We start from the raw sequence: 144179 nt of genomic DNA on the forward strand, positions 1-144179 counted from the left end.
GTCAGCTGGATTTGTGCTGACTGTCACTTTAAATGTTTTCAGTTCTGTTCAGCTTCTAAATCTACTTTTGTATAATGTTTGCTGAGTTTTGCACTTCATGACGCTTTTAAGAAGAGCCAATAAATCCTGACTTTACACAAAAATAAAGGTTTAATGTGTTTAGTGTGACAGTGGAGGAGAGCGCACATAATAAGAGTCATTAACAGAATGGTGACAATTATAATCTGTCTCATTTTAGGAGCAGCTCACAGGCACAACAGACTACAGAGCAATCAAAGCACCAGTTAAACGTCCATGTGACCGGCTTACAGCCAATGAACAATCAGTCCCCACTGTCCCCACCAACATCACTGTACTGGAAAGACTGTGCTGCCATGGTCAGAGATGAACTGGTACTAAAATGTAAGGTAGCTGATGTGTGTGGCCTTAGCAGCACAAATGCATCACGGCTGCAACGCTGCAGTGTGTTTAAACATTTGAACATTTCTGTGGCTTCAAACCAGCAGCTCCTCTGTACTCAGTCGTGTTTGTGTGTCTGTCAAAGTGATTGTTGTCTTTAAAAAGCCTTTTGTGTTGAGTTTTGTGAGCAGTGCCGAGCTTCTCTGTAGTCTAAGCCGAGTCGATATATTTGATTCCATGTTTGGTGTGATTTTCAAAGTCAGCAGCAGCAAACCCATACGGTAAAAAAATACATTTTTCCTGGCCAAAATATATTTCAAATATATGGTAAATATATTTTGTATTTGTGATGCTCCAAAAAAATATATTTTTGAAATTGAAAATATATTTCTTTCAAACCAAAATACATTTCAAAACATATTTTAGGGTGAAGAAAATACATTTCCAACCTTACAGTAGAATGTATATCAAAGTATCCTTTATTTAAAATATATTTAGTGCAATAATGATGATAATGATAACAATACTAAAAGTAACATGTTTTATGCACATCTGCAAAAAACAGTTGGATTCAAACAAAACAGAGTCAAAGGTCTATCACGAATTAGGTTGTTTATTCATTTGCTTACAGTATTTCACATTACACAATATCTCACTATAATGTAGCGTTCATTGACTTTGAAATTATCTGTCAGTGATACAGTAAACAAGATACAACAACTGCTATGTACACTTTAGTTTTTGACAATATATACAATTTAGTACTTAAATGAACACACTCCACTGTTTTGGAAATAGGCTCATTCTCCATCTCCCTCAGAGTTAAAAATGCAGCGTCTTCTTTCTAGATCCGTACGTTAATAGGGCTCTGGAGCGTGATCTTACGGGATGGGGCGTAGCCAGGATTTTTGGTCAAGGCGCCATATTAGCAGGCCAAACAAATGCTTGCTGTGTGGTCGGTTGTAATGTTAGATTGCACTACCGACAAAGGAATAAGCTTGAAAACAGGCTCTCTTTTCATTGTTTCCTCACCTGGAAACATCATGAGGGAGCTTATGTGTTGGATGTTACCAAAAGAAGGCGTCTAGCCTGGATAGCAGCTGCGAGACGAGCTGATATTCAGTTCTCTACCAGCCACAGATATCTGTTGGTGTGCTCCAGTATTTTCATTCAGGTAAGTTCTAAATAAGTTCATATTATTCTTTATAGCCTGTTAATTTTATTTTCAATGCGCTCTGAGATCATAGCACAAACTTAGAACAAACATGCAGAACTACCTTCTATTTATAGAGTTGCTAATTATTTGGCATTATTGCAACAAACCAGCCTATGAAATGAATGAAACAAATCCTGACTGGGTTCCAACACTACACATGGGGCACTACGAAATCCCTGCTTCAAACTACATGCTACATACCACCATGCCAATCAGATTACTTCTTCCATGTGTGGGTAAAAAGGTGACCTTCCTGGATAAGATGGCAAAGGTTTGCTGCGTTTTGGTGAACATGTGCCCCAGTGTGGTAGTAAAACCAGGGAAAAATGCTCTTGTTAAATACTCTTAAGTCTTGTGCTGTTTATGTAGTGATAAGTTTTCTTTTTTTTTTTTTTTTTTTTCCTTTTTTCTCTTCTTTTTTTTTTCTCCTTCTCTTTTTACAGTTGCAGAAACATATAGGTGATTGCTGTAACGTATGTTTTAATTTTGAAATTAAAGCAGCCTTTTTTCCGTTAAAAGGTTCTTTGTGAGGATCAATCCAGACATGGGAACAAAATGCCCTGCAAAACTTGGTACAAGCCGCAAGACAGGTCGTGTCGTAAAGAGGAAGGTTACAAGAATCAGCCCTCGGATCACCACCTTCCTCCAGCGGCTCTCTGAGTTTGAATGGAGGACTTCCAACTAGGTAAGAACAGAGATGATAATATCTTTTACATAGCTGATAATTATATACATACTGTACACACATCCATACAACAGTATGAATGATCTCAGACAGATGTGAACAAGTGAATAACCTGAGCAAACATGAATATTGATGATGTGTCTTTGACAGGTGGTGATAAAGACTACGCTGAACCCGACCATCCTGGTAACGGAAATCTAAATCCCATGTCACATTCTATTTCCTGGGACCCACTGATAATTATTACATTTTGTAAATGAGTTTTGTTTTACAATTGTAATAGTTTATTTAATGTTCATGCTGGTGGGTTTGTCCTGTTTTTAGTGGAATGAAAAACTGTTTTCCTTAAAAAAATCAGACAGAAAGGTGAAGGACTGTGTAGTTTTCATGTACGCTTCTATTTATTTTGGTTATTGGCATTGTTTTTATTCAGTTGAAAAATGTTTTTCTTGTTAAAAAAAAAAATCAACAATAAATGTTGGTTTAATTCACTATTCTGAGACTACTTTATTTTTTTATTTTTTTTTGTCCCGTTTGGATCTATAGCCATCAGAATTGTTGTCTTGAGGCCAAGAAAGATGGCAAGTGGATTTATTTTACCAAGTGGATCATCATGGCCTTGCCATATTGATCCATTTGATTGACCTTTATTATAATTATGAATTTATTTTATTTTCAGTTGCAAACGGGACAGACATAACTGTGGGACAGGACAGGGGGAAAGAATGAAAGAAAGCGAGGGAGAGAAAGAAAGAAAACCAAAGGGGGGAAGAGACGGTGAGAAGGGGGGGAAGAGAGAAAAAAAAAACAAACAACAAAAAAAACCCTCCTGGGTCACCTGTATGGAGAAAAAAAAAAACAGAGGAGACAGCAAACAACAAAGAGCAACATAATAATAGAAAAAAAAGCACCATCACAATAAACTAGCTAGCCATAGATATCAATAGTTACTAAATAATAAACGATATTGTGCAGCACGCAGGATAGACAGCGCACAGTGTGCTTTGAGGCAGGAGCCAAGAAAGCTGTAGTCCGCGTCTGTGAATACCCGTGTGTACACCTGTGTGCATACCTGTGTGGATCAGCATGCTTGCATTCCAAAGGTTTCTCCATGTGATAAGTGATAAGTTTTCAAAAGAGACAGTAAATTACAGAATGCTAGTAGTGGGTGATATTATACAAATGCTGTCATGATTTTATGTGAACATTTTGTCATTTGTAAACTATACATAACATTTTTTCTACATTGTAACTGATGTGATGTTCGACAAAGTGCTTTTAATTAAAAATAGGCAAACATTTCTTTGTTTCTTTATTCAACTTTTGAACAGTGGTATTTAGTAAGTACATATTCAGTAAATGCAAAGTATTTACATGGCCCCCTAAATTAAAACACTATGGGTTATTCAGAACAGAACTATGCTTGGAAAAATATTGTCCCATCAGTTGATCCAACTCCTCCACAGTAGCAGGTGGAACTTTTCTTTTTTGAGGATGGCTTCTTTTACCTGTCACTACAGATGGTCTGTCTATGTTTTGATCAAGAACCTTTTTTTTGGGCAGCTGAAGAGGAGAAGTCTATCTTATGGCCAACCTCTGGCTGTATCTTGGTCATATTACCCAGCAAAACCCAGTATGCAGGTTCATCTGTAACAGTCCTTGTGCCACAGATCCTCACTGTTGCTTCTACATTAAACAGAAGAGCAGTGACATGGCTGCAAGTCTCCACGACTCTAGCCATACAGCTGCAGTGGGCGGCTTCAACCTTCCCTGTGATGCTCACAATGACCTGTGGCTGCAATGCTGCAATTCAGTCTTTAAGAGTGCAGGACCTGAAACACACACAGACAAAGTTCATTTAAAGACAAGAACTATGAGCCAAGGCCGACACAAATGTGTTTTATTTACTTTCAAATCCATTTATCATAAATGTAACAAATAAAGTGTTTTTATGTATCCATCTATAGAACGCTGCTTGTTATATTCTAAATCTGCATGTTTCTTTTTAGAAACCTATCAGCAAAAAATGAACCTAAAGTATGTAATGCAAGGATGTAATCACTTTCAAGAGGGAGAAAACATAAAGTTCAACTTTAAGTGACAATTATGGACACCTAATATGACAAGCAGATTCTGCAGGTCATTAATCAATGTATAAAACTAAAACAGAATGTATTTTTAGTGACACAGGACACAAACAAGGAAGCAAGATGTGTAATTAGGATTATTTATAATAAATATGAATTAATTAGGGCAATTTCTTTAACCATAAAGAATAACTAAATCCTTCAGGACAATGTCACATCAATGCACTGAACTCACTATGTTATCCCTCTAACAGAGCCTCTACATGTTCTCACTGTAATTTCCCCCTCACGAATGAATTTTTGCTAGCACTAATTTGAATGTTGGGGGGAATCAAACGCATTTTACTCGCAGTACTCAAGCTGACTTACCTTTGCTTGAATGACGGCGTACTCACAACGTGGAGGCTTAAAAATAACCAAATCTTGTACCCAGTCCTTGGTGAATAGTTGGGTTGCGGTCACGTGGTTCTGATGACGTGCGGAGGCAGCGCGATTTTTGAGTGGAGGGCGGAAGTAAACATGGAGGACACTGTGGAGAGTCAGGAGAGCAGCTATTGTGCAACTTTAGACCCCGTTTCTCGGGAGAGATATAAACAGATAGTTAAAAAATATATCGGACGTGATCCGTATTCTTTGAAAATGTCCGAATACACCACAGAAGTAAAGGATTTGCCTACTATCGAGGCTGTGGATATCACCAACTACTTGGTCCTCCAGACTTCTTACTACACTAGGCAGCAAATGAAAGCTTTCAAGAGTCTGGAGGCGTACAATTTTTTTGTCAGCGGGTGGGTCCACAACCTTGGAACAAAACGTCTCCGTGATGGATACAGTTTGGTGTTTGCAAGGGTGAGTGTTTGTTCTTATATTGCTTTATCTTAAACACGCTAACAGTTAGCGGTAGCGGCTTTAACGTCAACAAACATGCCACATCCTTAGGACTTCGTTAGAGTGACAGTTGTTTGTTTCAAGGTAAACCATTCTCAGCGGTCTAACGAGACACCTCTGAAGACTTGGGTAATTGCAAAGGAGGATGGAGAAGTGATTGCAGCTCATTGCAATTGTATGGCAGGGTTAGTAGCCTGTTCTCCACTGTCACTAGGCTCAAATCCGGGCTCTCAGCCGTCTGTTGCATATCCAAAATCGCCTCTGCACATCGATGCTGTTCTGCCTTAAGCTTCATTCTTTTCTCTCGTTTGAGAACTGATTCCGATCTGGGTTTTCGTTCGTAGCCGAGATTGACCGTCGGAGCCCAGTCCTCTGACTCTTCGTCATCCAAAGCACTTGGGCAGCCTATAGTCCCAATCAAGTCAATATTAGACTACTAACTTAAAAGCACTAAGTAAACGAGAATTTAACGACAACCTAATGCTAATAAGTTCGTTTGCAAACATAACATTACCTCTGACGAAGTGGTCGCTGCAGACACGGGCATTGGCAGACTCTGCTCCTCCCGACTGTAAACGTAAATTTAAAATCCATTTTTTCCTACGTTTTTCGGTTAGAATTTTCCATTTTTCTCCTCTTCGTTGGGCTATTTTTGGTACCCTAAAATACCGTTTATCAGTTTCTCTGGTCGACCTACTGGAGCATTCGTAAACACAACAGGACATAGGCATTTTGCGTACTGTCTGTCTGTGATTTTGCGCTTATCTTTTTCACTTCCGACCGCCAGTCAAATTTTGCGCTTTACGTCGACGTCACGTCTACGTCAAATGAAACCTAGCTATTGGATGTGCGCCTCCAGAGATTTATAATTGCGAAATTGGTGCACCGTGTATGCTCTGACTCCACAGACAAGGTATGAGAGTAGATCATGCTAAGTCAATAGCGGTTTGGTCTTCAGGGTTTCTACTCCACGGCTATATTTCATATGGGTCCACATTTCAACAATCAAGTACCGTCTCTTTGCATCTGGACAGAATCTGTATCTATACCGTCATTTTCTTTTGAGCTACGTTTCAGAATGGTTCGTAGCAAACTTGTTTTGATTCGTGACCTGCCAAGATGGTGCTGCGCTCCCACAATGCATTGCGACATTACGTCAACTCCAAAGCCCTTTGCGTGCAGGAGTGTATGCGCATGCGCATTGCCACGGTGGTTTAAAAAATAAAGATATAATGAAAAGTAATTAATAAAAATTAAATATTTAAACATTCCCACAAATGTGCAATGAACGTGCAAAAACTCTCTTTAGTAGTTGTTGCTGTTTCTTTCTTTCTTTCTTTCTTTTTTTTTTTTTTTGAAAAATAACGACGTCTCTGAGGCGCGAAATCTGACAGCGAGAGGAACGGCCGGATACAGGAGACGGGAAGAAACAAGCCGATTATGTTCGCGTTAATTAAGTGGTTGGAAGATGTAAAATTCTCAATTCTGCCAACTGAACATATACGAGATTTTAATGAGGATGAATAATTAGCCGGCATGGAGGAAACGGACCTTTATTTCGTGGAGTGGCGACAAGAAGCCAAGGCGGGTGGCCAGTCTAAGACGCCTCCATCATCAAGCTAGCAGGTGCCTTTTCCCATATAATATTACTTTATTCTCGCTTATTTGGAACGGAAGCGTAGAGCTGCCACCCAGGCAAAAGAGAAATATAAGTATATCACGTTATAACGTGAAAAGTTTATCGTTCTAACAATATACTATCATGTTTGAACAACATGTTTGAACAACATTGTACGAAAAATGTACATAATTATCACGTCCGTACAATATTGTGCGAACGTGACAATTATGTATATTATAATAACGTGATATTATATTATACCAGTGGTTCTTAACCTGGGTTCGATCGAACCCTAGGGGTTCGGTGAGTTGGTCTCAGGGGTTCGGCAGAGCCTCCGCTGTGACGTGCACGGCTCATTTTGTGCACCAGTAAAAAACATATCTACGTCTAATTTGAAAAAAAAACACACTTTATTTTTCACTAAAGAGGGGTTCAATGAATGCGCATATGAAACTGGTGGGGTTCGGTACCTCCAACAAGGTTAAGAACCACTGTATTATACAAACATGAAAAGCATAATGTTAGAACAATAAACATTTCACGTCATAACGTGATACAGCTCTATTTTTCTTTTGCCTGGGTGGCAGCTCCACGCTTCCATAATTTGGTAATCAAAATATTTAACTTAATTAATTATATTGTGACGTACTTTTGCCTTTTCTTATTATTCTGCCTTCTCAATAACTATCAAAGCCTATTCACATTTAATTTGGCTTTCACAGAAATCCTACCTCTCCTTCTGGCTACAGAGTACTTACCAAGGTTAGAAACAAAGAACAGTTATGCTTTATTAATGTTCGCTAATTACAATGTTCCACATTTCCTTGCTTTTTAAGTCATTTTTAGGCTTTTTAGAGTTTTTGTTTTTTATTTTTTTAGCAGTAATGTTTCTGCCTATTTATTTCAGCCCATGAAATCGAATGCAGATCTTCCTAATGTGAGATTTACATAAATGTAAGTAATTTTGTTTGTCATTGTCATTAATGTTGTTGCTGTTGTTGTTTTTGTGCAGTTTGCAATCATATAAACCTAGCAAGCATCAGTCAGCACAGTGACTAACCTAAACAGATTCTTGCTTTATTCACATATATTATATGTAATTATATATACCTGCACATTGTACCTAGGGTTGCAGCCACTTGGCCCCACCCCATTGTTGTGACAGCCCTGATTGTACTTATACACTGCATCTGAACAGGGAACAGTCTGCCACATTAATGTATTTTTAAGTGACTTGTTTGTAATACATGAATTTGTTTCTTACAGATGTCAAAGTCTCAACCTCATGCTGCCCTCCCCCATCCTCCTAAAGTAAGTATTTGTTGTTGTGGTTTTTTATGCGGTGTCTGTGTCACATGCTAATCATAATTATTGAAATAACTGTTTTCTAACAGGTTTTCCAAAACACTAGTTATGTTTGTTGTCATTCAGACCAGTACTACTGCTTAGACATTGTTTAGTGGTCATGCATGTTTGACAAGCTCGTTATGATACCAAAACAGTAGGCCTATCACAATAATCGATATATCGACTTAACACACAGTACATGTACATGACCTCAATAATTGTTGATGATGTAATTTATCTGCCATTATATTTACAAAAATAAAATATAATGATAACAAAACAATAACATTAAATATCATTGTTTTCTATTTGTTAGAAAACTTACTATTTATTCAAGTTTTTAAGGTATCTAATATTTTGATTCCTAATTTCAATGATCTAAATACTTTAAGAATTAGATGTTGGTTTGTCAATTGAAAGTGTGTAGATCTTGCATTATTATGGTGTTATATTATGATTATACATTCAAAGACATAAAATGGTCTTAAAATGACAATGACATAACTTGTCGCAATTGTTTATGGGGCAATATACCGACCAACAAAAAGTCGTTATCGTAACAGGCCTTCAAAACAGACAGTTTTATGATTGATAAATTAAAAAAATAAATACATTTAATTTCTCTGAGATTCTCTAATATTCAGTTACAGTTCACAACACAGCTACCCGTACATGCAGTATTATACTGTAAATATAAATCTCTGCATTTAGCATCCCACTAGAAGCGTCACAGTTACTGCCTCTTTTTTTTTTTTTTTACAAATACCTGTACTATCACTAACACATTTACTGTTTTACTTTTAGCCTGTGGATACAAATGCAGATTTCCTTAATGTAAGTTGTGCATTTTAATTACATCATGTTATTTTTATTATTATTTATTTATTTATTTTATTTTACATTCAAATATTTCAAGCTTCTTGGTTAAAGAAGCTTGATTGCTAGTAGGTAAAGAATAGTTCACCTATAATTCATATTCCCAATTAATTTCTCACCTCTGATTGAATGCCTTTGTTTGTTTTCCTATAACAAAACATTTTTGCTGGATATATATGGTGAATTTATATGCATAGATACAGTCGTAGTGCTTGACACATGCAAACAGCAGTAGATGTACTAAAAAGGAAATAATTACAATCATGATGTTGATTGCTGATGTCAGTATATATATTTTAGAGGAATGTTTTGTTTTTCACCCAAAATAACTATATTGCTTCAGAAGAGATTTATTACCCTACCGGACTCTTATATATTGTTCTGTTTTTTGTTTGTTTTTGTTATTTTCAGGTTCAATGGTGCGTGTTCTTCTAATGGCCGCCTTCCCACTGGAGGTTTTGATCCACAGCAATTTAAAAGGTAATCAGCTTTGAAAGTCAGTTCAAATGGTTAGCTAATAGTACTTTAAAAAGCCTACAACTCTGTCACCAGTTTCTTTACCAAAAATTACCCATAAAAGTATCGCTCAATAGCATATATTGTAGTTCAAATGTTTAGTTGTACAAATATCAAATTTTTGGAAATCTAAAACTAGTCAAACACTCAAATGTTCATGCTTTTTATAGGAGGACAGAGCAAAACGGACATCGGCGCAGAGTGAAGAACTGCCCTTGATAAGGACACTATGACAGCCATATATAGTAAGTGAAGACTTTCTGTGTATCTAAAATTGCATACAGCACAAGTAACTTACTTTGCAACCATTAAAATAGGTTGTAAAGTAAGTTACCAATACAAATAGGTGATGATGCATTGTAGTGGTTGGTCTCAGACAAAGAAGGTCAACAGATTTATGAATGCTGGAAGGTAAGGAGAGACGACCAAAAGGGGTGTTAGCATTACTGTAATGTGAACTGGATAGACTTCCCATCTAGGAAAAAAAAAGAGGTAAATTATGCGTAAAATATATCTGTATTAATATCTTTATCTGTATAAACAGAAATATCTGTTTGCTAAATGAAGCCAGCTAACATAAATCACATTTTTATTTTAACTCTGATAAAAGTAATAGAACTGTGACTTTTGTTTGTTACAGTGGCGGTAAGGAAGGGGTTTCCCAGCGTGTCCAGAAGGGCTTTGAGGATTGCAGTGAAAGCTGGGGGAACTGAGACTGTGTGTGTACATATATATATATATATATATATATATATATATATATATATATATATATATATATATATATATATATATATATATACACACACATATATGTATATGTGTGTGTGTTTCTTTTAGAATGTTTAAGTATGTAATGAGAATAAACTTATAAAATGAATATTCCTTGCTTGATTGATATGCTATATGTATGTTTTAAACATCAAATAAAGATTTCTTTCAGATGTTACATGTGAATGTGTTTTCTTAGAAATATATGAAGGGTTAAATTTATATTTTTTTGAATGATTTTAAATACATTTAAATTGTATTTTGAAATATATTTTATTAATATATTTCAAAATATACAAAAAATGGCCAAAAAATATATGTGCTAAAATACATTTCAAAATATATAAATATATTTTAAAATGTATTTTAAAATATATTTATATATTTTAAAATACATTTTGAAATATATTTCAAAATGTATTTTGAAATATATTTCAAAATATACAAAAAATGGCCAAAAAATATATGTGCTAAAATACATTTTAAATATATAAATATATTTTAAAATGTATTTTAAAATATATTTTTTTACCGTATGGGCAAAGCTACACCAGAGGGTTGTGCTGTGTAACAGGTTGGTGCAGGTGGTGTTATCTACATTTGAACATTAGGCAACAGTCTCATGAAGACACTTTCTATTGTTCACTAAAGACCAACAATAACAGAGACAAAGGGAGAGCAGCAGAACTAGTGCTAACAATTAGCACTGCTAGCCTGCCCACCAACACCAGCTAATGTTCTAAAAACGATGATCAATGATTTTGCTGTAACGGCTCCAGCTGTCTGTGTCAGGGACACGTTGGAGATGAAGTGAGTGATCCAGTGACAAAGGTTTGGAAAGCTGCAGTCAGCTGAGACTAAAGGAGTCACCTGACCGAGAGACCAAATGTTTCACTGAGAACGTCCAGATGAACAGAATCAACCTTTGGGATAATCTGTTCCACACATCCATGTTTCACTTACTGCATTATATTTCCTCATTGCTGTGCACACAGGCCTGTGGCTTATAACCAACTCCAAGTTCAGACTCAGAGGCTGCTGAAGCTGTTTTCTGGAACAGAGACGTGTTGGATATAAAACCAACTCTTCTTTATGTGTCAGCACTGAGGAAAGGAGCAGCTTCGTTTCTAAGTGTATGAAGGACTGTAGCAGTGTGTGTGTGAGCTTTATTTCACAGACAGAACCATGTCAAAAACACAACTTCAGGTAAAAACAATACAAAATCAAAGAGTCTGATCAGAAGGATTAAACAGAGGAGTGTGGGACTGTTTTTAACAGACAGCAGGTTAAGCCAGGCTGGAGGAGTAAACTGAGCCTCGGTGTGAGCAGCAGTGTGTTTGACAGGAAGCTGAGATAAACAGTCTGGAGCCCATTTAGTGCTTCATATGAAAGTGTGAGGATTTGAAAGCAAATCTAAAATCAAGCAGGAGTCAGTGTGAGAATGATTTGTGCTTTTCCTCAGTCACATGCTGGGAGTTTCAGTTCATCCATGTTCAGCGTGCTGTGCTTTGTGTAACAGGAGAATATGACAGTATAAATCAAGTCTTCATGTCACTGAAAGCCTCCACAGTCTGCTATGGAGGTGCATCAGTTTGGATTTACAAGAAGAACATTTCTTAAACCTGCCACAAGATGGCGCTCCAACAGAAGGGATGTCCACAGTGTAACACAGACAGACACATACTGTGTGAATGTGTGAGTGAATGGGCTTTCAACACAAGGCTTCTGCTGCTACCTTTAATGACATAATTAGCTAACAAGAACAAACTGTTAATTACCACCAAAGAACGGCTCCAGATTTTAGCTGCTGACCATTTTGTGAAACGTTGATTACATCAGCTTATTGTTGATTTTTCAACCTTAATATCAGCTGCTTTAAAGGAGCCTGGTTCTCTCGCAGTAACACTTTTCTTCACTAGATGCAGTGCAGGCACAGTCTGTGTTTCTAAACTACACACTAATGTTCATTGTTGTGCAGCTAAATCCTCCCTCTGGATGGGAAGAATCCCTGTCAGGCTTCAAACACCTGGCTTGGTGTTCTGGAGCTAATGTGTCACCTGTGAGGACTCTGAGATGAACACACAGCAGACACTTCAGTTCTCCGTCTGTGTGTCCTCAGTTTCCCAGCATGCCTTGGCTGTGGTGGTGGAGGTGAATGAGGGGGAACATGCTGCTCTGTCAGCACTCAGGTTTCATACCTGGTGATCTCAGAGGACAAAGCGGCGTTACAGCAGCGCACGTTGATGAGACCTGATGCTCTGAACAGTTCAGACTTCAGCCTCACTCTGAGAAAACAAACGACTGACTGTCAGCAGCAACTACACCTGCTCCATCAGTGACGGAGAGAAGAACTGAGACTGAGAGACATACAGCTGCAGGTCAAAGGTCAGAAACGCCCGCTCTTTGTACGGGTCAGGAGTTAGTACTGCAGAGGTCAGAGGTCAGCTTGCTGACAAACCATTTGAAACAGTTTGGAGCTAAAAGCACAACAGCAGAGGAAAGAAGAGACACTGCAGAGATGATGCAAAATATTGTGTTTTGTTCTCAGCTGTCAAAAAGTGTAACACACGTGTTCCAGCACAGCCTTTGTGTACTTTCACTTCTCCATACTGTCCATTGGAAATCCTGTTTGTTACTTTTTGATTTCAGTCCATGTGTCCAAAGCAAACTTCTGTCCCACACTTTCTCTGCTGACTCTTCACCGATGCTCAGATGATCTCAGATGATTTCACCAGAACTCATCAAAATTCGGGTTCCACAGAAACCCAGACGTCACTAAACAAGCGTAACAAGCAAAGTGAAAACTGGTCGTTCAGCTTTATTGACCAAAGATAAGCTCACATGTCACCTCATGACACAGACACTTATTTCCACAGCATGCACGAGGACTGACAATAAGTGTCTATAAAGCCACTTCTATCTGCCACACCTGTGCTTCTGTCATGGTTGCTCTCCTCTCACTCTGTCATTTATCCACAGTCTGCCTCCCTCTGCTCCGTCAGCTGACGTCCTCTCTACACCACCTGCTGTGTTTTATCCTGCAAAAACACATTTAAGAAGCGTTGCACCGAGTAACGGGAGGAACTGCTATAAAATCCATTTAAAGGAGGTGGTGCTGAGTGCTGTGACTGGGGTCCCACCACTGACATCACGGGTGGAGGACATGTTGGAAAACTGCTACAAAGTGCTGTGCAGCCAGCAGAGCTTACAGTCTGTCCTGTGTGTCATACAGGCTCTCACACTTAGTGTTTCTGTGACACATTGAAGAGAAGTTTGTGTTGTTCACAGTTGTGCTTGTACTGAGTGACAGCTGACATGACCTAACAGGAATAATGTGTCTGTGCTGAATGAGAAGTAACACACAATGAAGTCTTGATGCATCTCAATCATCCAGGAAAGTGAGTCTGTTGCTTCTGTTCATCTGGACGCAGCGTTTTGTGGGAGAAACGTGTCGTCATCATCAGGTGACGTCTTCAGTCTCAGCTGCAGGTTTCAGTCTTACAAACAGGACATTTGCATAAAGACTGAAAGCAGCTGCAGGAACGATGGGCTGGGAGCTCCGTTCCTTCATCTTAATTATGCAGATTCTCAGGACCATTGATCAACAACCACTGATCCATGTCCATGAGTCCCATTCACAGAGATGTGGGAATGGCTGCAGTCACAGCATGTAAGATGGAAATAAATGAGAAGTATTTAGCTGAAGTGGATTTGATTTATGTTACTTCTTTTTTAACTTGTAGTTCTACATTGGAAGATTATTGTGATATTGAAATATAAAAATACATTTATATTCTATTATTTTCTCAAAATAAGCGTCACACTCGTGGAAGCCGGTGTAGCCGCCGAAACGCCTGCATTTATGGAGACTTTCAGCCCCAGGTAGGCCAGTTATGGATCTTGGGATCCACATTATGTCAGCAGCTGTTCTCCACCGTGAACTGTGTTCAAACAAACACGCTCACGCCTCACAGACGACAGCTTACAGTCCTGTAGAGATAAAGTTACTTCGTACAGCCCCGTCTTCAGTCTTGTGGAGATGATCTCGATGCTTTGGTGGATGTTACTAGCTCCTGTGCAGTATTTTGTAAAGACATGATTATACCCCGTAAGCGCGTTAAAATTTACGCTAACAATAAGCCATGGGTCACTAAAAGTGTCAAATCCTGTTTAAGGAAAAAGAGACAGGCCTTTAAAGAGGGGCTGTTACCGATTTTCAGACAGCTACCAAGGAAATGAACATCGAGATCTTGAAAGCAAAACAGACAAAAACCTTCTTGAAAGCAAATTTGCTGCAAAAACTTTTGGGTCTGCCTGGACTTGTATGAAAACCATAGCAGGGTTTCAAAATCCCCAGAGCAGCAGTCAGGTCATTTTAGATGTTTTAATTCAGACAGAGATTTTCAAATGCTTTAAACATGTTTTATGCTCGTTTTAGTTCTTCTGATTTCAGCGAGGATATTTGGGAACTGAAACAGAAACTGAGAGATACTCAGCACTTTATCATTGAACTCAGCGATGTTAAAAAGGCCTTTCATACAGTCAATGTGAACAAGAGCCAGGGTCCTGATAATATTAGTGGCCGCCTAATTAAACCTTGTGCTGATGAACTCAGGCCTATATTTCAGGTTATTTTTAACAAATCCTTGCAAACACAACATGTGCCCTCTCTTTGCAAAGAAGCAGTCGTGGTTCCTGTCCCTAAATCTAAACGACTTCAGGCCTGTTGCCTCACTTCAGTTGTCATGAAAGTCTTTGAAAAAATCATCAGAAATGTGATTATGAAGAGACTGAAGGTCAGCTGGATCCAATGCAGTTTGCATACAGGCCCAACAGAGGAGTGGAGGACGCACTTTTGACTTTACTAAATCTGATTCTTAAACATGTAGAGAGTAAAGGGACTTTTGCAAGACTTCTTTTCATTGATTTTTCTTCGGCTTTTAATACAACACAGCCCCATATTTTAATTAAAAGACTTTTAGAACAGTTTGAAATCAGGAAAAACCTGGTGGGCTGGATTTTAGATTTTCTAACTGACAGGTCACAAAGAGTGAGAATAAATGGGGTTCTGTCTGACCCAGTGTTCTCCTCCACAGGTTCTCCTCAAGGCTGCGTCCTATCGCCCTTATTATTCACTCTCTATACAAACATGTGTCAGGGCAGACATGAAAACAGGGTCATTATTAAATATGCAGATGACTCTGTTATTGTCAGCTTACTGAAAGAGGGTGAAACTAACCACGGCCCAGTCATTGATGACTTTGTTCAGTGGTGGGAGGAGTCTTATCTCCAGCTGAACATATCTAAAACAAAAGACATGGTTGTTGATTTTAGGAAACAACAAAATGGGCACGGAGTCACTTTAATTAAAGGTCAGAAAATAGAGCAAGTACAATCATATAAATATCTTGGGACCATAATCAATGAAAAACTGAACTTGTGTGAGTGTGTGATGGGTGGATGACTGGATGTGTAAAGCACTTTGGGGTCCTTAGGGACGAGTAAAGCGCTCTACAAATACAGGCCATGTAATGGCAGAAACATTCTCTAGTGTAAATCCTGACTAGTTCATTAACTACAGATCAGTTTCAGTGAACATTATTCACAGAGGGATCTGAGTTCCTTATACCAGACTCTACAGAAACTGTAACACTGTACAGCTCTGCGACTCAACAATATGACAACAATGTAACACACACTAGAATCATCAAATAAAGCCCCACTAACCACTAGAACTAGAACTAACTAACTAGCACTGGACACTTGCATATTAGAGATTTCTACCACCATAGGAGGCGAGATATCATCCTTGAACCAGAGCATCCAGCCCTCAATTTCGGACATAAAAAGCGACGTGGCCAGGCATGATAACACTTTGACTGAACTGCAGGACTGTGCCTCGAACCACTCTGACACCATCGCCACTCTCCAGGCCACTGTGGAGCGTTTGTCTGCGGAGGTAAAGAAGTTAGATGAGAGATGTGGAGCTCTTGAGGCACTCCAGGAGGAATAATTTAAGAACTGCAGGAATACCAGAAGGCACAGAGGGACCCAAGATGACTGAGTTGGTTCACACCTGTTGGCGGAGGCGCTATCTCTCGAGGAGAAGCCACTCATCGATCGAGCACATAGAGCGAATCGCCAGCGTCCCAAACAAAGTCATCTTCCTCGGCCCATCATCTTGAGATTGCACTACTACCACATTGGTGAGGAAATTCTGCTGAAAGCTGCAGAGAACAAGAACCTGATGTATAAGGGTTTTTAAAATAAACATCCTCCCAGATTTCCCTCCCTCTGTTGGAAACGCAGAGCCGCATTTGCAAATATGAGAGGAAGACTACGTGGGATGACCGGCGTCAGGTACAGACTGCTATACCCTGCAAAGCTGTTAGTGACCCATGGTGATGTGAGGAAAAGCTTTACCCATCCCAAAGAGACCGTAGACTACGCGGAGAAGCACCTCTCCCACCCACCTTCAAATGTATTAAAAGCAAGGATATATCTATATGTCTAACGCTGACACAGCACTGTGTTTCTTCTTTTCCCTTTATATTCCATGTAAAGGTGAATATGGAGCGTTTATGGCGATTTTCTGAATCTCGGGCAGATGAACTTCCCTGAAGTGTTTCTTGCTGGGCGTCGAGTGTTTGACCGACGCATGAAACGACACGTTTGTGAGTCTTTGTGAGTATTTATCACACGGCGTGCTGCGGGGAAAAGCCTGTTGTAACATTCATGTTTTAGCCCCTGACGGCTCTTTTTGGCTTTTCATCCCTAAACTCTCTGCATGCTCTTTCATGTGATTCCTTTTATTTTGAAAAGTCTCAATAGGATCTTGAGCTTTATTGTGAAAGGTTTATGTGGACAATAAAGAAGCGGACGGCGGAGCCACGCGATGGTTTTGCCGGCGTTGTTGCTAACGAGCGTCCGTAGTGTGGTTATATTAAATATAAGAGAAAGAGAGAACTTTAATACAGACACTACAGTGAGCATCACAACCATGTAACATATTTTACACCATGAAACAAACGATGTTTCATATCATCATCTGATATATATGTTATATGGAACAGGCCCAGCTCAGGCTGCCTGTGATGCAGCACAGCGCCACCCTGTGGTCATCACTGCACTGGTGACACTACAAACAACAAGTATACAGGATGGACGGTGGCCCTGAGAGCTCACACACACTGCTGCTTCTAAAACACCATGAAACAGGAAAATGCTGTGAAAGCACAAAATAATCACAGTTCAAAGAGACAATAGTGACAGAAACAGAGGCTTCACTGGTGCTGAGGGAGAAATCCCAGAGAAGCTTCCTTCCTGCCAGTATACGAGCCCACCAACAGAGACAGGACCAGTTCATCCTCCATCACTTACTGTGGCTCACGTTGCTCTTCTGTTGCTTTGCATCACAGACGCGTCTTTACTGGCTTCTTCTTCTAATTGCACTTAGAAACATGTTGTCTTTAACCTGTCACAGCTGCCCAGATGTTGCTGCTGAGAACATGTGGAGCTGATTCATGTAGTCATGTGTCTGTGAACAGCCAATCACAGGAAGACTTTCAGAAGAAACTCAGAGGAACAGCTGAGATGTGCTGAGTGACACAAGAACTGACAACAAATGTTAAAGTTCAAATGGTGGTTTTGTTTGCAGGGACTGTGAGTGGATGGAGATCCTGGTCCTCCTCAGCTGTGAGTTCTTCCTCTGTCATGAGAACCTCAGGGGGAGAACATGTGCTCACTCTCAGCTGCTTTAACAGGAAAGAAGCTCTTTTAGATCAAAGCTGAGAAACTGTTTGTAACAGCGAACTCTGTCACCTTTCTCTCCTCAGCCTGCTGCTGGACAGGCCCATGAAGCTCTGCTGTAAAGGCTTCCATGTCCCAGGCTTCACCTTTACCTGCTGACCAACGGGAGGCGTGGCCAAAACAGCGATGGGGAGTGGAGCAGCAGGTAGCAGAGGTGAGCCTCTTGTATGCAGCCTGTTATCTGTGGGACCAGGGAGGACGTGACAGCAGATGTTGCTGATTCAACATCTGTGTGACAGCTGGAGCAGCACAGTCTGCAGGAAACATCTGTGCATGTAGGAGACACCAAGGTTTACATGGTGGAAGCAGACGACTGACTCAAGCAGCCTCACATTACAGGCTGCTGGCTACAAGCACATGACCACAGTGACTGGTTTCACTGGTGTCTGTCCCAGTCTGTGGCAGAGACACAGGAAGTCACAGACAGCCTGCACACAGCGTTTCCTCTGGAGTGTGTTTCACACCCTGTTTGTGTTTCTCACTAACATGTTGTAGTTCTTCCTGCACACAGCAGCACTTTGATCATTTCTCCTGCTTTTCTTCCTTTTCTAGCTTTTATACACTGACAGTAACACAAAACTCCAAAGTCATCATTTGAGGAGCTTCTTAAGAGTTTCTGTGAGTTTAGTGAAGTCAGCCTCTCAACAATAAGTGTGTGTGTGTTGATTATCTAATGTTCAGAGAGGACTGCACTGATGTAGCATCCAGGTGAGCAGCTTATGAGCCAACAGGGGAAATTTAGCTGTATTATTGTTGTTTAAATGTAATAATTTATTATTTCATGTTCCAATATTTCACTTTTCCCAACGTTTGTTATCATTTGGTCTGAAAACCATGACAAACAGCAGTGTTACAGTTGTTAGCATTAGCTGCTATAGAGCACTCAGTCACTGTATTGGTGTTAGCGACATGAACATATCTGAGCTAACTGTGTGTTCCAGATGTGCAGCAAACCCAACTGTCCCTGTGTTTTCCTGCTGTAGACATTATCCCCATGATGCTGACGTCCTCTGGTGGGACGAGCTCACACGTTTATGGATTCAGATGCTAACTGGACCAGACTGGTGTCAACCTTTGTGCTATAGAAGCAAATCAAAGAAGAGCCAGTTGAACCTGAGCTGTCTGTAGTGGTGACACCAACACCATGTCACCTGCACATGGTGACCCAATCAGAAACCAGCGTTGACGCTGAGCCTCGGCTCTGTCTCAGGAATACCATGAACAGGCAGACCCTCTGCAGCAGGCTGACCTGTGACCTCTGAGACAGAGGGAGGAGTTTGTGTCAGCAGGGGGCGCTGCAGCATCGCCTGAGAGCTTTAAGAACAACAGCAATAAACAGGAAGTGAAAGTCACACTTCTGTTGTTGTGCGTCATCAGCAGACCTCCTCCCTCTGCAGGAAGCTGAGATAAGAAGCAGCCAATCACAGAGCAGAGAGCGTGTGACTTCCTGTTCCTGCTGTTACTGTGACAACAGCTCCTGGGACAGAGAGCAGCTTTCTAAAGAGGAAAGATGCTGCTGTCACCCCCGGGTGTCATGTGACCCACCTGATGTACCGATTTAAGACTGTAAGAACAATAATAACAACATGTTTTAGTCAGGTGATCCATGCAGAGCAGATCCATGTGACCAAACACAGCTGGATCACATGTTTCCTCTCCTGGAAACAGAAAGCCTTCATGTATAAAGGCTCATGTACCCACTGAGCCCTGCTCTCAGATCTGTGAGGCTTTAACAAACAACAGTTTAAAGTCATGTTTAGCATCTTCTGTCAGTGTGGAAGGTCACACACTTTCCAGAGTGTTGAACCCTGAGTGATGTGTTTACTGTCAGCTAGTTTAAATGCTGTAGGCTGCAGCCGCTGCTCTAACACTATAACTGTAACAGGGCTCAGTGCTGCTTCTAACAGTCTGAGCTGCTTCAGGCTTTATTTGTGAGGAGCACAGCAGCTTACAAACACGTGGCTGGGCCTGGACCCAAAGGAGTGTTTGTTAAAGCCTGCAGTGAATCCAGCAGCAGGATGATGGAAATGCAACACAGCAATGATGAAGAGGAGCAGCATTAAAGCCAAAGTCCAGTTCATACAGTTAGGTCCATAAATCAAATAAGGGAAAATAAAATGTTGTTGGATGCACCTGTCTGCACCCTTAATGCTCTCTGGTCGCTATGGTAACGCGTAAACATTTCTTTCAAAATAAGACACACGACTACAACACGGGAAAAGACCCAGGGAAACGAAGTTAACGATAAAAACCCTGAAAACCATTGTTGGATTTATATTTTATCATTGTCATTGTTATTGGGGAATATCTAACCATATATGCTCAGAGGTGTAGAACCAATTGTGTAATGATAGTAGTCTTTAAAGACTTTGTGTGACTCCAGAGTGTTCTGGCATTCACACCCACGTCCTGGGATCATGGGAGAGGTGCTACCTTCTTATTGTTTTGTGGTAGGATGTCTGTTTTAGTCTAAGTGCCTTTTGTTTAGATGAACTGCTGGACTTCCAGACCAGCAGGTTTAGGGAAGTCGTTTATGGGGTCACACTCTGACTCCACACACACACACACACACACACACACACACACACACACACACACACACACACACACACACACACACACACACACACACACCTACATAACATACAGACTGGTACCTTTGTTCACGTGTATGTTAATGAACCTATGTATATTCATGTAACCTCAATAAAAGAACAGTGTTACGAGGGAACGGACGAGAGCGACTGTGGTCAAGCGAAGGAACGGCATTGGTCCAGTTCTCTCCCGTGCACGAGAAACATAAAGAACTACTCGTGTCTTGCTTTGCTGTGTAGCTGGATTGAACGATCCAGCGAACAGGTTTATGCTACAAACCTATCAACCATCAATTTCACACCGAGCCTCGACTCTCACGGCCCGGTACCAAACGACTCACGGACCGGTCCGTGACCCGGGGGTTGGGAACCGCTGAGTTAACGCATGAGTAGTTCAGGGCTGCACGTCATTTTCATTGTTAATATCTTTGTGAAAAGCACATTGATGTGAAAATCTTCATGAGAGTCAGAGGCCCTACAACACGATTAAAGATTCATTCAAAAGAAAATCACAAGTTATTATCATCTTCAGAACATTTCATTAAACATTAGAGACAGACTGCTGAGTACATCTCATCTCTATCCAAACAACCTACAGTCCACAAACACATCATGAACCAGTGCTCTGGGCTGTGGTCTGTCCCCAGTTACATGGATCAGCTGGTTCCCTGGAGGTGACTGCTGCTGTGGTTTGGAGCGGATGAATAAACCTGAACTGAATCAGGTGTCCAGTTACTTTTGGTCCCTTTAAACCAGGCTGTCACATGTTCAGGATGTGAAACTCCTCCTCCTCCGTGAAAACGGGTGTGGGTCACAATCAGCCAAGGTTTTGGGTGAACCCATTGTGAGATCTAGCCCCACGCTATCATGTGATTTCCTGTGATCAAATGTCCCAGGATGTGAGTGGGCGTTAAGACGTCCATGTCCCTCTTCAAGCAACTTAAAGAAGTCCAGACGCTTTTCTTTCCAAGCTCCTTCAACAACATCATTCATAGAACAGCTTCCAGCTTCTTTTGCTCGGCTACAGTTTGGATGGATTTGCATTTAAAGATGCAACAAGACTAAAATGGTTAGGGTCAGGAGGTCAAAGGTCAGAGCTCCTGTGGGTCTGAGGGCGGCCTCACGCTGGAGAAGGATGAAGGAGTCTGACCTGAGCCAGTGTTTGACATGAACACATCAGCACTGCTGTCAGTGAGCCTAACGACAGCCGTTAGCATCATTTCAGTGTTTCAGTCATAAAAACACTTCCTGTCTCTGTGGTGGTTACAGTGACATCATGCAGTTTGTGCTTTGACCTCCAGAGGGCGACAAATCAGCACAGACAGAGAGCTCCATTCAAACTTTGCTGCCATCAGGAATAATTCTTCAAATATAATCATCAGTGTTTGAGCAGTAATGATATCAGGGACAATCTAGACATGTGTGACAATACTGAACATGTCACATGACACACCTCAAACATCATGTGATCCACTCTCAGTCTGCACTTTCATTCATGACTTCAACAGGTTGAAATGAGCTTTGAAGAAACATCAGGTCAGTGCTGAAACATTTAAACGCTGCAGGAAGAACAACAACAAATTGATGACGGATGTTTGTGCTTCAAACAGGAAAACCAGCAGAAATAAATCACAGCCTGCCAGAGGTTTGGAGTTTCCCAGGTGCACCTGAACGCAGCACAGTGTCCCAATGCTCCTTATTGTCCTCAAACGTCTCTTTGGGTGTTTCCTTCCTGCTCAAAGTTTACTGTCACTTCCTGAACTTCGTGGAGTGGAGCTTGTTGTTGGTGTGTGAAGAAACTGTAAGTTTGCTTTGTTTCCTCCTTTAACAGTTTGTCTTTAGGAACTTTACTGTTTGTTCAGCTCGTGTTTGATTTCTTCACACAACAAACTGTGTGTGTTTGTATTTCCGGTCTCTCCATTAAAGTCAGTGTGTAATGTTTCCTGGCTAACATCAGCTGTGTGCAGCTTAGTTCAGCACAAATCTGCCGCTCCATAGTTCACGGTAACGGACTCACAGCTGGACCAACGAGGCCGAGTGTGTCCGCCACTCTGAGCTACGTTCGTGTTTGTGTACTTGTAGTTTGTACTTTGAGTTCACTCAGAGCCCACAGAGGACGCAGCGTACGTGATGACGTCACAGCCCTTTACCTCCTTTACTGTCACTGTGATTAATATTTACACACGAGACACCTGCAGAGCTCTGACGCTAAGCTAGCACACAGCATGTTAATGCTAAGCTAAACAACATAAGCTTAAACATGTTTTTAAACAAGGAAAATGAACTACACCTTTTTAAATCCCTGTCAGAACTATTCCACAGGAAACACATCTCTGCTTTATATTTGTCCTTATCTTGTTTTTTTTAAAGAAATCTCTTCCCCTTAAGTCATATTGACTCTCTCTGACTTTGAACAGCTTCTGAGTACTGGGGCAAAGCAAGTTATTTTGTGCTTTATACATTATCTGTGCCATTTTATATTCAACTAAATCATAAAATTTCAGGGTATTCAGATTAATAAACAAAATGTTAGTTGGTTTTTTATAGCTCTTTTTTGTAACTTGAAAATAGGAAGAGTGTTCGTTTTATATGCATTACCCCATATCTCCAGACAGTAAGTCATATATGGAAGCAACAGAGTACAATAAAGTGTGTATAATGATTTTTTGTTCAGGACATGCTTTGTTTTATAGAGAATAGCAATGGTTTTTGACATTTTTGTTTTCACAATGATAAAGTGAGCTGCTGCTGCTGAACTTGAACAGGTAACAAAGTGATGAGCAGTCAGGCTGCAGGTTTCTACCTGTTCATGTTTCTACAGTAGAATCACTTTGAAGTGTCTTTGTGCTGTTTCATCTTTGATTTGTGTTCATAAACACTCAGAGAAACATCACGTGACCTCATCAGGATCTGTGTTGGTGTGTGGGGCTGTACCTCAGCTTTATGTTGTTACATGCTCATTTGTTCATTTCACACAGTAACATCAAAGTAATGTTATGAGGAGTAATGAAGTAACGTACTCCATTACTTTTAATCAAAGTGTTCTGTGTAATATGTGTAATAATGACTGTTTTGAGTAATGACCAACACTGATCACAACAAAGAGGAAATGCCTCCAACATGCACAAACATTTGAGCCACAACATGCAGTTAATGTGCACAAATGTCTTTGATATGCTGCTCAGTGATGGTGGTGACTGTCAGAGCAGAGCTACTGAGAATCAATAAGTAATATCAATGATGGGATCAGAATCACTAAATTCTTCTCATCCCTGTCAGTATCATACATGTGCTGTATAATGTGATAAATGTAGAGGTGCTGGCTGTTCTCTCACTCTGCTGTTTAGCTGTAAAGGACGCCTCCCTGCCTTTGTCTCATTCATGACCTTTAATAGTCTCTTCTAACATGCAGAGATCTGTATGATCTGTTTCATAGAGTCTAACCAGCCTGTACAGGTAACAACAACAGTCACTGCATCACTGACACACAAACGTCATCTCTGTCAATAACAACATTCATACATGGAATAAAAACACATCAGTGGATCATTGCTGGAGCTGATGTTTGTGCTCCTGGTGCAAAGGCTCTCAGTTTCCTCCTTGAAATAACATCAGTGGTGGGTCAGCGACATGCTTTCTTTCCCTCTCAGGTTTAAATATCTGGGACTCTCCACCGTTTGGTTTTAGAGCTGAAGAAGCTTCTCTGATGAAACGTCTTCCAGAAACTTAAAGACGTCTCTTTTCTCTCCAAGCTCCTTAGATCACATGACCTGGATGACTGAACCTACAGACATATTGACCTGGTTTCATGGTCACATGACAGGTCAGAGGTCAGCGACTGTAACTCAGTTCCTCCTGTTAATGTGAACTCACTGAGTGTTTGTGGTTTACCTCTCAGACTGACTGAAGATGATGATGGAGGAAGAGGAGGACAGAGCAGAGTCTGCAGGGTCCAGCTGTCCGTCTGTGAGGAGCGACTGGTCCAAAGATCGAAATCCAAACTTCAGTGGTGAACCTGGAGCAACGAGGTCAGAGAGCTGAACTCACTGAGTAACAGAAATAATTCTGCACTGACATTATAATCAGTGTTGACTCTGGTTGATTGTCTGACTGTGTTTGTGAGCTGAGAGGAAATGAAAATGAGTTTGTAACAAAAATCAGTTTTGTCCAGTTTTCCTGTAAAAAGCTGAACTCTAATCTAAGAGGATGTTACTGACAGGAAACAGCTGCATTATCTGCAGTCTGTGTGATCACAGCTGCTTCAATCATGTTTGTGTCTGCAGAGGTCAGAGGTCACAGTCTGCAGGGCCCAGCTGTCCGTCTGTGAGGAGTGACTGGTCCAAAGATGACCCTCCACACTTCAGTGGTGAACCTGGAGCAACGAGGTCAGAGAGCTGTGATGACTCCTTTACATGTTTGTGTTTCCTGGATAAATATGACCTGAAACATCCTCAGATTGTTACAAAGATTCATTAAAAAGAAAACAATGAAAGAGAAAAGATCCAAATGTTCGACTTGGTCATTTGCTGTTTGAGGACAGTGATGCTCATATCTGTGGGGAAAGTGTGACCTGAGTGGGTTCATGTTTGTCTTTAAAGAACAGAGCTGCTCTGATTCTCTTTGTGTCTGATCTGTTAAACAGTCTGAGAGGTCACACAGAGACCCAGCAGCTAAAGCCTGGATCATACTGGCTGCTGTTACTCCATCAGGACAACACTGAACCACAGTGGTGTGGATGTAGTGGATAAATCCCACCATACTGATGCTCAGAGTTAACCACAGGGAACAAAACCAGATGTTACCTTCAGATTGTGACCTTTGGAGTGGACGATGCAGATTTCAATAGAGAATAAATGTTGTTGTTTTTCAGCTGTGAAGAAAGAATCAAATTTTCTGAACTTAAGAATTTATGATGCTGGAAACAACATGGAGACTATAACACAACATTTCCACTGTGTTCATAGAATGAATGTAAAACTGTCAGACATTCATTAAATATGCAAAATGTCTACAGAAGCATCAGAGGGTCAGACGTGAAGCACTCAGTGATTTTGATCAAATGACTCATCAGTTATTGATCTGTACTACACTGATCTACCACGTTAGTAAAGCTGGTGTTCTGGTGGTGGAGGGAGACTCGGATCATGTTCTGGTTTTGGAGCAGTGATCTGCTGATGGTTCAGTTTGATGAGCTTCTTCAAAATCATCCCTGACATCACCACTGAAAGGACGTCCATGAAAACAGACTGAAAATTACTGATATGTTCACAATCTGAGAGTTTAAAACTTGACAGACTTGATTCAGATGAAGTTATTTGAGCAGAAACTCCTGGATCTTTATCCTGTGTTGATCTAATCCTTCATGGTTCCTCCACAGAGTGGACCAGCAGAGCTCAGAGGTTCCCAGTGGTCAGTCTGCCCAGCAGCATCAAACACAGCTGGACTCCATATTTATGGTCTGTACATGTACAACAACTACTGTTACATCTGTTCTGTTCACAGTCATCTCCATGCTGCTCTTTGTAGACCAGTGGATCGTCAGTGTGTCCAACATGGATCTGATGTTTGGCTCCATGATTTCAGTCTGATTGGCTCATTCATAAATATTCTGTTCCAGCTGCTGGAGGACAACATCATCACTTTTGTGAAGAACGAGCTGAAGAAGATCCAGAAGGTTCTGAGTCCAGATTACCCAGAATGCTTAGAGAGTCAGAGGAGCAGCAGCAGAGAGGCATTTGTGAAGATCACAGTGGACTTCCTGAGGAGAATGAAGCAGGAGGAGCTGGCTGACCGTCTGCAGAGCAGTAAGAGGATTTATCTAAAGATTTAAGCTGCTGGATAAATGAGAAATTTACTGATGTCTTATGAGATGGAGCAACGTGTTTTAAAGATTCATTCTTTTGGAATTAAGTGTTTGTTTCCACTTTCAAAAGATATTCTACATATTTCTTCTCTTTCAGAACTTCAAGCTGCAGTTTGTCATCGTAAACTTAAGTCTAAGCTGAAGAAGAAGTTCCAGTGTGTGTTTGAGGGCATCGCTAAAGCAGGAAACCCAACCCTCCTGAATCAGATCTACACAGAGCTCTACATCACAGAGGGAGGGACTGCAGAGGTCAATGATGAACATGAGGTCAGACAGATTGAAACAGCATCCAGGAAACCAGACAGACCAGAAACAACAATCAGACAAGAAGACATCTTTAAAGCCTCACCTGGAAGAGACGAACCAATCAGAACAGTGCTGACAAAGGGAGTGGCTGGCATTGGGAAAACAGTCTTAACACAGAAATACAGCCTGGACTGGGCTGAAGACAAAGCCAACCAGGACATCCAGTTCATATTTCCATTCACTTTCAGAGAGCTGAATGTGCTGAAAGAGGGAAAGTTCAGCTTGGTGGGACTTGTTCATCACTTCTTTACTGAAACCAAAGAAGCAGGAATCTGCAGCTTTGAAGACTTCCAGGTTGTGTTCATCTTTGATGGTCTGGATGAGTGTCGACTTCCTCTGGACTTCCACAAAACTACAATCCTAACTGACCCTAGAAAGTCCACCTCAGTGGATGTGCTGCTGATAAACCTCATCAGGGGGAAACTGCTTCCCTCTGCTCGCCTCTGGATAACAACACGACCTGCAGCAGCCAATCAGATCCCTCCTGACTGTGTCGGCATGGTGACAGAGGTCAGAGGGTTCACTGACCCACAGAAGGAGGAGTACTTCAGGAAGAGATTCAGAGATGAAGAGCAGGCCAGCAGGATCATCTCCCACATCAAGACATCACGAAGCCTCCACATCATGTGTCACATCCCAGTCTTCTGCTGGATCACTGCTACAGTTCTGGAGGATGTGCTGGAAACCAGAGAGGGAGGACAGCTGCCCAACACCCTGACTGAGATGTACATCCACTTCCTAGTGGTTTAGGCCAAAGTGAAGAAGGTCAAGTATGATGGAGGAGCTGAGACAGATCCACACTGGAGTCCAGAGAGCAGGAAGATGATGGAGTCTCTGGGAAAACTGGCTTTTGATCAGCTGCAGAAAGGAAACCTGATCTTCTATGAATCAGACCTGACAGAGTGTGGCATCGATATCAGAGCAGCCTCAGTGTACTCAGGAGTGTTCACACAGATCTTTAAAGAGGAGAGAGGACTGTACCAGGACAAGGTGTTCTGCTTCATCCATCTGAGTGTTCAGGAGTTTCTGGCTGCTCTTCATGTCCACCTGACCTTCATCAACTCTGGACTCAATCTGCTGGAAGAACAACAAACAACCTCTACATGGTCTAAACTATTTAACAAACTAAAACTTCAATCTCTCCACCAGAGTGCTGTGAACAAGGCCTTACAGAGTCCAAATGGACACCTGGACTTGTTCCTCCGCTTCCTCCTGGGTCTTTCACTGCAGACCAATCAGACTCTCCTACGAGGTCTGCTGACACAGACAGGAAGTAGCTCACAGTACACTAAGAAAACAGTCCAGTACATCAAGAAGAAGCTCAGTGAGAATCTGTCTGCAGAGAAAAGCATCAATCTGTTCCACTGTCTGAATGAACTGAATGATCGTTCTCTAGTGGAGGAGATCCAACAGTCCCTGAGATCAGGAAGTCTCTCCACAGATAAACTGTCTCCTGCTCAGTGGTCAGCTCTGGTCTTCATCTTACTGTCATCAGAAGAAGATCTGGATGTGTTTGACCTGCAGAAATACTCTGCTTCAGAGGAGGCTCTTCGGAGGCTGCTGCCAGTGGTCAAAGCCTCCAACAAAGCTCTGTGAGTACATTTGTACTCATGTCTTTACTTTTAACATCCAACTGTGTCAGTAATTTATTTCACCAGGCTTTCTGTCTTTGTATGAATTTGTATCCTAAAGTTTTGGGATTTCTCCAGTACAACTGTGACCTCTTTGATGCCTCCAGAACTCGAGACGCTGGATTCACCATAAACTCTGATCATCACTGCTGCTGTTATGTTATCAGTCTTTGTTTAAACACTTAGGCTGCATGTGCCTGATGTTGTGATACTTTATATTCACATGCATGCTCCTAGATACATTTCTACTGCAGGTCTATTTTAGTCACAAATGTTGGTGAAACACTTGCGTTTACATGCATGGTGGGTCCTGCATTAAAGAAAGCATTTGAATTACTCAGTGAATCCTGGCAGCCAGAGAAACATCCTTAGTTCCACTTTAAACTAAACTCTGCTTCGGTCTTCCACAGTGTGTTTGTTGTTTCTTTGTTGTTGTTGGCCTGCTCTCTCCTCTCACTCCAATCTGGTTGCAGCAGATGTTTGTCCCTCCCTGAACCTGCAGACTTGGGTGCAGCACCTCAGTTCATCTTCAGTCTGAAACCAGCTGTTGTAGCTATATCCCCTCAAGCACACCTTCCCTGGTCATCTCTGCTGTGGTTGCTATAAAATTTAATCTTGATTTAAAAAAAAAAAGAACAAAAAACCTCAAGTCAGACTTGATGCCATTTGTTGGCAGCATGGTGCCTGTTTGTCTTTGATGATAAACGGCAGCACAGTCTAAAGCAAACCTTCTGACTTTATTGACTTTATGCATGTATATATTCTTCCTGTTCACCTTGGACACACAGCAGCTCTCTGTTTGTTGTGATTGGATCTAGAACAGCCAACATATCCTAATCTAGATGATTTCTAAGGTGGTATCTGGGAGGAAAAGTTAAAATCAGCTTGGATGGCCTGTACTGTATGATGGCCTTGGTTGCACCACATTGATAGCCATGCAGGGTGGTTCACTCCTTGGGCAAGAAGACCGAGGAGTGAGCCACCCTTGGTCAAAGCTTGGTCATTCAAGCTCACTGTTTTCCCCTTGTTGGTTGATGATAGTATTTTTTTTTTTACCTGACTTATAGTCATCATTGTCTTCAAATTAACTCACACACTGCTGACTGCTGTAGCTTACCTGGCTGAGCAGGTCACCCATGTACTGAAGGTTAGAGTTGTGACTCCAGGGCCTGGTTTGAGTCTGCCCAAGACCATTTCCTGTGTGTTATTCTCCTCACTTCTCCCTCCCTCCCTGTCTTCTTTGTCCTGTACAGTGAAGACAAAAGGCCTCGAGTTCTGAAAACTCTTCCCCTTCATCATCTTACATCTCTCTCATCTAAAATCTCCAGTATTCTCTGAGTAGAGAATCTTTTCACAATCTTGAATGATAAGGATCCAAGTGGGTAAAGTTATTTATTTGTTGTGTTCCTATTTGCAGCTGGGATAGATTAAGAAAAACTCTCGGCTGCCCAAATTACATCCAGTTTAGAAGACAAACATTGAGTGAAGTGTTTGTTTCATCATCCTTCACAACTCATCAACCAGGTGTCACAAACTGCAGCAGAACAGTACAAAGCATGTCATACTGGATGGCTGCAACAACCAGAGTTTTACCTACCTTTGGTATTTCGTGACAGCATGAGCGTAATATTTACTGAACAGAGTCGTCTTCTGTAATCTTTTCAGATTCAGATTCAGAACACTGTATTTATTTTCAAGGGGCAATTAGGATACTGAGCTTTCCAACCGTACATACAATACACAAACATCACATTGGGGAGACGGGTCAGGCTAGGTAGCTGGCCGGTCAGCCGCTAGAGCAGCGACCCGGAACCGAACAGCGGAAAATGCACAACATCAGGAAAGATGAGGAGAAAAAAGAACTCCTCACAGACTGAGCTCCAACAGGGAGATCAGTTTGAGAACAGACAAAAAAAATGACCTTAGCGCAGAGCACATGAAAACTCTTAATACGCCATAAAAACACATGACAAGTAACAGGGATGGGTAAAAGGTGAGAGACAGCCGGTGTAGACAGCGCATTCGGGCCTGCAGCATTTGCGCTGGTCCCCTCGACCCACCGTCTGCACCGGGAGGGGATAAGCATGCTTAGGAATCAGAATCAGAATCAGAAAGGGGTTTATTGCCAAATGTTGAGCAGGTTTACAACATTAGGAAATTGCTGCGGTGCTTCAGTGCAAACATAGTGTCATAAATAGCACTTAAATAGACATGAAAAAATAAAAGTAGGAATAAGAATTAAAAGTGCTACGTAGAAAGATATGTGCATGAGATATACATGAGATATATACATGAGAATAAGAATTAAAAGTGCTGCGTAGAAAGATATATACATGAGTGCAGGTGGTGATCAGTGCCAAACATGGAATGATGCAGTGACACAGCGTAGGGTCATGTGTTAGTGGCGGGGACAGTCATATGGTTATTGTTCATGTGTCCAACAGCAGAGGGGAAGAAACTGTTCTTATGGCGAGAGGTTCTGGTGCGAATGGACCGGAGCCTCCTGCCTGAGGGGAGCAGGTCAAACAGACTGTGTCCAGGGTGAGAAGGGTCAGCTGAGATCCGAGCTGCACGCCGCAATGTCCTGGAGGTGTACAGGTCCTGCAGAGATGGGAGTCTGCAGCCAATCACCTTCTCAGCAGAGCGCACAACACGCTGCAGTCTCTGTTTGTCCCTGACAGTGGCTCCAGCGTACCACACGGTGATGGAGGAAGTGAGGATGGACTCGATGATTGCAGTGTAGAACTGCATCATCGTCCGTGTTGGCAGGTTGAATTTCTTCAGCTGCCTCAGGAAGTACATCCTCTGCTGGGCTTTCTTGATGACGGAGGTGATGGTGGGTTCCCACTTCAGGTCATGGGTGATGGTGGTACCCAGGAAGCGGAATGAGTCCACAGAGGTGATGGGGGTGTCAGTCAGGATGATCGGGGGGAGTGGGGCTGTGTGCTTCCTGAAGTCCACAATAATCTCCACTGTCTTCTGGGCATTCAGCACCAGGTTGTTGTGGCTGCACCAGGACACTAGACGTTCAACCTCCCTCCTGTAGGCAGACTCGTCCCCGTCCGAGATGAGCCCAATAACGGTGGTGTCATCTGCAAACTTGATTAGCTTGACAGACTGGTGGGTGGAGGTGCAGCAGTTGGTGTACAGGGAGAAGAGCAGAGGAGAAAGAACACAGCCCTGAGGGGAGCCGGTGCTGATGGTCCGGGAGTCCGAGACATTCTTTCCCAGCCTCACGTGCTGCTTCCTGTCCGTCAGAAAGTCAGTGATCCACCGGCAGATGGGATCAGGCACATTCATCTGGGAAAGCTTGCCTCGGAGATGGTCTGGAAGGATGGTGTTGAAGGCAGAGCTGAAGTCCACAAACAGGATCCTGGCGTAGGTTCCTGGGGAGTCCAGATGCTGCAGGATGAAGTGTAGGGCCATGTTGATGGCGTCGTCTACAGACCTGTTGGCTCTATATGCAAACTGCAGGGGATCCAGGAGGGGGGCCGTGAGGGTCTTGAGATGGGAGAGAACTAGGCGCTCAAATGACTTCATGACCACAGATGTCAGAGCCACGGGTCTGTAGTCATTTAGTCCAGTGATCCTAGGTTTCTTGGGGACAGGGATTATGGTAGAGGACTTGAAGCAGGCAGGCACATGACATGCCTGCAGTGAGGAGTTGAAAATGCCAGAAAACACTGGGGCCAGCTCGTTTGCACAGTGTCTGAGGGTGGCAGGAGACACGCCGTCTGGGTCGGGAGCTTTCCGAGCATTCAGATTCTTAAACTGCTTCCTCACATCTGCTTCATGAATATGAAGAGTTGTGGTGGGAGGAGGTGGTGTGAAATCCTCTTTTGTGTGGGGTGAGGAGGGGGGTGTTGTAGGTGAACAGTTTGAAGGTGGTGATGGCTCTATGGAGGGGGAGAGGTGGGGGAATGAGTGTCCAAAGTGTCTCTATTGTTGGGGCCGTTGGAGGTGTGAAGGCTGCTTGATGGCTCGTCAAAACGGCAGTAGAAGTCGTTGAGGGTGTTGGCCAAGAGCAAGTCGTCAGTGGAGTGGGGGGTTTTAGGCTTGTAGTTGGTGATATTCCTAAAACCTTTCCACACAGAGGCCGAGTCATTCTCTGAGATCTGCTGCTGCATCTTCTCAGAGTGCTGATGTTTAGCAATGTCCACTTCTTTAGTGAACCTGTACTTGGCCTCTCTGTAGCAGTCCCTGTCTCCGCTTCTGAACGCCTTTCTCTTTTCCAGCCACAGCTTTTTGAGTTTAGGAGTAAACCAGGGTTTGTCATTGTTATAACTCACCCTGGTGCGTGATGGCACAATGCTGTCCTCACAGAAGTGGATATAGGAGGTGACAGTGTCCGTAAACTCGTCCAAGCTGTTAGAAGCAGCCTTCATTGTGTCCCAGTCTGTGGTCTCCAAACACGTGCGAAGCTCCTCCACAGCCTCGTCGCTCCACAGTTTTTTAGTCCTCACGACAGGTTTGGAGAGCTTCAGCCTCTGTCTGTACGCGGGGATTAGGTGGATCATGACGTGGTCAGAAAGTCCGAGTGAAGCGCGGGGCACCGCGCGATAGGCCCCGCTGATCGTGCTGTAGCAGTGGTCTAATGTCCTCTCCTCTCTGGTCGGGCATTTAATATACTGCTTATATTTCGGAAGCTCATGGCTCAGATTGGCTTTGTTAAAGTCCCCAAGAGCAATGATGAGAGAGTCCGGGTATGTCCGCTCCATGTGGAGAATCTGCTCCGCGAGTGCGCACTGAGCTGCTTGCGCATCCGCGTCTGGCGGGATGTAAACAGCGGCCAGGATGAATGAAGCAAACTCCCGCGGAGAATAAAACGGTTTGCAGTGAATAAAAAGATATTCCAGAGAGGAAGAGCAGTGCTGAGCAATCACTGTCACATCTGTGCACCAGTCACTATTGATGTAGAAGCAGACCCCTCCACCTTTGGTCTTACCAGAGAGAGAGGCCTGCCGGTCCGCGCGCAGCAGATGGAAGCCCTCCAGCTTGAGCGCGCAGTCTGGGATGTTCTCACTGAGCCACGACTCCGTAAAACATAAGACACAGGAGGAGGCAAAGTCTCTGTTCATGCTTCTCATCAGGGCCAGTTCGTCAATCTTATTCCCGAGTGAGCGTACATTAGAAAGGAAGATCCCGGGAAGAGCAGTTCTCAGTCCGCGTCTCCTCAACCGCACGAGTGCGCCGGCTCGCTTCCCTCTCTTTCGGCGTCTCGCTTTCCTGGTCAGAGTCTGCAGTAAATCTGCCGCAGATGCGACAAATATTGGAAATAAATCCACAGGCGTTGTAGTCCTGTAGTTAAGGAGCTCTTCTCTGGTGTAAGAGTATCCAGAGGAGTGCCCAGACACAGAAGAAATGCACAAAAACAAAACAAAAGTAACGCACTGAAGCACCAGGGCATCCATACGCGGCGCCATCTTGGTTCTTGGTTCAGGATGGGAAGGAACAGTCAAAACACCATCTGTTAGCAGGGTGAAATTTGTTATGTTCAGCTCCAGCCTTGAGACCACAGCTGGCGCCGGTATGTTAGCCGCATGAAATGATGGTGGTTTTCTTTGGTGTGAACAACTGACTCAGAAGGTGGAGCAGGTGGAGCTTACAAGGAGTAAGTGCTGCTATAGAAGAAGAGTTGTGTTTTAATGAAGCTATTTAGTTAACCAATAATTGTATTGCATGCTGGCGTTAAAAAAATGTTTCATTTGACTGATTTAATTAATTTGTTTGTTTGTTTTCTTCCAGACTGAGTGGCTGTAACCTCTCAGAGAGAAGCTGTGGTGCTCTGTCCTCAGTTCTCAACTCCCAATCCTCTAGTTTGAAAGAGCTGGACCTGAGTAACAATGACCTGCGGGATTCAGGAGTGAAGCTTCTGTCTGCTGCACTGCAGAGTCCACATTGTACACTGGAAACTCTCAGGTCAGGATCCAAACATCCCCACTGCTGATCATTAAATGATATTATTGTATGAACAACCAAGCTTTATAGAATTGGCAGGTGAACTTTTCTTATCTTTGGATTGCTTAGGAGATTCTTAATTACTGTCTGTCACTGTGGTTTCATTTGTAAAGCCACTTCTGCTGCTTTCATTCATTTGGAAGTCCTGTAGCTGAGTTTGGGAGAGACTAACAGCCTCGGCAGCAGAGGGGAGAAAGGCTGTAACACCACCACTTTACTCTGTTCTACCTGTCACATCATTTTATCAGGAAACAAATATGCTCATGTTTTTACTATGTTTGTCTTGAAGATGTAAGAAGATCACATGGTGCTTTTTATTATTGTGTTGGTTTATTTCCTGTCTCTTGGATGGAGCCCAGCTTTGCGTGGCCCCTGGGCCTGTGGTCAGAGTGTGTGCTGGATAATCCGTCCCAGGATGAGGCCAAACTGACATGGGATGAAATGTCTGTCACATATTTGAGCCCAATTTAAAAACATCCTCCATAAATATTGAATAATAACAATAATAATAAAGGGTCAGAAGATGACTTGTTGGAATGAAAATGAGCTTGTAGTTTTTCTGCTTTAATAATGTGACTGGAAAAAGGTGTTGGACTTCAAATATGTCCATTTCTTTCACACTTCACCTTTTTTTTTTTTTCTTTTTTCTAAATGACATCAGAAACAGCAGTATGCGACATTACGTGATGGCAGAGCTTCAGTTCATCCTTTGTCTTTTTTTTTTTTTTTTTTTTTTTTTTTTTTTAATAAATAGGACAGGGGGAATGAATGAGAGAAAGAGGGGGAGAGAAAGAAAGAAAACCAAAGGGGAGAAGAGACGGTGAGAAGGGGGGGGGAAGAGAGAGAAAAAAAAAAAGGAACTCCTGGGTCACCTGTATGGAGAAAAAAAAAAACAAACAAACAAAAAAAACAAACAGAGGAGACGGCAAACAACAAAGAGCAACATAATAATAGAGAAAACAAAGCACCATCACAATAAACTAGCTAGTCATAGATATCAATATTTACTAAATAATAAACGATATTGTGCAGCACGCAAGATAGACAGCGCACAGTGTGCTTTGAGGCAGCAGCCAAGAAAGCTTTAGTCCGCGTCTGTGAATACCCATGTGTGCATACCTGTGTGGATCAGCATGCTTGCATTCCAAAGGTTTCTCCATGTAATGATCTGCTAGGGAGTGTGGGGGGGGCCACAGCCCCGTCCTCCAGGGTGTGAAGCGGGTATGGAGGAGATCAAAACTCCAGACATCCAGAGGCCCCCAGAACACAAGAGACCATGGAAGACCAACAGAGGGGCAGCCGCGCCACTGTTCCAGTAAGAGCTGAGGAGAGTCCCAGATGAGGGCTCGCCCAGCAGCCGCGGAGCAGAAGTCAGGGGGAGTTGCAGTGACGCGCCCGTGAGCTCCGCCGGCCCCCAGCTGCGCCTGAGTGACCGAGCCCCAGGCCGATAGGCCGGGGGCACCCCACCTCCAAAGGGGCCCGAGCGAGCCCCAGGCCCCGACAAGCGGCCGCCAAGGAGTGAGCCGGTGTGTACCCGGACGCCCACCCCCAGACTTCACCTTTAAAAGTGAAGCCTTGTTGTTCCTGGAAGGAAAAACACGACTTTTTCAAGTCTTTGTGCTGTTTTTATGAGAAATGTACGACTTTAATGTGAAACATCAGAGTTTTTTCTCTTGTTGTGTTTGTTTGAAGCTGCTTCCTGTTGGCTTCAGCTGTTTGGAGTTTCCATTTTCTAAACTTCTACATTCTGAATCTTCTTCAGCTCTGAACAGATGATGAAACACTGAATGATTTCAAGCACTTTGTCTAATAAACTTACATCTTTCATTCTTTATACAGATTGTGGGGCTGTGGTTTGTCAGAGATCAGCTGTAATAATCTGGCAGCAGCACTGAAGTCCAACCCCTCCCATCTGAGAGAGCTGGACCTGAGTCACAATAACAAGCTGCAGGATCCAGGAGTGAAGCATCTGTGTGGTTTCCTGGAGAGTCCAGGATGTGGACTTGAAACTCTGAGGTCAGTCAGCATGTTTTAGTTGTGCTGAGATGAATATGATGTGAAAGTTGTGCTGACACTAAACTGCAGACATCAGGCTGATATTATACTGATCCACACTGAGGATCTTCATGGTAAAGTCTGTTTTCTTCTTCTCTGGTTTAGTCCATTGACTGCAGCAGAACAATGTTCACATTTCAAACAGTGAGACTCAACGTTTGGCCCGCGGCCCACACGCGGCCTGCCCACCTTTCCTGATTCAGAGAGAGGGGACCCTGATTAACTGTGTAGCTTCTTCCTCACAGTTCTAAGTATCAGACACAACAATGAATAATCCACAGCTGACTGTCTTTAGCAGGTCAAAGGTCACGGCACACAGCAGACAGTGGGAAATATTCTAACTCTGATCATTTATCAGTTGTGACACTGTGAGACTTGATCAGAGGTGTGATCATCACAGGAGAGGCCTTTGTGTCAAAGTCACTGAGGATCAAACAGAAACACATGAAGCAGATTTTCCTCTTCTGGCTTTTTATAGCAGATAACCTTCAAAATATTCTGCAGTCGATCAAAAACTGAAGCAAACCATGAATCAACATGTGAACATGACCTGATGCTGCTGAAGTGAAGCAAAGTTACAGAGGTTTGATTACAGACACAGCTGAGAGTTTGTAATCTGTCATCATTTTAAAAGGTTTAAATTTCTTCAGTATTGAACAGCAGAATTGAGGCTTTGTTTTCGGAGGCCGACAGCAGTGAACACAACAGCAGACTGGTGCGTAATAAGCAGTGAATAATGCAGGAAACAGATTTTTGAAGGTAAACTGTTCTTGAAGTACACTGTGAGAGAGAGAGAGCTGTGCAGGAAGTAAACGTCAAAGTCAGAGAGAATTCATGACGATGTTCATCAAACGTAAAGCGTAGTTTGGATCTTCTTCTGCTGCTGGTTCAGTCAGTTTTGGTTGGAGACAGATGAAACCTGCAGCTTCAGGATCTGTGAGCTGTCCACTTTCAGCCCCGACGGCGTGTCCGTGTACGTGCCGTCGAGTGAACGATCCACGCTCTGTGTTTCCATCTTTGTGTGTTTAGCTGCTCTCATTTACTGTTTTATCTGTTTGCTGCTTGTTGAAATACTTTTGGGAGCTTTAACCTGAGATTCTGGCAAAATAAATTTATATTAAAAATCGATTCAGGATTGAATGAGTCAACATCGCTTTATTCAAATTAAAACCATTTAAATAGGAAAATCCATTTTTTTACAGCCGCCTCTAATGCTGGGTAATGTCAGCTGGTCCATGTGCAGCTGGCTGTGAGGCTCAGGGAGCGTCTACAAAGTGCAACACTGAAAGAACATCATCCATAAATATTGAGTAATAACTGGACTCTCATACAGCGAGACTCAAATGCCTTTAAACATCAGCTTATCCTGCTGATCCAAGTCCAACACTGAGTTTGTAAAAACATGTTTGTCAATCATTGGGTGGATGCCGTAGGCATCCACACTATTGAGATCCTGTTTCTCTTTATTCTTTGGGTGGATGCCGTAGGCATCCACACTATTGAGATCCTGTTTCTCTTTATTCTTTATCCTTTATTATTCTAGTTGCTCCGTTTCTTTGCCGCTTAACTACTCCCTCAGTTTTCAGCCGATTTTTACCATTCAAACTCTAAACTGTTCTGCTATTTCTGCTTTCGACTGCTATATCTTTTGGTACTTATTACTATTATACTTTTTAAAATATTACACTTTTTTCCTTTAATTTGTCCCATTGAAATGAATGGGAAACTTCTACAATTCTGCTAAAACTTGCTTGTCTTTGAAACTTAACTACTTCCTCATACTTTCACCTAGAAACTCCATTCAAACTTTAAAACGTTCTCAGATGATTGGGCTATTCCTGTGTGATTCAGCTTTTTCATATCTGTTACCGTTTTCATGTAATGACTCTTTAAGTTTTCAGTTACAACTTTGTGATTTTTCAGAAAATACATGTGTTGCTATGGTTGCTATGCAATTAACTCCCACTGCACACTCGTCCGTTCTGAATTTTCTCTTCATGTCTGAACAACTCCTTGCTACTCGCTCAATTTCCACTCAACTTCCACAAATTATACATCAAAACGTAGGTATTTTTGCTGGCTTTAAGACAGTGTCACTATAATTATTGTGAGAGTTACGTTTTTTTCACAATTTGCCTCGAAGTGACACATGGTCTAAAAACTCCCCATTCAAAGTCTATGGGGAGGTTGTGAAACTCAGAGCTGAAATACTGAAACTGAAGGCATTTTCAAATCGTCATATCTCCTTAACGAAGCAAAGTTAAGACATGAGGCTTGTCCCTGTATATCTTCAGACACTCCTGACACTCACAATTCAAGAATTATTTTCTCACCTATTACCGTTCTGAGATGAGTTAGACTTGTTTGAGGGGTGGAAATCTGTCCTCCTCTCATTTTTCAAATTCCGAAAATGAAGCCGTTTCTTCTCTCGTCATATCTCCGCGACGGAGATACAAAGAGCTATGTAAATCGCAGTCAAAGTACACCAAAGTCCGCTGATTCACCCAGTGCAAGAATTATGCTTCTATCCCACCTAGTTTTTGAGTTACACGACGTTTTGTAACTCCAAAAAACGGCGTTTTTCGCGTCTCACCGCGATCTAATTCTGACTCCTCATCACCCTTTTTTTCAAAGCGCCCGCCCCCTTAGAGGTGGCGCGATTGGTAATGACACCGCTCTTCAGACCAGAGGTCGTGGGTTCGATTCCACCTTGGCCCACATGTTTTTTTTTTAACTACAAATTTATACACTATCACAGACCGGTAATTCATATTGATAATTTATTACAATTCTGCAAAGTTTAATGATTTTAGCAGCTTTTCTAATATGGACCTCAGATTCTGGTTAACAGTCTATGGCAGAAATACATACAAGTACACAGCCTGATGAAGCAGACAGAAGCAGTACCTCTGATTGGTTCCGCAGTTTCACCTCTTATCAGCACAAATCTCACCCTCTTCTGCTGTTTTCACCTCTTTTCTGCTAATTTGAGCTTCTGTTCCACAGTGCACTCAGCCTCTTCTGCTGTTTTCATTAGAATTTTAAGCTTTTCCACCTTTTTTCAGTTACGTGAGAACCAGTTTGGCTCAATGAGTAGCTGAAAAATATCAGCCTCTTCTGCTGTTTTAGCAGGATTTCAGAGTTCAGCTTTTTCACTTGTTTTAAGCACAAATTTCAGTTTCTTTACCTCATTTCACAACAAAGTTCTTCCTCTTCACCTCTTTTCTGCTAATTTGAGCTGCTGCTCCACAGTGCACATTTTCCCTCTCATCATATCTTTGCTTGTGACCAGAACTCATTTGGCTCAGAGGGTAGGGCATCTGTCGTGAGACCCGGTGGCAGAGGTTCGAATCCTACCTGTGACAGCTGCTACACATGTTCACTGCTTGCATGCGCTCTGCTTTCTTGACACTCTCCAGTGTGTCATTACACATACAGCCATCTTCAGCAAGCACTTCTGCTTCTACACTTCTTTTCAACTCGGCTTTTTGCTTCTTTACCTCTTTTCAGCAGAAATTATTCCTCTTCACCTCTTTTCTGCTAATTAGAGCTCCTGCTCCACAGTGCACTTAGCCTCTTCTGCTGTTTTCATTAGAATTTTAAGCTTTTCCACCTTTTTTCAGTTACGTGAGAACCAGTTTGGCTCAGTGAGTAGCTGAAAAATATCAGCCTCTACTACTGTTTTAGCAGGATTTCAGAGTTCAGCTTTTTCACTTGTTTTAAGCACAAATTTCAGTTTCTTTACCTCATTTCACAACAAAGTTCTTCCTCTTCACCTCTTTTCTGCTAATTTGAGCTTCTGCTCCACAGTGCACATTTTCTCTCTCATCATATATTTGCTTGAGACCAGAACTCATTTGGCTCAGAGGGTAGGGCAGCTGCCGTGAGACCCGGGGGCAGAGTTTCGAATCCTACCTGTGACAGTTGCTACACATGTTCCCTGCTTGCATGCGCTCTGCTTTCTTGACACTCTCCAGTGTGTCATTACACATACAGCCATCTTCAGCAAGCACTTCTACACCTCTTTTCAACTCATCTTTTTGCTTCTTTACCTCTTTTCAGCAGAACTTCTTCTGATTCACCTCTTTTCTGCTAAATGTTTAGCCTTTTCACCTCTTATTAGCACAATACTAAGCAGCTTCTGCTAATTTCACCAGAATTGTCAGTCTCTCCACCTCTTCTTTGTAAGAATCAGTTTGGTCCAGTAAGGTGAGACGCCGCCTATAGATCAGAAAGGCCAGGTTCGAATCTCGCTCAGGGCAATGTTTTTTGTTTTTTCAACTTTTTCTGCTTTTTTCAGCAGAAATCTTCAGCGTAAGGCATCCACACAGCATTTTCGCAGGAAATGCAATTTTTTCTAGTTGTGTGGATGCTTTAAGCATCCACACTATAGAGTTCCTGTTTCTCTTTATTCTTTATTATTATTATTATTATTATTATTCTGGGTGTTTCCGTACACTTTTCGCTGTTAAACTACTTCCACAATTTTCAGCCGATTTTCACCGTTCAAATTTTAAACTATTCTGCTATTTTTGCTCATTTCTGCTATGATTTTTGCTATTTTTAACTATTATACTTTTTAAAATATTCCACTTTTTTCCTTTAATTTGTCCCATTGAAATGAATGGAAATCTTCCAAAATTCTGCTAAATTTTGCTTGTTTTTGAAACTTAACTACTTCCTCATACTTTCACCTAGAACAACCATTTAAACTTTAAAATGTTCACAAATTATTGGGCTATTCAGGTATGATTCAGCTTTTTCAAATCTTTTACTGTTTTACTTTTATGCCTCTTAAAGTTTTGAGTTGCAAAATTGTGATTTTTCACAAAATACATGCGTTGTTATGGTTGCTATGCTCTTGGCTTCCAGTGTGTCACTGAAGCTTTTGCAGTCTTCTCTTCATGTCCGAACAACTTCCTGCTACTTGCTCAATTTTCACTCAACTTCCACAAATTATACATCAAAACGTAGGCATTTTTGCTGGCTTTCAGAAAATGTCACTATCATTGTTGTGGTATTCATAGAACTTTCGCAAATCTCCTCAGACTAACACAAGGTCAGAAAACTGTCCATATAAAGTCAATGGAGAGCTTGTTCAAAATCACCGCTGGATTTCTGTAATGAGAGGCATATTCGAATCGTCATATCTCCTTAACGAAGCAAAGTTAAGACATGAGGCTTGTCCCGGTATATCTTCAGACACTCCTGACGCTCACAATTCAAGAATTTCTTTCTCACCTATTACCGTTCTGAAATGAGTTGGACTTGTTTGAGGGTAGGAAATTCGTCCTTCGCTCAGATTTCTTCAGATTTCAAAGTCTGGAAATGAACCACTTTTTTCTCTCGTCATAACTTTTTGTTGGATTTCCACAGCGACCTGAAAATTTCCATGATTGTTCACCAACACCTGCTGTCTCTTACGGTGAAAGAATGATATCGATACTCCAAACAGATTTCAAGTTACAAACCATTGTTTGAGGGCAAGTCAAGGCAGTTTTTGCTTCGCTCTACTCAGTTATGCTGCAATACAAGTCAAATATCTTTAATAATTCATATTTTAATGATAAATTGTTAACACTGGAAGATTCCCCCATCTCTTCTGAACAAAACGGTGTAAGAATGACCGCTCTAGCCCCTACGGTTAGGAAATTATTGTCATTTGTTTGAGGGGAGTCGTCACTATGAGAAGTAGGCTGCAATAATCCTGTGCCTCTCTGTGCCTGCGTGTGTAAAAAGGTGCACCTCTTTTGGCGGGAAAACGTAAACAGGCACTCTGATTGGTGGATTCAAATTCAGCAGCTCCCAGGCTGACCTAGAAACTTACTTCTCTCTCCCTGTGTGTGTGTGTGTCTGTGTGTGTGTCTGTGTGTGACAGAGAGAGAGAGAGAGAGAGAGAGAGAGAGAAAAAGCCTTTTAATGGGATGATCTCATTCTAAGATTCTAATTTAATATATTTAGACTGGGTGACTGAATTTGATCTTGGTAGTGTGTCTCTCTGTGCATGTGTGTTTCCTTATGTGTACATATTTGTGATTGTGTGGCTGTTATAGATTTTTTTGCTAATTTTTTTCATTTAACAAGTATATTTGAGGGACCCTCAGCATGTTCAGCATTTTTTCAGCTGTCCATTTTGCTTTTCCAGTTTTTCTGTTTAAGTTATTACTATTGTGCTAAATCATACTGTTTCTGCTATTTCATAAGATTTGTGCAAAATATAGTATTTCTGCCAAATATAGTATTTCTGATTAATTATAGTTTTTCTACTAAATCATAGTACATTTTTCCTCTTTTTATAGGATTTGTGCTAAAACATAGTATTTCTACTAAATGTAGTATTTATGCTTAATCATACTATTTTTGCTTTTTATAGGGTTTGTGCTTAATATAGTATTTCTGCTAAATTATAGTATTTCTGCTTTTTATAGTATTTGTGCTAAAACATAGTATTTCTACTAAATGTGGTATTTATGCTTAATCATACTATTTCTATATATTTCTGCCAAGTCCCCAGGCAGCCAATCCTCTGTGAGGACTTAGACATTCAAATTTTCAAATCAGGTCCTGCACGGTTTCCCAGCCAATCATATATGTGTCCTGAGGCATTCAAATTTGCATATTGGGGCCTTCATGGCTTCTAAGCCAGCCAATCATATCTGAGGGCTGAGGAATTCAAATCCACAAATCAGGGCCTGCACAGCTTCCCAGCCAGCCAATCATGTATGTGGGCTCCAGGTATTCAAATTTGCATATTGGGGAATTCGTGGCTTCTAAGTCAACAAGTCATCCGTGTCATATATCTCTAAAAATTCATATTTTAATGATAAATTGTCAACACTTGAAGATTCCCCCATCTCTTCTGAACAAAACGGTGTAAGAATGACCGTTCTAGCTCCTACGGTTAGGAAATTATGGTCATTTGTTTGAGGGGAGTCGTCATTATGAGAAATAGACTGCAATGATCCTGTGCCTCTCTGTGCTGCGTGTGTAAAAAGAGGCACATGTTTTGGAGGGAAAGAGTGCACAGGCTCTCTGATTGGTGGATTCAAATTCACCAGCTCCCAGGCTGACCTAGAAACTCACTTCTCTCTCCCTGTGTGTATGTGAGTGTGTGTGTGTGTGTGTGTGTGTGTGTGTGTGTGTGTGTGTGTGACAGAGAGAGAGAGAGAGAGAGAGAAAGGCTTTTAATGGGATGATCTCATTCTAAGATTCAAATTCAATATATTTAGACTGGTTGACTGAATTGGATCTTGTGTGTGTGTCTCTCTGTGCATGTGTGTTTTCTTATGTGTACATATTTGTGATTGTGTGGCTGTTATAGATTTTTTTGCTGATTTTTTTCATTTAACAAGTATAGTTGAGGGACCTTCAGCATGTTCATCATTTTTTCAGCTGTCCATTTTGCTTTTCCAATTTTTCTGTTTAAGTTATTACTATTGTGCTAAATCATACTATTTCTGCTATTTTATAAGATTTGTGCCAAATACAGTATTTCTGCCAAATATAGTATTTCTGATTAATTATAGTTTTTTCTACCAAATCATAGTACAGTATTTCTGCTTTTTATAGGGTTTGTGCTAAAATATAGTATTTCTACTAAATGTAGTATTTATGCTTAATCATACTATTTTTGCTTTTTATAGGATTTTTGCATTATATAGTATTTCTGCTTTTTATAGGATTTGTGCTTAATATAGTATTTCTGCTAAATTATAGTATTTCTGCTTTTTATAGTATTTGTGATAAAACATAGTATTTGTACTAAAAGGAGTAATTATGCTTAATTATAGTATTTCTATATATTTCTGCCAGGTCCCCAGGCAGCCAATCCTCTGTGAGGACTTAGACATTCAAATTTTCAAATCAGGGCCTGCACGGCTTCCCAGCCAGCCAATCACATATGTGGTCTCAGGCATTCAAATTTGCATATTGGGGAATTCGTGGCTTCTAAGTCAACAAGTCATCCATGTCATATATCTCTAAAAATTCATATTTTAATATTAAATTGTCAACACTTGAAGATTCCCCCATCTCTTCTGAACAAAACGGTGTAAGAATGACCGTTCTAGCCCCTACGGTTAGGAAATTATGGTCATTTGTTTGAGGGGAGTCGTCACTATGAGAAATAGACTGCAAAAATCCTGTGTCTCTCTGTGCTGCTGCGTGTGTAAACAGATGCACCTGTTTTGGTGGGGAAAAGTGCACAGCCTCTCTGATTGGTGGATTCAAATTCACCAGCTCCCAGGCTGACCTAGAAACGTACTTCTCTCTCCCTGTGTGTGTGTGTGTGTGTGTGTGTGTGTGTGTGTGTGTGACAGAGAGAGAGAGAGAGAAAGGCTTTTAATGGGATGATCTCATTCTAAGATTTAAATTCAATATATTTAGACTGGTTGACTGAATTGGATCTTGTGTGTGGGTCTCTCTGTGCATGTGTGTTTCCTCATGTGTACATAATAAATTTTTTTGCAGATTTTTGTCATTTAACAAGTATATTTGAGGGACCCTCAGCATGTTCAGCATTTTTTCAGCTGTCCATTTTGCTTTTCCAATTTTTCTGTTTAACTTATTACTATTGTGCTAAATCATACTATTTCTGCTATTTTATAAGATTTGTGCTTAATATAGTATTTCTGCTTTTATAGTATTTGTGCTTAATATAGTATTTCTGCTAAATTTAGTATTTCTGATTAATTATAGTTTTTCTACTAAATCATAGTACAGTATTTCTGCTTTTTATGGGATTTGTGCTAAAACAAAGTATTTCTACTAAATGTAGTATTTGTGCTTAATCATACCATTTCTGCTTTTTATAGGATTTGTGCTTAATATAGTATTTCTGCTAAATTATAGTATTTCTGCCAAATTATAATATTTGTGCTAAAACATAGTCTCAATTTAAAATTACAATATTCATAGTTCATCACAGTGTCTCTGGTAAATCACAATATTTCTGCTCTGTTGTACTATTTTTCTAAATCATAGTGTTTCTGTAATGTTTAAGTATTTTTGGCTAAATATATTCTTTCTGTTATCTTATACTATTTCTCCTAAATTCTTGTATTTTTGAGAAGTTATCATGTTTCTGGTAAGTTACAATATTTCTGCTAAATTCTGCTATGCTATTGTATTTCTGCCAAGTATTATGTTTCCTCTAAGATATTGCAGTTCTGCTAAGTTATTCCATTTTAGCAAACTTCTTTTGCTTCTGCAAAGTTTTTACAATTTCTGCAACTTTTCAGCTTTTTCAGCTACTTTTTGCATACAGCTTCAGCTTTAAGCATCCACACTGCATTTTCGCAGGAAATGCAAATTTTTCTAGTTATCCTTTATTATTCTAGTTGCTCCGTTTCTTTGCCGCTTAACTACTCCCTCAGTTTTCAGCCGATTTTTACCATTCAAACTCTAAACTGTTCTGCTATTTCTGCTTTCGACTGCTATATCTTTTGGTACTTATTACTATTATACTTTTTAAAATATTACACTTTTTTCCTTTAATTTGTCCCATTGAAATGAATGGGAAACTTCTACAATTCTGCTAAAACTTGCTTGTCTTTGAAACTTAACTACTTCCTCATACTTTCACCTAGAAACTCCATTCAAACTTTAAAACGTTCTCAGATGATTGGGCTATTCCTGTGTGATTCAGCTTTTTCATATCTGTTACCGTTTTCATGTAATGACTCTTTAAGTTTTCAGTTACAACTTTGTGATTTTTCAGAAAATACATGTGTTGCTATGGTTGCTATGCAATTAACTCCCACTGCACACTCGTCCGTTCTGAATTTTCTCTTCATGTCTGAACAACTCCTTGCTACTCGCTCAATTTCCACTCAACTTCCACAAATTATACATCAAAACGTAGGTATTTTTGCTGGCTTTAAGACAGTGTCACTATAATTATTGTGAGAGTTACGTTTTTTTCACAATTTGCCTCGAAGTGACACATGGTCTAAAAACTCCCCATTCAAAGTCTATGGGGAGGTTGTGAAACTCAGAGCTGAAATACTGAAACTGAAGGCATTTTCAAATCGTCATATCTCCTTAACGAAGCAAAGTTAAGACATGAGGCTTGTCCCTGTATATCTTCAGACACTCCTGACACTCACAATTCAAGAATTATTTTCTCACCTATTACCGTTCTGAGATGAGTTAGACTTGTTTGAGGGGTGGAAATCTGTCCTCCTCTCATTTTTCAAATTCCGAAAATGAAGCCGTTTCTTCTCTCGTCATATCTCCGCGACGGAGATACAAAGAGCTATGTAAATCGCAGTCAAAGTACACCAAAGTCCGCTGATTCACCCAGTGCAAGAATTATGCTTCTATCCCACCTAGTTTTTGAGTTACACGACGTTTTGTAACTCCAAAAAACGGCGTTTTTCGCGTCTCACCGCGATCTAATTCTGACTCCTCATCACCCTTTTTTTCAAAGCGCCCGCCCCCTTAGAGGTGGCGCGATTGGTAATGACACCGCTCTTCAGACCAGAGGTCGTGGGTTCGATTCCACCTTGGCCCACATGTTTTTTTTTTAACTACAAATTTATACACTATCACAGACCGGTAATTCATATTGATAATTTATTACAATTCTGCAAAGTTTAATGATTTTAGCAGCTTTTCTAATATGGACCTCAGATTCTGGTTAACAGTCTATGGCAGAAATACATACAAGTACACAGCCTGATGAAGCAGACAGAAGCAGTACCTCTGATTGGTTCCGCAGTTTCACCTCTTATCAGCACAAATCTCACCCTCTTCTGCTGTTTTCACCTCTTTTCTGCTAATTTGAGCTTCTGTTCCACAGTGCACTCAGCCTCTTCTGCTGTTTTCATTAGAATTTTAAGCTTTTCCACCTTTTTTCAGTTACGTGAGAACCAGTTTGGCTCAATGAGTAGCTGAAAAATATCAGCCTCTTCTGCTGTTTTAGCAGGATTTCAGAGTTCAGCTTTTTCACTTGTTTTAAGCACAAATTTCAGTTTCTTTACCTCATTTCACAACAAAGTTCTTCCTCTTCACCTCTTTTCTGCTAATTTGAGCTGCTGCTCCACAGTGCACATTTTCCCTCTCATCATATCTTTGCTTGTGACCAGAACTCATTTGGCTCAGAGGGTAGGGCATCTGTCGTGAGACCCGGTGGCAGAGGTTCGAATCCTACCTGTGACAGCTGCTACACATGTTCACTGCTTGCATGCGCTCTGCTTTCTTGACACTCTCCAGTGTGTCATTACACATACAGCCATCTTCAGCAAGCACTTCTGCTTCTACACTTCTTTTCAACTCGGCTTTTTGCTTCTTTACCTCTTTTCAGCAGAAATTATTCCTCTTCACCTCTTTTCTGCTAATTAGAGCTCCTGCTCCACAGTGCACTTAGCCTCTTCTGCTGTTTTCATTAGAATTTTAAGCTTTTCCACCTTTTTTCAGTTACGTGAGAACCAGTTTGGCTCAGTGAGTAGCTGAAAAATATCAGCCTCTACTACTGTTTTAGCAGGATTTCAGAGTTCAGCTTTTTCACTTGTTTTAAGCACAAATTTCAGTTTCTTTACCTCATTTCACAACAAAGTTCTTCCTCTTCACCTCTTTTCTGCTAATTTGAGCTTCTGCTCCACAGTGCACATTTTCTCTCTCATCATATATTTGCTTGAGACCAGAACTCATTTGGCTCAGAGGGTAGGGCAGCTGCCGTGAGACCCGGGGGCAGAGTTTCGAATCCTACCTGTGACAGTTGCTACACATGTTCCCTGCTTGCATGCGCTCTGCTTTCTTGACACTCTCCAGTGTGTCATTACACATACAGCCATCTTCAGCAAGCACTTCTACACCTCTTTTCAACTCATCTTTTTGCTTCTTTACCTCTTTTCAGCAGAACTTCTTCTGATTCACCTCTTTTCTGCTAAATGTTTAGCCTTTTCACCTCTTATTAGCACAATACTAAGCAGCTTCTGCTAATTTCACCAGAATTGTCAGTCTCTCCACCTCTTCTTTGTAAGAATCAGTTTGGTCCAGTAAGGTGAGACGCCGCCTATAGATCAGAAAGGCCAGGTTCGAATCTCGCTCAGGGCAATGTTTTTTGTTTTTTCAACTTTTTCTGCTTTTTTCAGCAGAAATCTTCAGCGTAAGGCATCCACACAGCATTTTCGCAGGAAATGCAATTTTTTCTAGTTTTGTTTGGTTTCTGAGGAAAATGATTCAATAACTTGCTGCTAATACACAACACTTCATCATATTTCCTCAAAACCCTCTTTTGTCTGACCATTTGATCCCATTTGAATTTGCAATAAAGGATCCACAGAGTTTGGTGACAATAATGACAGTAGATGTTTGTGTGAAAGTGCTGGAAGCAAATGAGTGTGTGATGTTCTTTCAGTGTTGCACTTTGTAGACGCTCCCTGAGCACTGGTCTCACAGCCAGCTGCACATAGAGACCAGTGTTGTTAGTCCAGGTCATAAGATGACTTGTTGGAATGAAAATGAGCTTGTAGTTTGTCTGCTTTAATAATGTGACTGGAAAAAGGTGTTGGACTTCAAATATGTCCATTTCTTTCACACTTCACCTTTAAAAGTGAAACCTTGTTGTTCCTGGAAGGAAAAACACGACTTTTTCAAGTCTTTTTCCTGTTTTTATGAGAAATGTACGACTTTAATGTGAAACATTCAGTTTTTTCTCTTGTTGTGTTTGTTTGAAGCTGCTTCCTTTTTTTTTTTTAAACATTTATTTATTGTTTTTAACTGGTTTTACATGGTGCACCGTGAGCAAAAAGCTTGAAGCTGCTTCCTGTTGGCTTCAGCTGTTTGGAGTTTTCATTTTCTAAACTTCTACATTCTGAACCTTCTTCAGCTCTGAACAGATGATGAAACACTGAATGATTTCAAGCTCACACTTTGTCTAGTAAACTTACATCTTTCATTCTTTATACAGATTGTGGGGCTGTGGTTTGTCAGAGATCAGCTGTAATTATCTGGCAGCAGCACTGAAGTCCAACCCCTCCCATCTGAGCGAGCTGGACCTGAGTCACAACAAAACCCTGCAGGATTCAGGAGTGAAGCATCTGTGTGGTTTCCTGGAGAGTCCAGGATGTGGACTTGAAACTCTGAGGTCAGTCACATGTTCTAGTTGTGCTGAGATGAATATGATGTGAAAGTTGTGCTGACACTGTGGATCAGTAGGCCCACAAACCTCTATACAGGAAGTCTGGTTCTACTCTTTGTAGAACTTCTGATCCCTGATCCTCTGAGTCTGACTCAGTAAATAATGAATAATCTTCACTTCACATTTCAGTCAGTTCAGATTTCATTAGCACGTTCACTTTAGCATAATCCATTTTAATCCAAACACCTTTCTCTTTAAACTCTGTTTGTCAGTCACAGTATATCCAGTACAATCCTCTTTTTCACTGCGTCACACACATTCAGAGATCAGTGTCCTGTGTGTGCTCTCATTCACTCACACTCACTCTCATATGGCTGAAGTCTGTTTGTACACAGGCTGTCAGCTGGCCTGAGTTAGGCCTGTCTCTAAAATCATTATTTTATTACTTTTATTCTGATTCATCAAAGCCAAACTCAAACATATTTATTTTTACTGATTATGTTCTCATCAATAATTAACAGTCAGTACATTCAGATATGAATCATAATTCAGTGTTTAACATATTATCACAGATGGACTGCACAGGAGATCTCCTTTATGAAGAAACTGTGAAAGTTTGTCCAACAGTGGGAAACATTTCAGAGAACATCTCAGAGAATATCTGTGAAGCAGAAACTAAACATAATAATAGAAGAAAAGCCAAATAATGATTCAAATCCTGCTCTGAGACTATCAGTGTAAAGGCTTCCAAAGACTGCTCACCTCTCAGACTTACTTACTGTCATGGTCCTGGGTCGGTGACCCAGCGCTTTTAGTTTGTTATCATTTTCTAGATGATGATTGTTTAAGTTCTGTGTTATTTTTGATCTGCCTCTGAGTCTGCGTCTGAATCTGTCTGTTTAGTTCAATGTCTTGTCTGGTTCCATGTATCTGAGTTTCCTGTTTTATTGTGAAGGTCCGTGTCGTATGTGAGTGTGATCAGTTTACGTTTCCCCTGTCCCGTCAGCCCAGATTCCTCCCAGCTGTGTTGCCCTCCTGTCTCTCATCCCCTGATTACTGGTGTGTGTATTTAAGCCCTGTGTGTTCTCCTGCCTGTTGCCGGTTTGTCTGTGTAACTCCGCGTCAGTCTGTGTTCCTCGGTGTCCTGCTCGTCTCTCTGCCTCTCTTCCCTTTTTTGTTTCATCTCAGGTTTGTCATTTAGCTTTCCCAGTTCAGGTCTTTAGTTTTGTCTTCCCTCTTGCCTGTTTTGCCTTCTCACCACTGTGTAAATAAACTCACCGGCATCTCATCCACTGCCTGCATCTTGGGTCCTTCTTCTAACTCCACACGGCTCGCCTCGGCAGCCGTGACACTTAAAGATGCTGGTGCTGTCCACAGATCAGCTGACCTGCTGGGTCTCCATGATCAGCTTTGTTTCTTGGAGATAAAGGCTGAAGCCTTTAGAGCTTCAGTTCTCCAGAGCAGCAGGATGTCTGAGGTCCGCAGAAACACAAAAACACAGCAGCTAAAAATAGTTGTTCAAAGAAAATGAGGTGGGAGCTGCTGATTCCTGAGCTTTGATACTGGATTAGCTTCAGTAGTTATTCCAATCACTGCTGTAGGAGCTACATTTAGTCACAGCTGACTGTCTTCTTTGAACAATCACAATGACTACTGTTGTAAAAACAAGCACACAAAGACCCAATGAGAGTGAAGAACAGGATAAAGAGCTCCTGTGATGGTGGTAAAGAAATGAGCAGCAGACGGCCGTCTACATGTTGTAGTGGTTTACAGTCACCAGGGGGCGCCGTCACGGCCACGCAGTCAGTGGGCTGCTCTGCTTGTGCTGTTGTTGGTGAAGCTGAAGTGAAAGCGAATGTTAAAACAATGAAAAGTGTCCACTGCAGCCTCCATCTGAGCTTGTCATGTTCTTCTTCTTTGATCCTTTGTGTTTGTGCTGAACGCTGCTGTCGCTCTCTTCCCTGTTCTGGAAGAGGGAAGAGAGCAGGGATACTCAAAGCTTTCCAGTTTTCAGACCAAGTGCGCACTCATACTAATCAGCGTCGTCCACACTGAGCTTTGTTGTGAGCACGTGGACTCGTCTGCAGAACATTTCCAGTACAATAACCAGCTGTGCATGCGCCCCAAGCAGCAGCTTCAAGCTCACCTCAAAGAAGTTTAACAGGAAGGACGACTCATCCATCATGCGTCCAGCTGTGACCGTGTCCACAGCAGAGTGTCACCGCGGCTTAATGCTAACATGCACACATGAAGCTAATACCACCACGAGCAGCTGCTCAGTGGATTTGGAGGAGAAATGTCTGCAGCTTCTCACAGGCAGTACGCAGAATGTGGATCTCCACAAAGACTGTGGAGAGCTCGTCCCAGACTCAAAATCAACACTTGTCTGCTCAAAACTTCTCACACGTTCCCGTCACAAGTGTCTTCTAAGTGAAGTTACCAGGTTCAGGTCCAGCTCTGTTTATCTGGAGCTGCAGTAAATGATCCATCCTCACAAAGTAACACAGACACCAGATATGCAAACACAGCATCATACAACACAACCAAGAGATCCAAAGAATTATCTCTGTATTTCTGTGGCTGATGCTGCTGGAACGAAGCTGTTTGAAACCTTGTTGTTCTGCACTTTGGGACCTGAAGAGGAACCTGAACCTCTATGCAGAGGGTTCAACTCTGAGGATTCCTGTTCAGTTTTTTTTTTATTTCACACGGCAAAACTTGTACATTTATCATAAAGTTGTCAACTTCAATGTGAAAAATTCATTTTTTTCTCTTGTTTGTTTGAAGCTGCTTCCTGTTGGCTTCAGCTGTTTGGAGTTTCCATTTTCTAAACTTCTACATTCTGAACCACCTTCAGCTCTGAACAGATGATGAAACACTGAATGATTTCAAGCTCACACTTTGTCTAATAAACTTACATCTTTCATTTTTTATTCAGATTGAAGGACTGTGGTTTGTCAGAGATCAGCTGTGATTATCTGGCAGCAGCACTGAAGTCCAACCCCTCCCATCTGAGAGAGCTGGACCTGAGTAACAATAACAACCTGCAGGATCCAGGAGTGAAGCATCTGTGTGGTTTCCTGGAGAGTCCAGGATGTGGACTTGAAACTCTGGGGTCAGTCAGCATGTTTTAGTTGTGCTGAGATGAATATGATGTGAAAGTTGTGCTGACACTGTGGATCAGTAGGCCCACACACCTCTATACAGGAAGTCTGGTTCTACTCTTTGTAGAACTTCTGATCCCTGATCCTCTGAGTCTGACTCAGTAGATAATGCAGAGTTCTGAGCTGATGTGGGTGAGAGGACTCAGGCAGCCTGACAGAGTTGATGTCCAGGTCTTCCCTGCTTGTCCTGATACAAATAAACATGAGTATCAGATCTCATCAGTCACACCTGTTAGTGCAGCTCTACTCTAGATTGTACTGCTTGTTAAACTAGGATGATTTTAGAAGCCTGGACCGCAGACTCCAAGGGAAGATATGACTTGGAAAGACTAAACCAACCTATTAGAGGTGTTTGCACTAACATACAGTGGGGCAAAAAAGTATTTAGTCAGCCACCGATTGTGCAAGTTCCCCCACTTAAAATGATGACAGAGGTCAGTAATTTGCACCAGAGGTACACTTCAACTGTGAGAGACAGAATGTGAAAAAAAAATCCATGAATCCACATGGTAGGATTTGTAAAGAATTTATTCGTAAATCAGGGTGGAAAATAAGTATTTGGTCAATAACAAAAATACAACTCAATACTTTGTAACATAACCTTTGTTGGCAATAACAGAGGTCAAATGTTTACTATAGGTCTTTACCAGGTTTGCACACACAGTAGCTGGTATTTTGGCCCATTCCTCCATTCTCGAGAGCAGTGATGTTTTGGGGCTGTCGCCGAGCAACACGGACTTTCAACTCCCGCCACAGATTTTCTATGGGGTTGAGGTCTGGAGACTGGCTAGGCCACTTCAGGGCTTTCAAATGCTTCTTACGGAGCCACTCCTTTGTTGCCCGGGCGGTGTGTTTTGGATCATTGTCATGTTGGAAGACCCAGCCTCGTTTCATCTTCAAAGTTCTCACTGATGGAAGGAGGTTTTGGCTCAAAATATCACGATACATGGCCCCATTCATTCTGTCCTTAACACGGATCAGTCGTCCTGTCCCCTTGGCAGAAAAACAGCCCCATAGCATAATGTTTCCACCCCCATGCTTCACAGTAGGTATGGTGTTCTTGGGATGCAACTCAGTATTCTTCTTCCTCCAAACACGACGAGTTGAGTTTATACCAAAAAGTTCTACTTTGGTTTCATCTGACCACATGACATTCTCCCAATCCTCTGCTGTATCATCCATGTGCTCTCTGGCAAACTTCAGATGGGCCTGGACATGCACTGGCTTCAGCAGCGGAACACGTCTGGCACTGCGGGATTTGATTCCCTGCCGTTGTAGTGTGTTACTGATGGTGACCTTTGTTACTTTGGTCCCAGCTCTCTGCAGGTCATTCACCAGGTCCCCCCGTGTGGTTCTGGGATCTTTGCTCACCGTTCTCATGATCATTTTGACCCCACGGGATGAGATCTTGCGTGGAGCCCCAGATCGAGGGAGATTATCAGTGGTCTTGTATGTCTTCCATTTTCTGATGATTGCTCCCACAGTTGATTTTTTCACACCAAGCTGCTTGCCTATTGTAGATTCACTCTTCCCAGTCTGGTGCAGGTCTACAATACTTTTCCTGGTGTCCTTCGAAAGCTCTTTGGTCTTGGCCATGGCGGAGTTTGGAGTCTGACTGTTTGAGGCTGTGGACAGGTGTCTTTTATACAGATGATGAGTTCAAACAGGTGCCATTCATACAGGTAACGAGTGGGGGACAGAAAAGCTTCTTACAGAAGACGTTACAGGTCTGTGAGAGCCAGAGATTTTCCTTGTTTGAGGTGACCAAATACTTATTTTCCACCCTGATTTACGAATAAATTCTTTACAAATCCTACCATGTGAATTCATGGATTTTTTTTTCACATTCTGTCTCTCACAGTTGAAGTGTACCTCTGGTGCAAATTACTGACCTCTGTCATCATTTTAAGTGGGGGAACTTGCACAATCGGTGGCTGACTAAATACTTTTTTGCCCCACTGTAGATAAATACTCAGATTTACACGTTTAGTGTCTCACAAAGGGTTGAAAAGTGAATGTGCACAGAGAGGTTGGTGGTGAGACGGGCACTTCCAGCACTGTAGATGTGTTCCAGCTCAGTGTTCGTGGAAATAATCCGGAGAGCAGGATTCCTTGATGAATGTCACATCTTCTTAAAGTTATAATCCACAGGGAAAACTGTTAAACTGTCGATCTGATATCTACTCAACCAATCAGGTGTTTACATCCCCTTCACTGATCTTCAGCCTCACCTTATCATCACCCCCCCTCTCTCTCTTTTACATCTGAATTATCTTCACTTCACATTTCAGTCAGTTCAGATTTCATTAGCACGTTCACTTTAGCATAATCCATTTTAATCCAAACACCTTTCTCTTTAAACTCTGTTTGTCAGTCACAGTATATCCAGTACAATCCTCTTTTTCACTGCGTCACACACATTCAGAGATCAGAGTGTCCTGTGTGTGCTCTCATTCACTCACACACACTCTTATATGGCTGAAGTCTGTTTGTACACAGGCTAATCTGGGACTCTCCACTATTTGACCCTTGAAATAAAGAAGCTTCTTGGATGAGAGGTGAAAGGTGAAACGTCTTCAAGAAACTTTAAGAAGTCCAGATGCCTTTTTTTCTAAGCTCTTTAGATAACTGCGAACCTTCACAGAAACCTCATCAGTGGGACTCTCAGAGCTACCGGCCCTTTGCTACAATCACAAAGATCTTCATTGAAATCAATGATATCAAAGCTGGAATTATATGAGTCCAAGTCTTCTGCTGATTCAGCATCACATTCATCTTTGGTCCTTGTTCTGCATCCCCACCATGGACTTCATTCCTTTCCAAGCCAGCCTTGAGTGTCCTTTATTCAGCTCATCCTCTGTTTTACTTTTACACCTGATTTTAGCTGCTTTATCTCTCTTTCAACAAGTTTCTGTGCCTCGATCTTTTTCTTCTCTCCCTCATAACAAGACAGCTTCTTCTGACTGAGAACATGTTGGAGTGATTTACTAATCAAGGGCTGATTTTTGGGGAAAATAGTTCCTGTTTTCAAAGTAATCTCCATTTTTCCCAGAAAGAAATGTAAGTAGAAATCGATGATCTAAGTGAGAACATGAGCCTTTAAAAAGGCTCTTCTGAGGCTGCTGCCAGTGGTCAAAGCCTCCAACAAAGCTCTGTAAGTACATATGTGATCATAGCTTTAGCTTTTAAATGTTTATTCTAGTTAACACAGATCAGGTAGAACAACTCAAATAAAATATCAAAAATATTAAGTGGTCATCGGTACTCAGTTTGTTCAATACTGAATACAATGGAGCACAAATTGTCCACGTTTCTGAAATATTTCTGGGTGTAACTGTCACCAAAGTGCAATTTAGACCTGGCCTGTGGTTGTTATCTAAGTGATAATCATCAATTCTACTAAAACAAATACAAAATAAAGAAGTTTGACACATTCTGTTGATATCAAAAGCACACTGAACAATTCAGTGTTGTTTTACTGCTGTTCTCTCTTCACTTCTTCTCCTCTGATTCTCTCCACTGATTCTCTCCACATGTTGCTCTGCATCAGTGCTCAGTTTCCTGACAAAAACAAGATGAAATATTGCTAAATATAATAGTATCTCATTACGCTTCAACATAAGTGTTTTATTTTTGTAATTGTTTATCTGTTATTTTTCAGACTGAGTCACTGTGACCTGTCAGAGAGAAGCTGTGAAGCTCTGGCCTCAGGTCTCAGCTCTCAGACCTCTAATCTGAGACAGCTGGACCTGAGTAACATCAACCTGAAGGATTCAGGCGTGAAGCTTCTGTCTGAAGGACTGAAGAGTCCACACTGTACACTGGAAACTCTCAGGTGAGATCAAGCATTTTTCTTTCATCAACTGACAGAATTAGCAGATTAATAATAAGGCAGTCCTCTAATAAGAGGAGAAGTGGAGGTGTTTTGAAGGGCAACGTACTCTTATGTTAACAAGACAGGAAGTAGTTCCTGGGAACTGCTTCCTTTGTTATTGTCTAAGTACACTCAACAAAAATATAAATGCAACACCTTTGTTACTGCTCCCATTCCCCATGGGATGGACGTAGAGACCTAAAATTGAGAGCATACTCACCGGACATGTCACCCATTGAGCATGTTCGGGATGTGCTTGACCGGCGTATACGACAGCGTGTACCAGTTCCCACGAATATCCAACAACCTCGCACAGCCATTGAAGTGGAGTGGACCAACATTCCACAGGCCACAATTGACAATCTGATAGACTCCATGCGACGATGTGTTGCACTGCATGAGGCAAATGGTGGTCACACCAGATACTGACCGGTTCTGGGTCCCCAGACCCCCAATAGCGCAAAAAACTGCACATTCCAGGGTGGCCTTTTGTTGTGGGCAGTCTGAGGTACACCTGTGCACTACTCATGATGTCAGATCAGCATCCTGATGTGGCACACCTGTGAGGTGGGATGGATTATCTCAATATAGCAGATGTGCCCACTACCACACATTTGGACTGATTTGTGACCACTGTTTGGGAGGGATGGTTATATTGTGTATCTGGAATGAATTTTAGGTCTCTACGTCCATCCCATGGGGAATGGGTGCAGTAACAAAGGTGTTGCGTTTATATTTTTGTTCAGTGTAGAAACATGATGGTGAAACAGTGATGAGTTTGCAGAGGTGGATCCACAGCACACAACACAACAATGCTGTTGGGTGCTGAAAGCAGACTTCTCACAGATTCTGAGACTGCAGGTTTCATCACTGTCCAACCAAAATTCACTGAACCAGCAGTAAATGAACGTCCAAAACGACGCTTCATGTTTAAAAAACAGATGATCAGGGGGATTTGTGTTTACATCTTTTTTGTGTGATCTGTTCACCTGCTGTTTCAGCTGTTTGGTGGTTGTTGAGATGGTTTTGTGAACTTTTAGCTGAGATTCTGACGTTTCTGTAGATACCACACATGTCTAATTACTTTGTACAGCATGAATGGCCATAACGAGGTTTTTAACAGTAAGAAAAGTTGTAAAACTTCAGAAAATATAGTTAAAAGTCCAAAACCTTCTACGTCTGGTGGCTTGTGGTAAGGAGCAGATCAAACGAGTAAAGAATTACGTTATAATTATAAATGGCTTCAACAGCACATTCAGGTCTGTGAGACTCATTCAGACACTGAGCCGTGGCTCTGTGCTACATGCACATATTTCTGCATCTCTGCCATTCAGACACACTTTATATATAGTTTATTTTATGTAGTATTCAATACTGAACTGTACATTTAGTCTTTTTAAAGGCAGCAAGTTTTATTCAGTGTTTTCATAAAAGCCTTATTTCTATCCATTTACTGCTATTAGGAAGAACACGTGAGGTTTAAGACCTGGACCAGTTTGAAACCTTTTGTCCTCCACAGTGGAAAATGGGTGGAAATAAAAATGGGTCTCACTTTAGCCAGCTCCTAATTTTATCAGTTCTGCTCTCAGCGTCTCCTGTATATCTCCTGTATAAATGTTGCACTCAGCTTTGTGGTCTCCAATATCACTGAAATGCAGCCAGATGCTGCTCATTTTGCCTTTTCACTCTTTCCTGACACGCTTGCATTTCAGTACAGCTCCCATTTCTCTGTGTACTGGTCTCTACCACTACCCTTGCTGTCTATGGGACATTTCCGTCTTCTTTCACATAATGGTATGATCCCAGTCTGTCTCTTAAAGTGTTTGGCCACATGGTTTGCTCATCAGAATAACATCTCAGCCGTGCTCACATTGATTATCAGCAAGCCTGAAAATTCATCAATATTTGACATATGAAATTATGTCAAGGGCTGGATTTGGCCCACGGGCCATATGTTTGACACCCCTGGTTTACACAGTTTGGTATTCAATGTACAAGTGAGCTAGCTCTCAGCTAACTAGCAGACAAGCTAACTGCTGGGACTGCGTCTTTCTAACAAGAGCGTCAGACACTCAGACTGGTTTCCTTTGTGGATGATGATGTGTTCTCACACAGATCCTTCATGCTGATGCTGCCATCCACCCACTGCTCCTGGATTCCTCATCATCATCTCCATCAGCCCTCACAATACTCCACCTTCTTCAGCTTCATGTTCAGCAGCCTGGATGGACAGTAATTCTTTCCATGGGTTATGGTGGGACATTGAGAGCTGAAGTCAAACAGCAGTGAGAATGAAAGACTGATTCATTTCTATTTAGTCTTGTGATGTGCAGCTTTGTTCAGAGCATTAAGGCCCAGCAAAGATTACTGAGGTCATAGAGTCCTGATGAAACCTGTGTGCTTATAGAAACTGAGACCAGATGAACCAGAATAGAAGGACATTAAAATGAAGTGTCAGCTACACAAAGGCAAAGCTATTCAGTTGTTGCTGTGAGTTATTTAAATGGAGGATGGAGTCAGACTTTAAGCTGCTGGACTCAGTCACTATATCCTGTTGTCCTCATAGAACCTGGACACACAGACTCACCTGTGACACAGTGACACACAGTGTGGGCTACACACACATTAGAAAGTGGATCAGTCACACTTGTGCAATCATTTGTTGTGCTGGGAAACCATGAACACTTTGAATCACATTAATGGCTTTGTTACAGCAACATTCAATCATGAGTTCAAAAGTAGTGCATTGTGTACTTATTTTAATAGTACTGCAGTATGAGAAGTGCAACATTCAGTGTGCAGAAACAGATCAGGTGCTTTCTAACAGCAGTGTTCCCTTTAACACAGCAGCAGTTCAAATATTTCTGTCAGTCTGAGCTGAAACATGAATCTAATCAAATATCAAATCAAAGTTCTTTGCCTCTGCCAGGACGTTAACATTTGATCTAGTTTTTTACAAAGTTCCCTCAGCGTCCAGAGCCACCAACATACCTTTGATCAACAGCAAGTGAACATTTATAAATGTGTGTTTGCAGAACAGGAAGCAGCAGAACTATTGTTCTGTTATCAGGCAGCAGCACAAACGCTCATCAGCTCATTTACTGTGCAGGACTTTGAGTGTGTGAAGTGTGTGTTTGTGCTGGATTTCCTTTGGAGAATCTCAGTCAGAAACCAGACAAAGAAAAACTCTTTCAACAGTCCAGGTTGAGTTGACAACATGAACTGCATTTATCTTCCTCTGACTGACATGTTCTTCCTCCTCTGCACCGAGCCAGCTGCTAAGACTCACAAGCTCATTGACATTTTCTGATGATAAAGAAACTCTCTTCTTCTGCACAATATGAGCAGCAACAGAGAAGAAGCTTTCACAGGTACAGATGTTGCAGCTGTGGCCAAGTACATGTGCTGCATGTTGGAGCAGCACTCTAATGGACAGGCCTCTGTACTGATGGTGGGCTCTGCTCTGTATCCACCACACTGTTCTCAGCTGAGTCTTCCTCCTGTTCACACTCTGATGAAGCACCAACAGGGCCAACTTCTTCTCTGGTGGCTCGGATGTTGTTGCTTCCACAGGTTTCCCTCCAACAACCCTCTGTTCCTGCAGTAAGTTCAGTAAGATCTGGGTAAACACTTGAGCTCCTTGAATCTGGCTCCAGCAGCAGTTTTCACATATACAATGTTGGCATTTTGCTTGCGTGTCTCAAGGTCTGTTCTGAATGTAGACTTGAATTTGACCACGTAGGCGGGGTCATCATCTGAGCTCTCCATCACCTGAGAGAGATGACAAAACACAGAATCACAGAGCATGAAACCAACGTTTCTCCTCCCAGAAGTTCAGTCACAGACCTGCAACAGAAACAAGAGTCAAAGATTCAAATGACGCAGAGCTTTCATTTACTTATATCCACAAACATGTCCTCTACATATTCATGCTGTATTTACACACACATACAGAGGCTGTTTGTCTCTCACACACAGACAGGACACTGAGAAATACATCATGTTAAATATACCTGCAGGCTTCCAGCTGTGCACTTTGTCCCTGTCAGCTGTGATTGCCATGGCAACCTTGGTGTTGTGCGCGATGCAGGGACGTGTTCAAAGGCAGACGTCTGGCAGCAGCATCATATTTGATGCACTATCTGTACTGAGTGTGCTGACTTTATTTCAAATGTCCCACTGCTGTGCAACATGAATCACATGTTCTGCACGTTTCTGTAACTCCCAGGTAACCATGGTTACACAGCCACGCCCAGTAGTCTCCAGAGAGACCAACAGCTGGTTCATGTTGTAACACCGTGGCTTTCGTAGTCTCTCCTTTTTCTACAGCTCATGTGTTCTTCTTGTGATGCTGCGTCTTGAGGCTCATACATGCCGTCATTTGTTGATCCTAAGAACGTTCCTCAGACCGACTTCTTCAACAACAGATAACTTTAGTTGTATCAACACTGCCTCCTGGAACAGTTTAAAATGAACATGTCAAAGATCTGTACCTGTCTCCATGTTTCTGTCCCCGCCCCTTTCTTTCTGTCCTGGGTCATGTGAGCGCTGCAGTAGTATTAGGCCCACCCTCAATGCTCCCATTGGCTGAGACGCATAATGACGCCCATTTCAAGCCAGCACTGATCAACATCCCTCCTGTGACCCATGGCTTTTATATTCAGAGCCAGTGAGCACTTTCACAATAATCATGATTTTAAAAACTGTGATTAAAATAATTGCTGACGTTAATCAGTTAATGAGTTAACGAGATAATAACAGGTTAAGTTGCCCTAATAATTAGACTTTGGTGACAAACTGATGTGATCTCCATGTTTCCTTTGTTGGACTGTGGGCGAGTGTCAGAACTGAATGTACTGAGTAACATGTAGAGTTTAAACATGTGTCAGTTCCAGTTTTAGAGCTCTAAAGTGCAGCTATCATGTTAGGAATATGTTAGGAATAGACAGGAACACTGAGCACACTGAGGTCAAATCTTTATTTTACCACTCGCTGCATTCTTGATGTTCATGAATTCAGCAGCTTCATGATTGTCTGCAGCATTAATCTCATATTTCCATTAAAGTGTTGAATTTGACTGTTTGATGTTCTTTATGATCTCTGGCACCAGTTCATCTGTAGGCTGAGCTCAGTCCATCCATTTAGTGAAATGATGTTTAAAGGTCTCCTTGTTCTGTGAGCGTGCACAGATCCTGAAGCAGAAAGCCTGGGTTACAGAGAAATGATCATCACTGTGATGATGCTCATCATCTCTGACTGGGATTTGAGGTTTTGTCAAAGCAGCAAAGAAAGCCTGGCTATGTTGGACTGGGTGTGGAAGCAGCTCCCAGTTTGAGGTCCGGAGACAGACGCCCTCTCTACTTTGAAGATCAGCTTCAAACTTTCCTTTTTGATAAAGCTTATAGTTCGAGCTGGATCAGGTGACCCTGAACCATCCCTTAGTTATGCTGCTATAGGCTCAGGCTGTTGGTGGACTTCCCATGATGCTCTGCTTTCTTCTCCCCTCTTTTCACTCCTGATGCTTTTATATGTCACTACTGCGTGTCCTTAACTTTTGTCTCTCTGTTTTGTTCTTGTCTCTCTGAGCTCATCTCTTCTCTTTCCCCTCACCCTGCAACCAGTCATGGTAGATGCTCCTCCTGGAGCCTGTTTTCACTGGGAGGATCTTTGTGTCAAAGGGAGTTCTTCTTCCCACCATCACCAAGTGCTGCTCACAGTGGAGGCTCTTACTTTACACTGTTAAACAGCTTCAGATGACTGTTGTTGTCTGTTGGGTATTGTCACTTATAAATAAAGTTACAATGGATGGATAGATGTTATTGTGACAAAGATAAAACAACTGTTGACAGATAGATTGTTGTTTTGTGTGTCTGCAGTCTGTCAGGCTGTCTGATCACAGAGGAAGGTTGTACTTCTCTGGCCTCAGCTCTGAGCTCCAACCCCTCCCATCTGAGAGAGCTGGACCTGAGCTACAATCATCCAGGTTTCTCAGGAATGAAGCTGCTCTCGGCTGGACTGAAGGATCCAGGCTGGAGGCTGGACACTCTCAGGTATGGAGAGAAAATCTGATAGAGGAGGAAGAGCTGGAAACATTTCCCGTGTCTTTCACTCACTTCCTGTTTGTTTCCTGCAGATGACACATGAACAATCACACATGCAGGAATATTTTCAGGGACAGACACACTAGTCTAGCTGGATAGTTCATGGATATTTATGTAGGGGTCTCCAAGGAGTCTGTTTGCAGGAACATTTAGGTCACAGGTGTACCTGATATAGATACCAGTGTACCTAATAAAGTGTCAGCTAACATTTGGAAATGGAAGCTTAAATAATGACAAACTGTACATTCACAGCTGAATTCACAATAAATTTGTTCTCAAGTGCACATTTTTCTGTTATTGTTCTCAAACAACAGAATGAGAATGAAATATTGATTCTAACAGGGCCCATAAGCAGCATTAGCTTATCAGAGTTTCCATCATGGTCACACAAATCCTTAGCAGAGAAAAGTGGCCTACTTAGCAATAGCTGCTCAAGTTGTATAAAGAAAGGGAAAACAGTATTAGCATTAGCTGCTAATGTCAGCTTACTTAGCATAAACTCTTCACATCTTTATAATGCAAGGGAAAGGAGTCACTCATGGAAGCCTATTTAGCATTAACGTCTCACATCATTATAACACAAGAGAAAAGCGTATTAGCATAAGCTACTAATGCTTATTCACCTCAAATTAGCTTTAGCTGCTAATGGTAGCCTACTTAGCATTAACTCCTCACTAATATAATGCTAATTCACATCAAATTAGCATTAGCTGCTCATATTGTTATAAGGAAAGAGAAAACGGTATTAGCATTAGCTACTAATAATTATTCAGCCCTAATTAGAATAAGCCTCTAAAAGCAGCCTACTTAGCATTAACTCCTCACATCGTTGTTACCCAACGGAAAAGAGTATTAGTATTAGCTACTATCATTTTTAATAAGTAAGAGAAAACAGTGTTAGCATTATTGAATAATGCTAATTCACACTGAATTAGAATTAGCTATTTACAAGAGCGTACTTAGAATTAGCCGCTCAGATTGTTAAAAAGTAAGGGAAAACAGTATTAGTATTAGCACATAATGCTAATTCACGTCAAAGTAGCATTAGTTAATAATGGCAGCCTACTTAGCATTAACTGCTCACTAATATAATGCTAATTCACATCAAATTAGCATTAGCTGCTGTTAAGGTTCAAAAATTGAGGAAGGAGAGTACAAACCACCCATGGTCCAGAAGCTCTTGGTCAAACAATGATTTTAATGAATACACACGTGTGGGAAGAACAGGAATTGGTCTTCGACTTACTCAAAGCATACACAGATTTTTATAGCATCAGGGTTTGAATTACTGACGCCCCTTCATACGTCACAAACACATTTTATACATACGTCAAATCAAAACCACCATGACTTTTAACACAGTTTAAAAAGAACATCGTCTTCCATCTTCATAACAGGTGCATCCTGTCACTGCCGGATGCTCGCTTGTCATCTTGACACCTCAGCAGCAGTTCGGCGACAAACTGCTTTTTGCAACCCCAAGCAAAACATAATTAAACTTTCCCCTCTAAATGATTCTCTCTAACTGAGTGTGTGTGTGTCTGTGTCTGTGTGCTAACCACAATTGCACCCTGTTTCACCTCGCCGACTAGCTCCTGACCTCTAACCAGACAGAGAGACAGAAACCACTCTCGTATATGTAATAACTGAACTGAAACTATGGATATATCATCTACTTAAAATAAATGTTTTAATCAAGAACCTCTAACGAAACCTTAATATAAAAATATAAAAGTATAGCAGAATCTTCTGAATAACCTAGCAATTAAAATAGCCTCGTCTAGCCTGCTCCTCAGAATAACCTAAGAGTCTGCTTTCACTTCTGCAAACTCTCTGCAACTTCCTGTCAGCCTGCAACTTAGTCTTTCTGAAAGACACACACTGTTTAAACCTCTGAATGCACTATCAATGCTGCAGCTTATATTTTTAATGCAATGGTAATGATGACAATTATTTAACAATAGCAGTAAAATAATTTCCCTGCTCCACACTGCTCACATTGTTAAAAGGGAAGGGAAAACAATATTAGCATTAGCTGCTAATAATTATTCACCTAATTAGAGTTAGCCCCTAATGGCAGCCTAGTTAGCATTAACTCCTGACATCGTTATAATGCAGGGGAAAAGGGTTACCATTATCGGATAATGCTAATTTACATCAAATTAACAATAGTTAATAATAGAGATGGCACGATACCACTTTTTTATGTCCGATACCGATACCGATATCATAAATTTGGATATCTGCCGATACCGATATAAATCGATATAGTGTTTTTTAATCAACAAAACTGTTTTTTAAAATATCTTGCTGCATTTTGCAAGTCTGCAAGTTCATACTCAAGTTTAAAACAACAACTACACTAAAGCTATTCTGTTATACCTGTATACAAAAAAATATTTCATAGTTCAGCAATACTGATCAATCTAATAAACTTAGACCTACACCATCCTCCCTATTCTGGTATTTTAAAGAGTACTTAGCGTAAATATTAAGCAACCTAACTAATAGGGTTCCAACTCCCAGCAACAACAAAAATAAATAAATAAAAAATAGGGAACCACCCCTCACGCTCCACCTCATGATGCTTAATCGACGTAATCAACCTTAATTTGATGCAGTGTGAAAAAAAATTCACAGAAATCAATTATTTTTCAAGAAATATTAAATAGATTCAACATCTTTCTTCAACAAAATTGCAGACTGCACAGATGGTACCTTCCCAAAGTAAAAAGTACTATAGCTTACTAGGGTATATATATTAGACTTAATAGTCACTATGTACAGTAATTGACTTCTATTCATTTTACATCAAATTAAAACTTTGGGTGTCAGATAATTATTTAAAAGCTCGACATTTTAAATGAGAATAAGAAAGAAAAGTATGTCTTTGTGCCCCCTTTTCCAGTTAATGCCCTATCGGCCCCCCCTGGCTAAACTTTGCTAGATCCGCCCCTGCACAGTTACCAGCCGTCAGCTACGTAGAAAAAGATCCTGGAGTAGAAAGTAATATTAAATAAATTCTAACAACAGCTTATCAAGCTTAAAAGTGCTGCTGTTGATCAGCCGCTGGTTTCCTCTTTCTGGTGCAAAGTGGGCCAAAAACAAACAAGAGAGACGGACTCGCGACAGAAAAGCCGATCAGCTGATCATTTAAGCAGTTTCACGATTGAAGTAGCAGCCGGAGAGCGAGAGGCAGTCGCTTGTTAAGCTTAACGTGGGAATGCTTTACAAACATTCAGAGATGGACTTACACACTTGCTTTACTTCTCTCGGGATAACTTTGTCGGAGACGAAATGCCGGGTTGCTAGCGAAGCTCCACATGCTATCCAGACCACCGACAGGTCCCGCATGCCACAGCCGCTCTATCACGTGATGCATACTGCTCCAACGTGCTAACGTCCTGAGGTGAGTTACGGCGTGTTGCAAGTTTTGTGAGGTGCTTTCGTGATATTTAATGGATCGGATTACATTTTTATTTTTCTCCGATATCCGATCCAGTAATTTAGGTCAGTATCGGACCGATACCGATACGTAATATCGGATCGGTCCATCTCTAGTTAATAATGGTAGACTTCGTATCATTAGCTGCTGTCATTCTTACAAAGCAAAGGAAAACAATATGCTGCTAATGCTTTTTCATCTAAAATTAGCATTAGCCACTAATGGCAGCCTACTTAGCATTAACTCCTCACTAATATAATGCTAATTCACGTCAAATTTGCATTAGCTGCTAGCATCAGCCTAACTTAGCACTAGCTGTTCACATTGTTAAAAGGGAAGAGAAAATGATATTAGCATTAGCTACTAATAATTATTCACCCCTAATTAGAATTAGCCGCTAATGACAGTATACTTAGCATTAACTCCTCACATTGTTATAATGTAAGGGAAAAGAATTAGCATTATCTAATAATGTTGACCTTGGCTCACTGGAAAAGTTCAGAACTAAAGATTTAGGAGTGTTTCTCGATAGTTCTTTCTCATTTGAGAAACAAATGAATTCTGTTATTAAAACCAGCTGTAAGGTTTATATTGTTGATTGTCATTTATGCTTAGAAATATTTACTCATATATGCTTAGAGTTGTATAATCGATTGCATGATGATAGAGGTTTGATCCTTAGTAGTCTGTAAAGACTCTGTGTGCCTTCCACAGTGCTCTGGCATGCACACACCACTTGGGGCCATGAGAGAGGTCGTACCCTCTCTTACTGATTTATGGTGTAGGACAGGGGTCTCAAACTCAATTTAGCTGGGGGCCGCTGCAGGCAGAGTCTGGGTGAGGCTGGGCCGCATTAGGTTTTCCACAAGAAAGGCATGGTTAAAAAATTCCAATCTTCTCAAATCTCTTTATTTTTATTTTTTAACACAAAATATGAAAAATAAATAAACAAATTAAGAATTAATAAGAAAAAAAATCAATCTGTAATACATAAATAAAACAATAATAAGATATTTTTAGTCAGTGAACTTGTGTGTTTTTTTCAGTCTTCTATATCTGCTGTATTTAGATTGAAATTCTGTATTAACAGTTCTATAACCTTCTTCTGAACATGAATGGAACACTGTAGAAAATGAACTGTTCTTCTGAACATGGCTTCTCTTGCCTACTCCTTGCTGCTAGAGACCTGGCAGCGTTTCCTCTCGCATAGCCGAGCCAGATTTGGCCTGAGGGAGGAAGCAGTTGCGGCCCTCAGTATGTCTTGAAGATGATCATCCGTAAGTCTGGACCTGTACTTGGACTTATTGAAGTTCAAAGTGGAGAAGAGCTTTTGGCACAAGTATGTGCTATCAAAAAGGCACATGGTCCGCTTGAACATTCGGGAAAGCCGAGGGAAACTAGGGCTCAAGTCTCTCAAAAATTGTCCAAGCTTGTCTGCTTTTCCACTCACCTTCCTGAACTTTGCTTTGAGTTCAGAGTTGCACTGCAGCTCAATGAGCTCCATTTGAAGCACAGAAGGGGCATCTTGCACATCAAAGGAGAAGGGGTCCGCAAAAATGTGAAAGGTGGCTCTGTGTGTCTTGAAGTCAGCAAATCTGTGTTCAAATTCCTCCTGTAGCCTCAAAATGACATCAACATACTCGTCAGCACTGAATGGTGTGCCTGCATCCACGAGTGCCTTGCATGCTGGGAAATGGCAAAGGTTTGTCTGAGAGAGCTGAGCTTTCCAGAGCGCCAGTTTTGTGGAGAATGCTCTCACGTTGTCATAGGCAGCACTGACAAGTTGCCCCTGGCCTTGTAACGTCTTGTTCAGTACATTAAGCTCATGTGTCATATCAACAAGAAAAGCTGAGTCCATGAGCCATTTGGGATCAGTTAGCACAGGAACACTAACTCCATCCTTCTCCATGAAGGCTTCACTTCTGCTCTCAACTCAAAAAGTCTCTTTAATACATTTCCCCTGCTGAGCCAACGTACCTCAGTGAAGTCGAGCACATCCCCATATTCTGACTCCATTTCCTCTAAAAAAGCACAGAACCTTCGGTGCTTTAAGCCCCTGGATCTGATTTGGTTGATGCATTTCACAACAATAGACATCACATTGTCAAACTTCAGGCATTTGCTGCAAAGGACCTGCTGATGGATGATGCAGTGCAGAGCAATGGCCTCCTCCACGCCTTCCTCTTCCAGTTTGTTTTGTGCCACCAGTCCATGTTTCCTCCCTGTCATTGATGGCGCTCCATCTGTTGTTATTCCAACAAACCTCTTCCATGGCAAACCAACATTCTCAATGGCATCACACAGCTTGTAAATATCTGCTGAGCGGTGGTCTGGCCATGCATTGGAATTACTGTGAGCAGCTCCTCCATCACTTCAAAACTGTCATCAACACCACGGACATACATTGGGAGCTGGGCAGTGTCGGTGATGTCTGTGGTCTCATCAAGAGCGACTGAGTATACACTGAAACATTTGGCTTTCTCACACAGTTGGTCATAAATGTCACTTGACAGGTCAGAAATGCGATCTGCTGCGGTGTTGGCAGAAAGGCTGATGTTGCTAAACTGACCTTTCTTTCCCGGACAGACTATATTTGCAGCCTGCAATATGCACTTTTAGACAAATGCACCTTCTGTGAATGGCTTCCCTGCTTTAGCAATCATCTCACTAACCACGTGGCTCCGACTGCTGCATTATTCTCTTTGGTTGCTTTCTTGGAGAAATCTTGCTGCCTCAGTAGATCTGTTTTAAGACTGGCAACCCGGTTCGCTCTCTCGTCTCCCTGGTATTTTGCATCCACCTCAGCATGTCTAGTTGTGTAATGACGTTTCAAATTGTATTCCTTGTGCAGCGCAACTTTCTCTGTGCAAATAAGACAGGTCGGGGTGCCCCTGTGCTCAACAAAGAAATATTGCATTTCCCACTTTTCCTGAAATTGTCAGTGCTCATCACCAACCTTTCTCTTCACCGCAGGCTTTGAAAAAGACATGTTTGGGGCTATGTGACATTTATAATTCTACTTGGTGTCACTGTCGCATTGAAGTTTCAATCAAGCGTTTAGCCGACGGACGGGGAACGTCTCAACGCGTAGAGAATGTCATTTCTGCTTCTTTTTCTTGCAACCGTAGCACGGCGATCGGCAGATAAAAAGCCGGTAGCAGTCTCCTTTGTTTTTACGCTCGATGTTCATGTCTTTCATGACGACACGAACACCGTGGCGTTTGCAGATGGTAGAAAGTGCAGGGATAGCGAGCGCAAAAAAGGCGACTGCTCACGGCGCCGGGCTGTTGTTACAGGAGAAAGAAGCGGAAATGACACCGTGACATATAACAAATAACATCAGCTGTTTCTGATGTTAGTTGTTTTGACTGCTTTTACATTATATTGAAATATATGTAATGTTCATGTTTGCTGCAATGCAAACGCAGTGATGCAAATAAAAACATGGAGCCACAAATTACGGTGCGACCCTATAATTAGTCCGGGTTACCGGGGACTGTTGTTGCCGATGAACAGGTGTCGCTATGTGACTGCAGACTAAATTGGGCTGCATTGAGTTCATGACTTTTCTTTTATCCCGCCGCCTACGCATCACTGTGAGAGTTAATATGAGATCTCTCTCTGTGGAAAAATAACTTTAAATCCCACTGACGTGTGTATAAATCTATATACGTATAATGTCCCGCTGGGCAGCAACTTAAAAAAACAACTTTTTTTGAAGTGTTGTGAACGCAGCGCGCTGGGGCGAATGTCGGCGTTTGCCCAATAGAAAGGAGGAAGCCAGCCAGGCACAGGAAAGAAAGAAACACTCCAGGGCAACGCTGCTGGAACTTTGACTCATTGAGAAATGTTTCCCTGCTTGCATCAAGCCCGGCTGGTGTCCCCTGAGATCCATATCCCACCCTGATTGGTGGGTTAATTCAGCTCCGCCCACAACACTGTAAAGTGTCATACATTATCAAACTAACATTACATTTTCATATTAAGGTGGGGCCAAAAACTATCGTCCTGCGGGCCGCAATTGGCCCGCGGGCCGCGAGTTTGAGACCCCTGGTGTAGGAGGACACCTACTCTGTGTCTGGTTAAGTATAAGAGCCCTTTGTTAGGGGGACCGCTGGACTCTTAGCACCAGCTTTGGGGTCACAGGGTCACATCTGGAACACACACACATACACACACACACAGACACACACACACACACACACACACAGACACACACACACACACACACACAGACACAGACACACACAGACACACATACTGGTAAAGGTGAATTGGAAGGACAATTTTTTCAAACAAGATTTTTGCAACACTAAACGGACCCCCCTTTCCGCTTGTGCTAGATAGATGAAGTGCATCTTTAAAAATCCCATTTGAGTTGTACAACACAAATCTCACTTCAAAATTGTGAAAAACACACCAGAACTCAAAATATAAGAACCTGACAACATGGTGTAATAAGAGGACAACACTAATTAGGTAACTTGGCTCCTCCCCCTGACATGAACAGTAATTGTCAGGGCTAACTTTATTAACAGGACAAAGGCCATACACATACACAAACATGTATTTTGTGTGTATTAAAAGGGCAACAGGTGAATAAAAGGAACAAATTGAGTGCATTTTACAAAAACAGGATTGTTTTGTTAACAGAAATGAAAATAACTGGCAATATAAAATTATATGTCCTCTTAGATCAGATGCACTAAAACAGTGTCAACAAAATGAATTTACCAATCTTCTAATAGTAAAATTCTAAAATAAATAAATGAGAAACCAAAACATACAAAATATCTTTTGTAACTCCTCCAAGAAGTACTTTGGAGTTATGTAGACTCCTCTACATAGGATTTTCTTTTTTCTTCAACGACACGCCCCGATTCCTCACAAAATCTCTGATGTTTTGAATAGAACGACCAGCCAGAGCAGGATCTTCTGCAGTTTTGCATTGCTGGCATTCGATAATAGTGGCCAGTTTTCCTTTTTTGATATGTTCGCCAAAATACTTCATTATCGCAGCAACCTCCGTGGGAGACCAAGGATGCTTTTTGACCCTCCTTGCATTTTCCAGAGAAGCTAGAAGCAGAAAAAAATAAATGTAAACAAACTACTTTTTAAACAATTTTTAAATTAAAGGGGACGTATTATGCTCAATTGTGTGAGTTGACATGGTTGTAGGATGCAAAAATATAATGGCGATAATCGGCTTCCTTCAAATAAGCCGAAGAATTGAGTTCTGCACACACTAGTTTTACAGCCCTGCTAAGAACAGTTAGTGTTTAGTCTACACAGCCCAAAGACGGCCTTTGCATTGTCCACGAGGACAGGTGCTGAGGCTGTGATTATGCTGGATTGTGCAAAATACACTACCTGGGACCTAAAAGAGCTCCTTTTTTAGTTGTTGAAAACCTACACTTAAGGAGTCGGGAGGCAATTCATAACCAAATATACATACAAAAGCAACAAAAAAAAGTGGGTTTTGCATAATATGTCCCCTTTAAGGTGAATTTGTTGTAACAGTGTTTCTTTGGTATAAATCCTGTAATGCTGACTGTTTAAATACTTATTACAATGGATGAATACATTTATTTAAATGTAAAATTCTGAAAGGTAGCCCACATTAAGTCAGAATTCCAATAAATAGCTATGGCAAATCACTATGGATGGAGAGCATTTTATTCCACACACCGTTATACAACAAAAAACATGTATAGCATGATATTGTAATAATTTGAAATGTATAACATATACTCAAACATTTCATATATAACTGTCTGACTCAAATGTTTATTTAAAAACAAGGGTGGACCCTGCCTGACCATGAGGTGGGCCTTCAGGTTTTTTCAGTGAACATAATTTTCTTCAAGACGTTCAGGTTACAGCCCACAATTAGCCAAACCAGCCCAAATTTTCCAATATTATCCAGATTCTGCCTATGGGAATAAGATGATGTTCAGAGTATGGAGATAATGTAGAAGCCCAATGGTTGAGGAATCCTCAAAATTAAAAACCCAAATCATAATATGTTCTCATTGCTTTGTTTATTAATTGTTTTGGTGCATTGCTGTTTTGAAAATGATAAGTATTTAAATGTATTACAGATTAAAACAGGCATAGGGAAAGTAATTTAAACATTTATCCCATTACTTAATACAAGGTATTGTTCCACATTGAATGTGATTTATGTTTTACCTTACCAAGTAGGTTAATATAATTGTCTAACCAAGTTGTAGAATTATGGTACGGTCCCTGGCAGAAAGATGAGCATAGTCACCATACTGGCTTGGGTGGTGTGGATAACTGGGTTCAAAAATGCATGAAGTTTACATTTGTGCTTAAGTGACTTTTGTATGCATGTCACCATTTACCAGATTGTTCATTTGTTTTCTTCTTACTGCTTGGCTTCATCTCCTTGTTTAGTATTCTGTTGGGTTCAATGACCTTACCCGCTCCATTTTTACTTTGTGCTGAAAAACAAAACAAAACAGTAAGCATATATTTGTTGTATTAAATCTCTTATAATGTAATGTCAAATGCTCCTGAATGTGGTCAAGCAACTAATGGACCTTGAAATCTTGAATATGGTTTCTAAGATAAATCCAGAGTCGCAACTATGACTTTTAGTTTAAGGTGACACATGTGAATGTGGAATATGGCTAGAGCTATTACAGCTGATATTAAAAGATACAAGGCTGAATTTTTCTCCAAACAAGACTCCGGTGTAGTGATGGGATTTCGGGCTCTTTTTAGAGATCCGGCTCTCTCGGCTCGGCTCACTAAAAAGAGCCGGCTCTTTCGGCTCCCGAACCGGCTCTTCAGGTTATTTTGTTGCTTTCATTCATTTATTATTAACAACAATATAAAATTATGCACAAAATGAATTACTAATGTTTAAAAACGTGTTTTCTATGTATATATGTTCATTATATAAATCTGCTTTTATTTATTCACTCCACATAAAATTTAAAAAATAAATTATAAAATACAAAAACCTACCATTTACAATTTAACTTTTAAAATTTAAACTTTAAATTTAAAAATACCAAGTGCCCAGTGCTCAGCTCAGTGGGTAGACACACTGGCAGCTTCACTTATATCACACTTAATTCACTGTGTTTTATCTTCCCATCGCACTGATGAGTGGACAGTTTTCAGGTGCCCGTGCACCGGCTCTATATGATATCCTTTTCTTGCAGACTCTACACTCTGCCTATGTATTGTCAGTAAAATTTAAATGGTTCTAGATTTTGCTTCTTTTCTTGGTGTCACTCATTTTCTTTACTCCACCTTTCTAATGTGACGACATTGTCTCTTGTTGTTGCTCCCGGCTCTCTTTCTCTCTCTCTCCCTGCTGCTCTTTTCGTGTGCTACTGCTGTTGCGAGTGTAACTACCACCCCTAGCTCCTCCCTCTGCTCAGAGGCGGGAGGGGTGCAAACGGAAGGCTCTGTTTGCGCCCCTCCCGTCTCTACTCAGCGCAAACACAAGGCTGACGTGCAGCGAAAAAAGTGAGAGAGAGGGCAAGAGAAAGTAAAAAAAAAAAAATCCACGGCTCCCAATAAGGAGCCGGCTCGCATCGTTCACTTCAAAGAACCAGCTCTAAGAGCCATTTCGTTCGCGAACGACCCATCACTACTCCGGTGACTGGTCAACTTTCCACTCACCACTGATTTACTGTAGAAAGAGGATGAGAGCGTAGAGGGAATACTTCAGAAGCGCAAACCAGGTAAATAAAGAGTAGTAGATCAGCCCTCCACACACCAACTATTTTCATCTCTCTTGATTAATCTCATCTCCTTCTGTCTCCTGCAGGGCAGCTTCCTTTCTAACATCCTTCAACAAACCTTCCTCACTGTCCCTTGTTTGCACATGCCCAACACAACCTCAACCTGGCCAATGTAGAACAATGTAGACATTTTTTCCAACATGTGCAGTCCCAATGATATTGTTCTTCCTAATCCTATCCATTCTCTCCACCCTCAAAAAGAATCCCAGCATCTTTGCTTTCCCCAAACTCACCTCCAAGAACTGCAATCTATTAAGAACTCTGCTGCCCCCTTACTCTACTGCACTCACTCTAGAGACTATATCACCACATCCTAAAAAGAACATTACTGGCTGCACACTGACTATAGTATTGAGTGCAAACTCCTAATCAACTTTTAAGCCTTCAACAACCTCGCCCCCGCCACCCTGAGGGATTGTCTTTACTGTCACTCTCCCACAACACTGCTAACACTAACCTCCTTACCCCCATCATCAAAATCATAAATCTGAGGGTACAATCCTTTGCCACTGCTAATTGCACCCTCTGGAACTTCCTCTGCTCATTAGATTCTCTCTAGAACTTTAAATCACAGCTCAAAATCACCTGTTCAAACTAGCATTTCCTACCTGACCATCCTCCAAAACTGACCTTTCTATTCTGTTGAGCTGGTCTTTAGAAAGATCCTTGACTTTCTTTAAATTACCATTTGGACAAAGGTAACAATCACTGGAAAAATGATAGTAATGAATTATCTTTTTTTTTTTTACATAAAGATAGCAAAGATAGCAAAAGTGTCTAGGAAGTAGTTACAAAGGTAAAAGCTTCAATAAATGATGACAAACACATACCTGGAGGTTCCTTGACAACTTTCTTCATCATTCTAGTATCTATAGAATCTGTAATAAAGTCTATTAGTCATGTGATTTCATAAATTGAACAAAGTTGAGACTAATCACATTGTACTTACCAATCTGTGGATATACAAGATTTCCTTCATTGACCTCACGCTCCGCTCCGACCTCCTCACGCTCCGCTCCGACCTCCTCACGCTCCGCTCCGACCTCCTCACGCTCCGCTCCGACCTCCTCACGCTCCGCTCCGACCTCACTTTCTTCACTTGAATCTGTCAACTGTAGGTTATCTAACAAAATAAAAGATTGTCTTAATGAATTATAAGGTTATAGTGCAGGAAACGTGTATAATTCTTAACCTTAACACCACTTTACCTTCGATTTCAATCTCTTCAAGTGTTTTGCCTTGAAGGCTTTTGAGAGACCCTTTCTCCATGGCAATCAGTAGTTTGGATATTTTGGCAAGCTGGGTAGTAGCCTCTGGAAGTCTATAATATTCGCGATGAACACGAATATCATGACCTAGGAAGTTGGCAACTTGGTCTAACTCGTGATTCTTGAGGTTTAAGATCTGAGACAAAGTTGCGACATGTTTGCGCAACTGCGTTGAACGTAGGTGTTCAGGGTTTTCAGCCCCACATTCAGTCGCATAAATCCTCAAACAGTCCTGTCCTCTGTAGGGAGTCAGACAATGAGGTCTGGCAAACAGGAATATGTTTTCTGCCAGAACACCACAGTCTTGTCTTTTCTCTGTCAGCCGTGTTATGGCATTCACCATGTCTGGTGAAAGTAGCACTGCAACCTTGCGTCCTCGTTTACCCCTCAATTCTACACGACTGAAGTGTTGACAAAGGTAAAGTTCAAATTTTGTCAGTCCAATTGCAACATCCTTGTGCAGGGTACTAGTGTCTCTCTCCTGGAAGCCATTCAGTGTCATCTTTGAAATTTCTCCCCCTCTTCTCCTGTTAAATAGTATTACATTTGCCATGGTAGCTTTACAAAGTTCACTGTATGATTTTGGTGAACTATGCTCTTCCAAGTCCTTCAGTGCTTGTTCTGTAGTCTTCTCCAGATGTCTATGAAGACGCTGAACATCTTCTGTGAAAGGAAGTGTGGAAGGCTTGTTGAAGTGCCGCTCGTTTAGTGTGGTTAATGCAGTATGGGAGATGAGTTCTGACCACTTTGTAGCATAAAGGGTTTTGAAACTCTGGGTTGACTTTATCAGTGCACTGTCTTCTGCCATCAGTGCTCTGCAATGTATAATATCACAGACTTTCTGCAGTGAGTGTCCCAACTTTAAAGCAAGGCTTGGAGTCGAGTAGCAGTTCTTTTCTTCATCATACCCACACACCTTCTTAACAGCTTTGATAACCACATTGAAATTTGCAGGTCTTACAGCATCCTCAAAAGTGTGTATTGAGCATTCTTTCCGAAGTGTGAGCAGAAGTCTTCCACATTCTCGGAGTGTCTGGCGAATGTAGTCAAATTTGGTGGGATCTTTCCCATGTTTGTTAAAGAATGATTGAGCAAGCTGAAGAATAGAGAAGTCACTTCGCACAGTAGAAGTTATTTCATCATCTTTCATGACAGCTAATATCTTCCAAACACCGGGGGAAACTTGCTGACACAGAGCTGACTCACTCATACAGGCCAGGGACAAGACCTTTTTTCGTCCCCCCTCTGAATTGGCCTCCACTGGTTTTGAAGAACATTTACGAACATGTCTCCAAAGATCTCTTTTAAGATATAATGCCTCGCAATAAATGCAGTGAATATAGTCTTTTCCTTTGTAGGGTTTTTTTGATGTGCGTCTGGTTTTTAATGATCCAATCCCACTTGCGATGACCTCCGAGTTATGTCTGTGGTTTCCTTTGTTTCGCAGCTTAGAAAGCATTTTCAAACGGTCTTTGGACTTCTTGGGAAGACTTAAAACTCGAGCAACATCTGCATGTGATTTCTCATGAGTTTTTAAATGACGTGTAAACTTTGTCTGTAGTTTTCCACAAATGTAGCAGTATGTTTTGTTTCTTAGTGAGGAGGATGTTTTTAAGGAATCTTCAGCCGTAGTATTAGAGTCATCAACAATGCCTTCAGCATCAGACTTTTCTGCTGTGGCAATAACCCCTGATACGTCGAGCTGTCTTGTGCCAATTCCATCTTCAGATATTGATTCGGCATCTTCTGAAATTCTTTGTCCTACTCTCTCTAAAAAACTTTCTAGGCGAGGTCTTTTCGTTTTGCAAGCAGATTGACTGCTGGAGATCTCAGAGTTCTGTACTTGTTTGCAACTTATATTTAAAGGCTCTGATTTGTTGTCCCATGAGCTGTCTGAGTCAGCTATAGAATCTGGCACATATTCCTCTTCTGATGAAGCCCCCTCACTTGAACTATCTTCACTAAAGACCTAATAACAATCAAAAACACAAAGTAAGACTTTGTTTACCTTACATATTTTACTGAGAAGAATTCTGCAAAAACACTTACCTCTGGAAGAGGTTCAGTGAGGTTCACCTTGTGGCTAACATAACATCTTTTGTGCCAGGACTGGTAGCAAACTAGACAGAGAAAAATTAAGTTAATAAAAGAAAGGTAGTTAAAGCCGCTTTCCCCAATTTAAAAAAAACAGGCTAGATGGAAGCATAAACACAGTCAAGAAGGCTCCCCCCTCCCATTGGATATTATCCATAGGCCACACCCCCTGGTGTGCTTTGCTGCTAAACAGGCCAGTGCATAGTGTGGTGGAGCCATGTTAATGTAGAATTTAAGGAGTCAGGAAAGACTGTTCTATCGTTTTTCTGGACTGAGCCATGTTATTGGCTGATGGTTTTAGACAAATGCAACAGAACCACTTCATTTTTTTTTCTTTAATCTCCAAACAACATTTATAGCTATGCTTTGTTAAAATGTTGTTATGAACATGAAAAAAAAATATGTTAAGCTAACTTGTTTTTGCAAATTGGGTATAGCAGCTTTAATAATGACATGGTAAGTAAATATGTAAAAAGTGCAGATGTAAAAGGTTCATTATGAACATATATCATATTTACTTATGGATTAGTTTTTATAGTGTTCCTTATGGATCATATTTAAGATATTCTAATGTACCCAACCTTCCATAATTAAATAATTACCTTCACATCTCACACCACTCCATTTCAGAGGCGAAAAAGGTCCTCCACATGCAAAACATTTTTCTAAACTTGACATTTCGTCAGGGACTAGATCATGATCGCAGTCCTGTTTGGTAAAAAAAAAAAAAAAAAAAAAAAAAACAGTGTAATCAAAAACAAAATTCATACTTTTGTGATGTAAAATATCACAACCAAATAGTTGTTTTGGTTCCTCTTTAAAAAGGAGTTAAGGACGGAAGAAAAAAAAAAAAACAGGTTCAAGTGTTACTAAAACTATTAAATCAATTTTTGTAACTTTTGCAATGCAAAATTTAAAGGGAAAAATACCTGCTGTATATAGATCAATTTTCAAAACAATTTGTTCTTCTAGGTTTTATATTATGGTATATATTACAAAACCACAATGAAAAGAAAATTCATTGTGGACCCACAACACCCAAAAAAGATTAGACTTACAATTTGTTCTTTCTGAAATGAGAAGATGTGTCCAAAGTTTTGACTGGGAGTGTAAAAAAGTATAATTAAATCATGAAGTCATGAATCCATCAAGACATAACGGATGGCCTTTACACAACAATGTTACATAAATGTGCTTAGCATTAACAGGAAAGAGTTTAACGATTGTTTCGGTTGTATTTACATGCTCCTTCCTATAGTAAGCTTCATTCTTGCTCCTTGATCAGCTGAAATTCAAATATGCGATCTAACTACATCAGAGTTCATTTCAACCAAGCCGAGAACTACGTCTTTATGCAAACCAGATTTAGGGTTGGGGTTTCATACTTCTTGTTTCAAATCTCAGTCCTCCTAATGCGTGCATCTTACTTGGTCAAGATAACCAAGGACCCACATACCTCAATACTGCCTAATAACTAGCACCTCAGTCTACAACTAAAACAATCTGACACTGAAACTCCAATTTACCTTTGTTGCGTCGTTAGGAGAGGAACTGGCTGCATTCTCATCCACAGCCTGAGATGGCACCATGTTGGATTTCTAAAGAAGAAGCGTGAATAATGAATGGCAGTCTTTGGGTCTAGCCAAGATGAATACAGTCCTCCTAATGTCTGGACCTGTCCAGTTGAGTATTACACAGGACCCGTGTGTGTATGCACAATTGCCAGAGTAACTCTCATTGATCTGAATTAATTTCTAAACTCAGTCCTCCTAATGTCTGGACCTGTCCAGTTGAGTAATACACAGGACCCGTGTGTGTGGGCGCACTTGTAGGTAGAACTCAGTTGTTTATACTTCCTGTTTCAAATCTCAGTCCTCCTAATGCGTGCATCTTACTTGGTCAAGATAACCAAGGACCCACATACCTCAATACTGCCTAATAACTAGCACCTCAGTCTACAACTAAAACAATCTGACACTGAAACTCCAATTTACCTTTGTTGTGTCGTTAGGAGAGGAACTGGCTGCATTCTCATCCACAGCCTGAGATGGCACCATGTTGGATTTCTAAGGAAGAAGCATGAATAATGAATGGCAGTCTTTGGGTCTAGCCAAGATGAATACAGTCCTCCTAATGTCTGGACCTGTCCAGTTGAGTAATACACAGGACCCGTGTGTGTATGCACAATTGCCAGAGTAACTCTCATTGATCTGAATTCATTTCGAAACTCGGTCCTCCTAATGTCTGGACCTGTCCAGTTGAGTAATACACAGGACCCGTGTGTGTGGGCGCACTTGTAGGTAGAACTCAGTTGTTTATACTTCCTGTTTCAAATCTCAGTCCTCCTAATGCGTGCATCTTACTTGGTCAAGATAACCAAGGACCCACATACCTCAATACTGCCTAATAACTAGCACCTCAGTCTACAACTAAAACAATCTGACACTGAAACTCCAATTTACCTTTGTTGCGTCGTTAGGAGAGGAACTGGCTGCATTCTCATCCACAGCCTGAGATGGCACCATGTTGGATTTCTAAGGAAGAAGCGTGAATAATGAATGGCAGTCTTTGGGTCTAGCCAAGATGAATACAGTCCTCCTAATGTCTGGACCTGTCCAGTTGAGTAATACACAGGACCCGTGTGTGTATGCACAATTGCCAGAGTAACTCTCATTGATCTGAATTCATTTCGAAACTCGGTCCTCCTAATGTCTGGACCTGTCCAGTTGAGTAATACACAGGACCCGTGTGTGTGGGCGCACTTGTAGGTAGAACTCAGTTGTTTATACTTCCTGTTTCAAATCTCAGTCCTCCTAATGCGTGCATCTTACTTGGTCAAGATAACCAAGGACCCACATACCTCAATACTGCCTAATAACTAGCACCTCAGTCTACAACTAAAACAATCTGACACTGAAACTCCAATTTACCTTTGTTGCGTCGTTAGGAGAGGAACTGGCTGCATTCTCATCCACAGCCTGAGATGGCACCATGTTGGATTTCTAAGGAAGAAGCGTGAATAATGAATGGCAGTCTTTGGGTCTAGCCAAGATGAATACAGTCCTCCTAATGTCTGGACCTGTCCAGTTGAGTAATACACAGGACCCGTGTGTGTATGCACAATTGCCAGAGTAACTCTCATTGATCTGAATTCATTTCTAAACTCAGTCCTCCTAATGTCTGGACCTGTCCAGTTGAGTAATACACAGGACCCGTGTGTGTGGGCGCACTTGTAGGTAGAACTCAGTTGTTTATACTTCCTGTTTCAAATCTCAGTCCTCCTAATGCGTGCATCTTACTTGGTCAAGATAACCAAGGACCCACATACCTCAATACTGCCTAATAACTAGCACCTCAGTCTACAACTAAAACAATCTGACACTGAAACTCCAATTTACCTTTGTTGCGTCGTTAGGAGAGGAACTGGCTGCAATCTCATCCACAGCCTGAGATGCCACCATGTTGGATTTCTAAGGAAGAAGCATGAATAATGAATGGCAGTCTTTGGGTCTAGCCAAGATGAATACAGTCCTCCTAATGTCTGGACCTGTCCAGTTGAGTATTACACAGGACCCGTGTGTGTATGCATACTTTTCAGTATAGCCTTTATTCATTTAATACTATTTATACTTATACTGTACTATTTACATTATACCTTGCTTCTCCATGGCCAGTTGGAATCACCATAGTTATAGGTGATTTCTTCTCCTGGACCAATATCTTTGATTGCAAACAAACAGAGATGGGGCCTTCCATCCACTCTGGTAACTGTCATTTTACTGTTTGGATTCACATTATCGTCATTTACAAGTCTGCCAAGTGAGCCGTCCTCTCTGGTAGCATCAACACTAAAACAAAAAGTATACAATAACAATTACACTCTGTAAAGAAAGTCATTAAGTATATTAGGTTGTAGAACGTCTGAATAACATTTTAATATTCAATTCAAAATATTATTTGAATATTATAATTTGTAAACCTCATGTATTTTATCCTTTATCAAAGCAGTTACATACCATAACTGTTTTCCATTGAACTTGAAATCAAATATGAAAACCTTGAGTGCATCATGGTAAAGTTTCATTCGGTTTTCTTGTTCCTCTTTAGTTATGATTTGTCCTCTGTACTCAAAAAGAAAATCTCCCTTTTGAAATGACCGACAGCTGAACACACCGCGACCTAAAGACACACATCAAAAACAAATTGGGCAATAAACTATAAACCATTTAATTAAAATCCTTCTTGTTTTTAAATATGTTTTTTATTTGATTATATTGTATTATTTATTTTGGAACATGTAACATGTTCATAATTCCTTGGGGAAAGACGAGGAAAAAATAGAAATATAATAATAATAATAAAACAAGTATAATTATATTCGTGATTATTAATTTTCTCATGCATGGTATGCTACAAAAAAACTACAAAAAACATAAAAATTTCTATTTTGAGAAGCTGACTGCATTCTTTGGAATCAACTCACCTTTAAATGAATCAATATACCTCACATCAAATCCTGCCTTGTCTTCACCTAAGGAGCAGTAATACCTAGCATCTTGTATGGGATTTATTTTAGCTCTCCGTGGCCTTGTTGCCGCCATCCCCTGCAAAGATCAGGTATTAATGACTTTAGAAATAACACATTATACTACAAAATGTATGTAGACATAGAAATAAACAGATCGAAAAATCTATTTATGTTGGGGAGAGCTCCCCTAAAGGTTCCAAATATCTGTGTTCCTCCTATCTTGTATCACTGTGTGTCAGAGGCTGCATGCCCTACCTGTGGAAGTTCTGTTTCGTATATTTTATTTGGTCTAAGGTTACTGCAAATCTTAATGAGTTAATTTTCATATCCACATTTCCTTAACCTTTTATATTTCTTAAAGTTATAAATTAAAATAATGATTTAGTATGGTTGAACAATAAGCATATTTGTCCTACAGTTTTTGTTTCATTTGTAAAATATTTTCTGAAAACAGATCTCACTAGTTTTAAAACCACAAGTTTTGTGATGCTAAAACCAAAATTAATCAAACCAACAGCAACAGAATGTCAAACTTTTGCTACTAGCATGCTGGCTAGCTAAACTGTCAAAAATTAGATGCTTTGGTGTATCCGAACGTAATATAATAACCTATATTACTTTGCTTTATTGGATGAATATATTTATATAAACATCATGTGTAAGGGAATTTGTATGGTTCTCACCTGATCTTCCACGAAAGCAGTAAGATAAAAGCTGTCTCATTAAATCCTCATGTCGTGCACCTGAACTCTTTAGTGTCCTCTTCTTCTTCTTCTGCTCTTTAAATGTTCATGGTGGTTGGCAACCAGCGTAGATGTACATTAGCGCCCCCATAGTGCTGAGGAGTGGATATCATTGGCCAAGAACAGTGGATTAACACTGGGATTCTTGCAAATAGAATGCTATGATGTAATAGAGTTAAATTGCTCTAGTGCATTCTGACATAACTCACTTGGAATATGTAGACTTAATAATACTGTATAAAATGTAATTTTTCCAAAAGACTGATATTTATGCTTCTAAATTTTTAAAGAATGAAACAAAAGTAGTAAATGGGGATGATGAGTTTTAGTAACAACTTCAAAGTTATTTGGCTAAAAGAGTTTTAAAATTCAAATAATTAACTTGGACCAAAAAGGCATATTATTGCTACAATGAGATTGGTGAATAAAAATAGATTAGACCACAGATATTTAAGTATTGCAGCAATACAATTAATTTTCATGACCTTAAGTGTTTTTGTGATGCTTTCTTTTTCTTTTTAAATAGTAAAAACTCATGACATAATTAGGACAAAGTTTATAATGAAATAGAAAAATCTTTATTATTGTGGCTGGTCTGGGATGCTGCTGCAGGTGAGATGGACTCACCTGCATTGTATCTACAATCTGTTACAGCAACCGTATAATTATTGTAATTGTTGGACAGCGCGAGGGAACGACCGGCTCAGGTGAGCCACAGGCTGGTGCGCTAGCGGGATGGGGGTGCCGCTGGAAGCGTGGGCGGTCCCTGGAACCACCTCGTCACCAGCGCCGCTAGATCTACAGGCGAACGCCCAGGTAGTCACTTCCCCGTGGCTGGGCTGGGGCGCTGATGCTCCAGGCCTATTCCCTCGCTTGCTCATGGGGGGGGGGAGGTGGCTCCTCGGTCTTAGTCGGGGGAAGAGGGTATGTGGCGGGGCGTGTTCTGCGATGCCGCTGCATGTGAGATGGACCCACCTGCACGGCATCTATAATCACACCACGCTGGCTTAAAACTTGTGCTCTGCTTGTGGTGTTGTTTGTGGTGATGTGTACGGCAGACACAAACATACCTTCCCACCCTCATACACACAACCACAAACACTCGGCCCTCACCCAACGTGGACACAGACATAAATGGACACTGTACACACAATCACACTCCCCAAACATTCTCTACATCCCAGGTCCAGGTATTCTTGCCCCGGAGGGGGAACTCATACCCAGACCCAGATGTTGCCCTCCTCCCTGAGGTGGAAATCAAGCAGACCGTCCCCGGCTCCGCAGTGGCAGGGGGCCGCTGCAACCCAGGCCTCGATCAGATGGCCAATTCCACCTTCAGGCCCCCCCGCCCTGACGGCTGGCAGAGAGTGGGGCTCTGTGAAGACCCCATGCCTCCCTCCGCTCGCTCATATGTAGTGTTGCTGCGTGCTGTTCTAAAGTGCATTTAAAACACGGGAGGAGATGTCATCTGTTCTTTTGATATTCATCAGAACCCTGGCTGCAGCATTTTGGATCAGCTGAAGACTTTTAGTTGCATTATGTGGACTTCCTGATAGTTAAGAGTTATAGTAATGCAGCCTTGAAGTAACAAAGGCATCAACTAGTTTTTCAGCATCACTCCTGGATGGGATGTTTCTAATTTTAGCAATATTACGGAGGTGGAAGGAGGAGACCCTAGAAACCTCTTTCATGTCAGATCTAAATGACATGTCTTTGTCAAAAAATAACACAGAGGTTCTTTGCTTTATTACTGGAGGCTAATTTAATGCCATCCAGATGAAGGGACTGACCAAGTAATTTGTTTTTCTGAGCTTCTGGTCCAAAGACAACTTCTGTCTTGTCGGAATTCAAAAGGAGGAAGTTTGAAGACATCCAGGTTTTTATGTCTTCCAAGCATGCCCGTAATCTTTATAACTGATTAGGTTCATCAGGATTTAGGTGTGCATAGCTATGGAAATTTATCCCATGCTGTCTAATGATTTTACCAATAGGGAACATATATATAGTAAAAAGGATCAGTCCAAGTACAGAACCCTGTGGTGTACGCCACAAGTAACCATAGAGGTTGAAGAGGATTTATCATTTACGTAAACAAACCTTGAGTCTGTTGGACAAGTAAGATTTAAACCAGCCTAGTGCTGTTCCTTTGATCCCTGCAACATTTTCAAACCTTTCTATGAGAATATTGTGATTGAATGTGTCAAAAACAGCACTGAGGTCCAGTAGAACCAGAATGGTCACCAGTCCATTATCTGAGGCCATGAGAATATCATTAGTAACTTTCACCAGAGCTGTTTCAGTGCTATGATGAGCTCTAAAGCCAGATTGAAACTCTTCAAACAGGTCGTTATTGTTTAAGTGCTAACACACCTGATTGGCAACTATTACCTCAAGAATTTTAGATATGAAGGGAAGATTAGATATAGGTCTATAGTTCATTAAGTTGTCTTGATTAAAAGAGGGTTTCTTAAATAGAGGTTTAATTACAGCAACCTTAAAATCCTATGGTACGTATCCATTTTCTAAAAATAAATTCATTATATCCAAAACTGGAGCAACAATTAAAGGAAATACCGCTTTAAATAGTTTGGTTCGGGATTAGGTCTAACATGCAGGTATGTATGTAGACCATGTCTACATACCTAAATGTCATAGTTCAGCTGTGTGCAGGCAGGAACGAGGAAAAGGACCCAAAATGCAGACTCTCGGAAGACTGGAGTGAAACTCAAAAACGGCAGCTTTATTGCTGGTTGGAAAATAAGAGACAATACAAAACTAATCCACGGGGAGACACACAGCACAGGATTAGTGCCGTTTACGACGTGACAGGGAGCACAGAAAATACAGGGCTAAAATACACAGGGCATAACGAGGGGAATGAGAGGCAGGAGGTGAACACTGGTGGGAGACATCAGGGCTAACGAGACCAAGGAAGCAAAACTGAAAACACTGACATGAGACAAAGGCTGTATCCCAATTCAGGGTCTGCAGCCTTAAAGTACGCAGCCTCAACGATCCTCAAAGGCTGCGTACTCAAAGACCGCTAAGGCCGGAAGTAAGAGGCTTGTGAAATGGGACGGTCTAGCCTCCATCGCGCTGCCCAGGTTGCCTAGCAACCATAACACCAATCGCTGGAAACGTTTCATACAGTTTTGTTTGACAGAAATGAAAGAGAACATATTTTGTTTGTGTGTTTGTTTCTACACGAGCTTTGTGTGATTTAATAAGTATCTGAGGCTGAGACCACAGGACTGTAAAACATGATTGTTGGCCTTCATATTTGTACTGCAGTCATTTAAGATTAGCTAGTAAATAACAATTAGCTAATGTTGTTCATGAGACTAAAGTCAGTGTAAATATGATATGGCCAATATTATAGTTATTATATTAATCATCATAAGCCATTACAGCAGTGAGTTTGAACTCTCAAATCAAATCACTTCTACAGCACATGTGAGTGAAATTCATGTGAGTGAACTCTGTGTCAAATATAGTCATGTAAGGTTTGGTTCCAGTTACGACCCGATTGCTTCAGCCCATAAAGTGATTTCTTTAGTCTATACACCAGTTTATTAGTCTCACTTGATTCTGTCTCAAAACCTTCTGGTTGTTGTATATATATTTCTTCATTTATTGGTGCGTGTAGATGGGCGGTTTTTACATCCATCTGGTGAACCAACATATCATCCTGAACCACTTTCTGCATCAAAACTCTCACACTCGATAAATTAGCAGTCGGTGAAAAAGTCTCCTCATAATCAACTCCTTTTGTTTGACTAAAACCTTTAGCCACAAATCGAGCTTTATATCTGTCTGATCCATCTGAGTTCTTTTTAACGGCATAAACCCATTTACCCCCCACTGCTTTCTTACCCTCTGGTAAAGTGGTTAAAGTAAATGTGTCATTCTCCTTAAGGGATTGAATTTCTTCATTCATCGCTTTTTCCCATTCTTTTGACTCACTTGACACAATAGCTTCACTAAATGATGTGGGTATTTCACACAACAATCTGTAGCAATAATCAACACTAGTTTGCATCTGTTCATTTTCACACTCTTTCACATCCGTGATATAATCACTCAAATAATCAGGTCTCTTTCTGATTCTGGATGGATAACGTGTAGCTCCAGCATCTACTTTATCCTCAGTTTTAACCTCGGACTCAGTTTGACTGCTTTCACTACCATCTGGAATGTCCTCATCCTTCGTCTGTTTGGGTTCACCATCTTTTCTGGATTCATAAACCTCATCTTCATACATCTGATCACTCTGTGTTTGTTGATCCATTGTCGCGGGATTTAGTATTTTTATCAATCTGTGCTTTTCAACCTTCCCGGTTTTTGGGAAATAGATCAAATATGCTGGACTATTTTTGTCATATCCCAAGAAAACACCTTTGTCGCATCTTGGATCCAGCTTTCCCCTATTTTGTTTATAAGCATAGCACAATGATCCGAATTTTTTCATTCTAGAAAGATCAGGTCTTTTTCCAGTTAACATCTTATACGCTGTCTGACCTGTGCGTTTGTTAAAACATCGGTTCCTAATCACTCCCGCGGTTTGTACTGCATATGGCCATAAAGACTTTGGCAATTCGCTCTCAACTAACATGCATCTCGCCATGTCAAAAAGTGTACGCCAGTTCCTCTCTGCTGTTCGGTTTTGATGAGGCGAATATGGTGCCGAAGTTTCCTGCCTAATGCCGTGTCTACTTAATAAATCTCTGAACTGACTGCTTGTAAATTCAGTTCCATTATCAGAACGAATGCACTTGATTTTCCCATATGACGCCACATCTGCAATAAATCTTTCAGTTGCTTGAGTTGTATCACTTTTGTGTTTCAGATTATATACAAATGTTGCACCTGAATAATCATCAACAAACGACAAAACAAACTTAAACCCTTCTTTAGAGTTTGGCGTAATCGGACCAGCCAAATCCGTATGTACCAACTCTAATGCTGCCCTGGCCTTTTCATCCGGTTCTCGGTTCCTAGTTTGAATAAACTTCCCTTGTATACAGGCTTCACATTGCATATTTTTGTTGATTTTACCCTTAATTTCCATTCCATCAACGACATTTTGCAGATTTTGAACATCCTCATAATTACAGTGTCCTAGGATTTCATGCCACGTTTGCATATCAAAACATCCATTACATTTATCTTCAAACTCTTGCACAGTGTTTATAAAGAACAGTCTCTCGTGTTCATATATAGGGAATTTTGTTCCATCAACATGTTTAAGAAAACTGTCCCCGTGTTTGAAAACCACAGTGGCTCCGTTACTAGTAGCTGCTTTTACTGACAAAATGTCCTGTGGGAACGATGGAATGTAGAGTGCTTGTTTCAATGTTACCTTGTGGCTGTGTCCTTTACTGTCGATCATACTTATCTCAGCATCTCCTCGCCGCTTTGCAGCTCCTCTGCTCCGCCTTCCGTCAGCCAACTCTACACAATGAGCCTCGGGTTGAAATGTGTCATCAAAAGTCTTAAAACTCTCGATCTTCGTGAAGATATGTGACGTCGCTCCCGTATCCACCAATAGCTGGTTATTCAGCATCTCTTGGCCGCCGTCCGGGACCCTCTGGGGTTTGGAGCCCGTCTTGAACGCGTAGTCCTTCTCCACGACCCCTCTCGCTTCATCCCGTCTTAGCTTCCTTCTACAGGTCGCATCTTTGTGTGTACTACTCCGGCAAAAACTGCACCATACTCTAGATCGGCACGTTCTTGCAGTGTGTCCCTTTAGTCGAAAATTTAAAACACACAATCTCATTATTCTTTGATCTTCGGTCATCTGCTCGCCATGAAGTAGAATCCTGGTCTGATTGCACTTTTGTCCTCATTACGTTGTCATTAGTTATAGCCACATGCATTCGCTCGGTTTCTTCATAACTTCTGAGTTTTACTTTAAAATCTGAAAATGTGATTTTTGCTTCACTCTGTGTAACGTGCACAATCAGGGGTTTAAACGTCTCTGGTAGACCTTTCATTATCATTGCGATCAGAAGTCCATCAGTTAGTGACTCACCCGCATTTTTTAACGCTGTGATAATTGCTTCTGCTCGGATAATATAGTCCGTCACACTTTCATTCTTTTCATTTGTGAGAGAAGTGAGTTCGGTGTACAGACTTATGATCCTTGGCTTGCCCACTCCTGCATAATGACCTCTCAAAATTTTTAGGGCCTTCCGTCCGTCATCAACTGCATCTCTCATAACTAACGATAAACTTTTGTCATCCAGAAATTGTATCAACTCTGCATATGCTTCTGCATTTTTGTCATCATCTTCACCATCGGCTTCTTCATCACCCTCAGCCTTTAAGATGACATCTTTCAAACCTTGTAGTCTGAGATGACCAAGGAACTTCGTTTCCCATATCTCATATTTCCTTTCATCTCCATCAAATTGCAAACGGGAATATCGACTGCCCGACTCTGCCCTGCGTCTGCTCATGATGCACAAAAACGCTTACTCACTCAATCGTGCCAAACTTTTAACACCTGCCGGTAACTTGCGCAGCGGAAGCGTGCTGGGCCCATAACCTGTTAGCAGAGCTGCTCTGGGCCACGTCATGGCATAATATTTTTGAGGGAGAATAAAAAGTCAACACACATATCTTATTTCTGATGGAGGACTCTGCCACTACACTTCTCCAGTCCATTCACAGTAGTCGTTGCATGGTGAGACATGGATAGGAAGTGGGCGGAGCCTTTTACCGTCATTTTATTGTGACGCAAAGTACAAACACCTGTGGACACACAATCCAACAGAAACGTTTCCAGCGGTGAGTATCATGGTTGCTAGGCAACCTGAGCAGTGCGACGGAGCCTAGACCGTCCCATTTCACAAGCCTCTCACTTCCGACCTTAGCGGTCTTTGAGTACGCGGCCCTTGTGGACTGCTAAGGCTGCGTATTTTAAGGCTGCAGACCCTGAATTGGGATACAGCCACAGAGACAGAACACCAAACCATGATAACCGAAACATGGGAAAATAATAATCAAAACTGTACACTAAGAAAGCAGAACAACAAAGCATGGAGCAGCAAAAAACCAAAACACAGACAGCAATAAATACAAAACACACAGTGAAGGGAAAGGGTGAACACAAGACCCAGGGAACACAGATAAACGTGAAGGCAAGAGGACCTAAAACAGTGAATAAAAAATAACCACCAACCAAAATGCTGGGTCGAGAGACCCAGGACCATGACACCTAAATGCATTGAGTTGCCACTATGTGATTGCCCAATTAGTGAGTAGTTAACGAGCAGTTCGAGGTGTACCCAATAAAGGTCACTCTTTTTTACATTTGTTTTAGAATTGCAATATCCTCTTTACACAGGGCCAGGAAAGCATTTCCCCTTGAAAAATAAGATAATAGAAAACAACCTATATTTGTATTCACTCAGGTTCTCTTCATCTAATCTGATAACAGATAAATGAGAGAACAAACCAAAAAATAAATAACTTATCAGTCAAATACTTTTTCATACCACTTTGTAAGTACGTAACTGTATTTACTTAGTATAACTGTGAATAATTACACAAAACCTTAGTGTTTCATATAAAAGCAAAGCTTCATATGTCTTCTTTCCAACAAGGTAAAGCAGGCTTTTATTACAATTAAGTTCAACATACAGTGGTTCATTTGGTGTGGTCATTTTGGAACATTTACCAGTTATCTAACCCACATGTGAATTGGAAGGACTGTGTAAGAATTGGCGGGACAACTACACACAAGCCTCATTATTATTCACACATGTGTGAATATTCATGAGGTCCTGCTATTACACACGCTACCACCAGGGACACTCTTGGTGATACACAGATTTAACACAAAATCAAGTTTATATGTATTAAACCGACATCTTGATTTTTTTGTTTTTTTAGGGTTAGTGGACCAATAGAAACCACTCTACGTTGTTAGATTTCAGTCAAAATTAGCAGGACACCGCCTCTGTCCTGTTAATTCAAAATGTCCTTCTAGTGTGGTGTGTATTCAGACGAAATGTCCAGCTAATACATGTTTACCAACGCACACACACACACACACAGACACACACACACAGACACACACAGACACAGACACACACACACACACACACACACACACACACACTATGCACAGACACACACACACACACACACAGACACACACACAGACACACAGACACACACACACACACACACACACAGACACACACAGACACACAGACACACAGACAGACACACAGACACACACACACACACACACACACAGACAGACACACAGACACACAGACAGACACACAGACACACACACAGACACACACAGACACACACACACACACAGACACACACACACAGACACACACACAGACACACACACACACACACACACACAGACACACACACACACACACAGACACACACACAGACACACACAGACACACACACACACACAGACACAGACACACACAGACACACACACACACACACACACAGACACACACACACAGACACACACAGACACACACACACACACACACTATGCACAGACTGGTACTCTTTGTTCATACCTGTGTAAGACGTCATAATGAACTTGTGCATATTCATGTAAGCTCAATAAAGAGCAGTGTTACGAGGGAGCAGACGAGAGCGACTGAGGTCAAGTGAAGGAACGGCGCTGTCACAGTTCTCTCCCTCATCAATTGTCTGGTTCCAGCGGTGGGTCTGTGCTAGACGACCCATCACCAGCTTCTTCCACTGGTTACCAGTACGTGGTAGAATCCACTTCCAGATCTGGTTGTCTTTAAATCTGTGAATGGATTGGCTCCATCTTATCTCTCTTTAACAAAAGAATCCAAGTGGAGCCCTCAGGTCTGCAGATAAGCAGCTTCTGACCAGAACTAGACGTAAAAACAGAGGTGAGCTTTATCGATGGCTGCAGCCAAACTCTGGAACAGTCGCCCTTCACATCAGGTCGTCACCAACACTGGACATTTTTAAAAGCCGGTTGGAAACACATTTGTACTCTGTAGCTTTCAATCCTGACCAGTCTTTATAGTCATTACTGTGTATGTTTCCTATTTTCTCTCTACTCTGTGCAGCACTTTGGCTCAAGCTGTTTTTAAATGTGCTGATAAATAAATGTAGATTTCTTTGAATAAAACAGTGGAGCCGAGCTTTGAGCTCAGTGTGTAACAGTGTGTGTGTGAGAGCCATGTAATGTCCATGTGTGCATGCTGACTGTGCTGCTCTGACCCCCCTCCTCCTTTCAGGGTGGAGCCTGCTGGAGTCCGATGGTTGAGACCAGGTCTGAGGAAGTGTAAGTGTGTTTTTAATGGGATTCATGAAAACAAAGCAGCACACATTCAACCATCTTCATCATGTCAGGAGTCATCATCAAAGTGTCAATCAATGAACAGATGATGGATCAATAACTGCAGCTGGATTGTGTTTGTTCTCTCCATCAGATTCCTGTCAACTCACAATCGACACAAACACAGTGAACACAGAGCTCCAACTGTCTGACAACAACAGGAAGGTGACACATGTGGAGGAGGTTCAGTCATATCCTGATCATCCAGACAGATTTGATTACTGGAAACAGCTGCTGTGTAGAAATGGTCTGACTGGTCGCTGTTACTGGGAGGTCGAGTGGAGAGGAGACGTTTATATATCAGTGAGTTACAGAAGCATCAGAAGGAAAGGAGACAGTGCTGACTGTGTGTTTGGATACAATGATCAGTCCTGGAGTCTGGTCTGCTCTGATGATGGTCCTCGTTATGTCTGTCACAATAAGATACAAACATCCATCTCCTCCTCCTCCTCCTCCTCCTCTGTCTCTAACAGAGCAGCAGTGTATGTGGACTGTCCTGCTGGCACTCTGTCCTTCTACAGAGTCTCCTCTGACACTCTGATCCACCTCCACACCTTCAACACCACATTCACTCAAACTCTTTATCCTGGGTTTATGTTCTTCTCTCCTGGTTCCTCAGTGTCCCTGTGCTGAGTGGAGTGTAAAGAGTGTCTCCTGTTACAGAAACACTCTGACTGTTGAACAGATAGTTCAGTCTGTACATGTCTGTCTCTTTCACTCACAAACACGTTTTCAGATTCATGGATTCAATCAGTTGATGTTTGAAACTCTTCTAAATGATTCCTTGTAAACTTCTTCCTCTTCAGTCACAAACAAACAGGAAGTGATGTCACATGTGTTCCTGTCCACACAGCAGAATGAGTCTATTGCTGACAGTGATGTACAAACAGAGTGAGCATTTCTGAGGCCCAAAATAAACTGAGTAGTTCACTGAATGAACAATGGACTGTGAGCTCAGTTCCTTCATCATTAGTATGGATTATATATGTATATGTATTATATTAGTATCATATATATCAGGTGCTGCTGCTTTCAGTCATTGTGCAAATGTGCTGTTTGTAAGCTTGTAAAGCTGCAGTCAGCTGAGACTGAAGAAGTCACCTGATCAGTGAGCAAACGTTTCTGAAAACGTCCAGATGAACAGAATCAACCTTTTGGGATCAGCCAGCAATGCAGCATCATTGTTGTTCAGCTTCAGAGGTTTGCAGGAATGAACTGATGACCAGAAACAGCTGCAAAGTCCAAGAAAATACCAGCTGGAGTTCAGCTGCATTTGAAGAAGTCAAAGAAAAGTAAGGATGGCAAAGGGCGACGTTTTCTTCCAAAGAGCTGCAAACATGGTCGACGCCTCATTAGAAGAATCATCTGGACATTTGTGAGGAACTCTAACCAAGAAAGCAACGTCACACAGATCCAACAGACAGTTTCCATGACTGCAAGTGTTGAGTGGAAAAATGCTACATTGCATTATTGCATCCTCTCACCACAGGAGGCGCTGTTGGCACCACTGATTGCTGATCAGCTGTTCTCTGATGATCTGATTGATACTGTGAATAACGGGACTCACTGAACTCTGTGACACAGTGAAGATTACAGAGTTTAACTTCACCCTTTAAGACTGACCACAGAACCAAGTCCGCCAGAGCTTTTGTTATATTTTTACATGCTGTGGAGCCATTTGTGGGAGCATTTCAAGTTGCTATACATCAATACAACTGTTATAGCCCTAATTTTAATAATATGTGTGCATTAAGTCCATAGTAACTACATAAACTGCAAAAAAAACCTCTGCTCATCCATCTCTGTGAGTATCAGGATACATTTGGTTCATAATACACAGAAAAATCAGAGTTATTACCTGTAATAAATGTGAAAGATTCCTGCAGTGATAACCAGGCAGGACTGAAACACATCCAAGCTGTCACCACGGTAACAGCACCGCCCATCCACAGGTGAGGGGAGGAGCAAAAAGAGGGACTTTGACCATTTTATACTAAAAACACTCAACTAATGTTTCTAATATGAAACAAATAAGCCCACATTAATGTGAGCGTTTATTAAATAATAATAATGATGATTTCCTCCTGATCTCATTTCCACAGCAGAGAAAACTGTGGTGTATATTGAGGTGGAGGGTGTGGTCTGTGGCTCAGGTGTAGAGTGAGGGTGGGGTGCACCACAGCAGCATGCTGGGACTGCTGAGGGTGGAGGAGGGAGTGATGATGACATCAGAGCTGCAGCACAGAGACCAGTGAACACACAGTCTGTTCATCTTTGCATAGATACAATATACAGCACAATATTGAATGACAGACACGCTGTGGGAGCTTCCACAGATACACTGACGTCAGCATCCAGAGTCCTCCTGCTGCTCCCCCCTCAGAGCCCCGTGATCAGCACCAACACATTCAGTTAGATGACAGAGTCCAGCTGCAGCTAGAATCAGCTCCCCTCTGTGAACAACAGCACAGCGTCAGTGTTTCACACTCAGTGAAAGGAGGAAACAGCAGAAGAACACCATGTGTGCTACGTTTCCCAGGACACACTACAAACTGCACAAATACAGAGCAGCACGTGGAAGGACCTGGAGCTGCATTTACAGAGCTGCAGACAGCGTGATGTCCTGTATGGACAGGTGGAAGGAAGCAAGTCCTCAGCTGGAACACTCGTGTTTGTCCACAGACAGGAAACACAGCAGGAAACTTCCTCACAGAAGTGCAGCTCATGGATAACACACTTCCTGTCAGTCAGAATGAGGCTGCAGCCAAACACAGAAAGGTGTTTTTGTCCAGATGAGCCCAGAGAAGAAACACGAGTGTTCACAGACATCAGAAGCTCAGAGAGGTGAAACATGAGGTTGGAGTCCTCGTCAGCATCCAGAAGAGCTGCTGTGAAACCCTGAGTACTCATGACAGACTCTGATGGCACAAACACATCATGATTCAAACAGAAAGACAAACATGGAGCTCCTGATCCTCCTGCATGAGAACAAGCTGACATGAGCGCTGTGTCTGAGAGTGTCTCCCTGTCACAGTGACAATAACACAGCTGCTGCTCACAGTCATTAAACTGACCTGAGGTCAGCTGTGCTCCTTACATATGAACCATGTGACCTCACATCAGTGCTGTGGATGACTGTAGTCATAGAAGAGTAGAGCTGTAGCAGGTGGTGTGAGGAGGAGGTGGTGTATTCTAGTTAACGCAGTACTGAAACACTCCAGCAGAGGGCGCTGTTAAGTCCTTATTGTAACACAGTTACTGTGTGCAGTTAGACTTCATACATAATCTGCACTTATTTCCATCAGACATGCTGTCAGTAAATGATTGGTTTCTATTGATTCTACTTCCTGTTGACTCGTTTGATGACAGTGAAACAATCACAGCTGATTGTGTGATGATGTAAACTGTCACTGTTACATTCAGTGTGTGTGACATAATGTTAGTGCAGGCTGATAACAGCCTGGTTCTGTTAGAAACACATGAACGTGTCCATAGATCAGTGTGTGTTTAACATGAGAGCTTCAGCCCTGCTGATGTGTTAAATAAAGACATGCAGGAAAACTGATGAGACTCTGAAATAACTCTTTATATTTATAATGTAACTCTGCATCAAAAGAACAACAAAGGATCCCAGACAGGTTTCTGTGAACAAAGACCATTCTGATGTTTCTGTGTTTCTAACACTTTGACATTATTAGTAAACAGACTGCAGTGAGCAGCATTTATAAAGAGCTTCTATATAAAGATATGACAGCTGTTTGACAAGTTTATCACTCTGTGTTTGGACCTGATCAGTCCAGCTGTTTACTTGAAACATGTTCATTTACCTGTTCTGTTATATTCATGTTCTTGTCTCTGTTGAAAACACATTTTAATGTCCCTCAGATTTTTCTCCCAGATGAATAAATATAAAAATGACACAAACTGACTGCAGCTACTTTTTGTCCTTTCTGTCAAAAACCTTCATGTGACTCATGAGAGACACGTTTCAGCTGTTTGTGACAGATCAGAGGCCAACAAGTCATTTATAACACTTTCCATCATTGTTTAAAGTTCTCAGTGTTTCTGTGTTGCTGCGTATAGGATCTCCCAGCATCATCACTGTGCTGTCCAATCATTGTGTGCGAGGTTACCCTTATAGTGCGATGTGTGTTTGCACAAAGAGAAGCATGTGTGTCAAATATAAATAAGCACAGAACAGAAACAGCTGCTCGTTTCTTCTGTTTAGAGTCAAGTTAGTGTTTTGTGTCTTTGTTTGAGGCCTGATGTCGAGCAGAGGTGTGTGTAACTGCACTGGTCTGTTATATGTGTGAAGTGTGTGCTTCTCTTCAGCATCATCTTTGTCACTGCTGATTCCTTTGTGTCATCATGTGTTGAGAAGAGAGAACAGTTATAACGGAGGAGCAAAAGGAAGCCCTGAAATCTGCATCAACAAGGAAGTGTTGGCTCACCAGTGATCCCAGCAGAGCCACTGGTTTGGCTCCAGTTGTTCTAGATTCAATGATGTTGTTGCTACAGATACATGTCAGCATCTTTATTGAATTTAATATGAAGCAGAAATGGTGTCATTAGGAGAAGAAGAGGAGAACAAGTCCGGCGAGGAGGCAGCAGCTCTTAAAGATGAAACAGCAGCTCAGCCCTGAGCTCAGAGAGCTGCACATGAAAAAGCTCCTCAAGCAGATCCTGTCAGAGGTTTGTCATCAACAGGAGGAACTGTTCACATCATAGGATGAAGATGCTGTCAGCTGGATGAAGAAGGTTATTTAATGCAAACGTTCACACTGAAGTCAAATTGTTGTCGTGTTGAACAGATTCATGTACTGATCGTCTCCAGAATGTTAGAAGAGCTTCAATGAATCATTAGAAACAACTTACAGCTGCACAGCTGTGTCAAACACATCTGTGTGTCATTGTGGGATTGTTGTGTTTCTACATGTGACACACGTCTAAAACATGCACACAATCTGAACACAAACAGGGACTCATGTGTTCCCACAGCCAGATGCTGAGAGCCATTTCCTTGTAGTCCTGTGTCTACATACATGAACCATTAGATGTTATTGGAATGATTGTCAGCTCTGATAGTTTCATGTGTGTTTAGCTGGACGCTGTTTGATCCTCGACATGTTTAAAGGTGTCCAGTCCTGAGACACTGGGGCTGGAAACAGCTGTGATGTCATTGGACTGTCACACAGACAGAAGTGCATGAAGTGAGCAGCCGAGGAGCCGCTGATGTTTTGGATTCAACAGCATTTGAAAGGTCGACACAGACACATTTGCACACAGAAAGCTGAATCTGTCATATGCCACAGTGAACTCACTGTTCAGTGTTTTTCAGGAAGCTTCTTAACTGCCTCTGCTGCCAAACAAGCAGCTGATGTCCTTGAGAAGAAGCTGAAGAAGTCTTCAACAACAAATACAGGAAGTGGACTTTCAAATACTAGATTCACTTTAGACTCACAGAGAAATGACTCAACCAGCTGTGTTTGACTATATGAAAGGTCAGTGTGTGTCTGCACACAGACTGTTGTGTTGGACTGTTATTCAGTTGTCTGCTGAATGTTTTCAAATGTCTGCATCTCAGCTGTGATGAGGCTGGGGGTCATGGGAGGCCACCGTAGCAGCCTCTTCAACATCATGACATCATCATAAATGCTGCTGGACTGTCTGATGGGCTGATGATCATTGTTCTCACAGCATTTTGAGTGGGAACAGTTCAAACTGGGAGTAGTGGGAGTTATTTACTGATTGAAACAAGCTGAATGTTTCTGTGACGATGAAGATCAGCAGCTCAGCTGATCAATGAACTGACATCTATCAGTCGTTTCATGAGATGAAGTCATCAGCAGACATTTGTTCTGACTGTGTGATGAATGTCAGAACGTCAGGGCTCTGCTTTAGTCACTGCTTGATGATCATTGGCTCATTGTTGAATCCAGGGGCCCAGTCTGACCTCTGACCTTTGCTGCAGGTCTTCTGTGTTATCTCCACTTTCATGTCTGATCTTCTGCTGTATCATCCAAAATAAACATCTGGATCATTTCCAACACTTCAGCAGATCTTTAGTTTGTGCAGTGCAGCACAGAATAACACATATTGTACTATACTGCCCACTTCCTGATCTTATTGGATCTGTGTGTGAGGTTGGTGAAGGAAACACATGTTTACTGAGTGAGTCGCTGCCATTAGGAACTAGTTTTTATATCACAGCCTGGAAATCACACAGGACCATTTCTGCAAGTGAAAAGTCGTCATTGGAGGAAAATGATTGTGTAGTTTGTGCGACTGAAGAATTGTCCCAACTACATGTGCTGCTGACCTTTGTGAGATTATTCGGTTATCATATGTTACCTTATATATGTAATCAAAGTAGTTGATACTGCTGTAGATCATATTATACCCTGTCTTATTTAATGAATCATTTCAATGTAAGCAGCTATCTCCTGGAAGTTTTCAGTCTTTTGAATATGTGGCTTTACAGCTGAAGGCCCCATCCAAAGTTGTGTTTCTTAATGTTTACAGGCCTCCCAAATACTGCACAGACTTTTTTAATGACCTCAGTGAACTGCTGTCTGTGATCTGTGTTGATTTTGACTGTGTAATTATTGTTGGGGATTTTAACATTCATGTGGACAACCCTCAGGACAAAGGGACTAAAGACCTGAGTAACACTCTGGGCAACTTTGGGCTGACTCAGCATGTAACAGAGGCCACACATAATAGAGGACACACTCTCGACCTACTGATCTCCAAAGGCCTGAGCATTTCAAAGGTTACTGTGTCTGATGTGGGCGTGTCTGATCATTACTGTGTTTTCTTTGAAAGTAAAATCTCAGCCCACACAAATATATCAACAACAGTGATCACAAAACGGTGTATAACTGAACACAGTAGTGCAATTTTTAACCAGGTCTTCCCATTAACACCTGACCTGTCCAGAGGGTCAGTCAATGAGCTCGTCAATAGCTTCAATGCTAACATGTTAAATGTAATGGACACTATTGCTCCCATTAAGGTGAAGGTTATCTCTGGAAGGAAAAAGTCTCCATGGAGAAACTCCACACTGGTGAAAAATGAAAAAAGAGAGTGTAGGAAAGCTGAGCGCAGATGGAGAAAAACAAACCTCCAGGTTCATTATGACATTTATAAAGAGAAACTTCACAATTATAATTTACAACTGAGGAGTGCAAGGAGGTCCTACTTCTCTGACATCATCACTAAAAACAGCCATAATGCTCGGGTCTTATTTTCTACAGTTGACAGGCTAACAAACCCTCCTGTGCCAGTGGCAGCTGAACTTCATTCGACCATGGCCTGCAATGACTTTGCCAAATTCTTCACAGAAAAAATCCAAAAAATTAGACAAGCAATTGGTACATCAACAGCAGATCCAGGATATGTACTGTGTCCACCAAAAAACTGTTTAAACACCATGAAACAGTTTCATCCGATTAACAGCAAAGACCTGGAGGACATCTTAGGTCAACTGAACTCCTCCTCCTGCTGTTTAGATGTCCTGCCAACAAGTTTTTTCAAAAAGGTCTCAAAGACTTTAGAGTCAGACCTGTTACAGATCGTCAACTTTTCTTTATTATCAGGTGTGTTTCCAGAACCACTAAAAACTGCTGTAATTAAACCTATACTGAAAAAGGACAATCTTGACAAGACACAAATGAACAACTACAGGCCGATCTCAAATCTCCCATTTTTAAGTAAGATCATTGAAAAAACAGTTTCTCAACAGCTCAATTACTTCTTAAAACAGAATAATTGCTACGATGCCTTCCAGTCAGGTTTTAGACAGAACCACAGCACTGAAACCGCTCTGACCAAAGTGTTTAATGACATATGTCTGAATACAGACAGTGGAAAAATGTCAGTCTTAGTTTTACTGGATCTCAGTGCAGCATTTGATACAGTTGACCACAACATATTACTCAAACGACTGGAGAACTGGGCAGGTCTTTCAGGAACTGTACTAAACTGGTTCAAAACATACTTAGAAAACAGGAAATACTTTGTATCAATAGGTAACTTCACATCTGAGCAGACAAGTATCACATGTGGAGTTCCCCAAGGTTCCATCTTGGGACCCCTTCTGTTTAACATTTACATGCTCCCACTGGCACAGATTATAAACAACAACAAAATAAACTATCACAGCTATGCAGATGACACACAAATATATATCACAATGTCACCAGGAGACCAAGGCCCTGTGCAGGCTCTTGGTAAATGCATTGAGGAAATCAATGACTGGTTGTGCCACAATTTTCTCCAGCTAAACAAAAACAAAACTGAGGTAATAGTCTTTGGCGCCAAAGAAAAACGATTACAGGTCACCAGAGAACTTCAATCTATACATCTAAAAACCACAAACCAGGCGAGAAATTTGGGTGTAGTGATGGATGCAGACCTAAACTTAGAAAAACACATTAAGACAATAACAAAGTCAGCTTACTATCACCTCAAGAATATTTCAGGGATAAAAGATCTGATGTCTCAACAGGACCTGGAAAAACTAGTCCATGCATTCATCTTTAGTAGGCTTGATTACTGTAACAGCATCTTTACAGGTCTACCTAAAACATCAGTCAGACAACTACAGCTCATTCAGAACTCTGCTGCTCGAGTCCTCACTAAGACCAAAAAAGTGGACCACATCAGTCCAGCTCTGAGGTCTTTACACTGGCTGCCTGTCCGTCAGAGGATAGACTTCAAAGTTCTGATGCTGGCCTATAAAGCTCTGAATGGTTTAGGACCAAAATACATCAGCGACCTCCTGACCCAGTATGAACCTTCCAGATCCCTCAGGTCATCTGGATCCGGTCTTTTATCAGTTCCCAGAGTCAGAACCAGACACGGAGAAGCTGCATTCAGCTTTTATGCTCCTTATATCTGGAACAAACTCCCAGAAAGCCTCAGATCAGCTGAAACACTCAGTTTATTTAAATCCAGGTTGAAGACTCACCTGTTCTCAGCTGCATTTGAATAAAGCACCAAATCCACACTTTTAAGCTTAAATTTCAAAACTTACATTTAACTACTGATTTTATCTACTGTTCTGATTTTATCTGTTTTGATTTTATATACTGTTTTGTTTGTTTGTTTGTTTGTTAATTAGTTAGTTAGTTTATTTGCTTGTTTTAATCAATTTTAAATCATGCTTTTTATTTGTTTTTGTTTCTAATGTCTCTGTAAAGCACTTTGAATCACCTTGTTGTTGAATTGTGCTATACAAATAAACTTGCCTTGCCTTGCCTTTAATATAGAGTGTGTGATCAGTATGTAGTTTTAGTTTGCATTATACTTCTGACTTAAAAGAGTGTGAAAATCATTAGATCTATTGGATTGACCTGTATTACTTGACACTGTTGAATGTGTTACACTGTTTCTTGACATGTCATACTGCTGAATCATGAAGAGAATGTTGTGTGCAGAGGACCTTGTGCCGATAATAGAAGAGACAGACCACATTCCATACCCCCACCTTACAGAGAGCAGAAAGACAAGGAGCCGAGGTCATAACTTAGGCGCCGTAAGAGAGAAAGAATGTGAATGTTTAGGCTTTTACGACTAGGTGGGGGCCGCTAGAAGCTATAAGAGGCTGTGTAACCCGTCACCACTTTGAGACTTGCTGTGACCCTCTGCAGGCAGGTCTCCCCATCATGATGGTTCTTATGCTCTTAAGTGTTGAATTGTATGGAAATAAATGATTGTTGATTGAGCATTTATACACCGAGTACTGTCCTTCCTTCAGCCCAAAGATTCAAAGAATTGGGAGATTTTCAACACCTTTGACCTTTTCTTTAGGTGCACAGAGGAGTCTGTGGAAACATCCAGAACTGAGGCAGTGCTACAGATGTCTTCAAATAAAGTTTTGTATTTAACCTGTTATTGTGCAGCATACAGCCCACACAAAGTTAACGAGTGGCATTGACATGTAAACAGTAAACAGTACTCCATGTAATCAGAATCAGAATACTTTATTGATCCCTGGGGGAAATTATTTTTTGTTACAGTGCTCCATTTTAAACCAACATTAAGACAAGACAGACAATACGCTAACTAAGAATAGTACAATATATACATATATATTCATACATACATACATAAGTCACTCATAAATAAATATTTGGAAAAGAAACATGTGTAGTTGTAGCAGCAAACAGTCTGTTAAGTGGATGCGTTGTACAGGGAGATGGCCACAGGCAGGAATGATTTCCTGTGTCGTTCAGTGGTGCTTTTCGGTAATCTCAGTCTCTCACTGAACGAGCTCCTGTGACTGACCAGCATGTCATGGAGTGGGTGGGAGGTGTTATCCAACATTGTCTTTATCTTGGACAGCATCCACCTCTCCGACACCACCTTGAGGGAATCCAGCTCCATCCCCACAACATTGCTGGCCTTACGGATCAGTTTATTAAGTCTGTTGGCATCTGCGACCCTCAGCCTGCTCCCCCAGCATGCAACAGCATAGAGGATCGCACTGGCCACCACAGACTCATAGAAAATCCTCAGCATTTTCTGGCAGATGTTGAAGGACCTCAGTCGCCTCAAAAAATAGAGACGACTCTGGCCCTTCCTGTAAAGTGCTGTGGTGTTTTTAGCCCAGTCCAGTTTATTGTCAATGTGTACTCCAAGGTATTTATAGTCCTCCACAATGTCAACACTGACCCCCTGGATTGAAACAGGGGTCAAGTGTTTCCTGGTCTTCCTGAAGTCCACGATCAGTTCCTTGGTCTTTGCCACGTTGAGCTGCAGATGATTCTGCTCACACCACGTGACAAAGGAGTCGACCACAGCCCGGTACTCTGTCTCATCATCCCTGCTGATGCATCCAACCACCGCAGAGTCATCAGAAAACTTCTGAAGATGGCAGGTCTCTGTGCAGTGGCTGAAGTCTGTGGTGTAGAGGGTGAAGAGGAAGGGGGAGAGGACAGTCCCCTGTGGCTGGATGGCAGTAGCGTGACTCCCCAGTCAGCCTTTGACCAGTCCAGTGTTTCTGTTTCAGTCATTTAAACATTGTGATATCCAGATAAGTGAAATACCCTCCACAGAACAGCAGCATGACTACATGATCTCCCTAATCCGGCGATACAGGAACAGCCGACTGTCTCCACTACTCCACTTTCTCTTAGCATTAGCCATGCTAAGTGTTTAGCCTGATTAGCGTTCTGGCTCGGCTCTACAGGTGCTTTAAGAAAAATAAAGTCGTCTTGTTTGTTGAGCAGTACTTTATCAATGTTGTTGCTGTGCAGGTAATTATACGCCTCGGTGCTCTTATAATTATATATATATAATTATATAATACAATTCCTCGCCAACAACGCCTTCGGAAAATACAAGTCATTAATAATGTGGATGTAGCTAACATCGGGCCATAGTTTAAAGTCATCTACCGTGAGAAGTGACGAGCGAGGCGCTTCTACTGAACTGTTAAGATTTTTAAAACATCTCTACTGTCTATACACCTTTAATGTATTACATTTACACCAGGTAAAAACACCTGATTCATTCCAGTTTCTCTGCTTTCACTTTGATTCATGTCAACACGAAGCCTGAACGTCTGTGATGAACACACTATCAGCATCACTGACATATTTCATCATTTAAAAACACTTCCTGTCACTGTGGTGGTTACAGTGACATCATGCAGTTTATGCTTTGACCTCCAGAGGGCGACAAATCAGCACAGACAGAGAGCTCCATTCAAACTTTGCTGCCATCAGGAATAATTCTTCAAATATAATCATCAGTGTTTGAGCAGCTATGATATCAGGGACAATCTAGACATGTGTGACAATACTGGACATGTCACATGACACACCTCAAACATCATGTGATCCACTCTCAGTCTGCACTTTCATTCATGACTTCAACAGGTTGAAATGAGCTTTGAAGAAACATTCAGTGAAATAAATCTTTCATCACAGGATTCATGTAAGCAGCAGATGAACTTTACAAAGAATCAGTGGATTCATCTTCTGTTTTAGATCAACTTTGATCACTTCGAGCCATCTTAAGTCCATTTGTTCTTCTCACTCACTAACGTCTCGTATGATTTCAGATCCCTGCTGTTCCCCAGCTGCCCTGTAGGTGGCCTCAGTGTGTCTCACACCATTTACAGATGATTACAGGTCGTTTACAGTTCAAACAGGTCCAACATAAGAAATATGTAGAAAATATCCTGGCTATAGCACTTTGGGTCAAAGTGCAGATGTTCCAGATGTTCTGAGTCTGTCTGTGTTTCATGTTAACATGTAGATGTTGGACCAAAGTGAAGCTTTTTGATGTGACTGCAGGAATGTGAAGTGTAACTCTGAGCTGTAGGAAATGAAACTAAACGGACTTTTTCTCCTTTATTTATAGGAAAGTGTAGGAGAGCAACAGATGAACAAGCGTTACTGTAACAGGAAACATCAGAGGACCTTTATGTTCATCATCATCACTGTTTCCTTGTTCTGTCACAAACACACAACACTTCCTGCTCTCTCTCTGATGGATCTGATTGGCTGTTTCATTCACAGGAGGTCAGGGCGTCACACAAACAGCTTTAACTGCACAACGACACACTTTAAATCATCTACAGACAAACCTGTGTGTTTGATTTATGAAGAAATAATAAAGACGTGTGTACAGCTGTCCATGAAGCAGCTTCTCACACAAACTCTGACACTTCAGCCACTTTAATTCCTGCAAAGCTGCGTAACAAAGAGCTGTGACTGCTATGAGCTGCTGATGATGACTGCATGAAGCTCTCAGCTGAAGCTTCTTTCATTTATTTTAATGTTAATGTCGCCCTTTTAAACAAAATAATATTTTCCAGTTACAGAAATCATAAAGTCCAAACTAAAGTGCTACTGTTGCTATATGCATTTTATATAAATCATGGATGATGGTCCTGACATGAAGGAAGAGAAAGTTACAGGTTGCATCCTTTGACTTTGTCTCCGTGCCTTTGGGCGATTTTCAGAAGGACAGATGTTTCTGTTCAATTCTTAAATCAATTTTTTCAAACACAAACACTATTTTAAAGCTTCTAGAGAGTAAAATATTCATGATAATTATAATAACAATAATAAAAACAAAAGCTCTCAGATCCATCAAACCAAGCAGCAGAAAGAACAATAACTGAAGAGAAAACTTTAACCTTGTAGACTTCATTATGTTCCAGCTGCTCTACAGACGCTGTGACCTCGAACTTAAGCAGGTCGTAAAGTATGTGCAGCTCAATAACTTCATAATCAGACCCTGTGGTATTTAGGCAGCAGAACAACTAAGAATAACAACTACAAATAATGTTTTTAGGTTTCTGTTGTACTGCAAGGTTCTGTACAGGAGAACCAAACCAAGAGCAAATATTACGTCTCATTTACACCTGAGCACGAAGAGCCATCAACATTTAGCAAATTGAATCATCTTTGTTTAGATGCAAGAAGAATCATATAGAAATGAAAAAGTAGAAATAGAAATCCAGAGCAAAGATATCCTCTAATTCAGCGTAGCACATGTGCAGCTGCTGCGATTCACGTAAGCATTCGGCTCGTCGCTGTTGCAGATTTTTCTCTCGCTGTTCTGGCTCACAGCGCTGCAAACACAAAAATAAATATCCCCAAAGGTGTGAAAGGGAGCTAATTAGTAAGAGTATTGTTACTCTCCGCAGGAGTAGTCCAGCAGTAGAAATCAGTCCAATAACAAGGTGTGTAACATCTAGCAGGGGGACAGAAAAACCCAGGGTAACTTCTAAGGACCTCAACGTCTCTCTCACATTGTGTTTTTTAAACATGATTCCATTTGTCACTTCAGTCTTTACTCTGAAATACAGGAAGAGAAATCATGGCTGAAACAATTTCTCATGAAACCAGGGGTGTGGTCCAACAGTCAGTTTGGTGAGGAAGGTTCCTAACTGAGAGAAGTGACCCAGAAGTATCTGTGTAGCAGCCACAATGAATCAAGATCATGAGCTTTATTAACTGATCAAAGTCTCTTCTTTCATCTTCTGTATCATTCAGTTTGCATTGGTAATGCCCATTATTGTAATGCTTTTTTAAGACCAGCAAAACTTTATTTCACTTTGGGTTAGCTGGGATAAGTGATGGATGGAGGGAATTTTACTTCAGCCACAGAAATCCTAAACAGGAAGGAGGAGCAGAGTTACAGTGGATCACTATCCAGCAGGGAAACAAGGTTTATTTCAATTTCTTGGCCATGAGTGAGATTTACTGAGTGGGCAAATTAGGGAGACGACACCATCAGATCCCGAGCCCTCCATGTGTTAATCAAGAGACGGCTGCTGTGCTACATCCATAAATAATGAATAAATTAGGAGCTAAAGCTGAAAGGACAGTTTATTTGTACCATCTTCACGTGAACACATTCAAGAACATCACAGATGAAGAAACATTAAAAACTTCCACACTACATAAAGCAAGAAAAATAGTTTTTCTTTCAGGTGGTTTCAGAAAAACAGAAACATCAAACATCTCCAAGACTCTCTTTGAAAGAACTAAAAACCTTTGTTCTCATGGTCCAATCATGAGTGAACTCCCCGATGAAGCCTTGTGTGCTAAAACATGTCAGAGTTTTAAAGGTTAAACATGAGTTTCCAAAACGTTTTGCTGGAGAACAATGAACTATTGGACCGAGTTTCAATCATTTACAGACGAGCAAAACCAGGACAGAGAAAAAAGGACAAAACTGACTCAGTAAAACAACAGAAAAGAAGATCCCATGTAGATCTTATGTAGAAGTTCAGCCCAGCAACCAGTTCAGTTCAACACAAGTTTAAATGATTCTATCTGAACTCTGTGGAGCCTGATCTCAAGCTTTTTGAGTCTGACACAGAAACCAGAGGATCTTTCTGTGTCTTCAGATTCACTGTGATCCAGTGATGGGAGTGATTTCAGCCCTGAGTGATCGCGCTGATGTTTGCACAGAGCAGACAATGAGGTGAATGTTTGGGCACATTGGTAACAGTGAAACAGTTTATTAGTAACGTGGGATCGTTTGTGTGCAGAGTATGAACTGAGATTCCTGAAGCTCTTGTCACACTGGTCACAGTTTCCTTCCATGTGTCCACGTTCATGAATGTTACGACTACCTGAATGTGAGAAGCTTCTCTCACAGTGTCTGCACTTGTGTGGTTTCTCTCCTGTGTGGACTCGTTTGTGTGATTTAAGCTGACCTGCAGTGGTGAAGGATGACCCACACTGATCACAGAGGTGCTTTTTAACCCCACTGTGAATCAGTTCATGTCGTTTTAACTCACTTGGTGTGGTGAAGCTTCTCCCACATTCTTTGCAGTATTTCAGTTTGTCTCCAGTGTGTCTACGTTGATGTACTTTTAGGGTCTTTTGCTGACTGAAAGTTTTTCCACAGAGGTCACAATGAAAGTCTTTCCCACCACCACAGTGATGACAGGGTTGAGAACTGGATCCATCTGTGTCGCTCTGCTTCTAAACAAAGACACAAAGACAGTGTAAGTCAGTCCTTCAACATTTGTATCCTGAACGTCGCCTGAAATAAAGAGCATCTCTGCAGACGTCCAACTACATTTGACTGTTTCAGTTAACACACTCAGTTTACTGGGCTGCAATAACTACAATACTACCACCATAATACTACAGTAATACTAAAATCATAACTGAAAGGAAAATCTGAATAATCACTCAGAGCTGCTTTTCCATGCAGTAGAATTGCTAACATGCTAACACAGTTTAATGAGCAGAGTTGTTCCAAACAGTCAGGCTAAAATGACAAGATAACAATATAAATACATACCTCACAGTAGCTGCACTTGTAGAGTCTCTTTCTGGTGTGGATCTGTTGGTGTTGTCTCAGGTGACGTGGAGATTTAAAAGTCTTCTCACACAGGTCACATTGATAAGGTCTCTCCTCAGTGTGGGTAAACATGTGTTGTTGTAACTGTGCGTCTGTTGTAAAGTATTTGCCACACTGTTCACAGCAGTACACATCATGTCTGGTGTGAATGCGTAGGTGTTTATTTCGGTACCCTCTCTGACTGAAAGTTTTTCCACAGATGTCACAGCTGTATGCCTTAATTCCAGAGTGGGTAACTAGATGACTCTGTAAGTGGCTACTGCGAGTAAAAGCTCTGCCACACTGATCACAGCTGTACGCTTTAACTCCACTGTGGATGAGTTGGTGTTGTTTTAGGGAACGCTTCCAGGAAAAAGACTTTCCACACAAGTCACAGCTGAACGGTCTCTCTCCAGTGTGGATGACCTGATGCTGTTTTAGTTTAGCCCTCACAGTAAAACCCTTCCCACACTCGTCACAGCTGTATGCCTTAATTCCAGAGTGGGTAACTAGATGCTTCTGTAAGTTGCTACTGTGAGTAAAAGCTCTGCCACACTGATCACAGCTGTACGCTTTAACTCCACTGTGGATGAGTTGGTGTTTTTTTAGGGAATCCTTCAAGGAAAAAGACTTCCCACACAAGTCACAGCTGAACGGTCTCTCTCCAGTGTGGATGACCTGATGCTGTTTTAGTGAAGCCCTCACAGTAAACTCCATCCCACACTCGTCACAGCTGTATGCCTTAATTTCAGAGTGGGTAACTAGATGACTCTGTAAGTTGCTACTTTGAGTAAAAGCTCTGCCACACTGATCACAGCTGTACGCTTTAACTCCACTGTGGATGAGTTGGTGTGTTTTTAGGTAACCCTTCCTGGAAAAAGACTTTCCACACAAGTCACAGCTGAACGGTCTCTCTCCAGTGTGGATGACCTGATGCTGTTTTAGTAAAGCCCTCACAGTAAAACCCTTCCCACACTCGTCACAGGTGTGTTTTTTCTCTCCCTTTCTTCTGTGAGGTTTGTCGGCCTCCTGAGAGCGCTGACTTCTGGCTCCATGTTGGTCCTGCAGTGACAGAGATACAAACAGAGGCAGTGAGTGAAATGCAGTCGTGGAACAAACTCAACCTTCAAACTCCATTAACACTAGTTTTAAACCTGAAGGTGGAGCGTGGCACCAAACACCTTAAAGGTCTCTTATCCCCACCTGCTGGTAGTTCTACCACATTACATCCAACCTGCTGTTAAAGATAATTCATGACTGTTCAAACACTAAAATCATGCCCATCCCTCCTGATTGTACACACACACACACACACACACACACACACACACACACACACACACACTTTTATAATTTAGATTATTTTGTTGTTTCCTATTACATATTTCTATAATTTGTATAGATTTATACAGAATTATTCAGTGATAATAAATCCTATGTTTGTTTATTCTAAAGGAACCCCGTTAGCTTCCACAACAGATGTTGCTCGTCTTCCGTCAAATACTCACATAAAATATTACACAATAAAGTGGATTCAAGATATCCACATAATTTCACTCTTACATCCACAGTGAGGTTTCACAATTGTTCAAATATAAGCAATCAATAATAATAATAATAATAATATCAATAACATTGAGGCACATTACACAAATTTCAAAAACAAATCATGTCTTACAATATTTACAACAACTAAAAGCTCTGTAAATCGGCTTTTAAGTGTTCATTGAAGTTTTGAATAATTCTCTAATTTTTTAAGGCAACTTATTCCACTTAAAAGTTGCTCTAAATGTAACAGTTTTACAAAACGTTACTTTTAACTCGAGCATTTACTAAATTGCAGCTTGTTGAAAACTGTGTAATATGATGATGTATTTCATCTGGATACTGCAGCTGAGCAGAATAAATGTGGTGTGTTTAACAGAATTGCTTTCTTTAGAACTACAAGTAAGCCATAGAATATTTTAGCCTGTACAGGAAGCCAAGAAAGGTTATTATGCATTTTATCAATATTAGTATAGTATGAACATCTTCACACTAATCTGGACGCCTTATTCTGGACTAACTGAAGTCTGTTAAGATCTGTCTTATTAGCTGCTGACCAAATGATTGAACAATACTCCAGATGAGACATTACTAGTGCATTAATGACATCTTTCATAATGAAGAAGTGATACACAAAGAGCATTTCATAGCCATAGCTATGCCTTGTCGGCAGAGTTATGTGACATTAGTGATGTTTGTACTTTCAGCGTTAACTTGGTTTTAAAGCCTTTAAAATATACGCCGTTCAATAGTCGACCTTAATCTGACAGAGAATGTGATGATTTTGTGGATAATTAAAGTCAGTCATATATCCACAAACACAAGCTGAAAGTCAGTGATGCTGCTCGGTTTGCAGTCCTGAACATCACGGCACAAGCAGGATCCACTGCACTGTTAATGTTAGCTGTGTTATATTGCTGCCTCTGTTCGGTGGTGTCGAGCCAAACGCACTTTAACGTGTGTTTGAACGAGCTGACGGTTCACTCGTTAAGCTGAAAGAAAGATGCTTTAATCACAGCAGTCACACATGTGTCCACTGCACCATCTGGAACTCTTCTTGTTTACACTCGTAATAACACAAACACTAAATCCTGCTTCTCTGCTGCTGTTGTGTAGCAGTGTGTACACCTGAGACTGTCACCTGTCTGTCTGTCCTGCACTCTCTCTCTGTTTCTTTCTCTCTGATTGTGGAATAAAAGTATGAACATGTGTTTATAAGTTACACTTGTGTTTGAATCCTGCAGCTTATCACACATTTGATTTCCATGTGTGACGACTGCAAGTGTCCAGAGTGAGGACAGACTGAGGGAGCCACTGCTGCACATCATCTGTGAGGCTTTGCAGCCCTGATGATCCACCAGGACAAACTCAGCAGTGTGTGAGGAAGAGGAGGAGGAAGAGCCAGCAGCAGCTGACAGATGGAGAGAATAGACAGACTGTTCCCTGTTTGTGAATGACTGCTAGGAAAGTTTAACATAACTGTCTGTGCTGAATCAGTCTTATTAGGTAATGTTCAAATAATGTGATCATCCCAGTGTTTCCAGTGTGGGAGAAAGTACTCAGGGCCTTCAAGTTACACACTATGAAAGGCAGCAACAAGTTTAATGTTCAGAAACCTAAAGTCTGTATCAGCAGCAGGATGGAGCTAAAAATAAATGTTGGTTTCAGTTCTATGAAGCTTTGAGTATTTTGGATCAGTAGCTGCTGTGTTTGTTGCATCATATTGCTGTAACTGTTTATATGCTTTATATATTCTGAGCTAAGTTGATCTATAGTGTTACGTCATATTCTATAAGGATGTTATGTGTTTGTAGACTTTCTGCCCAGTTTGACCCATTTAGCAGAAGTCAGCCTGTTTAAGGCTCTGATATCTATTCTGTGTGACTTAAAGCAGTTATGACATGGTCTGATTTTCTCACCCAATAAAGGAATATTTCATATATCAGTCTACTCTTCATTCTATCAGACACAGTTATCACAGCTCCTACATTTGCTTTTTACACATATATGTAAGCATTGAGCCAAATTTAGTACCAACATATTAAATGAACAATATTTGTCTCTTATATATGATACATCTGTATACACACTGTCACAGATACTTGTCTGTGAGTGAAGTGATTAATATAATAACTATAATATTGGCCATATCATATTTACATTACCACAGTGAGATGACTTTAGTCTCATGAACAACATCAGCTAATTGTTATTTACAGCTAATCTTAAACGACTGTTCAGCACAGAAATGAAGCCCAACAATCATGTTTCACAGTCCTGTGGTCTCAGCCTCAGATACTCATCAAATCACACAGAGCTCATGTAGAAACAAATGAACTAAATATGTTCTCCTTCATTTCTGTCAAACAAAGCTGTATGAAACGTTTCCAGCTGTTAGTATCATGGTTGCTAGGCAACCTGGGCAGCGCGACGGAGGCTAGACGTCCCATTTCACGAGCCTACGAGCCTCGCACTTCGGCCTTAGCGGTCTTTGAGTCTGCGGCCCTTGAGGACTTTAAAGCTGCAGAACCTGAATCGGGATACAGCCATGATGATCTCCAGCCTCGTGCTCGCCAACATTCTCACCTGAGTTAAGAAGACGATCACTGAAATGGTCTCAGCAGGTCCTTTGATGACAGCAATGAAATGCAGTGGTAAGGCTTTTTGGGGATTAAGTTCGTTTTCATGGCAAAGAAGGACGATGCAGTTCATCTGATCACTCCTCATAACATTCTGGAGTGCAGGCAAAATGCTATTATAAAAACTTAAGCAGCAACTTCTCCAGGTTCCAATATTTATGCAATTCTCAAACCTTTTGGCCACGACTGTATAACCTCTTCTGAAGTTTAGTGGATATTATACATGGTTATGCTCAGGATGTGTCGGCCAGTTTCCACTGGAAACGCCTTTTGGTTAAACTGTCAGCGAGGAATTTGCATTTGCACTGTTACATTTTTATATAACTTTAATGCACATAAACAACAGCTGCTTGTTTCAGTGAAAATACATTGATGGGTTTTTAATAAAGTTGTGCAGCTGTAAAGTATTTTGTCTGGTGTCAATTCTATCGTCAGCTACATCGTTATGGCAAATGTTCAAATGTATATGGTGATAAATATCTTTGGTCATATGGTCCTGCTCTGTCTGTCACCTTCTGTGTTGAGCTCATTGTTTCCTCTGTAGTGGCTGAGCTGAGTCCAAGTAGCTGAAAATGTTCCTCTGCTGCTCCGTCAGACTCTCCTCCTCCTGCTGATCAGCTGGGACACAAAACAGATCTTTGTTAGGCTCCACACTGCACTGAAGAGTCAAAGTGTCTCATATGTTCATCTGACAAGTAAAAGAACACATTTTTGTTTCCCGAGGTGGGCAACTTGTTGGAAACAAACACAAAAGGTTTGAGCACTGATACCTGCCATTGCTGGCATTGAAAGATGCAACGCCAGCAATGTGAATTGTCAAGACTCAAACCAATCATCAGGCAAAAACAACAGGGATCAAATGTACCGCATTTTGATCCGGGACGTACTCTGCATGAAAACAAGCGCTCACTCTTCCTGCTCAACAAATGACAAGGGCGGAGCCTTATACCACGTGATACAGAAGCTGTGCCGTGTGATGCTAAAATTAGCAGGGAAAAAACAACGGAGGGCACGTCAGGGATGACGAGAAAGTGACAGGAGAAAATCCGTCCCGGTCAACCACCCAAACATCAATAACGGGAACCTTATACAGCGCTTCCCTATACACGTCGAACTCCCGCAGGCACAAAGACATCACGGAGGCTATCACTTATCACCTGACCAAAGATATGGCTCCATCAACACTGTGCAAAACGAGGGATTTAGGAAAACGATCAACACCCTAGACAAACGCTACACAGTGCCGTCCCGCAACTATTTTTCTATTGTTGCACTACCTGCTCTGTACACGCAGCGTCGAGCAACGGTGGAGACGGAATTTCAAGCAGGACAACATTTTGCTGCAACAACAAAACGTGAGACATTTGTTGTTTTATGTTTATTTATTGTTATGAGAGAATCATGATCTCAATTCTAAGCCAAAAAATCGTGATTCTCATTTTATGCAAAATCGTGCAGCCCTAACATTAACACAAAACTATTGTTTCACCAGAGAAACACACATGAAGAGAGAGAGAGAGACAATAACAGCTACCAAACAGTCGTCATAATTCATCACACAATGAGAAAAGGACAAATCAACAAGTAACAATGACTAATTAATATTAAAATCTGTAACATAATCTATTGTTTGGAGTTTAGTCTGATTGGTTCAGGATGACCTGCCATTATCCAATCACACGTCTGCTTACCTGCATCTTTTCTCTTTTTTCTAACCTGAGCACCTGATGGCTTTGAACTTTTGTTGTCCATCTTCCATTGGTTTGAATTTTGCGCTCCAGTACAAACACAAATCCCCCAACCCGAGGATCAGCACAATTAACCTAACAGCAGGCACGTGCAGAGGGGGGGGGCTAGAGGGGCTTGAGCACCCGCCCCTTTCCTGATGGGTGCCCAAGGTGCCCTTTTGTTGAGGCAACTTTTTTTTTTTTTTTTATTATTATTTATTTTTTTATGTGTGTGTGCGTGCGGAGTCCTGTCTGTGCCCCTCAACAATAATATTTAACTATTAATCACAGTTTTGCTAAATAAAAGGATCTGGCTTGCATCAGTCACATGATCCCATTTAACCAATGATCGCCCTTGACGGCAGGTTACGAGGCGGGAACGAGCTCACAAAGAGCACGCGCATTTTTAGCGGTCCGGAGCTGCAGGAGAAACACAAGTTAACTCAGAGACACAGACTGATGCGACAAAACCAGTAAGTAGGTGTACAGCGCACACTGTAGTGTGTAGCACCCAGGAGTATCAGCTTATTACGTACACGTTGGTAAGCTGTCTTGTTGCTACTGACGAACTGAAACAAACGAGCGTGCTGTGTGTGCAACAGCGCGACAAACATTACCTGTCCTTTTATTAACTGCACAGGTAGTGCTGGTCACAGCTGCTGGCTACCTGTGTAAGGCTGTCATGGGTCTGTAGCTCTGTCACCGTTTTAGGGAACATATTTAGTTTTAAAGTATTTAGAAACATATTTAGTTTTAAAGTAAGTTTCCGGGCTTTTCCTGCCCTTCTGGGGGGATTATATTTCACTAGAAAAACGATCTAATATACATGTCCACATAATTATGCATTATTATAATTATAATATATTAAAAACACACGCTGTATTTTAAAGAACATACATTAAGAAGCAGATTATATTAGATTTATATTTTAAATAAGACAACATTTGGATTTTACAGCAGTAAAATGATTGTATCTCTACAGTTTAAACATGTAATAAGCTTTGCCCCTGCACAGAGTGGATAGTGAAACACATGGAATCATCATAAATACATTATTTCATATTTATTACTTCCCCCTCCTCTTTGCTTTATTATTGTAGCTCTAGTAATAAATAATAATGTAAGGATGCCCATAGTATATACAGTATTCTGAAGAAGGTCTAACATGTCACTGTGTGTGCGTGCATGTGTGTATTTTATTTAGCTGGATTTAAAAAAATATTCCTCATGATATAACATTGTGCAGACATGGCTGGTAAGGACATGAGGAGGAAACAGCAGGAGCTGTGTGAGGCTACTAAAGGCAGGGCTATAACATTTTTCTGTCATCATTTTATTATAGATTAAGTGCAAGAGTTGTTAGGTGTGGATAATTAGATTATAGTTTATTGCAATAGCAAGTTGTGCCTTGTTCTCACATAGACAGCAAGTGCAGAGTGATATATGAAATGATGGGATGGAAGGAAGAAGAGAAGCAAAGAGTGATTCACAGGCAGAGCCTAAATTATTTCTCACAGTTTTTTGTTGCCTTATGGTTCCAAGCGCTGTCACCAATCTTTGCATTTTGTTATTATCTCATGACACTTGTTTAATCAGCTACCATCTCTCCTGTGGACTTTTTAATGTCTACAGTCTCAGATCAACACAGCCCTGCTCTCCAGCACTATCCACAGCAACCCCTCAACAGCAACATTGTACCCATCAGGTAAAGCATCGGCTACGTTTGCTTTGCCTTGTTGCCCATATTAGATTCTTGATGAATGTGTGTTGTTGTTATTCAGCCTGGTTCAATGTGCCCCTTTCTAACTTTGAGCACCCGCCCCTTTAAACCTCTCTGCACGGCCCTGCCTAACAGACCTACACCTTAGTTCACAGATTCACTTTGTCTAAGGTTGATTTCTGGGATTTCACACAACCCAGGATTCAGATCGTGAATCCATGATGGGCTTGGATTTACATCATTATCAATGAAATGTGCTCTACTTGGAAGCAGCCGGCCCCGCCCCTTTTGACGGGTTGTGTGAGACTTTAAATCATCAAACTGTAAATTATAAATTAAATTGTTATTGATCCTTTACCCCGAGTCCTAAAGTGTAGATTTATTTTCTTACTCTTCTTATATTTATTGTTTGTTTACTTGCACCGCTGTAACTGCAGCCTCGTCGTCTCGTCTCTCTATATGCTGGACTGTCTGTAGCGGAGATGACAATAAAGTTTACTTTGACTTCAGCAGCGCGCAGGCGCACCGAGGGCTCTCGCGCTCACTTTATAGAATGTAGAAAAAACATGGGTGCAGATTATAAGTCTGTATCATAATATCTGTTTGTTGTTTTTATTTTGTTTTGCGAGTTGGTTATTAGATGCCGCTCCAGCCAGCCAGAGACTCCCCGCCGCCCCGCCCTCTCCTCCCTGTGCCGCCAGCAGCAGGCGCACCTCGCAAACGGAGGGCGCCCTTACTCCCAGCAAATGGCTGATAGAAAACCGATCGGTGCCTACGAATTTCCCAATATGCGCTGGCATGACGTCGGGGAAGCATGGGTACGACCGATTATTTTATTTTTTTCTTGCCCGTGATGCCCCCCCCCCACCACGATGCATTCTATTGGTTTGCACACTTACACACACCCAGCTGTGGTTTCCTGTTTTGCTGGACTCTGGAGAGCCCCGCCTTTAACGCTCTTCTCTCACAGAGAGCAACAGAAAACTTGGAAAAACTCCAGATTGACTGAACTCAGTTCAAAGTTACCTTGACACCTTTAGATGTGAGACGTAGTGATGGTCCGCTTGAAGCTGACGCTCCGGTGCGTGTGTCAGAAAGATCAACGCGCTGCTTCAGAAGCACCGTGTCGAGGCTTGATTCGTTTGGCCAGAGTCACGTGATCAGTGACGTCTGAAGCTTCGTTTAGAACGTACCTTTTTTAAAATCGAACTTTATTGAAACACAATGAGTATACAACATACAAACAGATGAAGTTTACAAAAGAACAGAACATGAACATACAGAACCAGGAGTAAAAAAATGATGATATGAGTAGGCGAAAAAAATCAACATATAAATATTGTTCTGAGAGGCTTTTTGTTGGTTGAGTCTGAAATTGATTGTATGTACAATTCATATCCTTATAAAAAGGCAGAAATATGGTGTTTTATTAATAAACTTACATTTATGGATATAAAATAGCTAAAAGTATTAACAAATATTTTATAAAAAACATTTATCATTCTTCCTGGGGAACTTAAAGAAACAGAATAAAACATTTTCCATCGTAAAGAAAACTCCCTTAAAATATGGACAATAACAAAACTGCTAAATTCTTCCAGAATCTCTGTGTAGAGGAACCAAAAGAGATGTGCCACAGTTTCTGGATGATCCCCACAGAAAGTTCAATTAGTATTTATGTCTCTTTTAAATGTTACCATATAGTGACTGGCTGGGTAACATTTATGAAGAATTTTATATGAGATTTCCTTCACCTTGTTCACAATTAGATATTTATGGGATCATCCAGACTGTCTTCCAGGTGATATCTGGAACATGTCGGTTCCAGTAAGATATTCTATATATGGGAGAGACATGATATCTTCTTGGAATAAACTACGTATTCTCTTATTGCTGTTACCAAGTTCCTGTGAAAAGCAGATTTTTCCCACTGCTGACTCAGCTGGATCAGGGAGAGTGACTGAGGCAGATATTGAGCTGTCAGTGTTTTTATATAACATTAAAGTCCCTGAGGGTATGGCACCAAGCACCATTGAGAATTCCCCAACACTGACGGGAAAATTATATAGTGTAAGGAATTCATTGTAAGTAAGTAGTGCTCCCTCGTTAAATTTTAAAACTTAGTAGCGGCCGCCATTGCTGGCAGCTGCCAATATGTGCTCCAGCCAAAGCTACACCAGAGGGTTGTGCTGTGTAACAGGTTGGTGCAGGTGGTGTTATCTACATTTGAACATTAGGCAACAGTCTCATGAAGACACTTTCTATTGTTCACTAAAGACCAACAATAACAGAGACAAAGGGAGAGCAGCAGAACTAGTGCTAACAATTAGCACTGCTAGCCTGCCCACCAACACCAGCTAATGTTCTAAAAACGATGATCAATGATTTTGCTGTAACGGCTCCAGCTGTCTGTGTCAGGGACACGTTGGAGATGAAGTGAGTGATCCAGTGACAAAGGTTTGGAAAGCTGCAGTCAGCTGAGACTAAAGGAGTCACCTGACCGAGAGACGAAGTGTTTCACTGAGAACGTCCAGATGAACAGAATCAACCTTTGGGATAATCTGTTCCACACATCCATGTTTCACTTACTGCATTATATTTCCTCATTGCTGTGCACACAGGCCTGTGGCTTATAACCAACTCCAAGTTCAGACTCAGAGGCTGCTGAAGCTGTTTTCTGGAACAGAGACGTGTTGGATATAAAAGCAACTCTTCTTTATGTGTCAGCACTGAGGAAAGGAGCAGCTTCGTTTCTAAGTGTATGAAGGACTGTAGCAGTGTGTGTGTGAGCTTTATTTCACAGACAGAACCATGTCAAAAACACAACTTCAGGTAAAAACAATACAAAATCAAAGAGTCTGATCAGAAGGATTAAACAGAGGAGTGTGGGACTGTTTTTAACAGACAGCAGGTTAAGCCAGGCTGGAGGAGTAAACTGAGCCTCGGTGTGAGCAGCAGTGTGTTTGACAGGAAGCTGAGATAAACAGTCTGGAGCCCATTTAGTGCTTCATATGAAAGTGTGAGGATTTGAAAGCAAATCTAAAATCAAGCAGGAGTCAGTGTGAGAATGATTTGTGCTTTTCCTCAGTCAGATGCTGGGAGTTTCAGTTCATCCATGTTCAGCGTGCTGTGCTTTGTGTAACAGGAGAATATGACAGTATAAATCAAGTCTTCATGTCACTGAAAGCCTCCACAGTCTGCTATGGAGGTGCATCAGTTTGGATTTACAAGAAGAACATTTCTTAAACCTGCCACAAGATGGCGCTCCAACAGAAGGGATGTCCACAGTGTAACACAGACACACACATACTGTGTGAATGTGTGAGTGAATGGGCTTTCAACACAAGGCTTCTGCTGCTACCTTTAATGACATAATTAGCTAACAAGAACAAACTGTTAATTACCACCAAAGAACGGCTCCAGATTTTAGCTGCTGACCATTTTGTGAAACGTTGATTACATCAGCTTATTGTTGATTTTTCAACCTTAATATCAGCTGCTTTAAAGGAGCCTGGTTCTCTCGCAGTAACACTTTTCTTCACTAGATGCAGTGCAGGCACAGTCTGTGTTTCTAAACTACACACTAATGTTCATTGTTGTGCAGCTAAATCCTCCCTCTGGATGGGAAGAATCCCTGTCAGGCTTCAAACACCTGGCTTGGTGTTCTGGAGCTAATGTGTCACCTGTGAGGACTCTGAGATGAACACACAGCAGACACTTCAGTTCTCCGTCTGTGTGTCCTCAGTTTCCCAGCATGCCTTGGCTGTGGTGGTGGAGGTGAATGAGGGGGAACATGCTGCTCTGTCAGCACTCAGGTTTCATACCTGGTGATCTCAGAGGACAAAGCGGCGTTACAGCAGCGCACGTTGATGAGACCTGATGCTCTGAACAGTTCAGACTTCAGCCTCACTCTGAGAAAACAAACGACTGACTGTCAGCAGCAACTACACCTGCTCCATCAGTGACGGAGAGAAGAACTGAGACTGAGAGACATACAGCTGCAGGTCAAAGGTCAGAAACGCCCGCTCTTTGTACGGGTCAGGAGTTAGTACTGCAGAGGTCAGAGGTCAGCTTGCTGACAAACCATTTGAAACAGTTTGGAGCTAAAAGCACAACAGCAGAGGAAAGAAGAGACACTGCAGAGATGATGCAAAATATTGTGTTTTGTTCTCAGCTGTCAAAAAGTGTAACACACGTGTTCCAGCACAGCCTTTGTGTACTTTCACTTCTCCATACTGTCCATTGGAAATCCTGTTTGTTACTTTTTGATTTCAGTCCATGTGTCCAAAGCAAACTTCTGTCCCACACTTTCTCTGCTGACTCTTCACCGATGCTCAGATGATCTCAGATGATTTCACCAGAACTCATCAAAATTCGGGCTCCACAGAAACCCAGACGTCACTAAACAAGCGTAACAAGCAAAGTGAAAACTGGTCGTTCAGCTTTATTGACCAAAGATAAGCTCACATGTCACCTCATGACACAGACACTTATTTCCACAGCATGCACGAGGACTGACAATAAGTGTCTATAAAGCCACTTCTATCTGCCACACCTGTGCTTCTGTCATGGTTGCTCTCCTCTCACTCTGTCATTTATCCACAGTCTGCCTCCCTCTGCTCCGTCAGCTGACGTCCTCTCTACACCACCTGCTGTGTTTTATCCTGCAAAAACACATTTAAGAAGCGTTGCACCGAGTAACGGGAGGAACTGCTATAAAATCCATTTAAAGGAGGTGGTGCTGAGTGCTGTGACTGGGGTCCCACCACTGACATCACGGGTGGAGGACATGTTGGAAAACTGCTACAAAGTGCTGTGCAGCCAGCAGAGCTTACAGTCTGTCCTGTGTGTCATACAGGCTCTCACACTTAGTGTTTCTGTGACACATTGAAGAGAAGTTTGTGTTGTTCACAGTTGTGCTTGTACTGAGTGACAGCTGACATGACCTAACAGGAATAATGTGTCTGTGCTGAATGAGAAGTAACACACAATGAAGTCTTGATGCATCTCAATCATCCAGGAAAGTGAGTCTGTTGCTTCTGTTCATCTGGACGCAGCGTTTTGTGGGAGAAACGTGTCGTCATCATCAGGTGACGTCTTCAGTCTCAGCTGCAGGTTTCAGTCTTACAAACAGGACATTTGCATAAAGACTGAAAGCAGCTGCAGGAACGATGGGCTGGGAGCTCCGTTCCTTCATCTTAATTATGCAGATTCTCAGGACCATTGATCAACAACCACTGATCCATGTCCATGAGTCCCATTCACAGAGATGTGGGAATGGCTGCAGTCACAGCATGTAAGATGGAAATAAATGAGAAGTATTTAGCTGAAGTGGATTTGATTTATCTTAGTTCTTTTTTAACTTGTAGTTCTACATTGGAAGATTATTGTGATATTGAAATATAAAAATACATTTATATTCTATTATTTTCTCAAAATAAGCGTCACACTCGTGGAAGCCGGTGTAGCCGCCGAAACGCCTGCATTTATGGAGACTTTCAGCCCCAGGTAGGCCAGTTATGGATCTTGGATCCACATTATGTCAGCAGCTGTTCTCCACCGTGAACTGTGTTCAAACAAACACGCTCACGCCTCACAGACGACAGCTTACAGTCTGTAGAGATAAAGTGACTTCGTACAGCCCCGACCTGCAGACGCTGTGCGCAGAGGTTCAGGAGCAGAAGTCCCGTTGTAAACATATCACGGCAGACCCGACGATGTTTGCATGAACGCGCTTTTCAGCATCTCTTTATTGACCACTTTACACACACGGTTGCTGTGCGCACACAGCCGGCTGTAGCTTTGCAGCTCACAGCCCGACACACACCAACAACAGCAGAGAGAGCACAGACGTTAAGGCGTGATTGCGGGTGCCGCTCAGGTGCGTCCGCCTCCCCTGCAGCGGCGCTGCAGACCACGCCCGCCACACGCAGTAACCAGGTAAAATACATACTTGGGCAGAATTTTGCAAATATCTATTTTTCATTTTGTAGCAGCATAGAGCTTTTTTCCAATTATTTTTTAAAAGTCAGGTCAAGGCTCCAAAAGCCCAAAGGCGATATAACAGTTTGTGTTTGCTACATGGATCATTGTAGTTCAGCTGTTTGAGTGAGTTAGTGTTTGTGTGTCTCTGTGTGTGTGTGACTTCCAACTGTTTCTAACAGCATCCTTAGTCATAAAATGGTAATCTACCCCACACCCAATATATGGTTCACTTCCTGTATTGGTTCAGCGTGCACAACACAGTGAAGCCACTAAAGGGCAGGAAGCTGACCACACAAGAAACAGAATCTTCACAGAGATGTGTCGACAATAATCCTCCCCCAGCACAGAGTGGCTGGAGAGGTGGTCAGGATCAAAGGAATGTCTTGATCCTACAGATTGAACTAAGACCTGTAAAATTTAAGAAACACATTGATAACATTCAACAATTAGACTCAACAGGGGCCATTAGGAAAGCCACAATGTTCATAGAGGGGCCATGCAGCTCACACTTGACTGTGACTCCTGACCAGGGCTGGACTGGGACAAAAAATGGTCGCGGGCATTTTGACTGGAGACCGGCCCACCAGGTATTATATGTAATACTCTGATGAATATCAGTGGTATTTATTTTGTGTTTTTCATGAGAATAAGTCGAAGAGAAAATAACATTTTGAGGTTAAGAGTGGTATAAATATGTGATATAAATGTTTGTATTAAATTGCATAAATAGTGTGTGGAAAAATCAGTTACGTTAAAAAAAACATAATTTCATGGAATGTGAATGTCTGTTAAAAGAGAAGAGGTGTAATTTGTTTGTATGCTACGTCACGAGAGGTCATGACTTGCAGATGACTTCCGGGGGAAAAGAAGTCGAGAGGAAGGACGGAGAAAGAGAGGGAAAAAGGAGGATTACTAAAATGGCATAGACGAAGCACGGGCTTCGGGACTGCTTATGTCACCAAAGTTGTTCGGCAACAACGCATTACCCGCCTGCGGACTTCCCGGTAATCATTCGGAGTGTTTGAGCTGGGCTTCCCGTACCTTTTGTGCTGGAGAAAGCACGGGGCACGTTTGGCTACGTTGGCTAGCTGGAGCTAGGCTAACGCCACGGTCCTGGCTAACGGAGATTCCGCCGGAGCGGAGAGACGGAGTTTTGAGAGTTGTCTCGGGAGAGAGTCGCTAACCGTGGATGATTCGCTGCTATCTAAGGAACCGGAGATTCGTTGCTCGCTGCCGCGAGTGGAGACGGTTGCTACCACAAAGAGCGAGTTATTCATCGGAGGAGGTCGAGACGTCACGGATACACGGAGGTATTGTTATTATTAAGAGCTCCAACTAAAGCGCGCCAACAACAAAAATAGACTAAGAGTGCACTCTGGGGAAAGAATAACATTGGACAGGTTAAGGGCAAAAATACTAAAATCTGTCCCCGGGGTTTATTGTATGTTTTGTATATGTGTTTTTTTCATGAAGGAAAAAAGGGTTGGATGTGAATTTCCTGCAATTTATTAACCCTTTAAGACCTACCATAGAACCAAGTCCGCCAGAGCTTATATTATATGTTTACATGCTGTGGAGCCATTTCTGGGAGCATTTCAAGTTGCTATACATCAATACAACCATAATATACCAAACTTTAATAATATGTCTGCATTAAGTGCATAGTAATTACATAAATTGCAAAAAAAAGTGCAATAAACTACAAAAAAATTGAAAATCGTTTTTGTTTTTTTAACATATATTTGTAGTTAGAGAAATTTAAGAGGCTTATCCCTCAAAACTGTAAATACAAAAAAGTTGCACAAAATAGTTTCCCACCACAGGAAATTTATTTTAAGTGTCTTCATAGTTTTATTTTTGAAATACACCAATTTTTATATACTGCAGGAAAAACGAAAATAAATATTATAGTGCAAATTTGCAAAATAACAGCATATGCATCAAAATAAACTATTTCCAGCAGTGCAATATGAGTCCTAAGCATCCCAGAAACGACACAGAAAGTCATGAAGTCAAACATAACTTTTAAAAACACAAGTATAAGCTCATGAGGTCACGATGGTAAAAAAAACTAATTTCCGCAAAATGACGCCACTTCCGGTTTCGGGCAGGTCATGCGGTCATGTGATAGTTCGCGCTGATGGACGTAGGAAGTGTTACAAACATCGGATCGGCGAAGCGTGTTTCTGGAATATCATGTTTTTGTTGCTGCAAGTGATTTTTATGCAGTTTTTGCAAAGCTATATGTGGAAGGAAACTGTGACCTAGGACAAGCATAAGATGTAAGTACAACTCCTCCAGTTTCATATGCAAAAAAAATGATTGCACTAGCTTATGTGGTTGCAGAGCTACCGGGATTTAAAAATAGTTACGCAAAACAGAGCGTGCCCGCTCCGATCGGCTGTAAAGGGTTAATACATTTTCTAACCCTGAGATCCTGTGTTGGGTTTATTGCATGGTGTCTTATCATTTGAGTATTCAGATGTATTAGCCTTAATCGGTTAAGTGTATTTCCTTAGCCTCCGCTTGTCTGTGTAGACACGAGAATCATATGAACCCTAGACTGATATTTATTTTTCGAGATGTATCTTTTATCACAGAATGTTTAAGTAGAGTCAAGACTGCACCCGAAGGCATAAGGGGGGAGTCTTGTCACACGAGCCGGTGGTAAAAGTTTTACATATAGGAAAAACCATGAAGCCTTTGAATGAAAACAAACGCTGTTGTCACAGTGATGGACGCTGTCTTGTTGGTATACATGCATCAGTCTAATAAACTTAAACCTGCACCATCCTCCCTGTCCTGGTATTCTAAACAGGAAGTAGACTGTTGGTCGAGTTAACCTCCTGAACATCTACAACACACGGTGGAAACCTGACATTAAGACAGAGACTAGAGGTGAGACATGATCATTGCTGATTACTGATGACAGATTTAGATATGTTTTCATAAACCTTTCATTTGCCACATCAATAAACAGCACGGCAGGGCAAAATATGTTTTCTAACATGGCAACCTTTAAAAAGTGAAAGGAGACAGAAAGACAGCTGAGAAAGAATCAAACGGACTTTTTGATGCATTTTACACACAGTACTGGTGCAGAATCTAGAAAATGTGGGAAACACTGGCATCATATGCAGTACTTACTTCTGAAGAAATTATGATGGGACCCTAAAAAATGACTATGTACAATAATGGATTTCTATACATTTTACATCAGATGAAAACGTTTGTTGTAAGATTCAGATAATTATTTATTAAAAGTGAGACATTTTAAATGAGAACAAGAAAGAAAAGTATTTCTTTGTGCCCCCCTCTCCCTGTTAATGCCCTACCTGCCCCCTGGCAACACTTTGCTAGACCCGCCCCTGCACAGTTACCAGCTGTCAGCTACACAAAAAGGATCCTGGTGTTATTTGTCTCTCAGAAACAGTTCATAACTTCAACTCATTTTGGTTTTGTCATGTTTTGGTCTTTACATTGTCTTTCTTCTATATAATTGTTAAACATTTAATAAATATGTCTACAAAAAGATTTTAAAAATCAGACATTTCACACAGACACCCAAATGATTTCTGACTGATGAAGGGGGCTGAAGGTGCCCTGCTCTTGCCCAGCTTCTGCTGCTCTCTCCCTGCTCACTGTCAGCAGCTGGCAGCCTCGGTCCTGCCTGAGACTCTTCATCTATCAGTGCCAAAGAATATGGGAAACAGCAACGCACAACATGCACATTACAAAACAAGCACATGAATCAGCATTACATTCATTAGTGAAGTGCTGACGTTCGTTCCTAAACTTTGGGCCTTAATTAACATCACTGTGAACTAATGTTTGCTTTGCTTCTTAACCAGTGAAGCAGCGAGGGGCTTTCTGAGGTTCCTGCTCGTAAATGCCCAAAATGAGTCGAGTATTTCTGCAACTACAAACTCTGTTTTCATCAGAGGTGTAAATATTACAGCACTGTGTCAGAGTCACTGAGGCTGGAACACAGAAAAAGGAAGTAGATGTATTTATTTTTAGACTTTATTGCCTGGAACCACTTTAAAAATACGCTTTGGGTCACAATTAACTGCAGAAAACCAGGAATCCACATATGAACATTATCTGTGCAAAGATTTATGCTCACGTCACACGAGCTGATAAGGAGAAGCCAAACCTGGAAGCCACGACTTTGTTGAGGGTGTTTTTTGCAAACTTCTCTCCACAAATTCACATTTTCAAACTGCTTCAACATCTCACTCTGTGTCTTCGTGTGTCTCTGAGCTTCGGTGCAGGATCATCATTAAAATGGTGGAAAAATGAGCATGATTGCAACGACCACGGCACAATGGATCAAGTTACAAAAATTAAGCGATACTGATCAACGCACCACAACGATTATGTCACACGACACAGGATGTGATGTCACAACTGGTGCGAGACTTGCTGGCATGCTCCTATGAGGGTTGTTTTCCGGGGATGGCTTGTTCCTCTTAGTTGCGCGGTCGGGGTTCCCCCAGGTGTCGGGTGGTTCTTGGGGTCCAGGGTCCTGTCTTTGGCTTTCTCTGAAGTGGCCGGCCTCTGCAGTGGTTGGCTGGCCGCTGCTTCTGGACCGCTAGTACTCCTTCCCTGGCTGTGGGAGCTCCATCTGTAGCAGCAAGACCAAGGGCGGATCTAGAGAAATTTTCTTGGTCGACATGGTGCATTTTTTCCACCGATAGGAAACGTGGATTTTTTCCTTTCTTTACTGTTTTCGCGCTGTCCTTAGAAAACGCTTAAAACACACACAAACGTGACGACAGTGTTTAGAACAAAGCGTGGCTGATATATATGATCATAACTCTGGATTTACTGGCCTGTAATTAAAATTTAAAAACTTTGAAGTCCGAACTTTCAATGTGGCTGAAACAGAGACTCAGCGTTGCTGCAGCTTGTTGCTATGGCAGCTTACATCAGTCATGTGATTTGGAGGTGCAGCGTGTCCGTGGACCACAGAGGGTTAATAACACTCACTTTCCTCCATTTCCACAGTGTAACATCCACCCACCTGTGTAAAATCCGAAATTCCCATGGTGTTGTTCAGAATGTGCTCTGGCACGATCATAAGCATCGCTTGCTGCTGAAAACAAGAAGAAAGCCGGTCCTGCTATGGGCTGAACCATTTGTTACTGATGCAGGGGGGGACACTATGGAATATACTCAGTTTTAGCATTTATATTCACTGTTGACTGTAACTACGCTCAAACTGTTAATGCGATCTTATTTTAATAAACAACACTGTCATATGCAAAACTGGGGTGGCACTTGGGGTGGCAAGAGATCATTTTAGGGTGGCACTTGCCACCCCACACTCAGAAAAATAAAGGTGCCAACTGGAACCAAAAGTGGTTCTTTAGACTGATGCCATAGAAGAACCTTTTTTGGTGCCACAAAGAACCTTTCAAACAATGGTTCTTTGAAGAACCATTTCTTTCAGTGGTTCATTGAAGAACCTTTAAAGGCAGGCACGTGCAGAGGGGGGGGGGCTAGAGGGGCTTGAGCACCCGCCCCTTTCCTGATGGGTGCCCAAGGTGCCCTTTTGTTGAGGCAACTTTTTAAAAAAAAAAAAATATTATTATTATTTTTTAATGTGTGTGTGCGTGCGGAGTCCTGTCTGTGCCCCTCAACAATAATATTTAACTATTAATCACAGTTTTGCTAAATAAAAGGATCTGGCTTGCATCAGTCACATGATCACATTTAACCAATGATTGCCCTTGACGGCAGAACGCTGTTGTGCCAAAGTAGTTACCCCCGTCAAAAATTGTTTCCCCATTCACGGGAGCGCGCAAAGTAGGAGGAGCCGCTTGCCCAGCTCCGTTCTGTACGCTACTTGTCACTGATCTGCAGTCGACGCGATAAAGAGTAAAAGCTGGAAAACAGCAGACTCGATGAATTTAATATTAGTTTCGTGACATTGTAATGTGCCGTGTGGAAGACAGTTTACCTTATACTGTACACTTAAATAACCTGCTGGGAATACTTTGTCTAGAAAAAGACTTTGATACTATAATACTGTAAAACCAGATGGAAACACGTCGCTCTCCAGTGAATTTACACTCGGTTTACACTTTGTAGCGAAGCTATCACGAATGAGTTCATTTGCAAAATCAATCTCAATCTAACCAATAAGTACTGTAACTTCAGAGAAGATGTCTTATTCACAGCAAAAGTTATGGAGGGATACAGATTTTATCAGGCTGTGTGGCATCGGCTGCCAAAATGTGTGCCCCCCCCCCCATCTGTAATCCATATTGGCTTTGCCACCACAAAGGGTATATTTGCCAAATAAGTCACAGTATAACCAATAAGTACAGTAACTTTGGAGACCATGTCTTATTCACAGCAAAAGTTATGGAGGGATACAAAATTTATCAGGCAAATTTATACAGCAAAAAACTATTTGCTTTATAAACAGTTTTATAAAGCAATGATGTCACCACTCTATGGTGACATCATCTCTACAGACTGTGGCTGTTACATATCCTCACCTGGTAATAATAAGACTGTCCTCAGCTGCACACAGCTCCAAGATGAACAAACTGAAGTAAATACAAATTAGAGTTACGATAGATTGAAATCTTGTAATCAGAGCTAATTCTTAGTGAAACTCTCACAACATCATATCATGATCCTGGGTTAGTGTCTCGGTCTCAGATCACAACATCAGCACAGGCTTGGCTTGGGTGAGGTATTGAGTGGTTCTTGTCCATGACAGCTGCAGGTACAGTGCCATCAGCCATGCTGCACCACATGTCTGCCCAGGAACATTAGTGTGGCTGAGTCTCATGTAAACATTGTGCTAAAGTGGTGGGAAAGTGGCTGCAAGCTGGCTGCACTGTGTCCAATACTCTCAGTATGATATCCACAAACCTCTGAGTGTCACAGAGTGGGCCTGTGCTCAGCTCACTGTGCCCCATTCAATTCTACTTGCATAGTTTTACAAGTAAAATTAAAAGTTGCTCAATGATAAGTTATTGTAGTAACAACTAAGTCCATGGTCATTATTTGTTAATAGTAGCTTAAAGCTTCTGCACCAATCATGGAGCAGCAGGTTTAGAGCATGTGGATCTACAAAAGTAAGTCCCAGTAAGATGGGCTGAGCCTTACATACTAGAAGAAACATGTCATTCCCAGCAGATGAAGCGCCCTTTAAAGCAGGATGTTAAGGTTCAAAATTATTGGGGATGGAGACAAGAGAAAAACCACAATAACAACACTGGTCCGGTCGGGTTGAGTCAAACGATGATTTTAATGATCACACACGTGGGAGATGGACACTGATGCAGACAGCCTCAAATCTCAAAATGGTGGAGCATTGCTCAAACTCTTATAGCCTCTGGTGCCTCCACCTTATTACAAAAAGCCTAAACATTCACATGCTTTCTCTCACACAGCGCCTAAGCTACGACCTTGGCTCCCCGTTTATCTGCTCCTGCTGAGATGGGGCAGAAAACTCCAGTATGTTCTGTTCTCTTCTAATCAGACAAATAAGGCGATGACTTTCTGCAAACAGTATTTCTTATAACTCAGCAGTATAATGCATCATAAAACAATATCATTCATTCACAATAAATCAGCAGTCTACTTTAATGCAAATCAGTTTAACTAATGCAACCGTTATCAGCTTCTTCTAACTCAGGAGAATGATGCAAACTAAAACTACATAATAATTCACAATCTTTAATTAGGGGTTATAACATGGCATAAAATAATATTATAATCTAACAATTCCCCCTGATGAGGTCATTAGAATAATGACCTCACCAACACCCTTCAATTCAGTGTGGCCGGGTTCATCTCTTCTCACTCCTGAGGTCCTTTGTCCCCCTGAGCGGCGAACCATATGTGGGATGACCTCTGTGTTTGCGCAGTTCAGATGCAAGAAAAACTATTATTCCAACAATAGCAGGTACAGATGACACTTCCCAGGTCTCCCACAGCTTTATTTTGGTGCTACCTTATACCCTTCAGACGTACTCAGACTAGAACCTCTGTCCAAAGAGCTTTTAGCCTTTATTTTATTGCTGCAGCTACCAGTGTCGTCCAGTTGGGTGATCCTCTGCTCTTCATTCTTCAACCTTAGGGGTTAGACAACCCTTCAGTCGTGGCACAGATCAGGGGATTATTCTGCCCCGATTTCAAACAACGATCTGTGTATCCTCCAGAAAAAGGAACAGGAAGGTGTCCCCCTTTTTGCCCAAAAGCCTCTCGAACTTCGTTGGTCTGGTGTTCCCGGATTTCCGCCAACCCCTTCATGGTTATTGCTGTGTTTATGGGATCCATCCTTTTGTGGTGACTAGCTGGAGCTCAAACGCCATGACCCTTGGACCCAGTTGATGTCTCGGCAGTCACTGTGTCTGTCTGCTACGGAGGATCCTCGCATCTCTGTGACCTCGTCTGGTGTCTGTTCCTTTCTCTGTAAGAGACAGAAAACCAAAACACCTCTCTTCCTACCCCTAATAATCTAATGTTGTTATCTACTGACCTTCTAGTGTTTCAGAATTGGTCTAAAACATTCAGAATGTCCCAGGGACTTATTCTAATCATATGTGTGTGTAATAGGGCTGAACGATTATGGAAAATAATCAAATTGCGATTTTTTTTGCCCCAATATTGCGATTGCGATGCGATATGCGATTATTTTTTAAGGTCTTTGTCTTCTGTATTATTAAACAAAGACAAGCAATACATCATATAGTATGGCCAATACTATATTACATTAATTTTAAACTGTTCTTTCCTGGAAGACAGACCTCTGTTATGATGACATGAGGTGATGCATGAATTGATGACTGACATTTTTATTTAACTTCTTCAATCACAACAGTATATTTGAACATACACAATAGTTTATTTTTAGCTTACAAACATCTGAGCATAAAGTGCTGGCAAGGAACCCTGGTGTAAACATTAAAATGAAAGTCAGTACAATGTGCAGATTGCAGAAATATACATAAAAAAAATCAGTGGCTTTACCACACTCAGTTTTTCGACATCTGTGAACTACTAGACAGTCATTCAATTAAAAAATAATATTAAATAAATAAAACTAATAAATAAAAAATACACATCTTACTGATCTCTGCAGTCAGTAACATTACACATAAAGTGCAAACATAATAGCAATTGTATAAACACACACACAAACACGCCTTTAAAGTTTAAAGGCGTGAAATTGGACGGTCTAGCCTTCTGATTAATCAGAAGGCTAGTTCTGATTAGCGTCACCGCTGTCTCGGTGGAGTTTAATAAACTCGGCCGTCTGCTTCTTGCTATCTAAAATATAACCAGACACTGGTGTAAATTCTCGACTGTCTCATACTTCTGTTTAATAAGTTTTCTGTTTGACGTTTAGTCAGCTGTGTGAAAACCAAGGAGGAACCCACCCGGGGGATTAATAAAGTTTTATTTTATCTAATCTAATAACTTTAATCTCAGCCAAACCGATTTACTCACGAACAAACAAAACACTGAAAAAAGCCCAACAATAACATTTTTAGGTTGTCTAAGTGACTTATATATTACGTTAAACCCGAGCAGCGAAACTCCGCGGTGATCTGAAAATGATGTGCCGGGAGTTGTGCCGTTCTCGGCCGCATCAGTAACCCTCGAGCTCCCGGCTAGCTGTCGAGCTGGTGGGTAGCAGACGCCTCTGAAAACGTCGAAGCACTTTTGCAAATATGGGATATCTTGATAAACCGAGCAGATATTTGATGTTTACACAACTACTTTCTCGCCTGAAAATATGTTAAAAGTTTATTTTGTGACCCAGAAAGATTAGTATGAGTAATTTTAAAACTTAGTAGCGGCCGCCATTGCTGGAAACTGGAGTTTGGCTGGGCCGCGCTATGAATTCTGGGATATGGTAGTAATTTGGACAGCCTTCGGCGCGTCGCTGTGACGTAATCGGTCTACAAATGCGGCCTCAGGAGGATGCAGCCCATGAATTTGGACATGTCCAGAGTATAATCGCAGCCTTTGCGGTTAGAAAATTGCACTTGATCATGTCGCGATATTATCGCAAATGCGATATATCGTTCAGCCCTAGTGTGTAAGCGTGTTTGCATTTAGCCCTCTGCACTCAAAGTCAATACCTGCAATATATCAGTCTGGACCATCACGCCGAATGAAGCTTATGACCTTCAAAAGACCAAGTGCCAACTTTTGCAAGGTGTGTCTGAGAATTATTGAAACCACTCTTTTTAACACAAGACAAAGAAATTAACAAATCTTCTAAACGCTATTCAGTTCATTTCAATGATTAATGCTTAAACATGGACGTGATGATTTATGCTTCTCACTGATTCTCTACAAAGGACCAGAAACTTCTCGGGCCGCTATTAGCTTAAGCTTTACCATACCTAAGGTATTAAAGACACAAATGAAGTTATAAAATGTTCAAATAATCCTTGTTTGATGTTAAAGCTCAACTTTCCCCCCCTTTTTTTGACACATTCCAATGTGTCAAATCAACAGAGCTAGAACATTCAAAAAAAAGTTAGGCAGCTACAAAGTTTCCCAGACTCTTAAGGTGATCTGCGTGTAATGTCCTGACTCAGGTATTTAATATTTTAATAAATGTCGTTTAATTAACTGCCACTATTTAAACTAAACAAAGGACATAATTCAAGAAAAGATCACAAAGAATAACATGATATCAGTGTTTTGTAAGCGCGTGCGGCCTTCTATGCTCGAAGCCTTTTCCCTCAATAGATCAGTCAGACATTCACGCTGACTGTAGCTTTTAACCCTTATTAACTTGAGCACAACTCTACAATGAGCAACAAGTTGCAATATGTATAAAAACGATCATGGTTACACCTGCAATGAAAAATTATATCATTATCCTAACACCTGTAAATAGAAGATTCATCAGAGGTTATAACAATCACAGGAACACAGATGTTAGTATAAGGTCAAAAGCTTCAATAAATGATCATCGATGCAATGCTTATTGCATGATTCTCATACAATAATAATGCTGATTTTAAAATAACAGTAAAACACCCTTTTATCCCGTTTCACTCGACACATAAACGTTTATAAATGCCTCTTTTATTTTTAATTTTATTTCCCCCTGTTCTCCCCTTACTGACCACAGCAGGGGATCTTAGTTTTGAATCAGCCATGAATCCAGCTCACCTGATTCATCAGTGAGCTCCACCATCACTGGCGTCTGACAGGGTGGCGCTGCATACTCTTCCTTTAATGTCACTATTTTCAACCTGTTAATTAGAGTGTTTAAACCTGAAGTCGACTACGTCCACAACAAGTCAATACAGCTGTAAATGTGGCCAATTATCAATCTATTACCAATCAATAACAACAGATAACTTCTATTTTATGCATGCTTTTAATCAACCACTCACTCAGAGGATCTCCAATCCCAGGAAATTCCTTCTCCTCCTTTAATGAGTCTGTCCTCCTTCCATGCCCTGGTAACTGGTCCATCCAGAGCCATATGATCTCAAATATACATACAACAAGCCAAACCACCCCTTGGTCACACCAACCCTTTTCCGCCCCGAAGATGTCCAATGCCATCCTAGTATGGACTGAAAGTGGCTTTAACGCTGACTGTTCTGACAATCCATTTTATAACGTTCCTGGTCAGATTTGCCAATCTCTGCACCAGGGTTTTAAACGCTTCGCCATTTTCATTAGTTTTTATTTTTATTTAGTTTCAACTCCAGATTTTCAATTTTTTCCAGTTGTAATTAGTTTTTACCAATTCTTTGCTAGTTTAGTCTAGTTTTTATTTTCTGAAAATCCTTAGTTTCAGTTTAGTTTTAGTTGTGTTTTGCAAAAATTAAGTGTAACCAAATCTCAGTTCCATCATATCAATCATGCTCTTCTGGTTATCCTTGGGTGTTGAGACTAATCACTATTAACTCTTGCCGCACCGAGTGTTCCTAATTTTGGTTGAAGTGAATTGATAACCTTTTTGAAGGCGATTGTTTCACACATTTATTTAGATGTCCCAGTCCTGTTATCTCGGGATACATCACGCTGCCTTATCTGGGGTTAGCTGTTTTCGGGGGATGCGGGTTGAGTGGGGGAGCTCTTCAAGGAGGGGGAGTGTGCTCCCCCTGATGAGCTCTTCAAGGTAAGCTAGGTTAACTTTCTTGTGTGAGCTTTTCAAGTGCACTTCGAGGTTTGTGGGATTTTTAGTTTTATAGATGTCCCTCATAACCCCCTGATGACCCAGTAATTCATTTTTGCGCACTGTAGTACACATTTAGTTTTTGCTTGTAGCTCTCATACTCTACTTGCCACTCCTCTAAGTCCTGATGTTTCTTAGAGAGGACAACAGTACCTTTAAATTTATATCACATGTGTGGGGGTGTGGCCTTGCCAATTGTTTTTCTTTTTTTTTTTTTTTAACTCAGGTTTTGATTAATTTTCAAAAATAAACATCTAGTAAATAATTCGAGGGGTCTTTAAGGATTAAGCTTATTTAGTTTCACGGAGAACATGACTAATTTATTAATGTGTGCTCTACACATTGGGACTTTGTACATTCAGTCAATGCAAATCAGTTTAACTAATGCAACCATTATCAGCTTCTTCTAACTCAGGAGAATAATGCAAACTAAAACTACATAATAATTCACAATCTTTAATTAGGGGTATAACATGGCATAAAATAATATTATAATCTAACAGTAGCTTAAAGCTTCTGCACCAATCATGGAGCACCAGGTTTAGAGCATGTGGACCTACAAAAGTAAGTCCCAGTAAGATGGGTTGAGCCTTACATACTAGAAGAAACATGTCATTCCCAGCAGATGAAGCGCCCTTTAAAGCAGGATCTCACTTTAACCCTAAAGAACTTGCTATGAGCATGCAGTGCATTCATGGTTATTATTCATACGATTGTGGGTAGCCAATAAAGTGCAACTATCACATTACATTTTATTATTAAATTGTTGTTGACAATCCCTTCACTTCTGCTTATCTAATTCATGGTTGCAGGATGGCTGACAGCTTCCATTAGGCAGGAGGTAATGTCCATTCTGGCCACAGTGCAACCCACAATGTGTAACTGACACTATTATATTGCATTATGTCACATTGTTACATCTTTTTAATAAATGATGACAGTCAGCTGAATTTTCTGCCCCCTTGGTGGAGGACATCAGGATCAGCAGCTCCATCACAAACACCACAGAAGAAGAACAACACTGGATCAGATTATCTGGACGTGTTTGACAGGGACAGTGTTCATGTTCATGGACATCAGGACAAAAACAGACGATGGAAACCTGCCAGATTTGAGCTAAACTGCTCGTTTCCATGTGTAGTCCCTGGGAGGTCACATGACCAACAAAGACACACAAGCTGTGTCCCAAAACGTCGGCTGCATCCTCCGGAGGCCGCATCTGAAGGCCGATGACGTCACAGCCAGGCGACGAAGGCTGTCCCGATTCCTCGACTCCTTCAAATGCGTCCTTCATTCCCCCGAGTTTGAAGGATGGGTCGGGTGTGTCCTTCGTGGCCCACCATATCCCAGAATTCATAGTGCGGCCCAGCCAAATTTCAGCTGCCAACAATGGCGGCCGCTACTAAGTTTTAAAATTAGTCTTATTAATCTTTCTGGGCCACAAAATAAATTTTTAACATATATTAAGGGGAGAAAGTAGCTGTGTAAACTTCAAATATCTGCTGGGTTCATCAAGACATCGCATATTTGCAAAAGCGCGCCGACGTTTTCGGAGACGTCTGTTACCCACCCGCTCGATAGCAAGCCGGGGGGTTCAATGGTCACTCCAGAGCAGCGGACTCCCGGCTTCATCGTTTTCAGACCCCGCTCTTTGGCTACTCAGGTTAAACATGATATATAAGTCAGAGGGCCCGGTGGCGCCAGTGTCCGGCAGCCTCTGTCAGTGCGCCCCAGGGCGGCTGTGGCTACACTGTAGCTGCCATCACCAGTGTGTGGATGTGTGTGTGTGGATGACTGGATGTGTGAAGCGCTTTGGGGTCCTTAGGACCAAGTAAAGCGCTGTACAGGCCATTTACCATAAGTCACTCGGATAACTTAAAAATGTAATTGTTTGCCTTTTTTCTGTGTTTCATTTGTTCCGGAGTAAATCGGTTTGGCTGAGATCAAAGTTATTAGATTATTAGATTAAATACAACTTAATACTACAAATTAATCCATCGGTGGGTTCCTGCGGGATTTTCACACAGCTGAATAAACGTCAAACAGAAAACTGATGAAACAGAAGTGTGAGACGGTCGAGAGTTTACTCCAGTGTCCTGTAATATTTTAGATAGCAAGGAGCAGACGGCGAGTTTATTAAACTCCACCCACACAGCGGTGACACAGATCTGAAGGCTGGACCGTCCCATTTCACAGCCTCGCACTTCTGGCCTTCTCGGTCTTTGCAGGACCCGGCTGTTGGGTCTAAACTCAGACCCCGCTGTATCCAGGACTTATTCCCATGAAAGAAAAACAAGGCAACAGTGTTCGATCGATTTCTTGCGCAAGGGAGGCCCTTCCATCTGTGACCAGCACGTCGAAATGACCACAATGGTGGCCTCCTCTCGCTGCCTTTTATTGACAAACTTCAAACAATAGTTTACAAAACACCTCCCCTTGCAACCCCCCTTTGGTTACAAAGACAAGGCACTGTATGTAAATGACATACACTGAGTGTGTGTGTGTGTGTGTGTGTGTGTGTGTGTGTGTCTGCTGATCAAAGGGTCATAAACCCAGGAAGCTTACATCAGAAGAAACAGAGCTTTCAGATAGGATGTATCTACAATAAAACCTCCCCCAGCACAGAGTGGCTGGAGAGGTGGTCAGGATCAAAGGAATGGCTTTGATCCTACTGCTTAAACTAAGACTATACAAATTTAAGAAACACAATGGCAACATTCAACAATTAGACTTAACATTTCCCTCCTTTTTGTCATTGTATACTTAAATTTCAACTTATGCACCCTTTGTTCAGACAGTGTCAGTGTAGATTTCATTCATGCACAGTAAACTACATCCTATACATAAGCAAATCAGTATCAACAGTTCAAAAACAGGAATTAATATCTTCAAAAGAAGATGCCACCAAGGACCAGACGGTAACCAAGCTATCCAGCCTTGTGGCGGATCTACTCCTGTCGTGCAAAAGTACACAACTGAATGTCAAAGGTCAAACAAGAAGAATCATCATTCTCAAAAATCATATGTCACTACAATCCAACTGTATACAGACATAGGTATTTAAACGCATCAGTCGACTTTATTGTTTGTCCATGTGGCTCTCAGCTAACTTCAAAGCTGCAGCCTGGTCAACACCCATCTTTATGACTCCTATCAACCCCCCAAATCTTCTCACTGTAGGCATCCTGTGGGGGTTAGAGTCAACTGGTGAATTATCTGCATTTACAACTCTTCTCCTGTCCTGTTGTCACCACAGAAAAAGCTTTGTAAAGGAAATTGGATCAAGCTGTTTTGATCTTCTTGGCTCAAAACCTCAAGTGTTCATGATGTAAATGTAGACAAAAGGCTTCTCTGTTTACATCCTTCTTGCAGAAGACAAAAGAATAGGTGATGTTGCCATGTTCCATGGTTAATCTCCAACTTGGGCTAATCCATTGTCCTTCATACACATAGGCAATTGGCCTGTTTCCAGTTCGTTTAACTGTATAATGTCCTGCAACAAGTCATATTCTTTGATTCAGACGAGCAGGTCTGTCCTACCAGAGCAGTTCACCTTCCCAGCTACTGGTGAATCAACCTTCCATTCAGGTTCAGAGCAGTTGAAAAGTTGGCAGTGTTCCTGGATGTGTTGCCAAAGCAACCAAACAAACTGTCTCGCTCTCAGTGATGCTATAGGGCCACAGTCCAGAAGAACGTGTAGCCAGTGGCATCACAAGCATAACCATTGGTCTCGTTGTTTATGTGAGCGGTTGTGTTCTTAAACTGCCACCAGTAGTTGTTGAAAACCCATGCGGGTACTGGGTGTGGTTTGCTCTGTTCCAGTGCGCTCCCTGTCATCCCACTCAGGGTCCACAGGCACAAGAAGATGCACAGCACATTCCCAGCCATTCTGATGAGTACCTGTGGCTCAGTTAGTTTCTTCACCGGATTGAGACGAGGGGCCCTGGAGGCTTTCCCCCCCCCTTTGTTCCCGGTCTTCCTGCCACTTACTCCGAGCTGGCCTGGATGTGTGTCACCTTCTTGCAGTGCGCTTGATATATCCAAGTGTTCCTTCCAGCAATCTTCACTGCTGTGGTCGTCGTCAGCAGCATCCGATATGGACCTTCCCATCGTGGACTGGACCAGCACTTCCTCTCCATGGCCTTATCATCATCCAATCTCCAGACTTCAGGCTCTGCTCCTGCGAAGAAACAGAATCATCTGGCAGATCATTTGTTCTCATAACTACTTTACTTTTAAACATTTTCAAGCATCTAATCTGCTGATATGCTCTCTCTTCTGCTTTTCTATCATCACTACAGAAGACTGGAACTCTAAATGCTCTAACATATATAATCTCAAAGAGTCAGACCATTCTCTGTTGGAGTAATCCTCATGTACTTATTCTATACAGTCTAACCATGTCCTGCCTGTCTTCCTAAATCTTAACTTTACTGCCTGCAAAAAGTTTTTTCTTTTTAAAAAGTATTTAATAATCCTAGAGTATAAACTAATTCTAGAGTGAGTATAACGACTGCTCATCTCCCTCCTGTTGAGACATGGTATAGCCAATGGCTCAAAATAGCAGCAGTCTTATACAAATTATTAGGCAGTACTGGTTTATCACACAGATAAAAAATCATCCTGCAAGCTTGCTCCCTCTGTAAGTCACAACTGTTTTCCTGCTGTAGGTGAGTGGGCCTGCATGTCTGCTGATGTTGTACTGATAAAAGGTTAACACCATGTTTAACTACAGCTGCTTCTCTTGTGATCTTATCTGCAAGAACTTTCCCTAATGCAACTGAATCTTTCCCTCACATGTGTGCTGCACATTTACAAACTGCAATTCCACTGGTTAATAACACTGCATCCAGCAGATTTTGCAAGAGTTTGGTGTATTCTGCAGGTTTCCCTGTAGAAGTTATCTCACCTCGTCTCACTCACTGCACTACAAAGAAATGTACAGTAGCAAATGTATACTGCCTATCAGTGTATATTGTCTCTCTACAGCTTTACACGCTTCCGTTAAAGCTAGCATCTCTGCTGCTCAAGCAAATATGAAACATGCTAGTTGTCCTACATAGATAACTCTCTCTCACTGTCTGCTACAGTAAAACCTGTTCTAGTCTGTCCCTCTGCTGTTGTAAAACTCAAATCATCAACAAACCAAACCTTTCCCTCAACAAGTGGCACATCTATTAAGTCATTAAGACAGATTCAGAATTGTGCACCACTTTATGGTAATATGTGTGGTTGTGAGAGTAACATTAAAGACAAGTGTCTTGTAGGTGACAGAAATGTAAGTTTAGTCTGCGATAGTAAACATCTACCTCTTCTGGAACTAACAATTGCAAAAGGTGAAATAAACTATTTCCTGAAACATTGTACAGCTTAAGCTGCTGCACATACTGATCTCACGCATGGAGGTAAAGCACGAGCAACTAGAGCTAATCTTTTAGGATAGTAAGTTACTGGCTTCACTTGTGGAAAAAGTGCTGTTAGTTATTTTACAGTCACCTGGCATTTGTGCTGTTCACAGAACCACAAGTCCATCGCTGGACCTCCTCTGCGCTATCACTTTTTGGAGCTTGGCACGCTCCCTCAGCTTCCATCTTTCGCCATGTGTCAACTCCCCAATGAGACATGTACAAGAATGTTGCACAGTCTCCCTAAAACAATCTCCAGGGTTTGTCCCTTGGAGCAGCTTCACTCGCTGTAACCCTGTGTAAAAACATTAGTCAGCACTTAAATGTTCAGCTTGTTTAGCTCCCAGCTCCTGTATCACAGAAGACAAAGTCTTAAATTTAAAACAACTTCACATTTGCAACCAACTGTAGATCATAAGAGTAATAAAGTATTTAGCATCACAGAGACAAGTATCATTGCAGGTTTATTCTAAACTCATTAAACTCCTACTTTTTCCCATAATTTGTTCCAAATTATTTAACATCTCAATGTTATTCCACATTGTAATCAGTGACTTCCCTTAAGTTTGTCACTCACCATGAGCCCAACAGTGTGGTCAGATAATGAGCTCCATGTAACTATTCTGTAACCACTGCACATCTGTTCAATCGTCACTTGTCTGTCTGTGCTGAATCCTTTACAAATCACATGATCAACCATCTGCTGTAAAAAGAAATGTAAATGTTAGCGCTGCGCAGGTGTATACACTTTCTCACAGTAATGTCTGTGAGCACACAAGTTAGTGAATGACACACACACATGGTGAATTCACAGACAGAGAATTTAAACTAAAAAGGTTAAATTTTCAGAGTTCACATAGTCATGTGACCCACAGGAGGAATCCTGTGGTCTCCTTCTCCTGCAACAGAGACACACACAGAGATACATCCACACCTTTGTCAGGTGGGGGTTGACTTCACACAATGGTGTTAAGTCAGTCAGTCAGTTCCCCATTTATTTTAAAATTCTTACTCATTCACTCAGTGATTCCTTCTTTTGCTAATTGTGGAAATTATCGTCGCATTCGTTTCCACGCTCAGCAAAACAACGTCATTTCAAAAAGAAAAATAATTTAGACTGGATTTCCTCGTTGAATCCTTTTGGACAGGAACTTGTTTCCTAATTGTCCCAAATAAGAGCCCATTTTAATTTTGGAGAAGCTCACTTTGCAACAGTTTTCTCGCCGACGCTTCGGTTCTAATCGTGCAGATCTGCTCAAACAGAGATCATCAAACAAAACTTTCAGTGCACCATGAAAGTAACAAAATAAAAGAAAGATAGGCCTTGTTTAAGTCATGACACGTGTTCTTCATGCCAGGGGGATAAATCGTAACAACCCAATTGGCAGGTTCAACTTAGTAACAAAAGACAAATCAACAGCCAGTTTAATCTCAAACATTCATCCAATCAGCCATACACACAACATACAGCATAACCCTGTTGTCTTAGCACATAATAAGTTTTAGTTCTCATGTAACTAAATGTGTGCCATGGTAAAACTTCTTCACACACCAGAAACTCACAATCAGCTCACTCAGCTCACTCATTTAAGACCTCTCATCAGCATTCTGTTTTCTCCTCTATGATGCAACCATCTGTCCTCCTATAATATTCAGTCCACTAGTCTATGTATCACTTTCATCTTACTAGTGACTTGGACAAGATGACAAACAGAATCTCATGCTTAAGATGCTGTCTGGTCTCATGAGTATCATTGTATGTGTATATGCATGTGGGGTTAGTATAGTTAATGCATTTTCTGTATGTTTTTGTGTTCCTCTCTCATCACACTTTCATTATTCTCATCACTGCTTAAAACAACACACATCTCTCTCTGTTTTTTTCTTTAACTGTACTTTTCTCCAAAACAGAAAATAGCATTACAGCTGTTTCAGACTGAGAAACACCAAACACTCTTCATGCTATCATTCATCCACACAACTATTTTATTTCTTTTTGTCCACTGGGAAGGTGACCTGCAGAATCACGTCTGCCCCAGCTGGATACCTTTCACACACACCATGACGTCAGACACTCTCACACTCGCCGAATTGATCAGGAGAAAAACTTTCTTCATCTTCACACTCTGTTACAGAAACACCATATGTTTTTGTTTTTTTTTTGTGTTGTGTTGTGTCAGGGATGGATATGTAGTTGTAACGTTTGTGTTCACTTTCTTTCCTTTCTGTCTCCTCTCTTGCCTAGTCTGTAATGGACTCAATGCTGCTCCTAATATGCCTTTAATCTCTCCTCCACCTCTGCCTCTGCTCTCTCACACTCTTCTCTGGCTCTTCTTTCTGCTAACATTCTTGCTCTTCCTAATGCTTTTCTACGGTGTTGTTCTAGAGTAGTTGCAGTGGATTGAGCTGTAGTTTCATCCTCAGGTTTCACAAGAACTTCTTGCAATATTGCTCTTTTAACATTCTGTGCTTCTCTCCTCTTCTGAGTCTGCTCCAGCCACCACTTAGCAACTGCTAACTGCAATTCCTTCCTCTGCTTCGCTTTACCTGTTTTACCTGCTACACTTACAGCTATTCTTTCTACCAGCATTTTACACTTAACTTCCACTAATGTCCCTTCAAATCCATATTTCTCACACCAACAACCTACATACTGCGTGCTGCCTGGTAAAACTTTCTGCATAAATTTTACATCTCCTTCTAAGGCAGACTTACACATTTTATTCTCCATTACAAGACAACAATCAGCCACACTCACGCAGACCACGTCTGGCCCGCACACACACACAACATAGGCCTATCGCTTGCATCTGCACGCACAGCTAGCGCTCTCTGTTGAAAACTCAAACGCCCCAAATGGCGGAGATTCCGGACTCCGAACCTAGGTTCTCTCCACGCCCCAAATGGCGGAGAACTCTCTACTCCCCAAACGGCGGAGAAGCCTGCGTCTCTGTCACGCGGCTAGCGCGCTCCCAGACTCACGTTTAACGCACAGCCCGTAGCCGAATCAAGCCTCGACACGGTGCTTCTGAAGCAGCGCGTTGATCTTTCTGACACACGCACCGGAGCGTCAGCTTCAAGCGGACCATCACTACGTCTCACATCTAAAGGTGTCAAGGTAACTTTGAACTGAGTTCAGTCAATCTGGAGTTTTTCCAAGTTTTCTGTTGCTCTCTGTGAGAGAAGAGCGTTAAAGGCGGGGCTCTCCAGAGTCCAGCAAAACAGGAAACCACGGCTGGGTGTGTGTAAGTGTGCAAACCAATAGAATGCATCGTGGTGGGGGGGGCATCACGGGCAAGAAAAAAAATAAAATAATCGGTCGTACCCATGCTTCCCCGACGTCATGCCAGCGCATATTGGGAAATTCGTAGGCACTGATCGGTTTTCTATCAGCCATTTGCTGGGAGTAAGGGCGCCCTCCGTTTGCGAGGTGCGCCTGCTGCTGGCGGCACAGGGAGGAGAGGGCGGGGCGGCGGGGAGTCTCTGGCTGGCTGGAGCGGCATCTAATAACCAACTCGCAAAACAAAATAAAAACAACAAACAGATATTATGATACAGACTTATAATCTGCACCGATGTTTTTTCTAAATTCTATAAAGTGAGCGCGAGAGCCCTCGGTGCGCCTGCGCGCTGCTGAAGTCAAAGTAAACTTTATTGTCATCTCCGCTACAGACAGTCCAGCATATAGAGAGACGAGACGACGAGGCTGCAGTTACAGCGGTGCAAGTAAACAAACAATAAATATAAGAAGAGTAAGAAAATAAATCTACACTTTAGGACTCGGGGTAAAGGATCAATAACAATTTAAATTTATAATTTACAGTTTGATGATTTAAAGTCTCACACAACCCGTCAAAAGGGGCGGGGCCGGCTGCTTCCAAGTAGAGCACATTTCATTTATAATGATGTAAATCCAAGCCCATCATGGATTCACGATCTGAATCCTGGGTTGTGTGAAATCCCAGAAATCAACCTTAGACAAAGTGAATCTGTGAACTAAGGTGTAGGTCTGTTAGGTTAATTGTGCTGATCCTCGGGTTGGGGGATTTGTGTTTGTACTGGAGCGCAAAATTCAAACCAATGGAAGATGGACAACAAAAGTTCAAAGCCATCAGGTGCTCAGGTTAGAAAAAAGAGAAAAGATGCAGGTAAGCAGATGTGTGATTGGATAATGGCAGCTCATCCTGAACCAATCAGACTAAACTCCAAACAATACATTAAGTTACAGATTTTATTATTAATTAGTCATTGTTACTTGTTGATTTGTCCTTTTCTCATTGTGTGACGAATTATGACGACTGTTTGGTAGCTGTTATTGTCTCTCTCTCTCTCTTCATGTGTGTTTCTCTGGTGAAACAATAGTTTTGTGTTAATGTTAGGGCTGCACGAGTTTGCATAAAATGAGAATCACGATTTTTTGGCTTAGAATTGAGATCATGATTCTCTCATAACAATAAATAAACATAAAACAACAAATGTCTCACGTTTTGTTGTTGCAGCAAAATGTTGTCCTGCTTGAAATTCCGTCTCCACCGTTGCTCGACGCTGCGTGTACAGAGCAGGTAGTGCAACAATAGAAAAATAGTTGCGGGACGGCACTGTGTAGCGTTTGTCTAGGGTGTTGATCGTTTTCCTAAATCCCTCGTTTTGCACAGTGTTGATGGAGCCATATCTTTGGTCAGGTGATAAGTGACAGCCTCCGTAATGTCTTTGTGCCTGTGGGAGTTCGACGTGTATAGGGAAGCGCTGTATAAGGTTCCCGTTATTGATGTTTGGGTGGTTGACCGGGACGGATTTTCTCCTGTCACTTTCTCGTCATCCCTGACGTGCTCTCCGTTGTTTTTTCCCTGCTAATTTTAGCATCACACGGCACAGCTTCTGTATCACGTGGTATAAGGCTCCGCCCTTGTCATTTGTTGAGCAGGAAGAGTGAGCGCTTGTTTTCATGCAGAGTACGTCCCGGATCAAAATGTGAAGTTTTACAAATCACCACTTCTTTAGTTAATATCATTTCAATCTCAGACAACCTCGTTTCTCTTACAGAGGTTGAATGCACCTTCTGCGGATGGCGGTACCAC

At 41.5% G+C, this 144179-nt stretch overlaps 2 protein-coding genes, 3 long non-coding RNA genes and 1 pseudogene across 6 annotated transcripts in view; 4 read left to right on the top strand and 2 right to left on the bottom strand.

The window, feature by feature from the left end:
* Positions 1–6646: 6646 nt before the first annotated feature.
* On the top strand, positions 6647–10343 carry LOC146679823 (uncharacterized). Of its 2 annotated transcripts, XR_014918484.1 has the most exons (8): positions 6647–6901; positions 7619–7658; positions 7804–7850; positions 8163–8207; positions 9048–9077; positions 9531–9599; positions 9806–9880; positions 10276–10343. It is a non-coding gene; the product is annotated as an uncharacterized LOC146679823 (long non-coding RNA). The 2 variants fall into 2 exon arrangements; XR_014918483.1 differs by lacking the exon at positions 6647–6901 and having other exon boundaries at positions 7540–7850.
* A 12207-nt stretch (positions 10344–22550) lies between these two features.
* Positions 22551–25278, top strand: LOC146679824 (uncharacterized). The gene is made up of 3 exons (XR_014918653.1): positions 22551–22610; positions 24708–24837; positions 25093–25278. It is a non-coding gene; the product is annotated as an uncharacterized LOC146679824 (long non-coding RNA).
* Positions 25279–34099: 8821 nt separating this feature from the next.
* On the top strand, positions 34100–62864 carry LOC146679825 (ribonuclease inhibitor-like). Its single transcript, XM_085450436.1, has 7 exons — positions 34100–34136; positions 34405–34528; positions 36407–36583; positions 49536–49712; positions 52645–52821; positions 56532–56705; positions 62621–62864. The coding sequence occupies exons 1-7, from the start codon at positions 34100–34102 to the stop codon at positions 62811–62813; spliced, it is 1059 nt and encodes a 352-aa protein (XP_085306562.1). The 3' UTR covers positions 62814–62864.
* A 7906-nt stretch (positions 62865–70770) lies between these two features.
* On the bottom strand, positions 70771–79524 carry LOC146679826 (uncharacterized). The gene is made up of 9 exons (XM_085450357.1): positions 79431–79524; positions 78963–79034; positions 78039–78144; positions 77392–77462; positions 75283–77311; positions 75024–75197; positions 74905–74952; positions 72659–72757; positions 70771–71366 (listed from the first exon to the last, which is right to left on the bottom strand). The coding sequence occupies exons 1-9, from the start codon at positions 79491–79493 to the stop codon at positions 71131–71133; spliced, it is 2898 nt and encodes a 965-aa protein (XP_085306483.1). The 5' UTR covers positions 79494–79524; the 3' UTR covers positions 70771–71130.
* A 115-nt stretch (positions 79525–79639) lies between these two features.
* Positions 79640–83583, bottom strand: LOC146679827 (histone-lysine N-methyltransferase Set8-like; annotated as a pseudogene).
* Positions 83584–122377: 38794 nt separating this feature from the next.
* LOC146679828 (uncharacterized) overlaps positions 122378–144179 on the top strand; it is a 24703-nt gene continuing 2901 nt past the window's right edge. Inside the window, exon 1 of the long non-coding RNA XR_014918556.1 lies at positions 122378–122822. This is a non-coding gene — a long non-coding RNA (uncharacterized LOC146679828). The remainder of the gene's footprint in view (positions 122823–144179) is intronic.

This window comes from Copadichromis virginalis, unplaced genomic scaffold, assembly GCF_057382275.1.
Source record: "Copadichromis virginalis isolate Kocher_CV1m ecotype Utaka unplaced genomic scaffold, C_Virginalis_male_GT1.1 unmapped_scaffold_1, whole genome shotgun sequence".
NCBI classification, from domain to species: Eukaryota; Metazoa; Chordata; class Actinopteri; order Cichliformes; family Cichlidae; genus Copadichromis; species Copadichromis virginalis.

What these genes read in the sequence shown, in the direction of transcription:
- LOC146679825 (XM_085450436.1), top strand. Translation starts at nt 34,100, where the DNA reads ATGTTCAGCTCCAGCCTTGAGACCACAGCTGGCGCCG. An exon ending in TGAGACCACAGCTGGCGCCG is followed by an intron (nt 34,137 to 34,404) that starts GTATGTTAGCCG and finishes CTCTGTCCTCAG; the next exon opens with TTCTCAACTCCCAATCCTCT. An exon ending in TGTACACTGGAAACTCTCAG is followed by an intron (nt 56,706 to 62,620) that starts GTGAGATCAAGC and finishes GTGTGTCTGCAG; the next exon opens with TCTGTCAGGCTGTCTGATCA.
- LOC146679826 (XM_085450357.1), bottom strand. Translation starts at nt 79,493, where the DNA reads ATGGTGCCATCTCAGGCTGTGGATGAGAATGCAGCCAGTTCCTCTCCT. An exon ending in TCACTGAACCTCTTCCAGAG is followed by an intron (nt 77,312 to 77,391) that starts GTAAGTGTTTTT and finishes GATTGTTATTAG; the next exon opens with GTCTTTAGTGAAGATAGTTC. An exon ending in TGAAGAGATTGAAATCGAAG is followed by an intron (nt 75,198 to 75,282) that starts GTAAAGTGGTGT and finishes TTATTTTGTTAG; the next exon opens with ATAACCTACAGTTGACAGAT.